This window comes from Camelus bactrianus, unplaced genomic scaffold (assembly GCF_048773025.1).
Source record: "Camelus bactrianus isolate YW-2024 breed Bactrian camel unplaced genomic scaffold, ASM4877302v1 HiC_scaffold_43, whole genome shotgun sequence".
In the NCBI taxonomy this organism is placed as follows: domain Eukaryota; kingdom Metazoa; phylum Chordata; class Mammalia; order Artiodactyla; family Camelidae; genus Camelus; species Camelus bactrianus.
The window spans coordinates 4,500,109-4,644,287 of NW_027413959.1; the positions used below are offsets into that span (position 1 = coordinate 4,500,109).

Here is a 144,179-nt window from a genome sequence, read left to right on the forward strand (position 1 = left end):
AGTTTTTATCATAAATGGGTGTTGAATTTTATCAAATGCTTTTTCTGCATCGATTGAGATCATGTGGTTTTTGTCCTTTCTCTTGTTGATGTGATGTATTAAATTGATTGATTTGCATATGTTTAACCAGCCTTGTGTCCCTGGGATGAACCCCACTTGGTCATGATGTATAATCTTTTTTATGTGTTGTTGGATTCTATTTGCTAAAATTTTGGTGAGGATTTTGGCATCTATGTTCATCAGTGATATTGGCCTATAATTCTCTTTTTTTGTAGTGTCTTTGCCTGGTTTTGGTATCAGGGTGATGGTGGCTTCATAGAATGAGTTTGGGAGTATTCCCTCCTTTTCAATCGTCTGGAAGAGTTTGAGAAGTACTGGTATGAGTTCTTTGTATGTTTGGTAGAATTCCCCAGTGAAGCCGTCCGGTCCTGGACTTTTATTTGTAGGGAAGTTTTTAATTGCTATTTCTATTTCTTTTCTAGTGATCGGAATGTTCAAGTGTTCAGTTTCTTCTTGATTCAGTTTTGGTGGACAGTATGTTTCCAGAAACTTGTCCATCTCCTCTAGGTTATCCAGTTTGTTTCCATATAGTTTTTCATAATAATCTCGTATGATATTCTGCATTTCTATTTTGTTTGTTGTAATTTCTCCATTTTCCTTTCTTATTTTGCTAATTTGTGCTCTCTCTTTTTTCTTCTTTGTGAGTTTGGCCAGAGGTTTGTCGATTTTATTTACTTTTTCAGAAAACCAGCTTTTGGTTTGGTTGATTTTTTCTATGGTCTTGTTAATCTCTATTGTATTTAATTCCTCTCTGATCTTTATTATTTCCTTCCTTCTGCTGCTTTTTGGGGATTTTTGTTCTTCTTTTTCTAATTCATTCAGGTGGTGGGTTAACTTGTTTATTTGAGATTGTTCTTCTTTTTGAGGAAGGCCTGTATCACTATAAACTTCCCTCTTAGCACTGCCTTTGCTGTGTCCCATAGGTTTTGAGTGGTTGTGCTTTCATTACCATTTGTCTCAAGGTATTTTTTAATTATAGCTTTGATTTCCTCATTGATCCATTGTTTTTTCAATAACATATTGTTTAATCTCCATGTTTTCCTTTTTTTCTCCTTTGTTTCTCTGTTGTTGATTTCCAGTTTCATGGCATTGTGGTCAGTAAAGATGCTTGAGATAATTTGTATCTTCTTAAAATTGTTGAGGTTTCTTTTGTGCCCAAGTACATGATGAATCCTGGAAAATGTTCCATGTGCACTTGAAAAGAATGTATATCCTATTTTTGGGGGGTGTAATGCTCTGAAAATATCCACCAAATCTAGTTTTTCTATTGTAGTATTTAATTTCCCTATTGCCTTGTTTATTTTCTGTCTGGAAGATCTGTCTAGTGATGTTAATGCAGTGTTAAAATCTCCAACTATTATTGTATTCTCATCATTAGCCCCCTTTATCTCTGTTAGTAATTCTTGTATGTACTTAGGTGCTCCTATATTGGGTGCATATACATTAACAAGTGTAATATCCTCATCTTGTATCATTCCTTTAATCGTTATAAAATGTCCTTCTTTATCTTTCTTTATGGCCTTTGTTTTAAAGCCTATTTTGTCTGAAATCAGTACTGCAACAACTGCTTTTTTGGCTTTTCCATTTGCATGAAATATCTTTTCCATCCTTTCACTCTCAATCTATATGTGTCCTTCTCCCTAAAGTGGGTCTCTTGTATGCAGCATATTGAAGGTTCTTGCTTTATTATCCAGTCTGCCACTCTATGTCTTTTGAGTAGAACATTTAGTCCATTAACATTTACAGTAATTAATGATAGATGTGTGTTTATTGTCATTTTGAACTTATCTTTGCAGTTGAATTGGTATATCCTCTTTGTTCCTTTCTTCTTCCTTTTGTAGTTTGGTAATTTTCCTTTGTATTATCATGGATTTTATTTAATTTTTGTGACTCCCTTGTAAATTTTTGGCTTGTGGTTACCCTTTTTTGTAAATCTATTAACCCATTACTATAACTGTTTTTATTAAACTGATATTAACATGATCTCAAACCCATCCTACTGTTAAAATTTTTTTAAAAGAAAGAAAAAAATATTCTATATTTCCCTGCCTCCCTCTCCCACTCTCAGTGATTTGTATGTCTTCTTTTATAATTTCGTGTTTACTTTATTTGTAATTCATGAGTTATCACCTTTCTAGTTGTGAGTTTCTCATTTCTGTAGCATCCTGCTGCTTTTCTATTTAGAAAAGCCCTTTCAATACTTCTTTTAGCATGGGTTTAGTGTTGCTAAATTCCTGCAGCTTTTTTTTTGTCTGTGAAACTATTTCTCCTTCTATCCTCAAGGATAGCCTTGCTGGATAAAGGATCCTAGGCTGCATCTTTTTTTCATTCAGGGCTTTGAATATATCTTGCCACTCCCTACTGGCCTGTAGTGTTTGTGTAGAGAAATCAGCTGAGAGCCTTATGGGGGTTCCCTTGTAAATTACTCTTTGCTTTTCTCTTGCTGCTTTTAGAATCATTTCTTTATCCTTGACTCTGGCCATATTGATTATGATATGTCTTGATGTGGGTCTATTTGGGTTCTTCCTGTTTGGGACCCTCTGAGCTTCCTGTACTTGGATATCTGATTCCTTCTTTAAGTTTGGGAAATTTTCAGTCATGATTTCTTGAAAAACCTTTTCAATCCCCTTTGACCTTTCTTCCCCTTCTGGGACCCCTATTATGAGAAGATTGGGATGCTTTATATTATCCCATAGGTCCCTTATGCTATTTTCATTATTTTTTATTTGCTTATCTTGTAGTTTTTCTGAATGGGTGCTTTCTATTACCCTGTCTTCTAGATCACTAATTCGTTCCTCTGCATTATCTAGTCGGCTTTGCACAGCTATTAGATCATTCCTCATCTCTGTCAATGAGTTTACCCATTCTACTTGGCTCTTCTTTATAGCTTCAATTTCATTTTTGACATATTTTATATCTCTAAACACTATCTCTTTTAATTCCTTCAGCAATTTGATCACTCCTTTTTTGAAATCTTGATCTAGTAGGCTATCGATATCTATTTCATTGATCTTTCTTTCAGGGGATTTCTCTTGTTCTTTTAATTGGGAAAGGTTTTTCTGCTTCTTCATCTTGCTCATACCTCTCTGGCACTGTGGTTTATGGAGTATCAGTTGTCTATTTTGGTCCTTAAGGATTTTATCTATCTAATGCCTACTTAGGAATAGAACTTAGGAAAAAGAGAAAAAAATAAGAGAGAAAGAATTTTAAAAGAAGGGAGAAAGAGGGTTTGAAAACAGTGTATAATGAATAATAGAAGAGCGATTTGAAGCAGAGTATTAATCGGGTTGAGACGTCCTTTTAAAACCCTTAAAAAAAGGGGGGGGAGATGAATAGATGTATTTGAAAACTGTGTCTAATCAATAACAGGATATCAAAACCCAAGAGAAATAGAAATGAATTAAGAAGTAAAAATTAAGAGAGTAATAGAAAATAGAACAGGTAAAAACAGATTTAAAAAAAAAAAGAGGGGGGTTGTCGGTGTTCTCCTGGAGTCTGTGTGCTTTTAATGTGAAGTCTTTTTGTCTTCGTCCTGTTTTGGAAGCTCAGCTTGCTGTTTTCAGAGGCCCTCCGTTGGCGCCCTCTTCTGTGCTGCTCCCAGCACCTGTCTGCAAGCAGATCGCGCCTCCTCCTAACACTGGGTCAGGTGCAGCTCTCTGCTGTGGGCGGGCGGGTCGCTGCCCCTCCGGATGCCGCAGTCAGATGTTCCAGACTGGCCGGGTAGGAGGGCGGGTCGTGCCCCCTCCCAGCACCTCGGTCAGGGGCTGTGTTCCTGCCCGAAAGGCAGGAGGGGCGCTCTCCCTCTACCTGCACCGCCGCCGGTAGCTCCGCTGCTCTGTGCGGCTGCGCGCTCCGCCCTGGTCGGCGCTCCGCCCTGGTCGGCGCTCCGCAGGTGGGCTCGGGGAAGACCGAGGGACAGCCTTGTCCCTGCTCCGAGCCAAAACCCAGCTCCTTGTTTGTCTTTGCGGAGCAAGTTCTCTGAGGGACCAGGATGGAAGGATCCTATCTGCCCCGGGCTGCAGGCCAGTCTCAGTCTGGCCTTTGAGGCTGCTAAGCCCTTCCATGCTGATGCAGGTTTCGCCCCCGCCCCCGCCTGGGTTCTCAGCACGGAGGATATGGCGGCTGTGCCTGAGCCCCGCCTCTCTTCCCCCGAAAACTTTCCGCGGGTTTTCAGAGATGGGGGTGTGCACCCTTCCCCCGAGAGCACATCAACCTTTCTGTTTTATGGCGGGCCCAGGTTGTTCTGCCCTGTGCACCCACAGCCACGGCGCGCAGCCCCTTGTAGTCCCCCAGGGTTGCCTCCGTGCAGCCGCCCCCGTCCTCCACCCGGCTTGGTCAGCCTGGCCCTGCCCGCCGCTGCCGGCCCGCGTCTCAGGCTGGGTGTCGGGGGGACGCTCTGTGCCCGTTTAACATAGTTCTGTCAGACAAGGGCTGCTCTGTACAGATCCGAGCCTCGGAGGCTCCCCCTCCGTCCCGCTGGCCTCTCAGTTGGAGAGGGGAGACCCAGCGAGCGAGCGCCAGTCCTCCTTTGCCGCTCCCTCCCCGCGGGACCCGTCCCATGCTGCTTTGCCTTTTGTTCTTTCTTTTTTCCTTTTCTCCTAACAGATTTTTGGCGTCTTTATCTTTTGAAAAGGGCGATGTTCTGTTGGAGTTCCGCAGGTGCTCTGGTTGGCTGAGTGGGTCTGTAGATGTGGGTCTTGGTGTATTTGTGGGAGAGGGTGAGCTACGAGCGTCCTTCTACTCCGCCATCTTCTCCGTCGGGAGCATTTTTTCATGTGCAGTTTAAAAAATAGTGACAATAACAAATACTGGTGATGTAATAGAAAAGAACAAATCTGACTCCACATTAGATCTGTTCCTTTTCCTTTAACCCTGTGCCCTGTTCTCTAGGCTTAGTCTTGCCGGCTCTGCACCTTTTGGGAAACAATGTTACCTGTAGCCTGAAATAGACAGGAGAGCCTGTTCTCGGGGCTCTGACCTTTAAGGCTGTCAGCACTTCTGCACTCCTATAACAACAAGCTGCAGACTAGAAAGTAACATTTGTTTTGTTGGAGGTTTTGGAGGAGCACCATGACCTGGCGCACGTGGACAGCTGCAGGAACAAAGAATTCCTACAGTGAGAAGTTTACAACAACTAACACGCACCCCACCCTTTTTTTTTTTTTTTTTTTATAAAATGGGCCTGTATTCTGACTGGGGGATGATGGTTCTCCAAGGCATTAGTCTGCCATTCTCTCAGTCGGCTGGCTTTCCAAATAAAGTTGCCATTCTTTGCCCCAACACCTCATCTTTTGATTTATTGGCCTGTCCTGCAGTGAGCAGAGTTTGGACTTGGTAACAGTTTCACACATACAGCAAAGTGATTCAGTTATACATATAAATATGTATATATTTCTTCTCTTTAGGTTTTTCTCCATTATATGTCATTATAACAAATTGAATATCATTCTTTGTGCTCTACAGTAGGACCTTATTGTTTATATATTTTATATAAAGTCATGTGTGTCTGTTAATCCCAAACTCCTAATTTGCCCCTCCCCCACCCTGTGCCTTTGGTAACCATGTTTTGTTTTCTGTGTGCAGGAAGCATTTTTAGAAGCAGATTTCAGTGAGTTATAGGTGATATACATTTAAAATTCTGGTAGATATTGCCAAATGGCTCTTCAGAAAAGACCATACAACTTTATACACCCACTAACAGCATTTGGTGAGAGTGCCTTGCCAACACTGTACATTATCAACCATTTTTCATTTTTGACAATCTGAGAGGTCAGATTCTCACTGTTGCTTTAATTTGCCTTCCTTTTGTTAGGATTGAGGCTAGGTATCTCTCTGCCTCCCCCTCCCAGAACACATACACATCCTTGTTCACTGGAAAATACACATACAGAAAAAACAAATTTCTACTGTAGAGCACAGGGAACTATATTCAATATCTGGTAGTAACTTATAATGAAAAAAATATGAAAAGGAATATACGTATGTACATGTATGACTGAAACATTAGGCTGTGCACCAGAAATTGACACATTATAACTGATTATACTTCAATTAAAATTTTTTTAATTAAAAAAAGAAAATACACATACAGAAATGTGCACAAAGCTTTATTTTACGTGTGTGTATGTGCGTGCATACACACACATTAATGAATAGATACCAAGAAAACACTTGTGCAACCATCACTCAGGTCAAGAAACAGAACATGGAATGTGACCAGCTCCCCAAATCACACCCTGCCACCAAGCTCCTCTCTGATCATAAGCCCCTCCCTCTCACAGAGGTAACCACTATCTTGTGGTCACACCCAAATAATACAGTCTATTTTGGCCTATATTTGAATTCTCTATGGATGGAATGATATTACACACGTCCTTTTGCCCCATGTTGTGTTTGTGAGATTCATGCCCTGTTGCATGGTGATAGGGTGTCATTTCACACGATTAAAAATCATTTCAAATTCTCTCTGTACTGGGGGCTGGGGATCTTCTCTCTCCCTTCAGTGTCTCATTGGTGTTGTAAAATCTCCCCACATTTCTAGGGAGAAAGATTAAGAAGGTGGGAAGTGGGCTGGGAATTGGGAAGAAGCTGAGGCTCAGAGAAGCCACACAGACAGCAGGTGCCAGCCCAGATTCACATCCACGACTGTCTGACACCGGAGTCCAGCTCACTGCCCCATCCCAAGGAGATGAAGCAGCTTCACACAGACCAAGGGCGTCCAGGGTGATCCGGGCTCCATACAGGGCACACCCCAGACAGTGAGGACTGTAGGGATGCAGAAGAGAGTGAGTTCAGGGAAGACTTCCTGGAGGGGGCAGCAGTTGACCTTTGCTCTGACCCTTCTTCCTCCCCAAGGCCCCTGTGCCCCTAGCCCAGTATGGGGGGGCTCCAGATGCTCTCACCTCTGGGCAGTGTCTTCTTGGAAATGACTTGTCTGGCCCCAGATGGGTCCTGAGACAGGTTAGAAGGTGGAGGCCATGGGCCTGTGCTAGGCTTCTGGGAACCCTGTGGTGACTTACCCTCTGCCCTCCCCTTGCAGACACAGCCCTGGACTGCGACCTGAGCTGTGAAGTCAGGCAGGATAGGGGATTTGTGGACAAGGTAGGGGGTTTTCTGGCTGGGCCCAGAATGGGTGATGGAGTTTGGAGCTGCTCTAGGCTGGGTTAAGAGGGATGAGGGCCCTCAGGTGTCCCCCTGCCTCCCGGCTGATGCCGAGGTCGGGGGGGCCAAAGAGGAACCAGGCATGGCTGGGGGCCATTCACTGGGAGAAAAATCATCACCAAGAATTTTCAGGCACACAGGTGCCCAAACCTTCCTTTAAAGGGAAAACTCCTTCTGGATTTTCAGTCTAGACAGGGTCAGCAAACATTTTCTGCAAGAACAAACTAGTAAATATTTGAGGCTTTGAGAGCCATGGTGACTCTGCTGAATTACTTGGTTCTGCCACTGTGGGATGACAGAGCCGCAGGCAACACTGAAACAAAGGGATGTGACAGTGTTCCAATAAAACTCCACTTAGAAAAAGAGGCAGTGGCTGAGCCAAATGTGGCCCTTGGGCAGTAGTATGTCAAGCCCCTGATGTAGGTGAAAAGGGAAACCTACCAAGGATGAAACTACGAGCTTTGGGCTGGACTGTGCTGGCACTTAATGCCCTGGGAGCTCAGAGAAGGGTCAGGATGGGTTTTGTGAGCAAGGACTCACTTGAAGTCCACTTAAGCTGGGCTCCAGAGCGATGCCAGAAGGACGACATTCCAGGTGCGGGGACAGCAAGGAACAAGACCTGGAAGGAGGAATGGATCTTACAGTCAGGAAGTTGCCTAGGGAAAGAGGATGTTGGCTGGAGACGTAACACGGACATCCATGAAAGACAGCTGTGTAGTTAGACTTGACTGTGTGGGCACTAGGGAGCCATTTCCATTTCTTGAGCAGGAGTGGACCTATCCTCAGAGGGTGGGGTGAAGATGAACAGATGGGGTTCAGAGGCTGGCCAGGGGGACACTGAGGAGGGGTGCTGGTTGGTCTGGGACCTCACCACCAGCTCTGCTCTGCCGTTGGCAGCAGAAGTGGGTCTGGGGGCCTGGTGGGTTTGGAGCCATCCTGCTGATGATCTGTGACAGGGACAATCTGCACTGTGATGACCAGGATAACAGAAGCACGTGCACTGCCTGCAAGGAGAGGGGGCAACGGGGAAGCTTGTGGTCCTGGACTTTCAGCATCACTGCTCAGCTACCCTGCAGGGATTCTGACCCACATGAGTGGCTCTGAAGGCAGAGCTCAGGGCCAGAGTTTCAGCTCCTGATACACTGTGATGTTCCTTCAAACCTACCTCAGACTGGCAGCTGGTCCTCCCCAACATCCCCAGTGCCACCAGGCACACACACCAGGGCAGAGCTCTGGACATGAGCTGACTCCCCTTTCTCCCCCTCTAGGGGAGTGGAGAATGCTGACATGACTTAAGTGCCTACTGTGAGCTGGGCCCTTTCCCAGAACTCTGACTATTCAAGCCGGAGGGCAGCATCTCCTCACTTCAGAGGTGAGGCTGCTGAGGCCACTGGAGGCACTCCGCCAGTCTGCAGCAGATCCAAGCTTTCCAATTCCAGCACCAAATCCGGCCTCCTCCCTGAGTGCTCTAAGTTCCTTGGCCCTAAGGATCTCAGGGGCTGAGGAGGGTGGTCCGGGGGGGGTCCTCAGTTCCTCTCCCCCACTTTTGGCCAAGATCCAAGCAATTGCCTGCGGCGAACATCATTGCTGGGGCTTGGCACATGGGGTCTAATAACCACAGGATTTAGGGGCTCCCAGGACTGAGGGGGGTGTGGCCCCTACAAGCTCCTGAACCTTCTGGCTGAGATGAGCACATCAGAGCCAGAGAGCTGAGGGACCCACAGCAGGAGGGAACGTCCGTGTGGAGAGCCGGGGGACACAGGGGCTTTGCTGTCTCTGCCCGGAATTTCTTTATCATCACCCGCATCTTCAGCCTCACCTCTGGCAGGTACTGGGTGCCTGCTGTGGGCCAGGCACCATGACAGGCATGTCACGTGGTCCTTTCATCCTCATAGCCTGAAATTAACACTTTGGAAACGTTATCATCCCCACTCTATAGCTAAGGAAACTGAAGCCCGGTGAGAACAGCAACTGAATTCCAGGGATGTCCTCGCCTGGTGGGTTCTGAATCCCAGCGCAGGCTGACTCCTGAGCTCTGCACTGACTCCCTCCACTAACAGGAACTGGGAGTCCTTGGGCAGTTCCTGTGGGATCAGTCTTCTATGTGGATTATTTCAGAGCTGCACGCCCATCCTCTGAGGTAGGGACCTGTGTGATCCCCATTTTGCAGGTGAGGAAACTGAGGGAGCTCAGAAAGTTGAAGGGCCTTGGCCAAGGTCACAGAATCCACATTTCCTGGGCTCAAGTTGAGACTTATCTGAATCCCAGCTTGAAGAGAGAATCCCTAAAGCCTGCCCCATCCAAACCCCTCATCTTATGGCTGGTGAAATGGAGACCCAAAGGGGAGCGGAGGCTCACCCAGACCCCACAGTGGTCGTCGGCAGCAACGGGACGCAGGTCTCCATGGAGTCCCTCACATATAGTTTCCATTTTACAGATGGGGCAATTGAGGAGTGGAAAAATAAATGGCACAGAGAAGGCTAAAGGAAGTCAGGGTGGTAAACCCAACTTTAGCGCAATGAGATTCCTGAGGTCTCTTCCCCTACCTGCCAGATCCCCCAAGACCTGTTCGGGGGCAGGGCTCCTGGCTTCAGCCAGCTTGACCCTGGGCCCGCCTCTACAAGTTCAGATTTTCTGCCACTCCAGCCCTGAGCCCCTGCCCCTGGCCTGTGCGGTGCTCTGCCTCACCTGTGTTGGTAAGCTGGGGGTCTCGGCCAAGGGCGGTGTGAATTTGGTGCTGTATGCCTTCAACTTATAATACAGTGCTGCAGGTCAATTAACTCTCAGTAAAACTGAAGAAATAAATTGCGACTTGGGAGACACAGATTTGGGTAAAACTGAGTGTTTCAAGGACAGGAGTCAGGGGCTTATAAAGACAAAAAGCCAAGAGGCTGTCAAAAGTCTCCTGATGAGGATTGTGACTGACACTGACGTGAGCCAGTCAGGAGACACGTGTCCTTAAGGAATCACAGGTTATTTCAGGATAGTGGCTCAGTAAGTAGCTGAAGTTTCTGGCAGGTGTTCCGGATGACTTCATTAGGGCAGTAAGTGCTCACAGGGCCGGATTCTCTGTGGGCTGAGATGTGCATAAGTCACACCTCCTTAGTGAGCCCTCTCTAGCAATGCAGACTCCATTTTTATTTTTCTTTCACAAAGGCAGTCTTCTGCTGCCAGGAGCAGTGACCCCAGCTCAGCCTGGAGGACATTCAGGTGAGCTTCAGCTCACTGGCTAGTGCTGTAGGAATAGCGGAGTTTGCCTTCGATCTCTTCCCTGCAGGCGCGGCAGCGCCCATGCCAGCTGTGAATGAGCACAGCTACCTGTGCTCAGGCTTGTGCTGGGGTGGGGGCGGGGAGCATCCCTCCACCCTTCTAGGCTCACCTGGCTGGTCTAAGAATTAACCTGGCATAAGGTAGACTAACAGGAGAAAAATAAAAATTGAATAACACATATACTTCCTGTGTATACCCATGGGAGACAGCCAGAGTAAACTGAGTGAACTCACCAAGAAGGCTGCAGCCCTCACCTTCAACATCATCTTCAGCTAAAGACTAAAGAGGAAGCTGCAGGCAGCGGTCAGTTACAGAGGTCAGCTACATGGAATGCCCGGAGGCATGAGAAGTTCAGTTAGACAAGGGTTGGAAAGATGTCACGTTGATTTAGACGTGGGAGTCATCAGACTCGCTGCGTGGGAATGGAGGAAGGGAAGACACACCAGAGTGGGTGGGGACGGACTGCTGGTGGGGAAGCAAGCAGATCTCTCAGGAAGTTTGTCGTCAGAAGTAAGACTGGTTCACGTGAGAGGCAAGAAACAGGGAGATGTTTACAGAGAGGGGAATTTGAAATCATCACTGAGGGGGAAGAAGGTGCAAATTAACTAAATAAAAGTAGCAGGATAGCTGGGCAGTGTGACTTTTTTCAGCAGCACTTAGATGCCTGGGGGGACGTAAGGGGGAAAGAATGAGAATCAGTCTGTTGTGTAGTTGGGAGTTTTGCCAAGTAAGTACACTGAAAGGATGGGAAAGGGAATAAAGGATCTAAGTAGGAGTTATTAAAATTTTAGCTCCGGGAAATTGTTGAGAAGGAGAGTATTTCCTTTACTGTCTTACATTCAGTGATTGGGAACCTGCAAATTAAATTGACTAAAGCAGATTACTGTGAGAAAAAAATTACGTATGAATACATGCAAGAGTTCACAAAGCAATGGGATTTGAAGGGGTGGCTAGAATTGGGGGCTTACATACAATTTAATACGTGACAGGAAAAGGAGAAAGGCATTTTCTGAAAAACAAATGACTTCTTGGTGAGAGGGGAGAGAAAGGGCACTTATGGTAGAACAAGTGACATTTAGGAAAGATAGATAATGCCTTAGGAGAATGTATGGGAGAGATGGCAGGTTTGTGACAATGTCCGTTTGAGTCTGGTGCTCCGAACTTGTCTCTAATTTTAAGACTGTTTCCAAAAAGTAAGTAAATAAATAGAGAAAATGAAAAGCCTGAGTCAGATTTCATTTCTCCATGAGGAAACATCTGTGAATCAGTGTTTCAGGTAACATGCAGAAAATCTGACGGCACTGTAACGATTGTGATCCATTAGAACACTGAAACAGCCACAGCAGATCCAAACGCTGTCCGTCTAAATCTTTAGGTTGACAGACAGTGATTAACACTGGAAAATTCAAAAAAGCTACCAATCAACACGGCTCAATAACAAGGACAAATCTGGTCGGTGGTTGGGTGCTGCTTAAACAGCTGGCATCCGGGCTCAGTTTGAGTATATAATACTCCAAAGTGCTGAGTTTCATTCCCAAAATCTGCTTAAAAGTCAATGAGATGCAGAGAAACGTGGTTTAAAATACTACATCAGTTTTAATCATGCATATATAATACAAGAATATTTCCCTTTAATAAACATTGTCAGTATCTTACTTAGCGGGAAATAATTAAAATGTTAGGCAAACAGCCCAGAGCAGGTAAATGTTTACTATTTCAGAGCAGGTAAATGTTTACTATTTATCCTGTAGATCAGATACTTTTCTTCAGAATTTCCACATATTCTTCACGTGCTTTCGAAACCAGATCTGGACTTGGACTTGACTCGTCCATCGAGCCTACGAGAGAGTCTGTAGGACTTAGATTCAAGTTCAATAGTAGCTGGAAAGAAAATGAAAGAATTAGATTTACTTAAAATACTTCATAGGTAACTAAACGTCAGTTTATTTTTTAAGAAAAGCTGAGACTCTTCTAAGTTTTAAGAAGAACGAAAAATACCTACATATGATTACAACACAAAATACAAGATTACTACTCTAGACTTTGCCCAGGGCTGCACGTTGAATTAACTGCTCCTGTGGCTAAGGATCAGAGTGCCTGGTTTTCTCACTCTTCATTCATTTACTCAGCAACCATGTGCTAAGGCACTGTGACAAGCACTGGAACCACAAGATGAAGATGACAGAGTCCACCCTGAAAGATCTTGTACCATAAACTGGAGAAACAGATGAACAGGCAGTTTCGGTACAGAGACATAAATGCCATGACAGGTATAAAAGAGGGCAGAGTTGGAACACTCAGAAGGGACGTCCAGCTTTGTGTCAATATTGTCCCCTTTGGTGGCCGTGATGTGTAAGCAGATACCTGAAGGAGGAGGAGAAAGTGTGGGAGGGAGAGGCAAGAAGCAAACACAAAGCAGAGGCAGGAAGGGCGCCCGCGGAGCTGGGCGCAGTCTGACCAGCTGCTGGAGCACAGGGGCAGAGCAGGGGAGGAAAGAAATATGGCTGAAGACTTTGGCAAGGGCCAAATCGATGTGGGTGTTTTTCTTCCAAGCTAAGGAATTTGGAATTTTTCCTGAGGGCAAAATGTTAACTAGTGACAAAGTGAATGACAGGAAATTAATTGTCATCCACCAGGGGACAGGTACATGAACTGTGATTGCTTGAGTCTGGGTTTTTTGCCTCAGTCACTACCAAACTCGAGAAGCTGATGACCTCCATGCTTTGTGAGAACAGGTCTTTGTGCACAGGTGACAGGCCCACGGGGACAGCAGGAGAGGAAGGGCACAGCCAGAAACAGAGAACACAGACTTCTTGAGATTTTTTTAAAGCTGTGGATCATGATGAATAAATGAGGAATAAGTACATTTATCATTATGAATGAGATTATGCTTTCACGTTTTTCATTAACTATGGTGTAAGGAAAAACTTAACATAGTATCTGTTATTCAAACAACAGAATGAGGTGCCATTTACTGTTTACAGTGTATTTCAGAAATCAATGTCTAAATTTAATTCAGAAATGTTGGCAACATACCTTCTTTTAATTCTCTATCTATATTATTCTCCAACTTCTTCCGCATCTGAAATAAGTCAAATATTATTTTTAATGTTTAAGTTAAATAAGAAACACTATCATAGGAATGACAGCTAGCTTATGAAATGTGGCCTTTAAATAATACTTTCAGAGACTTGACCTAACTTGGGGATTGCTTAAATAGAAAAAATAATCACAGGAATAAAATAAAGTAAATTCCTACTCACTTTGATTTTAGATAATAGAGAACATATACGTAAGGCTATTTAGATTCCCCTGATGGAAAGCACAGTAAACACTGCCCTGTCAGATACACATAATCTCAGAGGGTGATGCCTGATCTTATTAGCACAAAGAGTTTAAACAATTCATGTTCTACACTGAATGCATTACTTTGCATTTCTCAGAAAAACTGCCCTTTATAAAAGTTTAGTTTTTTTTAACGTTAATGGGTTTTTCCTTAAAATGAGCTTTTCCATTCCAGCACTTTTAGAAAATTAAAATTTTAAGGTCTGTTCTTGCTAATGGTTTTAGCACAGAATAGTAGATACATAAAATGAAAAAAAGGGCTCTGTTATGATATCAAGTGAAAATTCTACTGGCAAACAAGTTCAGCAAATGTATTTTGCTCTCTGTATATGACTAAGATATTTCTATCAAAATCTGCTTGAAGAAAAGGAGGCTAGCGCCAGTTTTCAAAGTTGGTTCCTGATTCACAACTTCCTTGAGTTAAAAATAAGGAAAACAATACGTTATTCTTTAACTGTAACTTTGTTTCTGTTCTAGAAATTGGAGCCAACTATTTGAAACGACTTAATTAGTTATGTATTTAATTATGAAACATGTGGGGACATTTCAAACTACGTGTCCCCACCTACAGTGTTCTTTTAAAAATCTTTCTTATAAAAGTCACCCGGCTCACTAAACAGGGTCTAAACTAGTACACCAGACATAATAAACACTGTGGTGACAACAGTGACACGAGAGCCGAGGCCTTTGTAAATGTTAGGTGCAAAGACAAAATTTGGGGCTACCATTTGCCAGTAGTTTCAGAGACTGTTTTCCCTAACACTCTGACAAGAGCATTCTAGAGAGGCCTTCTGCCATCAACGTGACATCAGTGCCAGGCGGGTCCTGTGAAGTGAAAAACGCCTAACAGATGAAGGGAGAAGCCTTTACTGAAATAATTTCATATAACCGTTAATAAACACTATGCAAAATGTAGATCACATTTTTACATGAGTTGAATGTAAGATTACTACCTTTTCCTCTGCAAAGCTATTTTCCTAAATAGGTACTTCTGGGACCTTTATGTTTATTTCTAGGTGAGGACCCCCATGTCCCAATGGTGGAAGTGGTCTGAAGTCCAACATTAATAAGGACAAGGCACCTACAGTTTTAAACTTTTCCATTTAACAAAAACACAGAAAGATGAGAAAATTATACACAGGAAGACAATGTATCAGCAAGTTTTAATTCTAATGATTTTTAATTAGGAGGACTCTCTCATAACTGGCAGTTTGCAGACCATGTCCCACAGAAATGGTAGGTCCCACTGGGGACACTGCAGGATTGAGGTCAAAACTGAGGTCACAGGCTGGAAGATAATGCTGCCCTCTCTTTCCGAGATCAACTTGATAAAAAGACACTTGCCTCACACATATACACACAAGTTCATTTCTGAAGTGAATATATTTTCAGATTATTGATACTTTTTAAGTTAAAACTTGGTGTCATTCTTATTTTAAATGTTATAAAAATTAGTACAATTCCAGAAATGTAATAGAATCAAGTCATTTAACCACTCTGATTCATCATCCTGTTGTAAATAGGTTAATGTATGAAGGAAATGACACTTGTCAGTTTATAACTATTAAATACATGTATTTTGCTACAGAGAAAAGAAATGAAAATTTGTTGATCAAGGAGCTGAAAAATTAAGTACAGAGAAAAAAGCGAATGAAAGAAAATAACTGGAAGTTGAGTGATTGTCTTTCAAAAGATAACACACTTCCTCATTTGTCCATTCAGACAAAATGAAATGAGGGCAGGAGGGAGTCCACAGGGCAGAGAGCTGATACCAGAAACAAGGTTACTGAACTCTGCCTCTGCCTCATGAGAAATGAGCTTAACTACAGTGATAGTTTGATTCGAATTAAAATTCAGAGTGGACGTGCCCTGCCTTGGAAGCCTACTTTTAAAAGAAACGTGACCAGATTCTGCTGAGACACAGTGCTGTGTCATGTAAAAAGTTAAAGTCTTAGAATGTTAACCATTTTAGCTCTGGTGCACTGATATAGTCCCATTTAGAAAAAGGGCTGCTAAACTGAATGGACAATTGAGAAATTTAAAAGTTACTTAAATAAATCATTAGAAAATGTTTGAAAGTGTCAGTAATACACCAGAAGTCCAAAATCAATGAGTGTAAAATTTAGTCTTCCTATTTAAAATAGATTTGAAGGACATTTATTAACTATTGTGGCCATGCTTCATGTTAGGCACACCAACACTTAAAAACTCTTGAACATAAAAAAACCTCTAAAACAGAGAAATTTTGTGTTATAATATTGTCTGGAATCCATTTTTAAGTTTTCAATTCTCAGAAAAAAATTCTATGTGCAAGAAAATCTAACAGTGATGTATCTGCTCAGGCTAATTTTAACCTTTTGTATTTTATAGTAATATAGATAAGACAACTGAGTAAAACTGTAAAATTGCTTCTGACATGTAGGACAAAACATCCCAGAAATAAACTAGAATGTGAAATCTGAGGGTAAAAATTTAGCAAAACAGATACGGGGTCCATCTGTTACCACTACAACGATGTCACGTGACAAGGCTGTACGTCAAGCAGCAGTAAGAGAGGCAATAAATCCAAGTGTTATGAACTGGAAAAAACTTGCTTCGACAACCAGCACGACTGAAATCAGACTTAGAGCAATACTGTGAAGTTAGAAGAAAATGCTGAGTAAGCTGGAACTTCACAGTAGGAACCGTCCAAAATGTTAAAATCTTGCACATAAAGGAGAATGTTAAATTCAATCCCAATGCCATTTTTAACATTTTGCTTTCTAGAACCATAGCTAAAAAGCTGTGCGTCTGTTGTTTTGTTAAGCCCCATGCAAAAACCCATCCCTTCATCATTTTAAACAGTATGTTCACACCTCTCATGGCATTACTTTATGTTTTCCCAGCAGAAATAATTACATCCCTAGCAATTCCACAAGGCATCTTCTTTCTCTAAGTCTGACTAAGAAATCTGTAAGCAGTAACTGTACAGTAACTCCTATGAGGCTCCCGGCAGTGCTGAGGGAGACGTGTCTCTGCACCTGGACAGAATGGGGCTTGTTAACCTCCCTGCTAAACCTAGCATGATTCGGCCCCACGGCCCCACAGAAGAACTACGTGTACCTTGGAACTACAACACTGAGTTTAAAATAAATCATTTTCCAGTGTATCTAGAAGTACTAAAAAATAGACACCTCTTTCCTCCAAAAACATCAAAGGAAACAACTGTCCTCAGGAGTCTTCTCCTGAATTGCTTTTGCACTCACACTCTTCCACCATCATCCTGTAAAGTGACCCACTGTGGATTTTTTGGTGACAACTAATGAAAACATTTCGAGTTTGCATCATGCTTAGCCACTGACAGAAGTGTTAGCCATGCATTTTTTTTTTTTAACACCATGCAGTCTGGTTTCATGACTCTGAAGCACTTAGACTCAATTTACCCACAACACTGTCTATGAAACCTGAGCTTTTTTCTTCTTCGATTTATTATGACATGAAGCCAAGTGAGAAGAAACAGGTTGATACCTCACTTAAAAAGGGCCCGTGCTACCTTTCCCTGCATCAAGAAGATCATGAAAACACCATCAAACCATAAACCAACACGCACCGATTTAAATGGGTATTTTAACAACAATGATACACAATGAAAACTGGTTGTAATTTAAAGACTCCCTATCATTGCCACCTCGTTATTCCTAGTGAGGGCAAGACAGAGACGTAAGTGAACTTCATTTTAAAAATTTAAGTATTTCCTTTACTTGACTACATACTTAGAAATGTTCTACAATTTCTCAGTAAGACATTTTATAGCAATTAAAATAACAATGCTATAAGTAAAATAGCAATTAAGGATGTACTCTTACAGAAGAAAATGATAAGAATTTTAAACTTAAAAACAGACCTTAATGTTTTTAGTGTTACAAGTTTATTGAATTCATAAAAAGAATATATCTTGGATTCCTTTAAATAAAAAACATCTGCATGTGGTTAAGTAGCTCAATGTCAATCATTTACTTATGCTTAGGGGTAGAAAAACTGGGGTGCAGCAAAACTTGAAAATGACTATGAACCAATGCCAAACCGAAATCAATCAGAAGCTAAGCCAAACATTGGAAAGTGGATCTCTAGTTATTTGGCAATAATACTTAATTTCAAAACTAGAGTTTAAAATGGAGCTTTTTAAGAAATTTAAAATTTATCAGTTTAGTTGCATTTATTGAATAAAGTTAATGACAGGTATCTCTTGAAAATTACAAGTCCAGGGACTTTAAAAAAAATTATAAAATTTGTATCCTTTATTAACACAATTATGGCTTTTACTTAGTGTGCAGAAGTCAAATAAACAACTCAGAATTTCATTAAATTAAAAACAAGAATTGTATCAGAAATCTGAAAACCAAGGAAAAAAAGATAACATAACTAACCCTGAACAGATCGCTTATGCTAGTCGAAGGGTCTGAAAAATTCCTGAAGTTCCTTCTTCGAGTAAGACTCCTTTCGGTCTCTAAGCTAGTACTAGAACTTTCATCAGAAGGCGGTCCGTCAACAGGCCGTGCGGGAACAGAGCTGAGGAGAGAACTCTTGTGCTGCTTCTCCAGCTGAAGCTCAGTGCTCACTGCTGCCAGCCTCTCATTAGCCCTGCGAGGATTGCAAAGCACAGATTTCATTCATTTCATTTTCTTCCTAAGTGATGTGTATTTTTAAAGTTGCTATAATAGTAAACAGATTGTCCCATTAAACTGTGTTTTGACACCAAAAAATACGACAGCGCAGACCTACTGTAAACAATTACAGTTTAAAACTGTCCTAAAGAAGGACGTATATGCCTGGGGGGCCCTTAACTAACGAGTACTTCAAAGTGGGGAGAGTCAGAGATGGAGACGCCCTCCGAGGATCCCCGCTGCCTTCTGCACTGGCTGCATCTAGACATGTTCACCCTCAGGAAACCAATTTAGAAATAAAAACTAAACCATCCCTCAAAGCCATTTTCAAGCATTTGCTTTCACCCCCCTTATACACACATTTCACTCACTACCTGGGAGACATTAAGCATGCGGCACTGAGGAACAGTTTAGAGACACCACCTCTTGGGGGCACCAGGCGGCAGAGTCGATGGTGGGAAAGAACTATGACAGCACCAGGGGCAGTTTCAAGTGTCCCCCAATGTCCCAAAGCTCATTTTGTTGCTTCGCTTTTACCAGAGGCCTACATCAGCACCTGTTTTCCATAACCAAAAAATACTCAAGTGGATTTTCACTTTTATGGAAAAAAAACCAAAAAGCCAGAATAGCACTGGGTGTTTGTTTCAGCCCGAGCCATCAGAGGGGCAATGAGCACCCCGAGCAGCAAGAGAGGCCCCACTGAGCTCCTTCCCCAGAACCACACTCAGTATCCCGGCATCACGCGACCACGGCTTTGGACTGTGTCTGTGAGCGCCTGTGCTTTATGCATGTTTATTTTATGCATCCACCAGCAAGATGTGTCCTAAGGTAACTGCCTCTTTGCTTTACACCGACAACTTTCATAGAAACACTCTACTTTTGGATAGCACGGAGACCTGTAGCTTATACTGTTATTCAGGCACCGGAGGATGGACCTACCCTTTCTGTCTTCCACACACCCTCTCGGGCAGGCCACCATATTCTTTTTAGCCACTTTGTGAACCACTATACTGCCCTTCACCCTGATGTTAATTTCCCTGTTTCCCAAGCATGCCTTGACGTAGCGGAGACAAACTTAGAAGGATACAGTACTTCATCTCGATGCCCACGAGTGGTGACACCAAATATCACAATCAAGTAAATTTACCAAACACCAGAATGGGGCCCCTTGGGTTTAAGTTGTACTCTTCCAAAACACAAGTTAATTTTAAACTCATTAACACTTCTATTTATGGGAATTCCAGCTAGAAATTTTGTGATAATATGGCTGTCTAAATTACAAAGTTTGCAAAACCCCTAGCTTAAAGACTAGATCAGGATAAATATATGCAAATATAAAAAATAAAGTCATGTAAAAGCAACAAAAGGCAGCGAGATGCAAACTGCCCTGGACTGACATTTTAAAGGGGAGTTCATTTACTAACACCATTTCCCAAAATGACACTATCTAGTCAGCTCTCACTTGCTACTCACTTCATGAACTTGGCTCAATAAAAATTATGCCTTAGAGGCAAGTTAATGAGCTAAATTGTTTTCTATAATTCTACGTTTTAACTTACAAGTTTAGTTGGCTTGCCAATGACATTCCATTTTCTAGCTCTTCCAGGTACAGCTGCCTGTATTTTTCCAATTCTTTTTCATTACAATCAAACTGAAAAGTTTTACTTTTCAGTTCAGTTTCCAGACCTTTAACTCTGTGTTCCATTTGACTTACTGAAGCACGTTTATACTCTCTTAACAAGTTTTCTTGAGATGCTGCTTGGGCCTACAGCAAATTAAAAGGATACAATTTTAAAAATACTTATAACCTAAGTAATTACAGTACATTTTTCCCTTTAGTTTTGAGTCAGTGATTCAGAGAGCAACTTTTAAATGTGAAAAAAAGCTGAACTTTAAAATACTTATCATCAATGTCAAGTGAATTAAATCTGAATTACGAAATTAAAGTTGAATCACTCTTACATTAGTACTCATGTAATGTGATAGTTCAAAGAATAATAGGATCAATTTAAAATTTTAACAGTTGAACAATACAACCTAACAGTAATCCCAGAGTGTGGTACAGTATTTGAGTCACAATATATTCTTTTCCTCCTAGTCGTCTTCATTTACACCAATTGGTCTTAAAAGTGATTATCTAGTGAGAGATGTTCTGAAAGATCAATTTAGTGATAGTAATGATGGAAACTGAATTATTTAAAGGGAGTAACAAATGCGGCCTTCCTTCCAGAAATCTACAAAACAAACCGCTATATGGGAAGTAGAGGAAACACATAAAATCTACACATCTGAACTGTAATTCTCAGCGAAGTGAATTACAGCACGTTACAGATCAATGCTTCACCTGTAAGAACTGGCTGATTTCTTCCAATCTTTCTGCAATATCCTGTCTTGCTTGCTTTTCAGTCTCCTGTTTGTACCGCATGACTTGACTGAGTTCTTTCAGTTTTTCTACTACATCCCGTCTTGCTCGCTCCTCAGTCTCCCGTTTGTACTGCTCCACTGGACTGTGTTCCACTGCGTTCATTTCTAGGTGATGCCTGAGGTGCACTACTTCTTCTTCCAACTGCTTTTTCTCCTCCTCCAGTGTGTCAGATTTCTTTTGCAATTCTTTCATAAATAACTCCTTTAGAAAACGTTGAGTTTCTGCACTCAGATGGAGAAGTACTGAAGATGTAGATTCCACTTTTGCTGGAAGATCAGCATTCTGCATGAAGAACATAAAACTGTTTGGTAATGAGGTTAGCAGACTAAGAACAGCCTAACTCTAAACCAGCATCAAAGGTTGAAATAAATTCAGTTACAATAAAATGGTATCTGCCTTGTGGAATGGAGAAACTCAAATTACTCAGAAAGTCAAGAAAAAAGCTCAAACCACCAAGAGTCACAAAACAATACTGTTTACTGTCATCATCTTTGTTATACATTTGTACTTGAATTTACACTCTTATTTTTCTGTAATCAGTTCATGTCTTTCCTACATAAAATGACTACAAGGCACCTCTTAGTAGAAAGTCTCTTACCCCTTCCTCCCCCAAGTCTTAACTCTCCATGACTTTTAAAGTTTTAGGGAGATCACGTTGAGTTACTTAGGGCTGAATTAATAAATGCCTCCCAAAACAAGACTTTGAAAAAAAGACTGCAATTAATACATCTTACAAATATGGGTTCTAATGCCATAAGCCTTTCTCTGAACCACAAATATTGTATGCTTATTTGAATTGCATTCCAAGGAGCAATGAGTGATTCGCAGAGTTAAGGAGAAACCCATCTCCTAATGTAGTGGTTTTAAGGTGATCCATACATTTTTCTAAAGAAAAAAGCCTTAATTCTTGTAATCCTTTGTGGCTCTCCACAAAACAAGAGAACATACTCAACAAAGACAAACAGAAGTACTTGCTGGATTTTCAGTGACACTGACTTGGAAGAACTACTTTCCTTCAGATAGAAGGATTATTTGGTAAGACAAGGCAGGCAGAGATGGTGGTTGTAAAACAACTACAAATTCCTTGACACTTCCCCTGTGAAATTCCCTCCCCTGAAGTATGTACTGGCCTCAGTCAACTGGTTTCTAGGGGACAGAATGTGGGGCCACTGCTGTGTGATTTCTAAGGCTAAATGGCTTCTGACTTTCACTCTGTAGGGATGCTCACCCTTAGAACCCAGCCACCACGTTGTGAAGCCCAGGCCACCTACTGAGTCTTTGTACATGCAGCTGTCCCAGCTGATGACCCCAGGGAATGTCCTTAACCAAAGCCAGCTCCAACTTCCAGATATGAGCATGAACAAGCCTTTAGATTATTCTAGTGCCCGCTTGATGCCAAGTGGAGAAGAAATGAGCTGGCTCCACTGAGCATTGTCTAAATACAGATTTGTGAACCAAGCAGATGCTGTTTTGAGTCACCAGGTTTTGAGGCAGTTTATTATATAAATTATTAGCAATAAATAACTGGCACAGATATTAAAAATGGGGCACAGACATTAAAAAGGAACCCAAAATGTGGGGATGCCTTTGCACCTGGAGGTAGGTGAAACCTGAACAGATGTAGAGAAGAGTAAGAGTGAAAATCCAAAGTGTCCCCGAGACTGTTAGTGGAAGCCTGAGGGCTCTTGAAGGGCTGAGAGTGACGGCTTCTAGGCCAGGGAAGAAAATGACACTGAAACTGGAGGAAACAGGACTCTTGCTACCGAACAGCTGAAAGTAAAATTGATGAGAGAGATAAGCTAAAACAAACAAACAAAAAGATTATTAAATAGAAAGGAACCAGGACTCACAGGGTTCAAATATCTGTATCCCATTTAAAGCATCCCCACATGCCCAATTGTCACATAATGGGTAAGCAGAGAAATGGCTTCCAGGCTAAGATCAAATCTAGGGTGCTGCAAGGAAAACAGTCTAAAGACGAAGCCAAGATTCTGTTAAGACCTTGGAAAGATTTAAGGTGCCGCCTCAAATTCCTTTAAAGATCTTAAAAGCATACGAATTTCAAAGGCATGGTCCCACAACAGCTTCACAGGAAGCCCAAGGTGAAGAGTTTATCTCAAGAAGATGTGAGAGTAGCTTTTCCAATGGCATGAACCCAATAAAATTCACAGGAAACTCAAAGTTTTAAAGAGAACTGTGGTAGCAAAAACACTGCTTGCTAGCTTGGACTGAAAGAGACAAAGATAGTGCAAAACGGGAAGAGGCCTTTGGGTTTTTCTTAGAAGGTCTACAAGTAGGAAGCTGGCTTGAGAGAACTACTCAGCTGCAAACAGAGGTCACTGCTCATGAAAGGGACAGAACAAAGAGCTCAGAGAGGGCAGCAAAGGAGAACCCCTCCCAGGGTTAGGACTAAGTCCTAATCAAAGAGCCAGCAGCACCAGGCTGCATTTCAGAACTGCTACAGACCAGTGTGCCTCCCATCTTCCATCTGTGAGTGAGGGAGTCCTTAGCAGTTTAGCAGAATGTTGGGTGTGTGGTGGCGAATAACCCGTGTCTCCTTATCCTCAAGCCTCAGCACTGAGAGGAGTGTACCCAAGGGGCTGCACTCCAGAAACCATGCCCAGGAACCTCAGCCCCACCTGGACCTGATGAAGATGGGAAAGTAAGACCCTGGACTTGAGCCTGAGCCTACCACCACTGCGACCGAGACCTGCTCAGGGACTGAGTGGGGATAAGTGGATTTCTCATATGGAAGCAGTAAGAAAACATTGTGGCTAGTGAGTAGATTATGCTGGTTTTTGAATGTCTCCATAAACTTTCAAAGTTAATTCCATAAAAAAGGTAGAATATGGGCCAACCTTAAGTGCCCTGCAGGGCAGGTTTGAAAAGGCAGTTCAGCTTCTGCCTCACTCTTAACCCTGGAACCCAGTCTCAGGTGGGCAAGCTCAGGCCACAGAGACAGCTTAGGTATTCCAGGGGAGGTGGTCCACCTGCCCGCCCCACCAAAGCCACAGCCCACTGCCAGCATCAACCATCAGACATCAATGGATGAATCTTCAAGTGATTCCAGACACCCACCTTCGAGCTGCCCCACCTGAAGCTGAGAGGAATAGAGGCCAGCTGTCTTCACCACACTTTTCCTAAGTGTAGGTTGTGAACAAAATAAGTGCTTATTTAAGCAACTGAACTTTGGGGAGTTTGTTAGGCAAAAACAGATAAACAGAAAAGTGGATGAATAAAACAGTAAGTAATGTAACTTGAATATAGTAGAAATTGGTCTCCTATAAAGTGGAAAGTAACAAACGTTGAGATTCACTTATTAATGGCAAAGTGCTGATGAGAAGAAGCAGATAAAGAAAGACCTCAGAACTAGTGAGAAGGAAGGTACTTCGGAGTTCCCTCCAATTACAGTTTCTTACAAATTGGCATCTATTTCACAATTTCCCCTCAACTTTGAGGGTAAGGAAGACTGGTAAGCAAGGAGACATAGGATTTGAAGTCTAGTAACTGAAAAACTAGAAACAGTCAGTTTACTAAAATCAGCCTTTTTACCTCATTTCAATTAACTGAACTTCTAAGAGACAGGCAGCTTTGAGAATTTATTAATCTAGCACTCACTCTTCATTTTCCTTTCCTCAGAGAGAAAATAAAATATTATGGAACCATAAATGTAGTGTCCTTTGGCAGTATTTAAATTAAATACAATTTTTCCTTTACCTGACTTCAAAGCTGGTTGGTAAGGGAAGGTAGGACTGTCTCAGCTTCATGTTGTAGCACAATGCTTCTCCGTATCACATAGAGTGGCTTTGAGCTTTTGAAATTCAAATTACTAATCTGTTATCTGTTTCTGATAAACTGATTGAATATTATCTAATTTTTAACAGCTGTACTCTTGAAAAACTTTCCTTGGATGGGATAAAATACTTATTTCATTAATTATGCATTCAGCTATAGAATACAGCTAGGCACCTCTCTTTTTAAGTAAAAGGAGGTAGACACAGGGAGCTGAGAGTGCAGGATCTACACCAAGAACAAGATCGGCACCAGTGTTACACACAAGAACCAAGCCAAAAGAGGACTTGACCGAGAACCGCAAGATGATGGATTAGAGAGGCTTCCAAAGAGGAAGGTTGAATTAATCTTTTCCAGGCTTAATCTTTTGCCTCTAGATAGTGAAATCTATGGATGACTCTATGAATTATAATAAGTGCAACATAATGAAGTATATTGCAGACTGAGTCAGCAGATGCCGTGACCATGATTTGATGGAACGTGGAGTGAAGTGGGAGGCACTGGGTGATAAACTAAAGGTCTGAATGGGGGGGAAGGAATGGACTTTATCTTTGCAAGCCTACTTTCTGTCATGTCACAGAGTCAGCAAAGCATAAGCTGGCCACAGGCCCCTTCAGGAAGCAGCAGGTCTCCACAGAAGTGGAGTTACACACATTCCACGACACTGACTTTTTATTACTATGTAAAACAACTGGTAATATGCAAGAAGACTCGGAAAGAGTTCTCATAACATCTGACTTGGTACTGGCATAGGACAGACAGATCAATGCATCACCACTGAGAATCTAAAAGAAACCCTCACATTTATGATCAACTGATTTTCAATACGAGTGTCAAAATAACTGAATGAGACAATAATAGTCTTTTTAACAAATGGTACTGGGACAACTGGATATCCACAAGCCAAAGAACAAAATTTGACCTCTACCTCATACAATACATATAAAACTAACTCAAAATGAAAGAACTGAAACTACAAAATTCTCAGAAGAAAACACAGGTGTGTGTCTTCATGACTGGATCTGGCACTTGTTTCTTAGGTAGGACAGTAAAAGACAGAAATAGATTAACTGAACTTCATCAATATTAAAAACTTCTAGTCTTCAAAAGACACCATCAAGAAGGTAAGAAGGCAATCTCCTGAATAGGAGGAAATACTCGAAAATCCTACATCTGATCAAAGACTTGCACCCAGGATACAAAAAGAACTCTTACAATTCGATCATAAAAAGACAATCCAAATTTAAAATGGGCAAAAACCTGAACAGACACGTCTTCAAAGAAGATACACAAATGGATAAACGCATGGAAAGATCCCCAACATTCTCAGTCATCAGAAAAATGCAAATCAAAACACAATGAGATGCCAGTTCACACCCACCAGGAGAGCTAATCACCAGTGTTGACAGGGATGCATAGAAACTGGGAGAATTACACACTTTGGATAAAAATGTTAAATCATGTAGCCACTCTGTAAAACAGTATGGCAGTTCCTCAAAAGGTTAAACACAGTTACCGTATGACCCATATGACAGCATTTCCATTCTTAAGTCTATTCCCCAAAGAAATGAAAACATGTTTACATCAAAACTTGGACAGAAATGTTCGCAGCAGCATTATTAACAATAGGCAAAAAGCAGAGGCAACCCAAAGGTCCATCAATTGATAAATAGATAAACGGTTTAGCCCCACAACCGAGTAATGTTCGACAATAAACAGAAATGGAAATACTGACAAGCGCTGTAACATGGATGAACCTTGAAGACGTTTCGTCAAGTGAAAAAAGCTAATAATGAAGGACCACACAGCATGTGATTCCATCCATGGGAAACACCCAGAACAGGCACATCTGTAGAGACAGAAATCAGACTGGTGGTTGTCGGGGGCTGAGAGGGACGGGGGCTGGGGGTGATGGCCAAGGGATGCAGGCTTTCTTTTTGGGGTGATGGGAATGTTCTAAAATTGACTGTGGTGACAGCTGCACATCTCTGGATATACTAGGAGATAATAACTATGCATCCTAAATGGGTGACTTATATGATACGTGAATTTTTTTTTTTTTTTTTTTTGGTGGTGGGAAGTAATTAGGTTTTACTTACTTATTTTTAGAGGAGGTACAGGGGATCGAACCCAGGACCTTGTGTATGCTAAGCATGAACTCTACCACTTGAGTTATGCAATCCCCCCTATGTGAATTTTACCTCAATAAAGTTAAGAAAAAATCCAAAGGCAGGATCTAGACAATTTTCCTAATTCTCTATTTTGGGTGTACAGACGTCATCTGAACTTCTCCATGCTTTGACAACATACGTAAAATGAAGAGAAAATGAAGGCAATGCCTAACTTCAACTGGTTTGTATAATGACCTTTCTGCACAAGTTACTCTGAAATCCATGAAATCAATACACACAGATTTTATATCCATTCACAAAAGCGAAGAGACATGACAATTTTCTGGACCATGCCATGAAACATTATCCTCTGATTTTATTTGCTTGCCTCATTGTGGTGAGAGATCACTAAAAAATACTGTTTAGTAGGAAAAAAAAGTTAACTTCTGTGAGGAAAGATGTATAATTCTCAACTTATCTAAGGGTAAATATAACAGAAAAATAAATAAAGAAATGGCAGAATGAAAGTCAAAGTTTAAGAAACAAGTGCATTATAAAGATAATAAAAGTGTAATTATAATGAAGATACAAAAGAAAGCTGTCCCTGAGAAGCTAGTGTCCTGCAACGCTCTGCGCTGCACACTCACGGCCGACGTGCTAGGTTTTGCACGTACTGGGTTCGCAGCTTGATGTGACTTCCTCTCTGACTCCTGCTTCTCATTTTCTGAGTTAGTGTGATGATGTGCTGTCACCTCCAGGGAAGCTTCCAACATGGACACTTTCTTTCATGTGTCAGTCAGCTCTTGCTGAAGCTGTCTCATACAGGCCTAAAGAGATAACTCTGCTACTGATTTTTAAGTCACCTTATCATTAAGTTACATTAATAATATATAACTGCAACATATGGACTTTGAGAACTATCCCCACAGACATCAATTCACCTTCTTTTCCTCACAGGCACACATTCCTGTTTACTGAATTTCATTAAAGACACAGAAGGCATGACCCTCCTGCCTTACTGACAGTAAGTTAACTTAGACAATGGATGCAGCCCCACCAGCCATTCCCTGCCCCTCCCAGGAAGTGGCCAAGCTTTACCCCCACTGAAGTCTCAAACAGAAATGGGTGTGTGGGTGGGATGAGTGGAGGTAAGTTCCACACTGTGGAACACTCTCCCTCTTTCTCATTAGAGGCTTAAGTTCAGAGATCTTCACATATTCAATCTGGTGTTTAAATCCTTCCAACAGACTCCTATCTCACAATAAAAAATGAGGTTATTCCAATGGCTTTGGGGACCCGTGACAACCTGGCCTCCCCTGCCTCCTGGACTGCAGCTCCTACAGCTCCCCCAATACCTCCCACTCACTCCCTTCCTGCCACTCAGGACTCTGCCTGCTCCTCCTCAGTCTGAAAATGGGACCCCAGTGCCAAACTCATACATCACAGAGCGCTCCAGTTCCTCTGTACTGGACAAACTTAGTTCCAACTGACAGTAACTGAGCCTTGAAATGAGAATTGTGAGCACATTATTTGAAAAAATATTCAAAGTAAATTATAAATAGAACAGGGGAGACTAAGTCAAACACAGTTTTGCTAAAATTTACGAATTGTCCCAAATTATGACTGAATGAAAAGTAGATGCCTTTAAGGAGTGGCGAGGTCATAACAATACATGAGTTGAGATGGAAATATTTCTAAATTTAATTCCAATTGACATGGATAAAAGTAAGATTATACCAACTAAAAATAAAAAGCTACTAACGAAAAGTACAAGATACAGCATTTACACATCAGTTCATCTGGGAAATCTGGATTGGACTGTCAAGGTAATCCACACAATTGAATCTTTTTTTTCTTTTACTTTTTTTGTTCACACAACTGAACCTTAATTTCAAAATACTCATTTTAGGGCTGAGCATTTCATTTATCTGCTTCGTCACGATACTAAAATGTGATGACAGAAAGATTAAAATGACTTGGGCACTGTAAGAGTAGATTACTAAGACCTTCCTGTATCTATCAACAACTTATAGCTTAACCTTAAAATTTCAGGTGACACGGCATCTTTACTCAAAGTGAAGCACCTCTCAGGTCCAATATTTGTTTGCTGGATACAAGATATGCTTTTAGGCTGCTTTACAGTGTATATATTTATACCCCGCACATTTTTTATATTCAACTAGTTTCACCGTTTAGCTTCCATCAGATACTACTTTGAATTTTCTTTGAGGAAGTCTGAAAATCAGTTCCCTTTCTGGGTACTTACTTCCATTTCTGCTCTGTCCGTTACATACTGATACAGTCTGTCCTTTAAACATCTGGATTCATCGATTAACTCCTTGTTTCCTTCCTCCAGCATCAGAACTCGTCTGCTCATGGCTTCAAGTTTTCCCAGGTGATCCAGAAACGGCGCTGGGATATTAAGTATTGTCTTTTTACTTTTGGCCTCACTTTGAGCAGCTTCCAGTTGCTGTCGAAGCAACACGTTTTCGCTTTCTAGTTCACATACTCTCTCCTCCAAGAATGCCTGCTTTCCAATGTATCTGTTGACTTCCCCTTGTTTGCTCTGAGACAAGGATTCAGTTTCCTTGTTTGAACGCTGGGCTTGGCCTCGGTCTCTATGCACACATTCAAATACCAACGTCGTTGGTCTAAGAGCATCTCTCCTGGGATGGAGCTCAATTTCTTGGCCACGGAATTGACGTTCAGCTTCAGGAAGTTGCTGAGGAAGCACCTCGCTGTTATCTTCTGGGTCAGACAGCTCAAAATCCTTTGTGTCCTGTAAGTGAAACCCCTTATCTCTTACTCTTTGAACTGTACTCAATAAACTGACATATCATAATTTCCTTTGAAGTGAAAGACTAATCTCTAAGTTTATACAACAAAAAGTTTGCAATATCTGGGTATCCAACTGGAAGAACTTAAGGTGGATACAAATCTCAAACTTTAAACAAGCAGAAATCCCCAAAAGTTTAAAAACTTAATTAAAGACAGTGAATCCATGAAAGTAAAAAAGAAACCACAAAAGGATGTTTAAGAAGCTCAGAACTGAGAAGGCCTTTCTTTCTCTGAAATACAACAAACCCAAAAGGCTTAAAATAAACAATGAATAAATCTGACTACACTTAAAAATTATACCTGACATCTAACCTTTACAGCTACCCCCAAAGTAAGAGCCTTAGCTCTATATATATTTGGACAGGTTAAATTTCCTAAAAAAATTTTTCCTGAGAATACTCCATATTCTCCCTTTCTAACATTTTTAGAGCGAGTTATAAGAATTACATCTACGGATAAGTGATAAATCTAAGCACTGTACTAAGCACGTCTACAAACATCAGTTAACTCAGTTAGCTGTGACAATTCTGGAATAAAGGGTTAAAAACACAAGCAAGCTGCAGGGTTTCCCCCAGGTCTTCTGACTCTCTGACTCTTACACCAAACCAACACTACTTCTCTAGGACAAATATATAAACACAAGAGAAGCCTTCTACTTCCCTAATGGTGAATACACTAAAGGTAAAGAAGGTCAAATTTACAGAGCTCTTCTTAGAAAATCAGGAGACTATTTGCTTCTGCAATAATTTTTATTTCTTCTTCATGGTGTTTATAACAGTAATGGATGTGAAGTAGCAGGGAAATACAGTGAACTGTTTTATTAAAAATAAAATACTGATCAATTATCACTAAGTATAGATTATGGTATGTCACTATATTCAAAAGCTCCTTGTACTGAAATCGCATACCACATGGAGCAGAGCATTACTTTTTATCACACGTAGGAGAACGACACCCAGACTATGGTTTCTGAACTGGCTATACTTTTCCCTCCTTACCATCAGTGGAAATGATAAAGTAACCTCTCCATTCATCTATCAAAGGAGTGAGATCACTGCCAGAAACTAGAATGCCTGCTGTTAGTAGCAACAGTTTTGAGATCATGGAAAGTTCATCAATTCCTATAGGAAGTATGAACAGCCTCTCCTCGGATGAGGCCATTGTGAATGTCACTATGTCACTGTTGCAGGCAAATGGATTTAAATTCAAAATATTGCTTTATCCAATGAACCAGAAATGAAACCCCCAGAAAATATATTTACATATATAGGCTTTTAAAACCCTCTATACTTTCTATACCTATAGTATTGGTTTTTAAACTATGTAAGTATACAAATTCATACACACACGTGTTTGAAGATGACTAAAGAAAATACCTCAGCATTCATTTTCTTGTTAGTCTTTTCTGCCTCCTTTTGTTGGGAAAGATGATGGGCCAGGATTTCATCTTGTATTACTCTGGCATTCTGCTCTCGAGAAAGTTGTCTCTGAGCATCATTTTGCTCTTCTAAAACCTGGAGACATATTTCATTAGGTTTGGGGTTTTATACCATGAAAAAAAGTCAAAAAAAGCTTACGAGGGGAATCTTAAACAAAAAATTTTTTAAACTGTTAAAAAGAAGTAGCCTTTTTAAGCACAGGGATCTTTACTGCACATAAATAACTCAAATTCTAATATATATGACAGCTAAATTTATCACAGAGCAAAAACACAAGGGATGCAGTATCATGAAAGAAAAAATTTTTTAACACTTTTTAAATTGAGTTATAGTCATTTTACAATGTGTCAAATTCCAGTGGAGAGCACAATTTTTCAGTTGTACATGAACATATATATATTCATTGTGACTTTTTTTTTGTTGTGAGCTACCACAAGATCTTGTATATATTTCCCTGTGCTATACAGTATAATCTTGTTTATCTATTCTGCATATTCCTGTCGGTATCTACAAATTTTGAAATCCCAGTGAAAGGAAATTTCTTTATAAGGCATTTAACCAATTCCATCACAGTCTCAAGGCAATTCAGCCTGGATTTTAACTTCAAAAAGCCAGAATTAACACATGGATTTGAATTAGACTTGTTACTCTGTTGAATGGACCAAAACCGTCAATCCTTACGTTAATGATTAAGCTCAATTTAACTTCCATTCCTTCATTCAGAAAAGACACAGAGCATCTATTAGATGCCAAGAACATCAAGAAATTATTAAGTTAAGCTCTAAATGTCATAGTTCATGTTTAGGATGAGATAACTTTTATTTGTTTTAAATGAAAATACAGATAAATTCAAAAGAATATTATAAATAATATTGATGAAACAGTGTTAGAGATACACAATTTTCACCTAAGACTAATTTACCTGGTTTGGTTTATTCCTTATGCTCTTCCGTTTGCATTCTAGTGCCCGGGCAGTGCTTTCAAGTTCTTGGTTCACGGAAACTTGCTCATTGCATTCTTTCTCTTTTCTTTTTAAGTCATCCTTAGTGTTTTCATATAATATATAAGCATTTTTCTTCTTCTTTGTTTCTTGTTCTAATGTTAATCTGCAGTGAAATATGCTTACCTTAAAATTTATTTTGTTAGAAAATAAAAAGTTCATTTTATGATCTGGTTCTTCACATGCTGATTTATTACCCCAATGGAATTTCTATGTTCTCAATTTTTTTTTTCATTTTTAAGTCTCACATTTTAAATTCCTCACTTCAATCTCTTCATAGACTATATATATGTATATATATATATATATATATATATATATATATATATATATATATATATATATATATATTTGAAAAGTAGCAATGAAAAGACATAATGCTACTGAGTTTCAGTCAAGAGTAACTCTGGTCAATAGTGTAGGAAAGAAAATTTGCAATTATTCAGTAAGGTTTGAATTGAAAATTACCCTTTCCCCCCCACATAGTCATAAATTACTCCTTCATTAGGACAGAGAATTTAGTTATTAATTAAAAGAGAAGTTGCTATTTAGAAACAGGTTTATAATTTCATGAGAAATAAAATTTCAACTTCATGAGATATTACAGGGACTCCTACATGATCTCCAGGGGAAGGTAACACCCGCAGATGTCTTTTCCAGAACACTGACCCACTAATTAGCATAATCCAAGGTGAGGCTGGGGAGTCTACTCCCTGATGCCCTACACTTTATGTTTCTTCTTTTGCAGCACTTTGAACTTACCTTGTTGAATATTATTTATTTTAGTAAATCATTTTTAAATCCCTTTTGGTACAAGGCAGGATCCCTATTAAGTAATTAAGAAATAAAGAGTAACCCGTGCTTTCAGCATAGACCTTTGAACTAATCTTATCTCTGTATGAGAGAGATGCTGAATAAACTAACCAGTAATCACTTTCCACTTTACTTTTTAGTCCATCCATTCATATGTTAAGATTCAAACTGCATAAATTTTTTTAAAGTTTCTGCCTTGAGAAAAATGGTCATTTCATAATTCTGCAAGTGGGAATGTAAAGTAATATAAACTTTCTGGAGGACAATTGAGATAAGGACCAAAGATTTTTTTAAACAAATATAGAATGAGTGTGTGTGTATATATATATAGCTGTTATTTCCAAGAGTCTCATATTCCACAATATTAATGAAATTTTCTCCCCTGTAAAATCCCAAAAGGTAAGTTAGCAATTTTAAGACTTTTCCTACATACCTACAGTATTAAAGTAAATATAGAGTTCAAATATTTCTTTAAAACCAAGAAATTCAGTACCTCATGCTGCAGAGCTGTCGTTCCCACTCCACATTTTGAAGTTTTAACTGTGATTTTGCTTCTCTTGTTTTCAACAGCTCTGCTTGTAGCCAGTTCACCTTATTTTCCATTTCTTTAATTTTTCCTGTAAGTAGTGCACAGTCAGATTCTTTCAGTTCTATTGATCTGAATGAATGAACTGGATCCTGAATTTTCAATAACCTATCAGAATCTGCATTAGGAAGAAAACAAACATAGAAACAAAATATATGAATAATTTTTGTGTATAAAGGACTGTGCATTTTCACATTCATTCATCCATATATTGAACAAATGGATATTGAGCATCTATAACATGGAAGACATTCTTCTAAGCTCTGCAGATATTAAAAGAATGACAAAATAATATTATGAACATTATGCAAATAAATTTGACAATTCAGATGAAGTGGGTAAAATTCCTTGAAAGAGAGAAATTACAAAAGCTCAATTAAGAAAGAACAAATAAGCTAAAAAGCCCTATATCTTAAAAACCAAAACAAAAGTCCTATTTAAAGACCTTACGACAAAGAAAATTCCAGTCCCAATGGTTACACTGGTGAATTCTACCATATATTTTAGGAAAATTTAATACCAATTCCACACAAAGTCTCCTCGAAAAACGAAGAGGAAGAACTATGTCCTCATTCTATAAAACTAACATTACCCTGAATCCAAAACCAGACAAAGGTATTACAAGAAAGAAAACTAATGTCATGAAAATGGAGGTAAAAATTCTAAACAAAACGTTAGCAAATTAAATCCAACAATACAGGAAAATTCATCACGACCAAGTGGGGTGTATCCCAAGAATGCAGGGCTGTTTTAACACGTAAAAATCAATGTTATTCATCATATTAACAAACTAAAAAAGAAACCATATGATCATGTCAGTGGATAAAAAGAGGCACTTGCCAAACCTCAGCATCTATTCCTGATAAAAACTTCCAGCAAACTAGGAACCAAGGGAACGTCTTCACTATGACAAAGATCCATGCTAACCCTACAGCTGACACCATACGCAATGGTGAAAAACGGAACGCTTTTCCCAGAAGGTGAGGAACTGGACAGGAATGGCTTTTCTTACTCCTTCTATTCAGCACTGTACTGGAGCCAGTGCAATCAGGCAAAATAAAGAACCAAAAGGCATCTAGATGGGAAATGAAGAGGTAAAAGTGTCTGCTAATCAGCGGGGAATACGATTACATGAAGCGAGTCAGCTAACTCCAACCTGTGGGCTGGGTTGCTTGCTTTGGTAAATAAAGTTTTACTGAAATACAGCCACGTCCATTAACTTGTGTATTGTCTATGGCTACTCTTGTTGCAACACTGACAGAGCTGATTAGCTGTGACAGAGAATGTATTTATTGGCTGCAAGTCTTAAATGTGAACTATCTTTAGTAAGACAGTAGTTTAAAGAAGAAAAATCTTGACCACCTTTGGTTACGTAGAAAATCTAAGAGAATCCATAAAAAGGCTACTAGAACTAATAAATGTGTTCAGCCAGGTTGGAGGGCACAGAGTCAGTATACAGAAATCAGCTATATTTCTATCATCAGAAACTAAAATTTCAAATATAGTATTTTGAAACAAATAAGTAAAAATACACTATTTACAGCTGCACTGAAAAATAAGAAATACAGGTAAACATAAAAGATGGAAAGACCCAGACACTAAAAACTCTTAAAATATTACTGAGAAAATCAAGGAAGACCTATATAAATGGAGAAATGAACTTTGTTCAGGGTTAAAAATTCCATTTTGTTAAGAAGTCAATTCTCCCCAAATTAATCTACAGATTCAACATGATCTACATCTCATTTCCAGGACACTAGCAGACTTTTTTTTTTCACATTGACAAGATGATTCTAAAATTCATGTGGAAAGAAGGGTAATAAAAGGAAACAAGATGAAGCCAGAGGACTGTGGCCTTTAACCATGGAGCTACGAGAAGCAGGAGCTGGATTTTAGGCAAGGAGGTTAACAAAGACCTGAATTTTAAAAACTATCTAGTAATCATGCTGGCGGCGTAGACCAAGGTTCCAGGAGGTGGAACGGCGGAGAAGAAAATCCTGAGGTGATTTCAGCGTTCTAGGAGGGAAGCAGTGATACCCTAACCTTGGGTGAAGGCGTAGGAGCAGCAGAGTCAACAGAAAGCACAGGGAGTGGGAACGGTCACAGCCCCCGGCCGGCAGCACACAACACGTCTGCTTCTGCTTTGACACAAAGCAGGTTTCTGAGACGCAGCAGACTGTAACGGAGCTGTGCTCCCTGGGGCAGTACTAGGTGTGCAAAGGTTACCACGAGATACTTAAAAAGGCTGTGTAGTCATATGGGGGTCCTACCTTTACTCTCCGGGCCAAGTTGTTCAATTAGCCTCAGGGTACTCTTACAATTAAGGGAAAGCGACTTGTGATCCTCAGAAGCTGTTTCCGGTGCCAGAGTTAAGTCATCGAGGTCATCCACAGAATTCACCTGCTCTGTGACCTACAAATAAATAATGCTATTTCACAGTGTCTCCAACATAGTTGTAAAATACGCTCAGTGTACAGAGGTGATAAATATCCATCTTTTTATGAGAGCAAAAACACAGACAATTCTCCAAACAACTGATTTTCGTCAAAAGGCTAACTTTATCAATAATGTTTCTAAATTATTTTTAAGTAAATGTCTACAACAAAGGAGGATTTTGTTTTTCCACTCTATCTTTTATAAATTTTTTTTACTACAAGAAAATATTTTTGATTAATATTTTACTATACCTTGTCCTTTTTAGTAGACATTTTCTTTGAAGACCTGAAAAAAGAAAAAAGCAATTCCTTTAAGCCAAATACTAAATATTGAAAATACAAGAAGTGTGTAAATCTATTTTTTTATATAAAACCTTTGCATTGATAATTTTCAATAAAAGGGATTAAACAAAAAATGGAAACAGTAACATTAAAGGACAAAGAAAGCATATCAATAATATTATCAACAAAGTATTAAATTTAAATCAAGCAGACAAGGAAAGGAAAAGGAAGAACATAAAATTACTTGTATTATTTGATAGGAAAAAATATACCAGGATTTTCTTGTTGTTGTCTTTTTCAATAAAAACTGGCTTTCATGGCAATAAAACCTATTTGGAAAGTATTACTTAAGTCCTTATATGAAAGAAACCGTTTTCTAATAACCATGACATCAGCTTTTTTGAGGACTTAGTGTGCAACTGCTGTGCATTATTATCACCACTTTACGTGTCTTAAAGACATTTTAATCCTCACAACAATCCTGGGAGGTAGGTAATACATCAGGTACTTTACCCAGAAAGAAAATGAGGCACAGAAAGGCTAAGTCATTTGTCGAAGCCCCTATGTCTGCCCAGAATTCCAACCCAGGCAATCTGGCTTCAATACTTGCATTTCACAGTATGCTAAGAAAGTAATATTTACTTTTAAGCACTTTTAACTAATGTAGTAAATGAATCTCATTATTCTATGTCTAGGTATAATTATAAGTAATAATTTCTGGGGCATATGTCCAGAAGGAACCCTACTTCAAAATGACACCTGCACCCCAATGTTCATAGCAGCACTATTTACAATAGCCAAGACATGGAAACAGCCTAAATGTCCATCAACAGATGACTCGATAAAGAAGAGGTGGTAGGTGTATTTATACAATGGAATACTATTCAGCCATAAAAACCAACAACATAACGCCATTTGCAGCAACATGGATGCTCCTGGAGAATGTCATTCTAAGTGAAGTAAGCCAGAAAGAGAAAGAAAAAAACCATATGAGATCACTCATATGTGGAATCTAAAAACAAAAGCAAAACAAAACAAATACAAAACAGAAACAGACTTATAGACATAGAATACAAACTTGTGGTTGCCAAGGGGGAGGAGGGTGGGAAGGGACAGACTGGGATTTCAAAATGTAGAATAAACAAGATTATACTCTACAGAACAGGGAAATATACACAAGACATTGTGGTAGCTCGCAGTGAAAAACATATGTGACAATGAATCTATGTATGTTCATGTATAACTGAAAAATTGTGCTCTACACTGGAATTTGACACAACATTGCAAAACGACTATGATTCAATAAAAAAAGTCAAAATAATAATAATTTCTGAATCTTAACACCTATTTTTTTAAAAATAAAAATACTTTAGACCTAGGCAATACTGGAAATCTACTTTTAATAAAGATTTGCTTTTGCTAAAGACATTAATCAGCGGGCATTCATTATCCATTCAGCTGTTTGTTCATGCATTTGACAGGTCCTTATGGAGCATGATGGCTTTTTTAATTTAGAACTTAGTAATCCAAAAGTAATCATCTGTGATAGATTGTTAACAGTTTATTATTCTATCGTATGTAAACAAAATCTTCCCCTTCTTCCTAGAATCTAAACAAATATTAATATAATCTGGTATTTTGTAATAGCATACAAAACCATAGCCACTCATGATGATACTGTCAAGGACACTATAAAATCTAGAGTCATCAAGGAATGATTAAACCCTATTCAGTATGGCCTAAGTGTTTGTATAGTCATTATGAGTATACAATTTTTTAAAAATCTATGGACAATGGTGTAACTTTAAAGTCATTATCTGCATATTCAATTGTGTAAGAATATTACGATTCAGAACTAATGAATAAGCCTTACAATACCATACATGAATACTTTACTACAGTATTTTAAAGATAACAGTACAATCAATACACTTTCTAATATCAGAAATTCAAAGTTAAATTGAAAAACACGTCTTCTATGGAATCGCATCCAACAGCACAGAGACATCCCCTACAAACTATCATCTCATCATTAAAAAAAGAAAGGGAACCCCCACGAGCCCCACGTTCCCCTTCACTTATCACCCAGTCCTCTCCTGCCTTCCCAGGGAATGTCCTCTGAGGGGCTGTTCACACTGATTCCCTGCAGACCGGCTTCCCTGGGGACGTATTACTGAAACTACTTCCGGTCAAAGGCACTTGTCCTCATCTTAGCCTTTCGGCAGAGTTCCTCCAACACAGGTGAGAATCCTCTTGCTTTGGCCTGTGCACTATATGCTGCTGTTCTATTTCCAGAGAAGGTAATCACTGCTAATACGTCTTCAGCTAGAAATAAAGAATTTGTAGGTTTTACCTGCCACAACCTTGATCTCCTTCACTTAAACTGCTGTTGTCATTCCTGTGTAGGAGACCACCAGCCAGCGAGGCAGTCTTCGCAAATACACGTGAAGTCACAGATGCTTTTAATGTCCGTTTTCCACTTTCATTCTTTACTCCCTTCATGTGCAAGCCAGGACAGCTACTTTAAAACAATCCATAAAAAAGCCTATTTTTAAAATATAATTCTACTGATAAATTAAAAAAAAAACAATTTTTGTAAAATTCCAACTCTTACCCATCTTCAATCATTTATTAATTCACAAAATGGTTAACAAGTGCCAACCATATGCAAGGAAACACAAATTCTTGCTTCAAAGACAGATTTACAATTATGATACAATGTGATACGCAAGAGCTGACATATGAAAGTAAAGTGAGCATGAGGAAGGCTTTACAGAAGAGGGGAAATAAACAGGAATCATGAGCAAAAGAGACAGGAGGAAATTATTCTACTTAAGAGATTAAGAGATTAGAATGTGAGCACAAAGATTAGGCACATGGCATTTAGGTGTGTCCTAGGAACCTGGAAGGAAGAGTACAAAATATATGGAAGCAAGTAGAGAGATGAGTCTGGGAAGAAATTCTGAACAACATATAGGAAAAGAATAATTACCTACTGCTGAATACTGATATAGGCTTACCTATCAGAATCTCCTTTCTGCAGAGCAGGAAACCGCTGGTCATCAGTTTTTCCCCTCTTCCTCTGCTGAGTTAATCCTTCATGATAGCTGCCATCACATATGGTTTCTGATCCTTTCAGTTCACCACTTTTGCTCCTGTTCTCTTCTACTTCAACCTTCAGTGAAAGTTTGATACAAAGGGTAATTATTACTTTATTCATTATAAAGACTTTGTTATCATTCACTTTATCATTTGACTCAGAGTTTGCCCTGATTTCAATTGATTAAGATATTTTTGTGCTTATTTTAATTTTTATCATTTCAAGTCATTGGAATGTTTGTAAATTCTGCTTCTTTCTGTTTGAGGAAAAGAAACAGAATTTCCAAAATTTCAAAAAGGACTTTCTGAATGTTGTGCTCTTACATCCACTCTTCCCCATGTGAATGGCAGAGACAGAGAAATAGAAAGACAAAGGCATAAAATTTGTCCTCTTCTGTCTTTACCACCAAGATTTTGTATTAAACAGCCAGATTTAGAAGATGTTGAACCTTGGTGCTTCAGTAACAGAAAGGAAACATTCTTCTTTCTGTGCTAAAGCTATCCTTTCCCCACTACTTTTTATAATTCTTGTTTCATTTGGATCCCGGGGTATCAAAATGTGGTGTTTAATAAAACATATAAACCCATGTTTACCGAAAGGAGCAGAGTGAAACTGATGAATTGCCAGTTAGTGTGGAATTCTGCAGAAGGAATAATGCTTCCCAATTTCACATTCAGTAACCATGGCCATTTTATAGCTAGACGGCATAGGAGTAATGAGTGATCTACCTTAGCCCCACTGTTTACTGAAAACAGGAACACAACCAAGAAAGGTTAAGTGATTTGTCCAAGTTCCCTAAAGCAGTATTCCCCAGCATTTTACGGTGTCAAAAGAGATGATACAATTCTGTAACACTGAATCTAATAAGCTACCAAATAAATTCATCAAATTGATCAGATAAGTGTGACTTCGGCAAAGTCGGGGGCAGGGCTCATCTTTTTCTATTAAAGGGGAACACCTTCAGATTTCCATCTTTAACACTCTTTGCACCTCACACAAAAGAACACACACATTTTAAAAATCTATTACTAGAACTAAAAAAAATCATTCAGTGCATCTCAAAACTCAAGTTTCTCAAAACTCAAGTTTTCTCCTTTGGAGATAAATAGTGAATTTTTTTTGCTGTGGGTTCATACTACCTATATGATAGAATCATACATGTCAAAACTTCCTACATTTTATTAAATAATATAATGTAAGTGTCTGCCTCAACAGAAACACCCGGAAGTGGTGACTCAAGAGTATGTGGGAGCACATGTATTCTTAAGAATATCTCAAAGTGACCATGATGGAATTCTAAGTGTCCAGTGATCAGTAAAACAGAGAAGCCTGCACTCACTAACGCACAACACACGGATCAGTTTAGTGAGAGCGTGTGCTTATATCCCTTCTCTCAGTCACTGCTTCCTTCCCATTCTATGGATGTGCAACTTACATTTAAGCCAATAGATTAAAACAAAAAAACAAAACCCTTGAGCATATTATATTTCTTAAGCTATTTCACTTGCGTTTATTCCGGCTCAGAAGGTCATGTGGCACAAAGCTAAATTACTTTCCCACTTCATACGAAAGACTGGCACAGAGACTTAGGTTGATTAAGGAACAAAACCCAGGAAAATACTTCCCTGAGTTCCTGTTATTTAGATGGCAGAAATAGTCTGTTTCTACACGATTACATATTTAGATGACCCCATTTTATACATAGGCTATTTTCCTAAGTGGAAAATCAGATCAAGTATGGATCAGAATGGAAGAGATTATTGATATAGAGAAAAAAACAAGAGCAGTAGCAAAGGAACCTCTACCTCTTTTTGAAGCTGAATTTTCTTTTTCCAAAGCCAGGAATTCTACTTGTAACATGCCTACCTCATTGTTAAACCTTTCCATATCTTGGTGTAACTCTTTTAGATATACTTTGGATGTTCTGTTACCATTTGATGGAGAAGAACTCACATTTCCTAATTCAGGGTCCATGATTTTAGAATTACTAGCACCGCAGTTATCTGCAAGCAATGGCTTCTGGAGCTGGTCTTGTATTGGTTTGGTTTTCTTACAAGTATTTGAAACAGCAGACATATTGTGACTTTCTATTTGAATCATGTGTTTCATCTCACTGGAGAGGTCAGCCACAAACCAAAAAGGCTTTTTGGGTCACTTACCTGAGGTGCACATCCAATGTCTGATTTCCAGTGAGTATTTTGGCTCCTTTTTGGTTTTCTTTTTGTAGCAAATTCTTGGTCTTCATTCACTGTAAATGGAACTCGGTTCCTTACTTCATTTTCTCTGTCATTACGAAAACTCTCCTCAGTTTTGTTAAAAACGTGTTCAATGTCTGGCTTATCATTTTCATCCAACTTATTTTCATTTAAATAAAGTTTTGAAGATGACTGGCAACCATACTTTCTTGACTCAGACTTGGAATAACATGGAAATACATTTTTAAGTCTGGGCTCTTTGTGTTCAGAGACTGCCTGGAATCCTATAGAGACAGAGGCTCCAGGTGCATCCTTTTCCTCAAAATCAAATGTATTATCTGTCACGTTGGAAGGTAGTTCCTTTAAGTCACCATGTAGTTCAGAGTTGTCAGGTAGCGGCACTACCTTATGATGAAAAGTAATTTTGCCTTTTTCATGGATTTTACTCATTTTCTGGTTTGACTTCTTTGTGATAAATTCTGAATTATGTTTCCAGTCGAATTTGCCTTGTTTGACCCACATGTCCTCATGCTTCTCCACACAAGAATGTTTTGAAGATACAGGTACGTCCTTTCTGTCATTTTCCTTATTCACTTCTGGTTCTCTAGGCGTTTTTTGCAGATGCACAAGTGAAAGATTAATCTGGTTGATTTGATCTTCAGATTTCTTTTCTTTCACAGTACGTGCTTGTGAAGCACATTTATCCTTAAGTAGTCAAGTACAGATAAAGAAAAATTAGAAAATAATTAAAATTTAACAAACTTCGTAATGTATGTTGGGCTACTCACAAACTAAGAAGTGAAACATAACTTGCCTTAGCCTTGAAATAGGAGAAAAACAGGAACTCAGAAACCTAACTTTGTCACTGTTTGTTTGAACTAAACAATTCACACGTGTTAAATCTACCAAGATTTAAGAGATTAGATTTTTAACATTACAAAGATTTCCTCACTAAAAAATATTTCACCTCTCGTACTTTAAATAGTGAGCCCCTCCAGTGCATGTAAAGATTTTTTTTAAAGGACTAATAACTGGAGAATAAGCAAACTGTAAATTATTAGGTGCCAAAATCAATTAACATCAATCAGAAAGAGGAACAAATTCCTGAATTTTAATGCAAACAATACACTATGATAGTGATCTATCTCAATATGTATTCTCTGCATCCACTGAGTTATATTATACTCTAACATTCACTAGTGAGAGTGAATGAAAGCATTTTTAATAATATTTATTGGTTTCCTACCCTGAAATGAAATAAATTAGAAAGTTTTTGTTTCTTCCCTAACAATAAAGGTCCAATCCTGGAAGGTTTGATTCTCTTACTAGGCAGTTGGGTTGACTCTATGACCCCTATTCTCTCCCTGATTGTAGATTCTGAAATCGATTACATAGAGATCACAAGACAGAAGAAATCTTTCATCTTGGCATCAATGACTTGCAATTTGAAACTGCAAATTTTGGACCACTGGGAATGACTGTTCCTTACATGAAACTAACTCGGTGGCCATCACTGCTATATTATTTACAATTTCAACTGCTTATATCACATGATTTAATATTTGATATCACCTTCTTTATCATGTGTGGAAATTATAAAAATGGAAGAAGTAAACAATATTCAGGAAGGTTTTTTGCCTCAATTCCAAGGATAAAATTTAACTATAAATTGCTATAGATCCTAACAATACTTTAAGTTTTGTAATTAGATAAAATGCTATTCAAAACTAAATATTAAATAATTATTTATTGACTCTAAAAGTCTAGTTTGAAAGGCAATTTCTTTTGAATTTGAATAACTGTTATTAAAGCACAGAAAACAATATAAACCAGAAGTTTAAATTTACATTTTCACATACCTGTGAGAGGTTATTTTCACTCCCATCAAGTCTTTCTTGCTCTTCCTCAGATGCCCTTTGTAAGTCTGGGTCTGCTGAAAAATGAATATGCTTAGTTAAACTTCACTACTTAGAACAGCTAGATAAAAGGCATCATCTTTATAAAAACAAACATTTCATCAATTGACAGTTTAAATTAAGCTTAATCTTTAGCTGGATATTTACTTCTTTAAGAACTACTTCTAACTATCTAAAACTTCAACAAACTATTTGGGAAATACTAGATGTTACCAGATAAAGGCATACAAACATCTCAAAGTTTCACTCACAAATTGATTCACCAGACATGAACAAAATAAAGAGAAATAAAACAAAATTTAAAAATACAGTAGAAATATACAAAGTCACGATAGACTCTATTCTCCCCTCCTAAAAGTACCTTTTTAACAACATACCAAGCTTCAAGAGCAATGTTATTCATGGTTTCCAAAATTACTGTTACTTTTTATGCTTTTATCTTTCCTTAACCTGAAATGTTTCCCTCTATTGTTCTGACAAGTTCCTTTTCCTCTTTGAAGACTCAGCTGCTCTGTGAAGTCCTCCTTGATTGCAGCTGTCTTTCCACAGAGACACAGGGATCTCTTTCCTTGGAGCTACCTTGGTACCTCACAGATTTTTCTAGTGTGTCTTCACCAGCTGAACTGTAAACTATTTCTTTACATGTCTATCCTCTTTGCTCCCATGCTGTAGAGAACAAACTCTTAAAAGTATCTGTGTATAAACAGTATTTATTAGAAAAACTTTGAGTTTAGAGCTTGTAGTCACTACTATAGGAGATAACTGAGAATCTTTTGTAAATACAACATTAATTCTGCAGGTAAGGAAAGAAAAGATAAAACTATAGGAGCAGAAAAAATATTGTATGACTTATTACTACAGCTCTGATTATATCACTGATTAAGGCACTAAATTCATTGGTATATAAAGTAGAACCCATATTAGATATGGTTAATCAACAGACTGGGTATCCTAGAAGAATTAGAATTGATATCCCATATATTATTTTTAAGTGATAAAGCACTCCTTAAAAACCAATATCCTTTTCGACCCATCAATCCATTAAAAATAATAAAACAAGCTGATATACTGTGTGGACACAGTTAAGAAGGAGGTCCTGTGTAGCAAAATCCCAATGACTGCCACTACTGCTGGGAAAGCCACTTCTAAAATACAGAAAGGCAGAGAATATACTAGAAATACTTTGATATTTAGTTGCAGAGGTGCTTTTTCAGTTACACTGACTATAGCTATAACAAATATTTATAAATTCAGAGCTAGATAAAAATAAAGCTAAGAAACCATACTTTGAGAAGGGAATCTTTGGATGTCCACCTAGGTTTCCCAACTACTCACAAAGCTCTAGACATCATCCTCCTACCCACTCTCAGGAGTGTGCTAAATACTACTCTGAACGAACTTACTTTCACCTAATTCTCTTTGCTATTTAATATGTTGCTTTGGTCAGAGGATGAATGTAAATGTCATGCCAAAAGGTATTGTCTGGTTGTAGGTTGCATAAAAGGAGTAAACACAAAGGAGATCCTGCCACAAAATGATTTCTGCAAAGTCGGAGTGTGGTGAAGCCACGCACAGGTAGACTATGGCTAGTTCTCTATGCTGCTTTATTACCTTCTTTGCTGCTTCTCTTCTCTGGCAGCTGTGACTCACACAGGCCACGGAGCGCTGCATTTTCTGACAGAGACACGGCTCCAATATTCACCCGGTCTTTATCTACCAGGGCCGTCTGCCTCAGTTCTGTGGGTGCTGACTGGTTTGTGGTCACTGATTGTGATACCAACGGACATTTGTCAACTTTCAAATGCTCGGCTCTTTGACCAGCCTTATTATTGAGGCTCAGACTAGTAGAATCCCAGTCTGAAGAACCTGAAAACAAAGTTTCCACTTATTAGAATGTGAATAACAATACAAACTTTTACAAATTCTCTTCCCAGAGCAGCAGCCCCACATCCGCAGCCCCAAGCCCTCCTCTCCCCCAAACACACTGCTCCTTCCCAGCTGGTTGTACTTTACATGTCATTGCTGTTCATATAGGGAACCACTGTCTCTTTTTTCTAAGTTTAATTTTCTAGTATTACTAATTTGGATTCACTCATCACTCTCTATAAAACAGTCAATATTCCATAAGAGCTTTAGGAATAATTATGATTCTTCAACATATGAATTTTTTCATTAACAAAATGTATGTCTAACCAGCCATTTACTGGATGTTTAAATATGCATGACAGTATTGAGTCCTAGAGACGTGGGCTTTAAGAAAACTTTTACTGAATGGTACTACTTAAATTACAATGAGACAGTCTTTCCTCAATGTACCAATATCTTCAGAATTCTTAAGCCGTGGATAAACATCATAAATTTATATAAGAAAGGATAGCCTTGAGTGACTAATTTTTTCCATATAAAAATAGGGTAAATCTAGGTACAAACTAGGTCCAAAGAGTACAGAGTGCCACGAGACAGGAAATATATAACAAAAATGTTTTCCTTTTTTAAAAAGAATTAAGTTGTCAGATTCAAACTTTTTAAGACAAGTTAAAGAAAAAAAGGCAAGAAATGTATAAGTGAACTTTAAAGCCCACTTCATCACAAGGGCCCCTTTATTATTTCACACCCATGAACCCTGTTTAAAACAGCAGTTCTCAAGTGTCATCTGAGAAGCCCTGAAGCCCCATGTTCCCTCCATCTAGGGAGTCCAGGAGGTCAAAACTATTTTCACAATAATACTGAATGCTATTTTCATTCTCATTTTTTGTTAAGTGTGCAGTGGAGGTTTCCAGACACATGACATGTGGTAACATCATAGCTCTAATGGCTAATGGAATGTTTGTGTGTGCTTGTTTTTTAATTTTTCAGTTCTATTTTCTAATATACTAAACATCAATAGATACAACCCACTTAAAAGTTCTTCAGAATTCTCAATAATTTTTAATAGTATAAAAAATATCCTAAATCCAAAAACTTTTAGGATTATTGTTTTAAAAGATCGTATCTACCAAACATTAAGGTAGGACTAATTACTTCCATCATTTTTAATAATCAAAGACACCACACACACAGAGAGAGAGAGAGGGAGAGAGAGGGAGAGGGAGAGAGAGAGAGAGAGCATGCTAATCAAAACATCCAGTTGGCTTAAGACCTTTGGGCTAGGGAAATAACTCTGGTAGAGCACATGCTTAGCATGCACAAGGTTCTGGGTTCAATCCCTAGGACCTTCATTAATAAATAAATACAGAAATAAATAAATATCATCAATGTGATAGCACTAGATGAAATAAAGTCAAATATGACTGACATGTTAGCAAGTGAAGCTTTACCCTACATAAAGGTCAGAATTCAATTAAGCATTTTAAAACTCTGGAAAAATCTTAGAACCTAATAATCAATCTCTCAGAATCCCTGAGAAGTATAGGGACTCCAAGCTGAGCACTTTAGTGTCTCCCAGCATCAACAGAAACATCCAAGTCAAAGCTGACATTTTAAAAGTCTATTTCTTATGCTTATATATATTTTTCAAACATGGATACCAATAATAACATCTGCCGCATTTATGTCATCTTTCAATTAAATTTGAAGAAATAAAAGGAATTAGGAATAAGAAGACTGTACTTCTCTTCAGACTTAAATTTGTATTGCAAAATTTACCTGATTTGAATGTTTGTAAATTCTTCATTTCTCCTGTTTTATTAGGAACAGAATCTTTCACTCCAACTGCAGGCTGAATGGTTTTTGAAACAAACCGATTAATAATGTACATTTGATACAATCTGTAGTAATAATTCGGGGGGGGTCTAGCTCAGTGGTAGAGTGCCTGCTTAGCAGTGCATGAGGTCCTAAGCTAAATTCCCAGTACCCTCATTAAAAAAAAAAATCAAGATAAAAGTATAAAAGTTTTTACCTTCAAGTGAGGATATTTTTCAGTAGAATCTAAAAGCCAAAAGGGACACATAATCAATTATATGTAAATATGAAAGCCAACTATCCATTCACACAGTTAGTACTGAGTGCAATCCTCATGCTTGCTTTGGAAATGGACACGTTAGGTTTCGGTGTCTTGTTTTTCAGGGGCAGTTAGGACAGCAACAAGACAGAAACATGAGTCCATTATAGACACTCAATGAAGAGCAGGAATACAGGCTTAACAGAACATGCAGTTAAGATCTCAAAAGCACGATTATGTTTCAAGTGACTTATTTATAAAACAGAAACGTGCACATGTACCAGTGTGAACTTGCTGCCTGAGGAGAAACGCGATCTCCAATCAGAGGAACAAGTCACGGCTCCAAGAAGACAAATGTGAAAGCTGACGGTAAAACGCAGCAGCACATCTTTCGTGCGCCTGACACCATGAGTCTACAAGTACTTATCATACTCTTCAATTCGTTCTGCGATTTAGGAAGTCCACAGCTGTGACGGCAGTCCATTTGTATGTGCAATTCACTTCTCGTCAGAGAAAGTGATATGAATTGATCAGCTTGGATACACACTTGTAGAATAATAGTTCATAAAAATATTTTTCCCATACCCACATGGGCTGTTGGTATGCCTACATTTCTTGGATCCTCTAGCCATCCAAGTTTCTTGATCCACTCATGCAAGAAAGAATGTATACTGAGTTTTCAATATTGAAATCTGGTGATCAAAAAAAATTTTAATTGCCACAGAATTATTAGATACTAAAAGTCTTTTATATTTCAAAACCTGTGCCGTATTCACTGAAAATAACAACGTTAGCATTTATGGAATGAACCCTATTAATTTCTTTTGTTTCCAAAATTAGTTTGGTTTGGTAAATCAGGCTAATGTTTACAAGGATTTTTGTGAAACAACTATCTTATCAAAAAATTAGGTATCCTGAAACAAACAAAAAAAAAGCAGTCAATGCTTCATATTCAAGTTAATCTCATTTGAATAACAAATACTAATACAACATATATCTTCGCAGCCTGATAGGAGGAGTGGCTGTGGTTTACCCCAATTCTAGGCCCCCTCCTGATTCCAGTATTCTCTGGAGTGGCAAAGATCTAATCTGGCTTCAGTGCAAATACACTGACGCCATCGAAAAGGAGTTCTCTCAAGTTTCCTCCTCAATTCCAAGATCACCTACCTGCTGCCTTTTTTTCCTCCTTCCTTCCTTTCACTTTCCTCTTCAAAGGTACATCTACACCTGTGGTCTTAATTCTTCCCCTTTTCTATTCTTTTGATGGACGATCCCCACCACTTCTTTTTCCTCTCTGCTTAGCAGCACTATCTTACATCTCTAATTTCTACTTCAACTCTTTGCCTCCCTCTGGCTATGAACGTGCTCAGAAAGAAAAACAAAATCATGCTTTTCCTTGTTGCTGTTGTCTTTAACTCCCCAGTGGCTCTTCTTCCAGACTCCCGTAAACACAAGTCTACCCTCTGAGTGTGATCTGAAGACCAGAAACAAGGGCATCACCTAAGAGCTTGCTAGAAACGCAGACCCACTGCTCAGAATGTGCACTTTTCACTGGGTCCCCAGGTGACTAAAATTTGAGAAACTCCAGTCTATACCGAGTCTGCTTCTACAGCACTCGGACTTAACTCATCCCTCTGAAATCCAGCCGCATGCGTCTCACTGTAACACTTCCCCAAAAGCTGCATCAGGAGTTGCAGACTTTTCAGGGGACTCTTTACCAGGCTCCAGCTCCCCTGACCTCCCCGGAAGGCACCCTGCTCTCTTCCTCTTTCCCACTCTTCTGTTGGCCTATGAGACACCATCCTATAAGGCAGCAACACGCTGCATGACACAAAGGTCCAGGCATTGACAGTTGACCACACACGCCTGTGCTCACCCACGGCAGGCACACCCAGCTCTGCATGATCAGGTACCGCCGTCCTCGCCGCCTTCCTAATGGTCGGGGGGACGAGGGAGTGAGACATCCTGCTGTGCTTCCCGGACAAGCTTTGGTGCTGGAAGCAGCTCACTTCATACCCGTCTCATTTCAAACACTCTTCTCTTCCTTCTTCTAAAGAACTATTCTACATTACCAACTCCTGCCAGGGACCCCCCCCCTTTTTCCTTCATTTAGTCCCCTCCTCTATACCTCCCTCATTCTTCACTCCCTCCTTCCCTCCTCCTGGTTTCCTGACTGTCCTCAGGTCACAGAGCATCTTGAAAGAAAGCTAACAACTGAGCTCCTTAAACAGCATTCTAGTTTAATCTGTTGCTGACACCTGGTAAGATATACAATTTACTTCCTTTTCTCCTCTTTTTTCTCACTATATGTTCAACAGGTGATTTTCTTTGGCTGAGAGAATAGATCCAAATCCATGTTTTAAATCAACGTTCTGTAAAATGACTTTTTTAAAATAAAATACAGTACTTACTTTCTATTTGTCCATTTAATGTATTTTTTTCTCCTCGACCTGCAGCTCCAGATAAATTATCAACACAGTTCAGAAGTTGAATCTCGGAGATACTCTGTTAAAATTAATATTAATAATGAATTACATAAAGATTTCCTGATCCCTTTCTAAGAAAATACCTGCGTTTCCTACCTTATTACTCTTTTTTTAATTTCCTACTTTAAAAGCAATTAGACTCGAAAACAAAATAAGCATATCCTGGAAACCCAAACATTTAAATAGAAAATTTCATATACACTCTTCAGATCAAGTCTATCTTTTATCTTCAGTTGGCTTTTGACTCTGTAAACTGAGCATGGAAATCTAGAGCAAATATTTTCACAGACAAAATACTGACTTACATGCAGATTTCAACAAAGAATTAACTTCAAAACACCTAATTCCATTTTGCATTCCTCGACAAAAGAAGAGGACGTTTGAAAAAAATATGTATTTTTATATGTGTAACTGAATTGCTTTGCAGTACACTTGAAGCTAACATTATAAACTGACTACACTTCAATAAAAAATACAATTAAAAATATACATATTTAAATATTCTTTAATAAATGTGCTATAAATTTAAAATGTTTCTTAGTACACATATTGTGTTTAGTATTAAAATAACACACATGGCATGAAAAGAAGCCTTCGAGTCTGTCATGTTGAGTATTAACAGAACACTGTGGAAACTGCTACATTTCAGTAAACAAAGGCTTAGCAGAATCTATTATTTGATAAAACTTTTATTGATAGGGAAAATAGTTGAATAAAGTACCAAAGTAGAAAGAAAAACATTTGTTTAAATTAACAGCAGAAAAATTTTAAATGTAGCTATGCAGCTCTTCAAAAAAGTACCATAAGCTTTACTGTAACAAGGGAAGAATAAGAACACTGTTTAGCGACCACCTGCATGTGCCAGGCCCTTATGATGCACATTCTCTCTTCTCTACACACAGCAATAACAGTGATTCTAAGGACGGTTACCCACTCACTGCTTCCTGGCCACTCCAAGATGCTGGAGCACCGTGATGAGCAGACAGGACCCGCTGTTCTGTCTGGAACATCCCTCCCCTGGACCTTTGTGTGACTTTCTCCTTCCTGTCCATCATCTGGCAGCTTTGGTCACACTCAGCTCTTTTCTGACTACCTAAATTCCACCCTTACTCCACCCCCGTCCTAACTACAAACTCCCCCACTGTTGTCTAACCTAACGCTCTCCACGTTCCTTATGTGAAGGACTTACTGTCCCTGATAAAGGGTTCCTGTTTATTTGTTCTTCTGTTCCTGCCACTACAGCCTAACCCCTCAACTGCTACATTCAATGTCTAACTGCCTGGTGCATAGCTGGTGTTCAGGAACAGGAATTTATTTAAGGTCAAAACGTCTAAATTCCCCAGAGGGCTTCAAGTACCAAAGCACTATATACCTATCGGAGATGTCCGATAATAGTCTACCGACACTCAACATAGCCCAAATGAGAAATCCCCGCGCCCACTCTAACTTTCCCATTTTATTGTCCTTCAGATTTTAAAAAAGTGTCCTCAGCATTTCACTAGGTCCCTAGTGGCCACTGTGCTCATTCTCTTACATTTCTATAGCACCCTTTACAGTTGACAACGTGTTTTCACATTTGTTACCAGTTTTGTTCATGACACATAACCTGAGAGGTAGGTATCAGTACCATGTTTTTGAACGAGGTCACTGACATTCAAATAAGTCAGACAAGTTTTTCCAAGATCCCACAGTGGGTCAGAACCAGGATGCTACGTCTGCTGACTTCAAATACAGTGCTGTGCCACTAGGCAGGAGCTGCCGAGATCCAAGAATTCAGGCTCTTCTTACCTCTTTCCATGGCTGTCACCTTGGAATAGGTCATCACTACCCTGCACTTAGCTTCCTTGAAGTCCGGTCGCCATAGAGGTACTCAGTGCACGCTATTCCCTACCCAAACTGCGCTGTCCTCAGTAAAACATCACTAAACCAAACTGCTGGTATTTTAACCCCACATATTTATTACTATTCCCCTTGCTTTTGCTTCTCCTGAAATGTTCATTGCAGATCTACTTGACAATCCAAATATAATAGTACTTTCAAGTCACAGGCACTGTCTTTTCAAGGACAAAGTGGTTAAACAAACAAACAAAAACACCGTGTTTTTTTTTTAGTACAACCTGTTTCTCTCTCAATCTCACTAGGAGTTTTACACATTCATTTATAACAAAGAAACAAACATCTGGTCACAGGCTGATCAAGAATTATTTTTAGTTTTTAGAAAAGGTAACTTCAGAACCCAAACCGATTCCCTGTGACTTCTAAGCCTTGGCTTTTGCACTACATACACCAGTTTCATTATGTGAGTCTGGAAAATTAACAGAAGTGCACTCTGCAGTGGTATGACATGTAGCACGGAATGACTTTACTAAGTGTGGGTTAAAATGAGGAAAAAATTTTGCTGGGAAAATGCAGAAGTGAGAAAGTGAAGTCAGAACATCCCTCCATTTATGTTTTAATATCACGCAATGCTTATATCTGAAAATAATAATAGAAGGCAGCACCTCAGAATCCAAGGGTGATTTGACATCTTCCTTTTCTTCTAATCCTAAAGCTGAAGTTGCGCCTACAAAATGCAGTCACGAATACATTAATGAGAACACATACCACTGGGAATTTTAAATATATATATGTCTATCTTGATTCATGAATATGTCAATAAATTAAAGTGGCAGAAAAGAATTTCAGAAGGTTGAAGCATTTTCTGGAAGAAAACTTGGTCGTAGTTGGGGTATTTATGAAAGAAGACGGCAAAAGAAAAACACTTAAGAAATGGATATCATATTTGGATCTACACACTTTAGATTTTTTACACTAGCTTTTTTTTTTTTTTAATGGCGGCACTGGGAATTGAACCCGGGACCTCGTGCATGCTAGGCATGCGCTCTCCCACTGAGCTATACCCTCCCCCCTCCAACCACATTAGTTTTAAACAGAGAAGAAAATCCATAGATGCTCACTGACTTACCACCTCTGTCACTTTTGTGTACTCCATCAACAGAAATCAATTTGCTATGATCTGCTTGCTCCTTTACAACACTGTTGATAGTCCGAGTGCCATTCTCTTTTCCCCCAGTTTTCGGCTTTGTTGTTTCTTCCTATAAAAACAAAACAAAATGTAACAAAAACCCAACTTCAGAAAACATCATATTCCTACACTTGGTCATTCAGTCAGGAAGACAACATATATTTACTGTATGCATCAGATCATAGGCATTACCCTGGGAGAAGCTGGCAATCTACATAAAAGACAGATTCTGCTCTATATTCTAGGGGAGGTAGAGACACATGAAAATGAATCAACACAGACAAGTATCATTCAACAGCTCTACACCTGCAGTGAACAGACACAGTAAGGGCACAAAGGAGAGAAGAGACTTGCTGCGTGTCAATAGCTCCGGGAACGCTGGGAAGACAAGACTGTGTCTTAAACGACAGACCCAGTGCAAAGAGCAGACGTGAAGGGGGTTCTAAAAAGGGCAGCCTGAGCCGAAGGTCGAGGTGTGAAACAGCATGAGAAGTCACATGGAAAACTAGAACTCAGTTACTGGGGACAGAATGGAGAGACAAAATTTGCTGGATTAAATATAAGACATCACTTCATCAATTTAAATGTGAGGATTTCTAAAAAAAGAAATAACTTCAAGTTAAAACTAACTTCCATTGGGAACTATATTCAATATCTCACAACTACAATGGAAAAGAAAGGAAAAGAATTAGATATATACATAGGTATGTATAACCAGATCACTTTACTGCACACCTGTAACTCATATAATACTGTACAACAACTACATTTGAATTAAAAAACAAACTTCTATAACCAAAAAGAAAAAAGGTGAGGATCAAATTTTCTTTCTGCTGTTCATAAAATCAGCTATATTTCCTTCAGAAGAGTCTGAGCACTTTTTTCCATGAGCTGACTTTTCCTTCTCTTAATTTGAATTTGAGATAATTTCTATCATAATTTGTACTATAGAGTTCCTGCTCTCAACCCCACTATTTCTGCTGTTTTTTTGTATAATCATCTCTCTCATTTTGACACTCATTTATCTTGTCCTTATTAGATGAATCTTTCCCCTTTGTACCCCTGCCCATCTTCATATTCATCCAGCCGTTCTTTCCTCCAGCCGTTCTTTCCAGTTGCTTTCTTATTCTTTCTTTTCTTAATGGCATATTTGAGAACTGTTTATTGCCACCAACCTTTACAAATCTCAGTCCTGCACGTGTACCTCTCTTGTTATCACACTGTTTTCTATTGTGATCTTGAGGACTTCCATTCCTGTGTAGGATCCTTTTCATCCCCATGAGAATCAGGGGGACGGTAAGTGAAAAAGCACAGGAAGGAAAAGTTAAAAACAAAACGACTTACCTCTGTAACACCAAGGACTGCTGAAGATGTGAGAGGTGCCGGTGCTGGGAAGGCAGGATGAGAAAAGCCTGAAACTTCACTTGATGGTTGGGAAAAGGTTCTAACCGCATCTTCATTTTCATTATTAGAATTATTGTCCTCAAAGAAGGTGCTAGTTCCTGGTTTCAAAACACCATCTTTTGCCTCTGCTGTAGTGAAAACAAGGTATGGTAGATGGAATTATCTGTAATTTCTCATCAGTGAAAACACAAAAAGATAGTCTTCAAATAACTTACTGTTTATCATGGGTTCTTCCCAGGCCTGAATTAGCTTTGCGAATCTTGGATGCCGGACTTTCTAGAGAAGAAAATAGCAGCTTTAAGAACAACAAATACGAAATTGAAAAAAGTAACTGTAACATTCCCCATTCCTAGATGATCTAACACAAAGAGCGCTGGCTTTGGAGTCATTCAGATATGGATTCAAGTCCTGGGTCTGTCAGTTACCAACATACATCTTCTCATGGGGTGAGGATGATGAGAGATGACCTCAGGGGTAACAAAATGTTACTTTCTTTACCCCTCATTGATTATTATACAAACACTATGGTATCCATTAGATGACTTTCTTGACCAAAATGATCTAGAACAAAAACTTATCCCTCATAGTTTACAGTCCTATTGAAAAAACTAACATTAAGAAATTTAAAGTAATTGTTATATTTTGAAATATGCTTGCATGATTTATATATGTGTGAATGATCTCTCATGGGGGAAATATGAGAGTTTACTTTTTAGCAGTATCTTATTTGGATGAGTTAGAACAACAAACAGTATAAGCTACTTCTATTCCATTCGCCAAAAAGCTAAAGACAAATGATTGTTCAAATTCAGTTACTTCTAAGAAAGAGGAATAAAAACAAAAGTAATTCTGAGGGGCAATGACTCATGAGTGAAAGCCACACACATAGTAAACAGAAAACTGTCACTAAATATGTTCACAGAGGCAGAGTGAGATGGACTGAAAGAACAGACACTGAAGAAGTGTTTTCTGCAAAGAAATATTAGGTTTGGGACAAACCATTAAAAAAAAAAGTGGGGAGGAGGAAGAAAAGAAAAAATGAGACATGACTAGTCAAGTACAAACTTAAGGCAAGAAAAAAAGGAAAATGTAAGTATAACAAGGCATGTGGAGAAATATATATATTTTAGCATTTATATATAATAGATCAGGAATGTATCAGTATTGTTAGGGATATACCATGAGTGAAAGCCTCTGTTTTACCTTTTTATTATATATATAAAAACATATAAATTATATATGCAAGTATATATATTATTCTTCAAGTTTTATAAAAATATCAAAATACATGATATATGAAACATATATATAAAACAAAGGCCTTTGTTCATAGTATATCCCCAATAATGCTGACCTGTATTACTCTACAACTGTTTGTTTGTAAATACTACTATAAGTGAGAGTTAAATTTTGTCACTCTCAGTCACTCAATTGAACATGGTCGTCTCTCACTACCTGAACGCTGCAAATTATTACTAGAGAGAGAGAAAAATAGATTTTAGAAAGTTCCTAACATATCAAATTTCCACCTAGACAAAGAACTGGTAATCAGGATTCTAAGGATAATATATAGCTTGAAAAGATATATTTAATGGAACATGAGAGGGGGCTAAAAGAAGGTTAAAAAGTTTTCATCTCAAATTCTAAGCTCACAGTTGGTGGATACTGAAAAACAGACTGTAACCTCTTCCTACTTATCATATACTTCTTATCTACTTCCTTGGCATTTATGACATACTTCCTCTCATAACAACTGAACTTTTACAGCCTAAATAAAGGGAATAGAAATTTAAGTCATATTTTTAGAATTTGAATAGATTTCATTATGACATAGTACGCATATTATATTACCTGTACCATCAAACAGATTTCATTATGATAGAGTGTGCATGTTACAGTACGTGCAGCATGATGCAGAATTCCATGTCTCTTCATGCATTCACATTCAAAAAATACTAAAATGCTTCTTACATTTAAGACTTTATTCTAGGTGCTCCAGGAAATGCACAATTACGTTCCCTAATCTCTAGCGGTGTACACTGATGCAGGGGCTATAAGATGAATATGTAAATAACTATACTACAAAATGTCTGAAACTTGAAATTTTAGAATGGGACACGAGGACTGGACATACTTTTGAAAACTGTAATACAGAAGAATTCTGAAATAGGTTTCATCATATGGTTGTTATTAAGAGTCTACTTTTAAAGCTGGCTGTTATTTTAGGAAAAACATGTATTCTTCAGTTAGATGCAGAGTTTTGAATATACTTGTAATGGGATAATTAAGAAAACACAGAGGAATCTCTTTATAATATGGATTTTGAGAAACAGAATTTTAATTTCTAAATTTCTAGAATTTCAACTATTATTTTAGTCTTAATGCAGAACCAGAGATAGAAATAAAGTAAAAAAAAAACAAAAACAAAAAACAAAAAAAAACCCTCTTTCCTCACAACTCTCTGATACCAAAATAAAAAGTGTCCAAGGGGGAAAAAAAAGATACATGCTACGTAAGTTTTGGAACTGAAAGGCCCCAGGAAGAGGCCATGATTATCACAGTAAGTAGCTGTGTGCACTGAAGATGTCCCTGAGGCACGAGTATTATACAAGTGCTGTCAGTGTGGTTTGAAAGTCAAAGAATCCTTAGCCTTGGCCAAGCTTCACACCTCCTCTGTTGTGGGAAACCTTTCCACAATACAATTTTCCTGTCACAATCTATTTTCTAGTCCATTTTGCTTCAGCCTCATCTTCAGTATTTATCAAAGTAAAAAAAAAAAGAAAAGAAAAAAAAAAACCTGCCATATTTTCATAAAATGGTTTACTCTGACCAACTTTCTCATACAAACATAAAACAATGATAAGCAGAACACTGCTAAATTTTAAGAGAAAATACTACACAGAACTAAATTCAGAGCAAAAAAATTAATTTCACAAGAAAACACTTTACCTTGGGAGCAAGATCTAAGTTACCATCTGATGGAGGCAGTGAATCATCAATATCATGTTTGGGTGAAATACTTTGGAGAAAAATACACATCAAAAATGAGTGAGTTCATTTCTTTAAACAAACAAGTCACACAAGTCTATGCTGAGGGATGAGAAAGCAGATTTGGGAGCCAGGCTGCCTGATGGTTAAGTCACAGGTCAACTACTTGTTAACCATGGAATCATGGGTCAACTAGTCAACCTCCTTAAACTACAGTTGCCTAATTAACTAGAAGTAAGCTATAACAGCACAGCTACTCTGCAAAGCTGTTTGGGGACTGTATGAGGTAACAAATGCTAAGTACATAATACGGTGTCTAACCCACAGTAGGACACTCAAGAAGCCTTGTTTCTTTTCTCTGTGTTCCCTTAGTCAACATGTAATTTTTAAAAATCCATAAAATCCTACCTGCTTACACAGATGTCTTCAAACCTCGGTGCAACCTTAGTCACTGAAATCTCTACTAAAGAAGAAAGTAAAATAGTTTATACGGGCAATAGAAAAACACAGAACATTGAAAGTATAAGACCAATGTTTTTGTTAAAAAGCATTCCATTGGGACCACACCTGGAGACTACACACTTGAGTGAATACTGGTATACTCCTGGTAGGTAATTAATGCATAAAAACCACTTCCCCTCCTTTATATTTATCAAAAAAAAGAGGGTGTTTATCCAAATTTGGTATTTTAAAGTGAACTGCTGTTTTCAAGGACCAAAATCCCAACCAAGCTTTATGAGACTCACAAAAGAATGATAATCATTAGTAGAATCAGTATCATAAACTGACAGTGTCAAGCTTACATAGCGTGGTATTTCTGGACGACACCCACGGGACAAAACCACCCCACCATTTGGCTTTGTCAGCCTCGTGTTATCTGGGCACGGTCATCCCTTTTCGCTCACATACGGTCTAGGGCTGCTTTCACACTGCAATGGCAGACATGAGTGGATGTGACAGACATCACATGGCCTAAAATATTGACTCTCTGGCCCTTTACAGAAAAAGCTTGTGCATCCCTGCTTTATGTCATAACAGGAAACCCTAAGACTCAAATCGAATCTTCTTACTCTTCTGCTCAACATTCTTCACTGAATCCATGCAGCTGCCATTGCTGGTTCCCAACTCGACAAACACTTCTTCTTCGTTGTCCTTGCTGGACAATTGCAACTTTTCTTGGATATTTTCTGCCCCAGGATGAGAAGAAGGTAAACTCTCCTTAGCTGCAGAAAGAGAAATGATTGTTTTACGGTCATCACAGTAACTGCATTTCCTTTCCCAGTGGCTACTTTAGGAATGAGCATGTGATGTAGCCCAGCCAATAAGATGCTAGGGGAAGTCTACGGAAGCGTCTGTTTCCTTCCTAGTTACAAAAAACATGCAGAGAGAAGCAGCCCTCCTCGCCTGCAGATATTGTCATGTGAGAAGATGATGCTTGGAGCTGCTGCTAATCAGCAGACCAGGAAAGGTGACATCAAACACCAGCAGCCTCACAGCTGAAGGAGGGACAGCATCTGGGATCCTGATTTCATCACCGAACCTTCTAAACAATCCTGACTCCTGTTGCTGTAGCCACTGTTACTTAGGGCTCCTATTATTATTTGCAGCTAAAAGCATTCTGACAAATTTCCCAAGGTCTACAGCAGACCTCCTCCTTTCTATACTACTAGAAAGGCTTTCAGAAGCATACCTGAGCTAGGTAGTCACCTCGTTCCCAATCATTCCTACAGCATCCTTTCTGCACCAACAAAATGAAACTCATAGATCCCGCAAAGTTCACTGGCACATCTTAGCCTTTGCACCGCTGTCCTTTCTGCCAAATGTAATCTTCAAAGATGTTCCACCCACCAAACACGGCCCTTCTGCCTCCTTCCCTGGCAAACTTCTACTCGCTCTGCATGGCTTACCTGACATCCTACACACTTTTAAAAAACTTCTTTCCTCACCATGGACTTGAAGTATTTGGCACATGTTAAATACCAATAAAAATTACATAAAGACAGTTACAAAGTCCTCGTGGGCTCTGGGACACAGTAAGCACAGAATAAAGTAAAGCCAATCATAAAAATGGTGATGACAGTAACAAGCTCCCGGAGGCCAGGAACTGTGCTTTTGACCTGTTTGCATTCTGTAACGTCAGAGTGGTGCTTACTACCTAAAACACACTTGATAGTCATCTGTTAAGTGGATGAATTAACAGATAAGAATGTTTTCTTTGAAAGTCCTGTTAAAAAAAAACACATTAACCAGGGGCAACTCTGTTGTGTTATGAGCACCTTGAAGACCAAAACTCTGTCTTTTCCATCTTTGTATTTCCTACAACAGAAGTTCTTTGCTTGATCAAGGTCTACCAAGTTAAAGGTGCCCTCATACAGTTCAGACTGAACAGCACGCGAGGGGTCACACCTAGGCAACAGTCTTTTTTTTTTTATGTGAAGCACTTCTGTGCTTTTATTACAATTTGTTGAGTCCTGAGTTGTGCTATTTGAATACTTATTATGACAATCCTTCAACTAATGGCAATAGAAAACCTTGTTCTAACAAAATATAGTTTCATGACAAGTATCCCCAAAAAAGAAGAAAACATCTGACTCTCATGAAGGCAGCATATCTCATTGCACTTCTGAGGAATGAAATTGGTGAGAGAACCCTTGTTCGTGTAATGATGTGAAAAGTAACCAGTGCTTCTCAACAAGGCACTGCTTTCCTGACTTCTGCCCTATCACTAGGTACCTTTAAAAAACAATCTCTTATTAGTATGCTGCACACTGGCCCAGCTGTGCAGTTCTAATTGTTGGCCATTTGTTTACAGCACCAGGAAGGTATTGCCGAGCTCCCAGTTTTAAAGACAATCACTTTTTAGTGAGACTAATCACTATGCAATAACTAGCATTCATTTACCCAATGTAATCCATTTGCTGTAAAAATTAAAGATCCAGTTCTGTAACAAGGCCAACTTGTTATAATGTTACAGGAAATGTACAACAAAGTAAAAAAAACCTGTTTTTCATATCTACACAAAGATATAATATGGGATTTAAGGGGCCATGATTAAACAAATGAATTTCTTTTAAGACAATATTGTCTCAGATTTTAAATTACCCACAATTAACTTCTTAAATACTTCTGAATACTAGACCATTAAGAAAAAGTTAATTAAAAAAATAAAAACATACATGAAATTTACACACTGGCTTTCATCACTGCCCTTTCATTATCAAAATTTCCTCAATCTTACTTCCGTATCTACGGTGGGCCCAACAACAGTAACTTATTACCAGAACTCTGTCCTAGGTCGCTATTTTGAGGGGAAGTATTCGGTATCTTTCCGGCTCTGTAGTCGACAATCAGTTGGTAAAGGCTATGTATAAAGTGATAAATAAATATTAGTACTTGAATGCTAATATGAAAAACAATTACCAAATATATTAAGTTCTTAGATTATTTCAGACAATATCAGAGGTAATATCAAAACTTCAATTGTCCCATATATTTCAAATTTGTACAATCTACACTTTTAAATTTAGGATGTATACTTAAAAAGGAAAAAAAGTAAGGTGAAGTAGTCATGAACTGAGTGCAGTACAGCTCAGTAAAAGTTAACTAGAGCGACCGTGACATACGGAAAGTATCTCGAACTCAGAAGTCCCAGCTCTATAACCAACAGCTGTTTGTTCCTGGACAAGGTGCTTCTCTTCAGCTCAAAGTCTCCCTTTATAAAACTGGGATCTTACTGTCAGGCAGTTAGTTATTAATACTTGTAAGAGTATTATGAAGATTTAATGAGATAATGTATCCCCCAGATGCTCAGAGAAACAGTGGAAGAATGGAATAATTTGTTCTTGAACTTTAATGCTGGAACTATTTGAGAATCCCAAATAAAACCCAATGTGTGTTTTTTTCATAGGTGTAACATCTAAATGTGGCAGTTTTCAGAAAATGTTACAAATTACGGTGACTAGCTGTTCTTCGTGGTTTATAATTCAGGGCACCTCAGCTACTATATAACTTGAAGTTAAACTTATTTATAAATATATGACCTCATACAAGCATATGTATGAGAACTAAACAAGCTGTCACTCTTAAGTTTACGTGTCCATCGCCACGAAGACCGCGGAAACTGGATCAGCACAGGCATCCCGGGAGCAGAGGTCAATCATGACCCGACTGCAGGACCAGTTTCTTTTTCCTTTTCTTCTTTTAAAATTTTATTAAAGGTCTTTAGAGAGCAACATCCAGACCCCAGACCCAGCTGCCGAAGAGATCCTGTTAAAACCAGTTTTAGTACCAATGCTGCAGCAACAGAATCAAGGGAAACAAGAGAACGATTAGAACGCCCTCGCCCTGCCCCAATGCCTTGTGGGAGAGGACTGTCACTGTGATCTTAGGCAATCCCTTAGGTTCTTGGAAAATTCAACAGCAAGATTACAGAAGAAAGTCCCCAAAGGAAAATACAGGATTTTCTGCTCTACTAAACATTTTAAGACCCAAACAACTAGTTAGAAAAATCAGATATGTGACATTATTTGTACCCCATGCATTGGGGTTACACTGGAATGAAATGGAGAACAGCAGGACCCTAAGGATAAACACCTTACAAACCCTGAGATAAAGAACCCTGTGCCCACTGCTCCATCTCACTAGTCTGGCCTTTTGCTGGTTTCCAGCTGATGATGTGGAGGGTCTCACTGCCATCCCCAAAGTGCCTGCTCCCAACTAGGAACTCTCACCTGTCACGTAACAAGTAACAGGTCATTTTCAACCTCAGTTTAGAGAGAACTGGCACTTTAATGTAAACACTTACTGTTCAAAACCATTACAATAAGCATATTCTTCAGCAGTCCGTCCGTGTGAATCTAGCAAATCGGCATTAACACGTTTCTCAAGAAGCAGCTTGACTATGTCCGGTGAGTCATGATACACAGCAAGTATGAGTGCTGATCTAAAATAAAAGAGACAACTTCACCCTTAGGAACTTAGTTAGCTTAACTTAAACAGTTAATTTGATCTATTTTACCAAGTTAATATCCTGCCCACCCCTGGAGAACTGACCATTTACATGCTTGAGTGCTCATCTTTGCAAATTACCTCCAAGGCCAAAACAGAGGGACAAAAAAGAAGCCTCCTGTCCTACTTGGGTAGCACATAGTAGAAGTTGCTAATTTAAAGTTCTCTGATGGAGAAGGATGCTGAGGTCACTTATCTGAAGTAGGTAAAGATTTAAATAAAGGATTCCCCATTTCTTCCCTCGTCTGAAATACAATACTTTAAAATCAGCTAGAGGTCAGGTAAGGAGAAGCTGTTTGCAGGCTGAAAACAGTAATATGAATAAAAAAGGCAATAAAAATAGTCACGGCTGCAGTTAATCACGCTGAGAAGCATGTGCCTGGCACTAACCTGAACAGTCTACGCATGGTCTGTCTTAGGCACAACCCCCCTTGAAGGATGTACTACGACCCTCCTTTACGTGACAGGAAACATACTGGTTGGTGATAAGTCATGTCCCCCAGGTAACACACCTGGCCAGCAGGAGAGCTGGGAATTCAACCTCGTCTGACTCTAAAGCCCAGCTCTTTCCTCTTTATCATCCACCTAAGACTTGTCTTCTTTAAAGGGAATGTTTATTCAATAATTAAAGCTATTTTTCTTCCTTCTACCGTTACCAATTAAAAATAAAAACATCAAACTGTACTAGAAATGAAAAAGGATAAAAACTGACGAGCCCACAGTATCTGGTCATAGTTACTCTCTTAGTGATACTCACTCAGTGATAACCTAATAACATCAGTATCCTTCAAAGAAAGTAATTTAAAGCAGAGTCATCCAAAAAGCAAAACAAACTCCTCTTTGTTTAATATGCATCTTTTCAGAAAAAAATATATACCAAGCGGTTAAAACAAATTATAAAAGAATGAAGAAATTCAACACTGTCTCATAAGGTAAATAAAAACTAGAGTCCATACTAATAAAACTAAAATGAAACCCCTGAACTATTTTAAGACCGTATGACCAAAAAAATCAGGTTGCAAATTACATCAGTCACTATCATAAAGGAAGATGAATCCTGCTGCATACTGTTCTTTGTGACACCAGGCAGAATAATTGCTTTTCTACCTAACTGATGATGTGTTGATTCTAACTTAATCCTCTTCTTATTAAGTTAATCTTTCTGATTGGCTGTTACTATTCTAGAACAACATTAAGATTAAACAAAAAGAGAGAGAGAGAGAGAGAGAGAACAAACTATTCTACCTTTGCAGCTTGTCAACTGCATGTACATTTGCCCCGTTCTCCATCAAAAATTTGACCATTTCTTCTTTGTTTTTCCTGACGGTGAGTAAAAATGGTGTCATGTTATACTGTAAAATAGTAAAAACAGTTGACAATGTACAAAATTACATATAAATTTCAAAACTGAACTTAAAAACTTAAATCTTTGAACTTAAACATACACTATAAAGTAAATAAAAAGTAGCCCCTTCTTCCTTGCCGCTCTGTGCTCCTTCTCTTTAAAAGGTTCCTCCTTGACCTCATCCAAAGTTTCCCTGTGAAGTCACTCTCTGAAACCCACTTCAGACATTTGCTGGTTCCAAGAACCTTCGCTTCTATTGCAGCGTGTGTCAGGCATTCTCTAGTTACCTTACTGCTCAACTACTACTACCGACACTCTAAACACTGCTCCAGAGAGAGAACCATTTAGCTGCCGAATCAACTACATTTCTAAGGAGCCACGCTGAGGAGAAAGATACCATACTGTCTGCAACATGCATAACCTATCCAATTACAACTACGACTGATCTCATAAAGCTTGCAGACATTCCAATGGGAATATGACTACTTGCATGTAAAGAAAAAGTTTTTCTTAAACCAACTTATAAATTCTAATTTGAAAAATTCCATCCCACTCAGGGATTATTATAAAATATGAAGTAGACTATAAATTAATATAGACTATCTTTAAAATCTTGAAATATTTATCAAAATATACAACAGGAATTGTAAATTCAAATGCTTACAGAGGCAACATACGTGGCCCGAGTAAGTGAAGGTCACAAGTGAGGACAGCAAACTGGAGAACACACCCCCCACCGAGAAGGGGCCACCTCTGCAGACCACACAGGCCTGGGCTCAAGGGGGACCAGATTTGATTCTTTAGGAGAAGTTCTGAAGTGTAGATTTCTGCACAAGTCTCCTAAATTTTAAATGTTGACTCAATGTGTGGAGACAAACTGAACATATCCAGGGCCATGTTTAGTCTATAGCCCACTTGTGTTTTTATGTTTGCTGTGTTTCCCAAACAGTTGGGTATAAATCAACTATTTGTATGTAAAACCTTGCCTTTCTTTAGAATCATACGTCTTACACACAAAAACACTGGGCCCCAACATGTAATAAAAATTGTGATTAAGACTCATAATACCCACTTCAAAAATGTTTCCAATGCCTACTAAAACTACAATCTATCTGTATCTAATTCTCTCTGATTGTTAATCAAATGGATAATTAGGATTAAGGATTAAGAGGTATAAACAATCAGGCATAAAATAAGGTACAAGGATGTACTGCACAACATGGGGAATAGAGCCAATAGTTTATAATAACCGTAAGTGGAGCATAACCCTTAAAAATTTGTGAAACACTCAACTGTATACCTGTAACATATAATATAGTACATCAACTATACCTCAATTAAAAGAATATATTGTAAGATAAATACACTTTAAAAAGGCTCATAATAACTGCTTCAAGAATTTTCCCAATGCCTACTAAAACTACAATCTACCTGTATCTAATTCTCCCCAATTGTTAATCAAATGGATAATTAGTTCATGAGATGGCCGAAACTAAATTATTAGAACAATTCCAATTTGTTACTAATGTCATGGGTCTTGATGTTTAAAACTGCCATCTTGCATGGTATACTTATATATAATGCAATATAACTCAGCCATAAAAAAGAATGAAATAATGCCATTTGCAGCAACATGGAAGGACCTAGAGATTAACATACTGAGTGAGGTAAGTCAGAAAGTGAAAGAGAAATCCCATAGGATATCACTTAACGTGTGGATTCTAAAAATGCGATACAAATGAACTTATTTACAAAACAGAAATAGACTCACAGACATAGAAAACAAACTGATGGTTACCGAAGGGGAAAGGGGGTGGAAGAGGAATAAATTAGCAGTTTTGGACTAGCAGATACAAATTACTACATATAAAATACATGAACAACAAAGTCCTACTGTATATACTAGAGGGAACTATACTCAATATCCTGTAATAAACCATAATGGAAAAGAATATGTGTGTGTGTGTGTGTGTGTGTGTGTGTGTGTGTGTGTATCTAAGAATGTATATATAACTGAATAATACATATAACTGAGTAACTATATATATAACTGAATGAGAATATACATAACTGAGTAAGAATATATATATAACTAAGAATGTATATATAACTGAATAAGGATATATATAACTGAATAAGAATATATAAATATAACTGAATCACTTTGCTGTACACCAGAAACTATCACAACACTGTAAATCAATTAGACTTTAATTTAAAAAAAAAACTGTCATCTTGATTATGCTAGAGCTCAGTGAATCTAACAGATATATTGCAAGAGTCCGTTACACAGCTTTAACCAAAAGAAGGCTCATGATTTCCTATTATTGCGATCAGAAAAACCCTGTTGACCTAATGACCTGGATGGGAACAAAAGGTGCAAAATCTTTAAAGGGTCCGACTCTACTTATTGAATCACTCACCACAAGCAAGTTTCTAAGACTGAGTGCCACTGAATGATCAGTGGTTAGAAAGGAAAAGGAGCTATTCTTCCAGGCAATAGATACTGCCAGTAATATTGCCAATAAACTCCTCAGTCACAGAGGAAGAGACGGGTAAAAGTCAGGCTAACATGGCTGGAAAGCAGAGCACTGAAAGCAGTAGCATCTATCAAACCCCCGCTCTTCCAGAGATGTCTTATTTTTGAGGTCTGTGAATTTACATGCATTACACGAATCCATTCAATAGTCCTTAACCAAGGCTTGTATCAGAATCTCAGGGAAGTATTTCTAAATACCTGCGTCTAGACCTGAGTACATTTATTCAATCAAAATCTTCAGGGGAGAGCCAGGAGAAAAAGCAGGAGGACCAGCTGCGCCATCACTTGCTCCCCACCTACAGCCACAGCCCCGCAGGGGAGCTGCACCAGGCTGAGCGTGGAAGACCCCAAGGTGAAGGTGTACGTGGAGGGCCACGTGGCCACCAGCACAAGCGAATGCCCCTTGGCTGTCAAACAGGACCTGACCTCACTTGCCCAGATTCGAGAACCTGGGATCCTGGGGTGCTCAGGGCCTGTGGCTTGCTGCCTCCCCTGCCCAGGTGCAGTCACCCAGCTCCCCCTGCTGGGTACTGGGTTCCTTCCTCCTCCCACCCATCCCCAGGCAGGCACCCAGCCCCTGCCATCACTTCACTCCCCGCAAGCCTTCATCTTCTGTAGGCTCTGAGCCTACCACCCACTCCCAGGCACTTCCTAATGGGAAGTTGTTCCTTCTGGGGTACAAGTGTGGCTGGGAGACAGAGCTCTGCCCTTTCTGTGGGCACTACCTCTAGCCTCTGGCCTTGGCTTTGGAGTTGTTTCCATGATAACAGGGCCTGATGTATTGTATTCAGTAAACATATTACTATAAATAAAACACCTATAGCTAGAAAAGACCCTGTATTTCAAATATCTTGTAAATAAAGTCAGTTGAGCTATACCTCGTTTATCGCCTCGATATTTGCATCATAGTGGAGCAGCTCTGCTGCAACTGATGTATTTCCAGCCAAGACGGCGTAATGCAGAGCAGTGTTTTGAAAGTCGTCCGCAAGATTTGGGTCAGCACCCTGTTCCAGCAGGATACTGACACACGCTTCTTTCCGGCATTGTACAGCCTGTTGGTATCGCAGCAAGAAACAGACTGTAAGTGCCAGGCATTCCAAGTTAACATTCCTCAAGTCCCAGCAGTTCATTATATTTAAAACAGGTAAATTCATTTTTATTCTAAGTAATTAAATCAAATCCATCTCACGTGGACACTGTTGGCTGCTACACACCTTGATGAGAGCTGTCTTGCCTTCCTTGTCACGAGCATTCAGATCACAACGCCACCCTATAAGGAGAGTCACCACTGGTGACTGGCCGCTGGTGCAGGCTAAGTGTAGGGCAGTCCTGTGAATGTAAGAGGACTGTTTAGGAAATTAGAGCATACTAGTTCAAAGATACAGTTACTCACGTAATTGTAAACATTCAACAGCATGCTATTCCTACCCCTTTAAAACTAACATTTAGTCTTCTTATCTTAGTTCTTTCTATGGGGAAAGAACAGTATTTATTAGCTCTTAGTACTCACCACATTAATGGAAGAACTACCTGTTTGAATAGAAAGGGCATGCCGTTGAGATTCAGCTCAGCTTGGGTCTGACTTCTACTTTAACACTGTCACTTATTAGCTCTCAATTAGCCTGTCTGTGCCTCAATTTCCTCATCAACAAAATGGGCATGAAGTAGTAGTTATCTTACAGGACCCCACTGTGATGCTTAAATGAAAAGCTATGCAAAATGTCTGGCAGTTCCTTGCACAAAATAACAGCTCAATAATTTTTAGGTAATATTATAATTGTTACCATTACTATTTTACAAAGACAACATTTCAATTCAGTAAAATGACAGTATATCTACTTTGCTGCTGCAAGGATGCGAGAGAACACTGTACTTCAATGATTCTAACATGCTCATTGTCTCACACTTCAACATCTCTGACATGGGAAGGCAATTTAAAATTCATGTCTTACAACCTTATTTGGCAGCTCCTCCCAGGCCCACCCCGCCCTGCCCCGCCGCTGTTACCTGTTGTTCCTGTCTCTGCTGTGCACGAAATTCTTCTTACGTAACAGCAACACCTCCACTGTGTCCAGATCGCCAAGATATGCGGCTTTGTGGAACTTCTTTAGTTCGTGCTTACGGATGGGATACCTAGGCACGGGGTGCTCAAGATCCCTGCGCTCTCTCTGACGGGCGCTGAAGCCCACCCAGCTCACAAACTTAGCGAGTCTCTTCTTCATTTGGCTTATCGCCTTCCGACACCGCTCACTTCCCTCCTGGCCTCTTGCCACCTCCCGATCTCAGCGCTGGCGCTACAGAAGAGCCACAGAGGTCTCGCTTCCACACCTTGGCTGCGAAGCTCAGCGGCTCGGAATGTTTCATCCGGAACAGTCGTAGCCTAGCAACAGCACTGACCCTCAACTGTCCCTCAACTGTCCCTCCAGAGCCAGTGTCCCTGTGAGTGCGCACAGAGGCCCAGAGGCCCGGTTCACACGTGGGAGCCTAATGCATTTCAAATCTCTCCAATTGCTTGTGGGCCATTTTGGATTCCTTTCAAATGTTGGTGCTAGGTGGCTGAGTGTTTTGGGACATTTCCAAAAGTGAGGCTTGCCCCTGAGAAAGTCATGTTTGTATGCAACTGTGGTTAGAGTGGGGTGGAACCAAAGGATGCTGAAGGCCTAGTCCCCCAGAGAGCTCCCCACCAAAAATCTCTATCTCCTTATCCCTCAGTTTATTCCTTTCCCCATCCCTCTGGGCCCCAGCCAGTCTCCAGGGAACTTAGCAGATGCAAACAGCAGAAAGCTGTTTTCATGGTTTCAGAGATTGTGGCAATATGTATCATTAAGTACAAACTTGAGAAACCAACACACACTCTCGATGAAATGAAAACATGTTTCCGCACGCCTGCTGACCCTGCTCTGTGGCTCAGCCTTATGTTTACACGCTTTCTTCTCTTTATTTTATTTTTTGCTTTTATTTCCACCAATTAAATCTTGAATCAATCCAAGGCTTATTTGGGAGCTTGGTATAACATTTGAGAACTTTTTAACCACATAACTATGAAAACACCACATCAGTTACTCAGCAAGGCCATGCTGCTGGCTGACCACTGGCAGGAGGAGTGGAAGGCAGGGCAGGCCTCTTCTTCCTGCCTAACTCCATCCTTCCTCCCTCAGCTGGCTAATTATGGTTTCTGGCCCTGCCAGGATCAAAACTGCAGGGGGCGGTAGAGTTCCTAAGTGGCTGACACTCCTGGGAGCTGGTCTTGAGGGGACTGGACCTGGCAAGTGTTTTGAAGCTGACTCTCTCAGGGGCATTTCTGTGCCCATACCTGCCCTCACCTGCAACTCCCCTGACCTAAGTGAATGTGGTGTTACTAATTTACCCTTTTAACCTATCTTTTCTATTAGCATACACTGTTATTTCCCTCATCTTAAAAAAAAAAGATGCGTTCACCCTCCAGCTGTGGCCCCATCTCTCTGCTCTCCGGCACACACGCCTCCTGCCCCTGCAAAGGAGCTGTTCCCATTCGCTTCCTCTGATTCCTCTCATTTTCCATCCAAGCAAGCATGTCCACTGACTGCAACTGCTCATGACAGGGTCACCCACCACCCACCAGTTGCTGACTCCACGGGGAACTCTGTCCTCTCCTTGCACGGCCCGGCAGCCACACTTCCCACCGCTGCTCTCCCCGACTTCCTCAAGCCCTTTCCTCACGGGGCTTCCCAGGCCTCAGGCTGCTCTGGTTTCCTCCCACGGCCCTGGCCGGTCTTCTCAGTCCCAGCCCCTGAATGCTGGCACACAGCACCCCTGAGGCTGTCTTCTGGCCTCTACTACTTTCTGCTGCTGCCCCCATCAGCCTTAGGGCTTTATGTATTCTCTAGAAGTTGACAACTTCCAAACTGCTATTTCCAATCTAGACCTCCCTCCTGTATTCCAGACTCAAATACCCATTGCCTCTCAACGTCATCTCTTGGAAGTCTAATAGGACTTCTCCTGGGCCGGCCCTCACCTGTCCTGCCCTCTCCTGTACCTGCCCTCACCTGGGCCTGCCCTCACCTGGGTCTGCCCTCGGGTTTGCCCACCCCTGGGCCTGCCCTCTTCTGGTCCTTCCCTCTCCTGGTCCTGCCCACTATCTCCCTGGCCTCCCCTCACATGGCCTGCCCTCTCCTGGGCCTGCCTCTCCTCGTCTAGCCCTCTCTCTCCTGGGGAAGTAAGCCAGAAAGAGAAAGAAAAATACCATATAAAATCACTCATATGTGGAGTCTTAAAAAAAAATATATATATATATATACACATATAAATACAAAACAGTAACAGACTCATAGACATAGAATACAAACTTGTGGTTGCCAAGGGGTGGGGTGTGGGAAGGGACAGACTAGTAGTTCAAAATTTGCAGATACTGACAGGCATATGCAGAATAGATAAACAAGAATATACTATATAGCACAGGGAAATATATACAAGATATTATGGTAGCTCAGAACAAAAAAGAATGTGACAATGAATATGTATGTTCATGTGTAGTGAAAAATTGTGCTCTACACTGGAAATTGACACATTGTAAACTGACTATAACTCAATAAAAAAATGTTAAAAAAAAACAGTGCTCCACTCAGACCTACGGTTACATGCTGATCTTTCAGGGACAAAGACTAGGTTGGAACCTAAATGTGCAGACTGGGAGAGAAAAGGGATTTCAACTACTCTGACCACTTCCTGTTGAATGAAACAGAGAAGCCAAGCCCTCACATTTCAAAGGGTGACAGGAAGTCAGGGGCCCGGTACGCCCTCTCCCACCTAGGCCTGGGTGGGAACAGTGGGCAGCCCCGGCCAGGGCCACAGGCAACAGTAGCCTCAGCTGTGCCCATCTGGACAGACAGACTGGCATGGCCCCACGGGCTCTGGGACTGCAAGCCCCATGGTGGCCATGGGGGTCATTACCATTCTGGGCCTCTGTGGCCTCTCTGAACTCACCCCTCCCCAATCCCATCTTTCAGGGAAGGATCTACAAACCCAGCCAGAGGGGATGCAAGACAGTGGGGCAGAGAAGAAAGTTCATTCCAGGCATCTCCCAGCCTCCCTGCAGCCCCACTCTCTGAACCTGAGCCCATGTCAGTGCAGAGACCCCTCCCACCTCTGCCTCCTCACATCAAGAGTGATCTATTCTTTGGAGGATGAGGGTGGGGTCAGACCTCAGTCTCTGGCTGTGACTTTGACATCCAACTGCCTCCTCTCTGCCCCACCCACCCTGCTGCCTGTCACATGGCCCCTCAGGTGCCCCTTCAGTCTCCCACCTGCACTCCTGCCAGGAAGCTCCCTTCCTCCCTTAACCCCTCCAGACTCTCCTGGAGCTAAAGCCTGGACCCACCTCTGCCTCCTGCCTTGGCCAGGCCGGCACTGTTACCCTCCCTCCATTTCAAGGTGAAGAAACTGAGGCTCAGACAGGGTCACAGTGAGGAGGCGGGAGTACCCACCCCTGAACTCACAGACTGACCCCAATCTCGTGACCCTGGGGTGACCTGCCCTGCTCAAGGAGAGGGTGCTGGCCGTGTGCCAACCGCTCACACCGGGAGGGGGGGCCCTCCTGGCCCGGGTGAGCGGGGATGCAGCAGAGCTGTCCTGGCCTCAGGAAGCCAGGACCGCCCACCCTGGACTCGCCCCCATGTGAACCCTGGGAAGTTCCTTCTGCCTCTAATTTCAGTTTCCCCATCCTTCCTAAAGCCCCTGGCTGGCCATCGCCCCATGCAGAGCTAGGCCAGCAGGTGGAGAAGGGAGACTGAAGTCTGCACCCCAGTGTCCACCCGGCCTCCTGGTGCCAGCACCTCTGCTCTGCTGTCCGTGCACATGCTGGCCTCCTGCCCACAGGGACTCGTTGCTTCTTGTTGCCTGGGCCCAGCAGTGACCCAAGGTCGGTCACTGTTCTGCAGTCCCCTCCTGGCGTCCTTCCTGACAGGTCTTCTAGGCACAGCAGGAGCTGGGCATGGGTGGCCTCCTGGTTAAGAAGGCACCATGAACATCTCCTTTCTTTTCTAATAGAAAGGCAGTGACTTCAAGAAAATGATACTTCCGGGTAATCTAGGAAATAAAAGATAAACCTTCACAAATCCTGTTCCTGGAGTCTCAAGATCCTGGTAAGTTGGGAAAAAAAAAGCTTGATAATAAACAATGAATTCAAACCCTAGTAGTACGCTACTTTACAGTATCATGTGCAAACATCTGACTTTCCAGTCTTGGAGTGGCCCATTTGGGACACTAAATGAACCAAGGTCACCATTTTTTTCCACTTTTTTATAGGTTGTTATGCACCTGAATTATGTGTATCCATGACACAGAAGGTAACATGAACATGTAAACAATAATAGTATACACCAGAAACTGACAAGTGTAACTATACACAAAATATTTAGAACAAAATGACAATGACACCACTACACACTAGCTTGTGGAACCTCAATAAAAATTCATAAGCTGAGAGTATCTAGTGAGTAAACAAGAAATACCAACTAAGCTATGATAAAACAAAGAAAAGTAGTACAGAAAAGAATGTCGTAGAAAGAAACGAGAGACAGAAGTTTTAAAAAATCCTCAATTCATCTCTGAAAAGATTAATAAAGTAGAATAATACTTTCCTACTAAGAAAAAACAGAAGCACACATAACATATTAACAGGTTAACACTTTAAGTCAGCCAGTTTATAAATCTCTGCCATCTTTGTCGCCTTCCTGTCTGCCCCTCACCCGCATGTTCAGACAAACTGTTCATGCTGTTACTTCTACCACCGTGTTCTCATACGCCCACTCCTTTCACCCCGGGGGCCCTTCCACACCTCGACTGCACTCCAGCAGCCGCCCCTTCGTTACACTGTCCAAATCTTGCCTTCCTCATTCCCTTTTATACCAATACTAGAGCTCTCTTCAACACAAAGCCAAACACATCAGTCTCACTCACAAAAGCCATCAAAGACGCCTATTTTTTTAAAAGCAGAATGTCAGCCAACCTCTGACCCTAAGTAAACACAGGAAACAGTCCGCTACACCTTCTCACCTCCCACTTCTGTATCACTGGGTCATCTCCTGCTCCGAGGGGACCAGCCAGGCGCTTTCACGATCATATTCCCCTCAGCCTACAGGACACTTCCCTTGCTTCTGCCTCTCAAATTCCTATTCATCATTCCAGTCTTAGTCACATCTTCCATGAAAGTACCTCTGATCCATCAGTTACAAATAATTCCCTAATTTCCCACAATCCTTTGCCACTCTTACTGTACCTCTTTTGTAAAACACAATTCTACCTGCATTAGAAGTTTTAATTTACATTATCTGTCTCCTTCAAGAGACTGCAGTTCTTTGGGTGATGACTGTGTTTTAGCCATCTGTGTGTAACCTTTAGGAACTAGGACAGTGTCCTGTAATAAGCAAATACTCCAGAACTCTAAAGTGTACAGTCAGAATTGGATCTGACAGTAAATGGTAATAACGAGACTATTACTGAGAAATTTATCTTCACTGGAATTCAACGAACTGACTTCTCCAGACATATTACCCACAAATCACTATAGTGATCTTGGGGAAGCATTCTTCCTACATTTTCCTCAATCTTTCATGTAATGTCTGCAGAAATTACTTTCATAACAATAAACTGAAAAATAAAAATGCAATAAATGCAACAAACCTAACAGCCAAATTGGCTGAACACATACTGACACTACAAAAATAGTAATTAAGGTTTAGCTGAATTAAATATGAAAAAGCCAACCAAGCGTTTATGGAAGTTCCAGAAACAAATAATCTACACAGAATTAGGGTAAAGGTATTTAAAGGAATGTGTTGGCTAAGGAGTCCAAGAAATGCGTCAGTGTGTTAAAAGGGTAAAACAATCCAAAAATCACCTACCAAGTGATTCTCTGAACCTCAGGAGGGCTATTTGAAAACATCAAGTCATAGGAAAACAATCCAATTCAAAAGCGGGCCAACGATTTTAATGGACATTTCTCCAAAGACGACATACAAATGGCCAGTAAGGCCAAGAAAAGATGCTCAGCATCACTAATCATTAGGGAAATGCCTATCAAAACTACACTGAGATGCTACCGCACGCCCACTAGGCTGGGCACAATCAAGAAAACAGACTACAACAAGGGTCAGTGAAGACGTAGAGCCTTGCAACCCTTTGTGCACCGCTGGCAAGAATGTAAAATGATACACCACTATGGAAAACGATATGGTGTTCCTTAAAAAATTTAAAAATAGAATTACCACTTAATCCAGCAATCCCACTTCTCAGTGTATACCCAGAAGAATTGAAAGCAGGGACTCAAAAAGATATTTGCACACTCATGTTCCTAACAGTATTATTCACAATAGTCAAAAGGTGGAAGCAACCCACGGATGGATGAATGAATGGATAAACAAAATGTGGTATATACATAAAATTGATTATTATTTAACCTTAAAAATGAATGAAATTCATTTACAAAAATGAACTTATTTACGAAACAGAAAAAGACACACAGACAGAAAACACATTTATGGTTGCCAAGGGGGAAAAGGGGTGGGAAGGGATAAACTGGGAGTCTGAGACTTGCAGATACTAACTACTCGATAAATAGAATAAATACCAAGATTCTTCTGTAGAGCACAGGGAGCTATATTCAGTATCTTGTAGTAATCTATAATGAAAAAGAATATGAAAAATAATCTATGTATATGCATGACTGAAACATTACGCTATATGCCAGAAACTGACACAATATTGTAAACTGGCTATCATTCCATTTAAAAAAAAAAAAAGGATGAAATTCTGACATGTGCCACAACATGGACCAATGTTGAAGATGTAATACTAAATGTAGTAACCTAGACAAAAAGGGACAAATGTGGCTTGACTCCACTTATACAAGATACATAGAATAATCAAATCTAGAAAGGAGAATGCTTAATGGGGCTGAGTCGGGAGGAGGGATGGGGAGTAACCGTCTAACGGGTACAGAGTTTCAGCTTGGGAAGCTGACATGGTACTGGAGATGGATGGTGGTGGATCGCACAACAATGTGAATGTACTTATTGCCACTGAACTGAATATTTAAAAATGGCTACAATAGTGAATTTTATGTTATGTATATTGTACCACAATTTTATAAAATCAGTAATTTTTTACTATCAAGTAATGTCATGGAAATTATATATCTGTGACAAAGACTTAAAATTCTAAACTGTCAAACTTTGCTGCATTGTGCTAAAATTATATAAATTCAACACAGAAAAACTGGCTACTACTTACTGACTAGAAGCCCACTTTGCTGTTGTTCAGCACATTATAATAATTTTTAGGGTGTTAGTAGGTACCTCATTTATAATAACCAAAACACAAGTACAAAAACATAGCCAAAAAATTCATCAGGATCAGTGAAAAGCACCTAAGTTCCTGTACAACGACCTCTCCTGACAATTAGCAGCACAAAATCACAACGGTTTCTTTCACTTCCTACTAGAAGCCCTTGAAAATAAAGACAAAATTGGGATCACTATTAAAGTGGATAAACAGTAATTATGCAGGTCAATGTAATTACTATTTAACAGATACAGTTATCATTCAACATTTTTTAAAACATGGGGTCCACGGAAAAACAAATTGTCAATTATACTCAAGAACTTACGTTCATCTTGATGTGTTCTCTCTGGAAGCTTGCTTTGCAGTCTCTAGGAGGTGAAAGGAACACTTCATCTCTCTCATCCACCAATATCTGAATTAACATATTTTAAAGATAAAACCCAAGAAACAACAAAGTTATTAAGAGTGATCTCTGTCATTTAGATGAGACTTGCTCTGTATACAGAAAGCATCACTAGTTGCACTTGAACAGATTCAAAATACCAAATTGTGCCCCACTTTCGCTTCCGTTGTGCCACCACAGTCAATCATGACATTCTTTAGGCAAAGAAATGAAGATTAGGATTAATCCAAACTTGCAGTAAGGGAATAAAATTCATACTGGGTTATGAGAAAGAGGGATGGGTGGGAATAAAAAGGACATGACAGGTCTATCGCGACAGCATAGTGCACAGCCTCGGGTGTGGCCTCTCCTCAACACGCAGCTGCAGGATCTCCTACTCTGCTGAATTCTGGATTCTTACACCCCCATAACTGATGTTCCAAAGGCTTAATACAAGCTGAAGCTGATCTTCATCTACCCCTTCTACCCAAATCTGCTCCTTTCCCTGAGGTTCCTCACAGGCTCATGTCAACCTGAAGTTCAGAGTCATCATTAATCCCCTCTCCTTCACCCCATACCACATTCAAATGATCAGTAAGTTCTCAAATCCACCTCCTCTCACTCCACGACCACTGCCATGCCCAGCTCACGTCCTCACTGAGTCACACCTGTACTACTGCAGTACCCCCCAAGTGCTCTCTGCTTCCGGTGTTCCCTCCTCCTTCTCCACCCTCCTCTCATAGATCCTCCTTGGGTCCACAGAGCAGTCTTTATGAAACATAGTATCACATCAGCTCCTTGTTTAAAAACCTTCAGTTGATTCTGTGTGAAATCATTACCAGTCCTAATTCTTTACAGCATGTCTTACAAAATCTTTCCAAATCTGGATCTAACTTCTGTCTCTAGCCTCACCTGCCTATACATGGACAGTTGTGCCCCTGAAGGGCTGCCGGTTCCTCTCCTACAAGCTCGTATTTCTTCACATCCATGTGCCTTTGCAAATGGCCATCTCACTCCCTGGGAGGACCTCCTGCTTCTCCACTCCCTATCCATGCCATAGGTACTTTTACTTACGCTTCAAAATTAGGTTCATGGTGTCATCTACACATAAATTACAAGGGAAAAAAGAGATGTCGGGGTAATGCAGAGACTAAAAGAGGGTAAGAGCCTACACAAATGCTCTGTGGAATAGTGTTCCTGGCCTGTTTCACAATCATACGGCTAGAAAAAAACAAGAAGCCAATAGGAACCATTTTTTTTTAATTAAAACTAGGACACCCCTAATCTGTTCCCAGCTAGGTGACAGTGTTTAAAAACTGATACGTAACACTTCACACCCACGACGATGGCTACCGTCAAGAAAACAGGAAACAACATGTGTTGGTGAGGATGTGGAGAAGCTGAAACCCTGGTGCACTGCCAGTGAGAATGTAAAGTGATGCAGCCATTATGCAAAATGGTACGGTGGTCCCTGAGACAATGAAAAATACAATTACCATTTAATCCAGCAGTATCATTTCTCAGTATATATCCCGAAAACTTGAAAGTAAGGACTCAAAAAGTATTTGCACACTCATGTTTGTAACAGCGTTATTCACACGAGTCAAAAGGTGGGAGCAACCCAAGTGTCCATGGATGGATGAACGTAAAAACTAAATGTGGTGTATACATAAAATGGAGTGTTACTTAGCTTTAAAAAATGAATGAAATTCTGTTATGTGCCACAACGTGGATAAATCTTGAAGATCTTATGGTTTAAGTGCAATAAGCAAGAAACAAAGAGGATAAATACTGGGGAGGGTATAGCCCAGTGGTAGAGCACACGCCTAGCGTACACAATGCCCTGGGTTCAATCGCCAGGACCTTCTCTAAAAATAAATAAATAAACAAACCTAATTACCTATCACCACCAAAAAAAAAAAAAAAAAAGACAAATACAAATACTGTTTGATTCCTCTTACACAAAGTATCTAGAGTAATCAAATGCATAGAGTCTAAAGTAGAACGGTGGTTGCCAGGGGCAGGGAAGAATGGGAGTAATTACCTAATGAGTTTGGGAAGTTCAAAAAGATCTGGAGATAAAAGGTGGTGATGGCTGCAGAACAATGTGAATGTACTTAATGCCACTGAAATGGTAATAAATTTTGTTATTTTACAATTGAATAGAAAAAAATTTTTGAAGAACTGATAGGACAAATTGTTGGTGAGAATGCAGAGCAACCACAACTCTCATACATCACTGGTGGAACGTGAAATGCCACAATCACTTTGGGAAAATGCCTGCTAATTGCTTACAAAACTGAACCGATGCCTACCCTGCGATATCCCAGCCCCACTCCTTGGCAGTAACTGCAGGGGAAGGAGAGCATTTCCGTACAAGCGTGGTCACAGCAACTGTGCTCGGAATAATCAGAAGCTGGAACTAACCCGGGTGTCAGTCACCAGGAGAACGGCGAAGCGGTGGTGTCTTCCTACAGTTAAACAGTGCGCAGCAGTAACAGGCACAAGGAGTGACACGTGCAGTGACAGAGATAAGCCTCAAAACCATTACGCTGAGTGAAAGGAGAATTCTACTAGAGTAGCTACTGAATGATTCCACTAATATGAATGAATAAAACAGGCAAAACTCATCCACAATGGAAAAAAAATCGGAAGTGTGGTTATCTCTGGGGGATGGAAGTGGGGACTGACTGTGAAGGGACTTCCTGGGTTGAAGGTGATGTTCTCTATTTTGTTGGGGACTAGGGTTACACAGATGTATGCATTTGTTAAAACTCAATAAATGCCACAATTAAAACTTGTGCATTGCATATGGTTATTTTACCTCCAAAAAATGCCACAAAGAAAGCAACTCTAGTTAATGACACGTGATAGAAATACTTACAGATAAAACGTACCCTGTCTGCAACTTACTTTGAGACATAAGAAATTAAGATGGAATGATGAAAACTTACAGTTTTATACATCAAATAAAAAAAGATGGGACTGATAAAATGGATAGGGGGCTAGACAGAAACATGACAAAGCACACAGAGTAAAATCTTACCTCTAGCATTGAAAAAGGCACCATGAATATCTCCTTTCTTTTCAAATAGTTAGGCAGTGACTTCTTGAAGCTGATACTTCTGAGTAATCTAGGAAAAAGGAAATGACAAACCTTCACAGATCTTTTTCATGGAGTCAGAAGATTCTATTCAGAATGAAAAAAACAACTCTGGATAATAAAAAATGAATTCAAACCCTAGAAGTATGTTACTTTACAGTATAACATGCAAATATTTGACTTTCTAGTCTTCGAGTGGCCCATTTGGGACTCTAACTGAACCAAGGTCATTCATTTTTTTCTACTTTTTATTTTAAAAGTTGTTTGTGAACCTGAATTATGCGCATCCATGACACAAAAGGTAACATGAATATATAAACAATAATAATACTTAGAACAAAATGACAATGAAACCACTACACATTCGCTTGTGGGATCTCAATAAAAATTCATAAACTAAGTTTCTAGGGAGTAAATGAGAAATAGCAATTAAGCTACGATAAAACAAAGAAAATAAGTACAGAAGAGAATGTCACAGAATCAACAGAGAAACAACAGAGGTTTTTAAAAATCCCCAGTTAGTCTTTGGAAAGACTAATATAGTAGAATAATACTTTCTTACTAAGGAAAAAGAGAAGCACAAATAACACATTAACAGGTTAACAGATCAAAGAAGGAAAATATGTGATCATCTCAATAAATAGAGAAAAAAATCATTTGATAAAATGCAGCACAGCACCCGTTCCTGACAAAAATAAAAACAATATAAAACACTCTAATCCAAACTGGGAATGGAACTTTTGTAATTTAATAAAAAAAAAAAAAAAAGCTGTAAAAATCCTACAATAAAAGCCGTATTTAATATAAAATGGTAGACACATTCACTTTTAAATCAGGAACGACAGTGCACACTGTCATTGCCTCTTTTCAGTAAAACCCCAGAGCTCCTAGACCTCTGACAGGAGACTGAAAAAAGCATAAGATTGGAAAGGAAAAAAACTACCATGGTTCTCACAAAATATTACGGTCATAATAAAAATCTACACTATTTGAATGAAAAAATACTTCAGCCTCGTTGCTAGATATAAAAAAACATGCTAAACTTAGTAACATGCACCAAAAGTAATCAGTAAAAAATGTCATTTCAAAAAATTTTCTTTAGAATGTTAACAAGAAGTTTAAGTATCTGGGAACAAATTTAAGAAAATACACAAGAGACAAGATGTTATATAAAGTGACAAAGCCTCACCAAAGGGCACAAAGGGCATTTTTAAAAGGCAACCGTGGGGCTGGATGTGAAAACAATACCATAAAATGTCAATTCTCCTGGAATGAATCTATAAATTCAATGCATTTCTTCATCAAAATCCTAGAAAATGTATTATTTATAAAGGTATGTGACAATGTGATTCCTAAACTGATATGAAATAGTAAGAGGCCAAGAACAGCCAAAGGGTTTCAAAGAAAAAGAATGACGAGGGAAGAATTTTCTTTCAACTAGTAAATCTTATTCTAAAGCTGTTTTCATTAAAATCTGTGGTATTAGTATAAGGAAAGAAAAATGACCAAAAAAGAACAGAATCCGCAGAAACATCTACGTGTATTTGGGAGTTTGGTGTATGGCATTAAAAATAAGGGAAGAAAGGACAAAATGACACGTGGATCATCAGTCATCCACATGGAAAAAATATATAAATCCCTCTCTTGGTCTGTTTACAAAAATAAATTCCAGATAAAATGTAAAAAACCAAACTATAAAACTCATATAAGAGGATATCCTTTATGCCATTAAAGTAGGAATGGAAATAAAAGTCACACACACAAAAACTTAACTTTAAAGGAAAATACTGATAATTAAAATGGAAATCACTGAAAACGAATTTAAAAAATATGCCATAACAGCATGGAAGGAGGCACCTCCAACATAAAAGAGCGCTTAGCATCAGAAACCCAGAAATAACAAGAACTTTGAAAAATCAGTGCAAAGGGCAAATCCTTACTAGGAAAACGGGCCAGTGATGTGAACAGATAGTTCAGGGACAAGAAAACCCAGTGTCATTGAACACATGGAAAGCGACGAAGTGTCATGAGTGATCAATGAGAACCATCAGAACTGGCAGAAATTAAAGTCTAAAACAACAAGGCTACGTGTCATGCTCCATCAAATAAAAAAAGACGTAAGACGTCTAAATATTAGGAACATGCAAGGATGTGAAAAAACAGCAAACTAAAAACACGGATGAGGAGGATGGAAACAACTAAGAAATCAACTTGGCAAAAACCAGTGGAATTAAGCTACTCTACTGTCCAAAGAATCCCACTTCCGGGGATATTAAGGCACATTACTTAGAGAAACCTCACCTGAGTACCTAGGAGATATGCACAAAGATGTCCCATGGAGCAGTTTGTAACGGCCAAGGACTGCAGACAATCGGAACGTCCACGAATAGGGAAATACATGAACTGTGGCCGGTCAGTAGACTGCTTTTATTTATTTACTTTTTTTATTGAAGTATAGTCAGTGTACAATGTTGTGGTCAGTCAATAGACTACTGTATAAAGGTTAAAATGAATGAACTAGATCTATACATATAAAGATAGATAAAAATTAATAAAAAACAATTTGCATTTGGATACATACAGTATATCATTATACAAATTTTTAAAATATATAAAACTGTATCTTGTGTTCCTTAGGTAAATGCACATATAGGGAAAATTAAAAACATGGATGGGAAGGAGAAACTGCCCAACTTCACGTGGGTGATAAGCTCAGGGGGACATAACAGGTAATGGGTGCTTTATTTCTAAAACAAACAACAAAACAACAAAGATAGAAGCCAGTACAGCAGAGTGTTCACATTTATAAAATTGGGTTGGTGGGTATACATGTACCTGATGTTCTGTACATTTCTATACATTTGAAATATTTCATAATTAAAATTTTTTAAGTGTGTCGGCAGTTCAGGAGGTGGATGTGGAAAACGCAGGTTACCGTTTCAGGAGTACTAACAGCAGAGGAAAGGAGACCTGATGGAGGCTTAAAAACAAATTTTAAACAGGGAATGTGCTACCTCTTCTCCTAGACTAGAGTTCATGTGTATATGCGTATACACACAGGTATGCGCGCGTGTGCGCACACATTCATTTTCATTTGGAAACAGGAGAATACGAGGAAAAGAGGATCCAGGCAACACCTGCGCTAAGGCTCCTGGCTGCCATTCAGCCTGTAGGTCCCGGCACAGCAGGACCATGTGACATCAGTGCCTGCAAGTTAGAGTGTGTTTTGTTCTTAGTATTTTTATGGTATTCCTTTTTCTACATTTATCAAGTTGGCTATAATGGCTGTGAACCTTGACTAATAACAATGATGGACACATGCTGTTTCTGATTTTACTGGAATAAACAAAGAAGAACTTTATCACAGCAATGGAGCCCATGCACCATGGAGTCAGACTGTCTGGGTTTAATCTCAGGTGCTAGCACTTACCAGGTATAAACTTAAGCAGATAATTTAATATGAGTCTCCCTTTACTCATTTATACAATGGTGAATGATTAGGGAAGTTGACTCTTGCCTCCTCTACACCATTGGTCTCACCTGAATGCTTTCTTCCAGGCGGCAGCACTCAAGGCCTGGCAGCATCTCTATAACCCGGTTGGGGCTGAACGGACACAACAGCTCAGTGAACTGCTCTGCGACACACGGAGACGTTTGCAGCAATTCTTGATTTACAACGACATCTTCTCTAAAACAAAAAGCATTATGTAATCACATCTATAATTAAAGCTACAGGTAAAAAGTACGTTACCAAGACTGCTTTTTGGCCAGGTAAAACTGCAAATTACATCAGAGACCTTCTAAAGCACGGTATTTCTCATTTAAGTGGAAAAACAATCTTCAGTAACAATATTCAGCGGTGGCGTCTCTAAGTCATACTCACACTACAGGGCTAACTTTCTATAAATTGAATCTAATGGTATAGTTCCCTTGCATAAAACACTTAGTAATTCTCCAGCACACAGAAGATTCAGTATATTATTTCTTAGCTTTACATATTAAATTGTTCACTGTAAGCCCCCAAACCCTATTTTCCAGTCTCTATACTTCTAACTTCTCCCCCCAACATATTTATAGCTTCATCTTCTGCTATCGCCCCCACGTCATCCTCTGAAAATGCATGACGCTTTGTGCCTTTAAGTCTCTGCACACCCAGGACCCTTTATCTAGAACTCCTGCCCAATTCTCTGCCTAGACAACTGATACCAATTATTTAAGCCCAGTTCGTGCGTATCTAGGAACTCCTGTCTGACTCTCTCACACAGTCGATCCCTCTCTCCTCTTGTTCCTGCAGCACTTTTTTACTATGTCTGGTGTAGAGCTTTTAACACTGTACTGTGCTTATACAAGTGCTTCTCAGCTCCTATGAAAAAATTAAAGAAAACAATGTACACTTATCTGTGCCCCCCAGAGACTACCATACTGTGGGAGGTGGGGGGTGGGGGGCACAGTAGTGGGAAAATGAAGCGTGTCAGTGAATGAACTCCGCATCTCTGTCTCTTATGCCAGCTGCCTCCCACTCTGCTGTGGTTTCCATCCTGTGTACGTGTCTCCTACTACTATTACTGCCACGTGGGGACCCTGGGTTGTGCTACGTGTCCCTGTCACCGTCCTGTTCCCTATCTCTACCACTCAGTGGCCATAAAGGTAGTGAGCAAAGCACTCTCCTAGCAATGCCGTGGTGGTGACGAGTGGAATACTAGCTGCATGATACATACAGTACTTCCAACTGAGCATCTCAGTATTCAATATTAATACAGCTATATTCCAATTAAGATTTTCCAAGAAAAATTCTAGTCATCATTAACACAATGTGAGGATGACAGAAGTCTGAATAAATTACATGAAACCCAAAGAGAATACCGTTGCAGCTACTACAGCAGAAGATATGGGGGGGGGGCCTCTGTGGTTATGATGTCTAGGGTGAGTGCAAAATTTACCTGAAGTTTTTTAAGGACTGTTTCAATCTGTTTAGAAAAGTGAGTAGCAACCAGCTCTGCAGCTTTACCAGGCTTCAGGGACACAAGTTCCTGGAATGAAAGGCAAAGATGAAATGATCTTTAACATTAAATTTAAATAGAATTTCCACAGATGTGAAGCATGATCACCTCCTTCAAAATTTTCATGGGCTTCTACACTGCCTTTCAGGAGACCTCAACACAGGGCCTCAATTTTAATTAAAGGCATATTTAGCAAAATTTTAAAAGTACCATGTGAAAAACCTGATTTTGATATAAAAGGTATAATTCAGAATTCTTAGAAAATGAAAGCACTAAACATTCAGGACTTAGGTGATGACACCTACAGGATGAAAAGGAAAAAACACCTCCCCAAACTCCCCTCAGGGAATTTCATCCTTGATCTTAGAGCCCTAACTTTAAACAAATGAAAAAAAGGAATATAGCTGCAATTTCTCTGGCTAAGAATTCTGAAATTTTACTTCTGATGCCTGGTGGATTTTGAAATCAAAAGTGTCTTAAGAAAGGAACTTAAGGTCGTAACTCTAAGAGGTTGACCGCTCCTCCTAAGGCCAATTTCTGTTGAATCTAAGACCTCCAATCTGCCCTCTCTTTGAACCTTCCTCAGTACCACTGGCTCTTCTTTTCTTCTTGAAACTCTTTTCGTGCTTGGTTTCTGTGACCCTGTTACACCTTTTCAATTGCATATTCTATTGCTAAAATGCAAAGATTGGCTACAGATCAACATATTATATTACCAAATAAAAATAAGTTATTATGACTGCGAAACTTATGATATATCTAGTAATTTTATGGCAGTATTTGTAGATGAATAATAATTAGCTGATAGAAATAACTAGTTTATACCACTTTATACATCTCAAAACAGAGAAGGTAGTATCACAAATAAAGAAAATGTTACTACTGATCTTCAGACATTAAGAAGAAACTATTATGAATTAATGTTGAGAATCTGAATGGGTAAATTCCTGGAAAAGTATAATTTACTAAGCTGATGTAAGAAATGGAAAAGCTGCGCTGATTTTTAACCACTAAAGAAGTTGAATAAATAGTCAAAAATCTTCCCATATGGAACACTCTAGGCCCAAATAGCTTCACTCTAAGTCCTAGCAATCATTTAAGGAAGAACTATTCCCAACATTAAATCTCATAAAGAACAGAAAAGAGGGAAACTTCCTCAGCTCACTGTATAAGGCTAACAAAATTCTGATACCTAAACCCAACAGAAGATAAGAAAGAAAAGGAAAATCACAGATCAATCTTATCGTGAACACTGATACAAACAAACATCCTAAATAAAAACAAAACACAAAATGTATAAAAAGGATAATATACTAGGATCAAGTTACGGTTATCCAGAGTTCAAGGGTGCTTTAACAACAATAAAATTTATAACGACAACATAACGCCATTTGCAGCAAAATGGATGCTCCTGGAGAATGTCATTCTAAGTGAAGTAAGCCAGAAAGAGAAAGAAAAATACCATATGAGATCGCTCATATGTGGAATCTAAAACACAAAAACAAAAACAAACAAACAAAAACAAAGCGTAAATACAGGACAGAAATAGACTCATAGACAGAGAATACAGACTTGTGGTTGCCAGGGGGGTGGAGGGTGGGAAGGGATAGACTGGGATTTCAAAATTGTAGAATAGATAAACAAGATTACACTGTATAGCACAGGGAAATATACACAAAATGTTATGATAATTCAGAGAAAAAAATGAGACAATGAGTGTGTATATGTCCATGAATGACTGAAAAATTGTGAACACTGGAATTTGACACATTGTAAAATGATTATGAATCAATAAAAAATGTTTAAAAAAATTTATAACGAAAATATAAGGGAGAAAAGGTAATGAAATTTATTCTTGAGAAAAACTGTTAGCATACTAGAAATAAAAGCCTTCCATAAAAATTTTATAGTAAATATTGCACACATTAGAAATAAAAAATTTTTAATTATTAACAATAGCACTACTGTGCTAAAAAAATATACAGTTGTGACAGTAAACCTAACAATCTAGAGATGAAAAATCTCTACAGAGAAAACTTAAAAACTTTATAGAAAGACAACTGAATAAAGGGTTATGCCAAATGGTCACTAAAAAGAAGACTCATGATGTAAAGATGTCAATTTAAACTGACATTGAATGACGGATTCAGTGCAACCCCTATTAGAATCAGAAGGTTAAAAAAGTTTTGCGGTGCAATTTGACAAGTTGATTCTAAAGTGTATTTGGATGTATCAAAGGTCAAGAATAGTCAATATTCTCTTAAAGATATCAATAAAGTAACAATATTTAGGACAGTGTGGTACTGATGTAGAGACGAAGATCAATCAAACAGAAAAGGGCCCAGAAAAACAGACCAAGCATATAGACCCTTGCTACACTCATGGTAAGGCCACACTGCTGAGCATGGGGAAAGGCAACCTTTCAAAATAACTGCTGCTGGGGGAGCTAGGCATCCATATTTTTTTAAAATTAGATGACTCTCCACCTCAAACCATATACAAAAACTGCTTTCAGATGGATGTAAGATTTAAAGATGGAAAAAAAAAACTTCTAGATAATAATAAAGGAGTACTTTTCCTTTGATATGGAAAGAAAAAATTATTTTGACTACTTGAGGAAAAAAAGTTTTTATTAAAAAGAACCATAGAAAAAAGCCAGAGAGAATATTTACAACAGGTATCACTGACAAAAAGACTTAACATCCAGCTACATAAAGAACTCCTACAGATCAGTTAAGACAAGAGACATTCCACCAGAAAAATGAGCAGAAGAATTGAACAAGCACAGAAAGGAAATTTAAATGGCCAACAAACATAACAAGGCTACCAATCTCATGAATAATTAAGAATACATAAACTTAAAAGATAATGAAATATTACACATACACTAGATTGACAAAATTTTAAAATCCAGCAAGAATACACAGCTAATGGCACGGGGAGGAGGGTTGCCCTGGGGAAGCCTTTGGATTTGCCCCAGTCTTCCCTATCTCCCCAACACCTGGCTTGTGGGCACCCTTTGCTGTCCCTGGTGGCAGGACACATATTTCCCAGTTTACTTACTGGAGGTTGGTGAGATGGGGTCAGCTGGTACTGGTCAGGTGACCCCCGCCCCCCCGTGGCAGCAGAGGCCACCCCCAAGCCAGGCCGCAAGGGAGACTGGAGCAAATAGGCCAGCTTCTCCAAGGCAGGACCCCTCCCCCAGCTGCCCCCTGCTCCCTGACTACACCACACCCACCTCCTGGGAGCTGGCTGACCTGGGGACCTGCCTAGAGTGAACCTGGGGTAGCAGAGGCCGCTCCCAGGCCAGGCCAGGCCAGGCAACAGGGAGATGGGAGCAAATGACTGGCTTGGAAGGGGCAGCCCCCCTCCTCCCGTCGCTGCTGCCTCCGCTGCTACAATCCTCCCAGCCCCCTGACTGCACTGAGCCCATGGTATTACCAAAGTGGGTCCAGAGGGAACATATCTCAACATAGTAAAAGCTATTTGTAACACACCTATAGCCAGCATAATACTCTACGGTGAAAAGCTGAAAGCCTTTCCACTAAAATCTGGAACAAGACAAGGATGCTCACTCTCACCAGCTCTATTCAGTACAGTATCAAAAATCCTAGAATAGCAATTAGACAACAAAAAGAAAGAAAAGGGATCCAAGTTGGAAGACAAGAGGTAAAATTGTCATTCTATGCGGATGACATGGTACTATACACAGAAAACCCTAAAGGCTCCGCACGAAAACTGTAAGAGCTACTGAAAGAATTCAGCAAGGTAGCAGGACACAGCATCAACATACAGAAATGAGTGGCATTTCTCTACACGAAAGTAATAATCCCTTTTAAAACCACCCAAAAACATAAAATACGTAGGAATAAATCTGACCAAGGAAGTGAAACACATCTGCAAAGGCCTACAAAACACTGACTAAGGAAATTAGAAAGGACTTAAAGAAATGGAAATATATCCCATGTTCTTGCATTGGAAGAATTAATATTGCTAAAATGGCCATACTACCCAAAGCAATCTACAGATTTAATCAGATTAATATCAAATTACCCAGGACATTTTTCACAGAATTAGAACAAATCATCCTAAAATTTATATGGAATAATAAAAGATTCAGAATTACCAAAGCATTATGGAAGAAAAAGAATGAAGCTGGAGGAATAACCCTCCCAGACTGCACACAATACTACAGAGCTACAATCAAAACAGCATGGTATTCATACAAAAACAGACATACGGATCAATGGAACCGAATGGAGAGCCCAAAAGTAAACCCACAAACTTCTGGTCAATTAATCTTTGACAAAGGAGGCAAGAATATACAATGGAGTAAAGACAGTCTCTTCAACAAACGGTGTAGGGAAAACTGGACAGCTGCATGCAAATCAATGAAGTTAGACTACTCCCTCACACCATACACAAATATAAATTCAAAAATGGCTAAAAGACTTAAACATATAGACAAGATACTATAAACCTCTTAGAAAAAAACATAGGCAAAACATTACCTCATGTATATCTCAGCAACATTCTCCTATGGCAGTCTACCCAAGCAATAGAAAACAAACAAAAAAAAGCAAAAATAAGCAAATAGGACCTAACTAAACTTATAAGCTTTTGCATACCAAAGGAAACTATAAGCAAAACAAAACGACAATCTACAGAATGGGAGAAAATAATTATAAATAATTCAACTGGCAAAGCCTAAATTTCCAGAATATATAAACAGCTCATAAAACTTAATAACAAAACACAAACAGCCCAATCCAAAAATGGGCACAAGACCTAAACAAGCAATTCTCCAAGGAAGAACTACAAATGATCAATAGACACATGAAAAAATGCTTAATATCACTAATTATCATAGAAATGCAAATCAAAACTACAAAACCCCAGTCCAAACAGCCATCATGCAAAAGTTCATGAATGATAAATGCTGGAGAGGGTGTGGAGAAAAGGGAACCCTCTTATACTGCTGCTGGGAATGCAGTTTGGTGTAACCATTATGGAAAACAGTATGGAAATTCCTCAAAACACTAAAAATAGACTTACCCTGTGATCCAACAATCCCACTTCTGGGTATATATCTGGACAGAACTCCAGTGCGAAAAGATACCTGCACCCCAGTATTCATAACCCCACTATAATATAACAGCCAAGACATGGAAGCAACCTGAATGAAGCAACAGATGACTGCATAAAGAAATCGTGGTATATTTATACAATAGACTACTACTCTGCCATAAAAAAGGATAAAATGATGCCATTTGCAGCAACATGAATGGACCCAGAGATCATTATTCTAAATGAACTGAGCCAGAAAGAGAAAGAAAACTATCATGATATCACTTATATGTGCAACTTAAAAAAAAAAAAAAAACACTATGAGCTCATCTACAAAACATGAACAGACTTGAAGACTTAGTAAACAATCTAATGGTTACCAGGGAAATGGGGTGGGAAGGGAGATTTAAAAATGTTTGCCACTATGTGTAAAAGGAGATTTTTTTTTTTAATTTCTTCTGTATAGCACAGAAACCTATGTTCAATACCTGGTAATACCTAAAATGGAAAAGTCGCTACAGCCACCAACTGAGGAAGAAAGAGAAGAAGATGTAGTTATCCTGGGATACAGCCCAGTCCTGGGAAAAACTCATGCACCCCAATGTTCACAGCAGCACTATTTACGATAGCCAAGATACGGAAACAACCCAATTGTCTGTCAACAGATGACTGGATAAGGAACATGTACATATACACAACGGAACACTACTCAAACACAAAAGAAGAAAAAAACAATGCCACTTGCAGCAATACGGATGGATCTGAAGACTGTCATTCTAAGTGAAATGGGCCAGAAAGAGGAAAAAAAAAAAAAAGCCATATGACATCACTCATATGAGGAATCTAAAAAATAGTAACAGTAATAATAAGGCCACAAATGGACTTAATTATCATTTTGACTTCTTGAATATGTGTAAGCACATCGGACTGTCCATGATTAGATCACCACATTCTGTTGATTCTTACTTTGTAGTTGGCTTTATTCCTTTAATAACTATGTAAGTTTGAAAATCTAACCTCTTCCTAACAATGATAAATAGTACATGTACGTAAACTAAAAAATAGTGCAGTATAGCATATGTACGTATCTACATGCAATATAATGTGTACGTGTGGTTGAACTGTAGCAATTCTACCTAATAAAACTGGAAAAGGGGGTGGGGGGGAAACAGACATACAGAACAATGGAACAGAATAGAGCGCCCAGAATTAAACCCACAAACTTCTGGTCAATCAATCTTCAACGAAGAACACGCAGTGAGTAAAGACAGTCTCTTCAGCAAAAGATGTAGCAAAAATTGGACAGCTGCATGTAAATCAATGAAGTCAGGCTACTCCCTCAGACCATACACAGAAATAAATTCAAAGTGGCTTAAAGACTTAAACATGCAGACAAGACACTATAAATCTCTTAGAAGAAAACCAAAGGCAAAACATTACCTGGCATAAGCTCTCAGCCATGTTCTCCTAGGGCAGTCTACCCAAGCAACAGAAATAAAAGCAAAAATAAAGAAGCAAACAGGACCTAACTGAACTTACAAGCTTTTGCACAGCAAAGGAAACCATAAGCAAAGCAAAATGACAACCTACAGGATGGAAGAAAATATCTGTAAATGATTCGACTGACAAAAGGCTTAATTTCCAGAATATATTAAAAGCTCATAAAACTTAGTAACAAAAAACAAACAACTCAATCCAAAAATGGGCAGAAAACCTGAACAAGCATTTCTCCAATGAAGACCACAAATGGCCAACGGGCACACAAAAAAATGCTCGAGTATCGCTAATTATCAGAGAAATGCAGATCAAAACTACAAAACCCCAGTCAGAATGGCCCTCACTCAAAAGTTCATGAATGATAAATGCTGGAGAAGGTGTGGAGAAAACGGAACCCTCTTACACTGCTGGTGGGAATGTAGTCTGGTGTAGCCATTATGGAAAACAGGATAGAAATCCCTCAAAAAACTAAAAATATCCAGCAATCCCACTTCTGGGTATGTATTCAGAGGGAACTCCAATGCAGAAAGATAACCTACGACCCAGTATATACAGCACCACTATACAGATTAGCTAAGACGTGGAAGCAACTGAAATGAAGCAATAGGTGACTGTAAGTTCTGATATTATTTATACAACGGAATACTACTCTGCCGTAAAAAGGATAAAACAATGCCATTTGCAGCAGTATGGATGAACCTAGAGACTGTCATTCTAAGAGAAGTGAGCCAGAAAGAGAAAAATGCCATATGGTATCACTAATACGCGCCATCTTAAACAAAAGACACTGTGAACTCCTCTGCAAAAGAGAATAAGATTCAGACTTGGTAAACAATCTTACGGTTACAAGGGAAAGGGGGTGGGAAGGGATAAATTTGGGAGATTGAGATTTACAGATGTTAGCTACTGTATAAAAACGGATTTTTTTTTAAAGTTTCTTCTGTATAGCACACAAGCCTACGTTCAATACCTGGTGATAACCTAAAATGGAGAAGTCGCTACAGCCACCAACTGAGGAAGCAAGAGAAAAAAGGTGAGTCAGTTATACTGGACTAGAGCCCAGTCCTGGGAAAGTCCTTGCCAGCCACTGAGGCTGTCCACTGACCGCACTGCGCCCTCCTCCCAGGAGCAGGCTGACACGAACACAGGCTTCCTATGTGAATTTCGGGCAGCAAAGGCCGCCCCAGTACAGGCCCCTGAGGAAATGGAAGCAAGTCCCTCCCCCTCCCAATGGAGTGCAGCAACCCCTCCCCGCCGCCTCCCCCTAACAGCACCACGCCTGCCTCCCTGGAACCCACTGACTTGGAAACAAGTGTCCAGCGAACCTGGGGTAGCAGAGAGAGGGGCGCTGCCCCAGGCGAGCTGATCAATTTGCCCTTATCTCCCCCCCGCGACACGGCTTGAGGACTGCCTCTGCTGCCCAAGGCACTTCCCGAGGTCAGCCTGCCCCTGGGAGGCGGGCGCGGTGTGGTCAGAGGCAGCGGCGGCAGCGGCAGGTTTAGGGGTCCGCCTCTGCGAGCCTGTGGATTGCTTCAAACTGCCCACCGGCGTGTCCTAGCCTTGACCTCTGCTGCCCCAGGTTCGCAGGACTCAAGTTTCAGGTCAGCCTGCTCCTGGAAGGCAGGACCTGTGCTTGTGCTGCAGGGGGCAGCGGCAGTGGCGGGATTGGGGCTGCCACATGCTAGCGCGGGGATTTGCTCCCATTTCCCGCCGTCGCTGCCGCCGCCCCCCGACAGCACCTCCTCATCTCCCAGGGGCAGAAATGACCTGCAGCAGAGGCCCTGCAAATCTGGACAGCAAAAGCTGCCCCCAGGACAGGACTCATGAGAGACGGGAGCAAATTCACAGGCTCCCAAGTGTAGACCCTTCTCGCCGTCGCCACCGCCCCCGCACCCTGACAGCACCACACCCGCCTCCTGGGAACAGGCCATGGTCTGAGGACCAGTCGTATGTGCTCCCTTGCCATCCAGTGCCCTCCCACCTCCTGGGGTGGCGGCATCCGCTATCCCCTGGGTACAAGCGGCAACGAAGAGGCGCCCGTAGTACTAATGAGCGGGAAGGAGAAGTGGGCACCACGAAACACGCGGCGGCCCCCGACCCACCTCAGGGTCCAAACGGGTCGCGAGGCCCCGGCCTCACCTACGCACCGCTGCCCGCGAGCGCAGCCCAGGCTTCACCCGCCGGCTCCCGACCTGCGCGCCCCCACCAAGCGCCCCCTCACCGGCTCAGCGGCGGCAGCGGAGGCGGCAGCAAGCGGCGGCCCAGACCCCAGGCCACGTTCCTCCTCCAGGACCTGGTCCGGGAGCACTTGGCTCCCGCCAGGCTTTCACACGCTCCGGGCGGGTCCGGTCGGCGCATCTTTGCGTCCACGCACATGCGCGCCCCTCCTCCTCCCGCCCGCAGCGCGGACGCTCGGGCTGGAACTCCTGTTGCTCGGGAGGTGGGGACTGGTACCAGGCTGGGGGCTGGGGGCAAGGGCCTGGCAGTGGGGCGGGGGGCCCATCCCTTTACCCGCCCCACCGGGTCTCCATCCTTAACACCCCCATCCCATCACCTACCGGTCCTGGCACCCAACCAAAACCATGACCAGCTCAGGGCCAGGCCACACCCCCTAGCCCCACTCCCCCTGCTCGCCTTCCCTCCCAAACCCTGTGACTGCCCCCCCCACCTACAGCCAAGCCCCCAAGTCTCCCACCGGACCCACGAAATGGGACTTCCTCTCACACCGAGGTCCCCGCCCCGACACTCCACCACGCTAGTAACCTATGGCCCCCACGCCACAAGCTCACCCCTCATGCCTCACTGCAGGACCCCCAACATCCCAAGATGGTCCCCCTCACCCCTCCACGGGATCAGTTCCTCTCTGAGCGGCCCCTCACCCCTCAGCGTGTCCCCCCTCACCGTGGGATCCCCCCTCACTCCTAGTGCATCCCTCCCCCAGGTGACCCCTTCACCCATCACCTTGCGTGTGGGGCGTGGAGGTCTGGGCTCTGGTCCCCATGGGGACTGCCACCAGCTGGGATCCAGCCTAGTGTGCTGCTGCACAGCTAGTGTTGGAGGCTACAGGGTGTGGCGGGTGGGGCTAGAGGCGGTTCCAATACCTGCCCCTGCACCCTGACCCCTGCTCTGTGCTCTGTGCCTCCTCTGAGCCAGCGGGTCAGGGTGGTCCTAGGCTGCCCACCACTGGCAGGTGGGTCATGGTTCGTTCATGGCCCTGATGATGATCAGGACCCCTAGGGCGGAGACATTGGGCACGTGGACCTGCAGGGGTGAGGGTGGTGCGGAGGGTGCAGCTGAGCCTGGGGACAGATAGCAGGCAGGTGGGCTATGTGCATGGCCTGGGCTCAATCCTGGTGGGTTCAGGGACCCTGTTTATTCACGCCAGGGCAGAGGGAAGAGGGATGGGAGCTTCGAAAGTGTCCAAGCCAAGGCTAGAGAGCAAAGCAGGCAACTGCACTGGCCAGGCCACCTTGGAACCCTCCACAACCCTGGTCTTTGCCTACGGAGAGACTGACCTTCACCCGCCAATGAGACATCGCCTCCCCTTCCCCCCATATAGTTTACAGGCAATTGAAGGGACTTTGATAGGTAATTATAATAGGAGATCAGGTCCACAGTTATGGTGAACCTGGCAGGGCTCCTGCGTGAACCCCAGCCTGAGGCAGAGAAAGCCCCACTCAGAAATATCCTCTTACCTCTTACCAAGGCACTACGTAGTAGAAAAAATCTGACTCCGTATTAGATCTGTTCCTTTTATTTTAACACTCTGTCCTGTTTTCTAGGCTCAGTCTTGCCAGCTCTGCACCTTGTGTAAAACAATGTTGCCTTTAGCCTGAAATACACAGGAGAGCCTATTCTCAAGGTTCTGACCTTTAAGGATATTAACACTTTTGCACTCCTATAAAGATAACAAGTTGCAAAATAGAAAATAACCTTTGTTTTGTTGGAGGTTTTACAGGGGCACCATGACCTGACCCATGTGGACAGCTGCAAAGGATTCCAAGAACATGAAAAGTCCTACACCAAGAAGTTTGCAACAACCAACCACATCCCCTCCCCCTTTTACTAGAAAAGGAGCCTGAAGTCTGACTTGGGGAAGATGGTTCTCCAGGACGTAAGTCTGCCATTAACTTGGTCTGCAGCTGTCCACGTTGGTCAGGTCATGCTGGCCCTGTAAAACCTCTAACAAAATAAATGTTATTTTCTATTCTGCAAATGGTTGTCTTTATGTTAGTGCAAAAGGGTTAATATCCTTCAAGGTCAGAGCCTTGAGAATAGGCTCTCCTGTCTATTTCAGGCTAAAGGCAACACTGTTTTACAAAAGGTGCAGAGCTAGCAAGACTAAGCCTAGAAAACAAGGCAGTGTTTAAGCCAAAAGAGCATATCTAATATGGAGTCAGATTTCTTATTTTCTATTACAGTATACTCTATTTTTATGGTTTAAGTTTACAATTATGAAGTTCAGCCTTTTTCCATTTTAAATTGTGCAATTCAAGAGCATTAAATGCATTTACATTGCTGTGAGACCAACACCACTGTCTGGTTTCAGACTACTTCCTTCCTCAACGTAAAAGCTTGTATCCAAAGCACAACCCATGTCCTCCCTCCCCCAGCCCAAGACAAGGCCTAATCCCCATTCTCTTTCTCTCTCTCTCCACCCACCCTGGAGATTCCCTATCAAAGAATTCATACAAAAGGTGGCTTTTTGTGTCTGCCTACATATCTGAAGCAGGGACTGGTGAATTATTTTCTACATGAATTCGCATTTTTGCATTTTGAGAGGAAAATCCAGATGGATTAAAGATGAGATGCACAAAATGAAGCCCTTTTAGTAACTATACTAACTCTGTGCATAATCTTGGGGTAGGCACTGCTGTTCTAAGTGTGAAGCCACAGCCAGAAGGGAGATGCTTAGCTCTTCCTATGGAAAAACAAAACCAAAAGCAATGTTACAGAGGCCACGGGGAGGTAGGCACCATGCAGTCAGAGGGCGGCTACAGGGAGGGGTGCTGCCCTCCCTCAGCAGGTGGACTAGCTCCCATCTGTCCTAGGGCCTGTCCTGGGGGCGGCCTCTTCTGCCCCAGGTTCACAGCATGCATGTCTTCATGTCTGCCTGCTCCTGGGAGGAGGGCGCAGTGCATTGAGGGGGCAGCATCAGCAGCAGTCAAGGACTTTCCCAGGACTGGGCTCTAGCCCGGGATAACTACCTCTCCTTTCTTTTCTTCCTTCCTCAGTTGGTGGTTGTAGCAGCTTTTCCATTACAGGTTACTACCAGATACTGAACATATGTTTCTGTGCTATACAGAAGAAGCATTTTTTTAATCTATTTTTATATATAGTGGTTAACATGTGTAAATGTTAGCCACCATATATAAAAACTCCCAAATTTATCCCTTCCCACCTCCTTTCCCTGGTGACCATACAACCATACAATTATTTACTAAGTCTGCAAGTCTCTGTTTTGTAGATGAATTCCTAGTGTCTTTTTTTTTAACATTGCACATATCAGTAGTATCATACAGTATTTTTCTTTCTCTTTATGGCTCACTTCACTTAGAATGACGATCTCTATGTCCATCCATGTTGCTGCAAATGGCATTATTTTATCCCTTTTTATGGCAGAGTAGTATTCCATTGTAGAAATACGCCACATCTTCTTTATCCAGTCATCTGTTGCTTCTATAGTTTGCTTCCATGTCTTGACTGTTGTATATAGTGGTGCTATGAAAACTGGGATGAAGGTATCTTTTCGCACTGGAGTTTCCTACGGATACATATCCAGAAGTGGGATTGCTGGATCATAGGGTAAGTCTATTTTTAGTTTTCTGATGAATTTCCATACTATTTTCCATAATGGCTACACCAAACTACATACCCCCAACAGTGTAGGAGAGTTCCCTTTTCTCCACACCCTCTCCAGCATTTATCATTCATGAACTTTTGAGTGATGGCCATTCTGACTGGTGTGAGCTGATACCTCATTGTACTTTTGATTTGCATTTCTCTGATAATTAGTGATATTAAACATTTTTTCATGTGTCTATTGGCCATTTATAGTCTTCATTGGAGAAATGCTTGTTTAGGTTTTCTGCCCATTTTTGGATTGGGTTTTTTTTTGTTATTAAATTTTATGAGCTATTTGTATTTTCTGTAAATTAAGCCTTTGTCAGTCAAATCATTTACAGGTATTTTCTCCCATTCCATAGGGTGTCGTTTTACTTTGCTTATTGTTTCCTTTGCTGTGCAAAAGCTCGTAAGTTCAGTTAGGTCCCATTTGTGCATTTATTTGTGCTTTTACTTCTAATGTGTGGGTAGACTGCCCTAGGAAAACATGGCTGAGGTGTATGTCAGGTAATGTTTTGCCTATGTTTTCTTCTAAAAGGTTTATAGTGTCTTGTCTACATGTTTAAGTCTTTAAGCTGGCCATCAGCGTGGCCATTTTACACAAAAGCACAAGAGCAGCAGAAGCACTTTGCACCCTCAGAGCATGGGATGCACCAAGCTCTACTTACGCAACCCTCAGTGTCTCCAGCCTCCACAGGGCACGTGCGTGAACAGATACAGCACCAACTTCGTAGTGAACACTTCTGTTAAAACAAAACAAAACAAAACAAAACAAAATGTTAACTTTTCATTCTTGGACTCTATTTATTCAAGCCAATTAAAGAGAGGAACAAATGGGAAGTCTTTGGATAAACAGTAAAAGCTATACTTTTTGGTAGGAGAGAATATAACTGGAAATAAAAATAGCAAAATAATAACAGTGATCTGAATACACATTTGATTTAAACACATCCTCTCCTCTTTTATTCCCTCTAATCCCGTTCATTCCCTCTCCCTCCCCCTGGCCTTCTCTCCCTCCCCTCTCCTCTCCCTCCCTGCCTCCCCCCTCCCTCACTCTCTTTCTCTCCCTCTCCCCTCCCTCCAGTGAACACATTCACCTTACCCATCTAATTTCAGTCCACAGAAGCACTCAGCTATGAGTTCAGGTGTAGTTTAATATATTATATTTCAACACATGCATATGGTTATTTGAAGTTCTAAATTCTATTCCAGATATTTAAAACATTTAGAAGAAATGTAAGAACCCATTAATTTTAATGTTTTAATATAACAATCTGCTAAATGGTGAGACAGAAAAATATAAATATCAACAGAACAGTCTCACACACACAAAGAGAAACTTCTCTGGATGTGCATCACACACACCCAAGTTCCAAAGCTCTCATTACAACAGGCTGTTAATATGCCAGACGTGATGCTAAGTAATGTACATACTTAAACCTAAACTGGTCTCTGTACCAATCCCTTAAGGTTGCTTTAAGGAAACCAAAGCTTGTGCATGTACCGCTTACTTCCCGAGGACCCACTGCCTCCCTCTCCACTGGGCCTCACACTTCATCCTCTTCACAGGGGCTTTTACAGAACAAAACTTTCTCATTTTGATGAGATCCAGCTTATCAATATTTTCCTTTCATGGACATGTTTTTTATGTCAAGTTTTAAAACTGTGATCTCCAAGAGTTTTTCTAAATGTTCTATAGTTTTGTGTTTTACATTTACACAAATGACCCATCTGAATTAGGGTTTGTATAAAGTGTGAGGCTTAGGCTGCAGTTCTTTTGATCTTTTCTCCCCCTATGGGCATCCATTTGCTCCATAAGAATGTCTTTTAAGTCTGGGGGAAAAAATCTCTTCTTATCTTCTTTTTCAGTCACTTTGTGCACTTTCCCCCATGATCCAGACCCCTGCAGTCTTGGTCCAATGCCAAATGAGATTAACATGAGAGAGGAATTAAAATCACATAAACTACTAGGGACAGTGGTCAATTTTATCTTCTATGTCAGTAAATAGAAGACAACATAAAAAGGACCTGAACCTCTGGGCCATTTGAGAACTCTGATTTTGAAACTGAGTATGAGACTGAACATTCCAGAAAGAAGACTAATTGAAACTAATGAACATTTAATGAGGTTTTAAGTAGCTGAATGTTTCACTCCTCCCACTTAGTTTACTTCATTCAATGCTTCTTACCATGTTTTAATTGGACAAAAATTTTCATCAATTCTATTGACAGGGAATCAAAACATAACATGAGTAAAAACTTCAGAGGAGGCCAGCAAATGGATCACTTTAGTGGACAGATAACGTTAGTGGCCCACTTTCTATTATGCAAATGGCCTGACGAGACACATCCTGAACTTAAGGAACTGTGTCAAGGCAAGAAGGTGCGAGGCTCCAGGCTCTGGGCTCAGGTACCAACCTCCGCTGCTCTTCGCCATGTACTCCTGAGGGGACAGTGAGGCACTCATCCATGTGTCCATGAAGCAACCTGAGGACGTCACTGCCGATGAGATACCCTGGAAAGATCGAAACCAGTCACACTGGAACAGTCATGGTCAGATGCTGACAGATGGACAGATCACCTGGTTCAGCCTTCTATTTTCATAGTCAAAGATCCAGAAGCCTAGTGAGGCTTAGGTAACTGGGAAAAATCACAGACACAGGTGCTGCCACCTGCCTTCTATCTCTGAGCCCTGGGCTCCCAAGTCTAGAATCCATGACTGTAGCCTCAAAAGACCCTCCACTGAACAGACAAGCCTGGATAGGCTCAATTCTGGACCATCTAAGTGAGAATGATCAGAACAGAGCTATTTCCCTGGAAACCCTGAAGCGCAGGCACTACTGTGCTCCGGGTCTAAGTCCCGCACCCCGGAGGATGAGACATCTCGACATTAGCCTAAATGAGCAATATCCTGAGGCCAGAACATTGGAGAAAATAACCCCTAGAAAGCTCACGTGTAAAATACACACAAATAAACAGAAATGTAAAAATAAGGAAGGACAGATCTTAACACAAACTTCACTTTTAAGTAACAATTTACATGAGAGTCTTTAATGTCACGCATCTGTGTTACAGGCTACTTTGACACAAAGAGCTCTAATGCATTTGCTCGTTATCATCATCCCTATCATCATTAGGGATGACTGTCAACTCTGCATCAAGGGAACAGCCTCCTCACTGCTGTGGTGTCTTTACCTTGGGCTGCTTCGCTTCCTGAGCTGATGGGGGCCATGCTCCAGAGGGTCTGCTGGAAGGCGGCATCCACGTGCAAGCTGCTATTGCCGTAGGACAAAGTGCTGCATTGGAGGCAAAACGAGGCATCACTTCAGGCTCAGGGTGACTCTTCACACGTAAGTGCTCCTGGCAACTCTAACCGAACATCACAGATCTGGAAATGTCCATAGACAACATCTATTTCAATCCCGTCCCTCAAAAATTAAGAGACTGGTCAAAAAAAATTAGAGTTTATATTTGATATTATGTATTTTTCAGCTTCATTCTAAGAGTTACTACTTAAGCCACTAACAGAAAACACACAAATGAATCACCTCACACCATTCAGAATGACCATGATTAAAAAGTTCACAAAGGAGAAATGCTGAAGAGAGTGTGGAGAAAAGGGAACCCCCTTATGCTGTAGGTGGGAATACAGTTTGGTGTAGCCACTATGGAAAACAGTGTGGAGATTACTTAAAAAAATAAAAATAGAGTTACCATACGATCTAGCAATCCCACTCCTGAGCATATGTCTGGAAAAAACTCTAATCTGAAAAGATACATGTACCCCAATGTTCACAGCAGCACTATTTACGATAGCCAAGACATGGAAACAACCTAAATGTCCACTGACAGATGACTGGATAAGGAAACTGTGGTGTATTTATACAATGGAATCCTACTCAGCAATAAAAAAAGAAAAAAATAATGCCATTTGCAGGAACACAGATGAACCTGGAAACTGTCATACTAAGTGAAGTAAGCCAGACAAAGTAAGCAAAATACTATATGATATCACTTATATGTGGAATCCAGAAAAAGTGATACAAATGAACTTATTTACAAAACAGAAATAGACTCACAGACAAAGAGAACGAACTTAAGGTTCCCAAAGGGGAAAGGTGGGGGGGAAAGGTGGGGAGGGATAAATTAGGAGTTCACGATTTGTAGATACACACTACTATACATAAAATAGATAAACAGCAAGGTCCTACTATATACAGCCCAGGGAACTACATTCAGTATCTTATAATTCCCTATAATGAAAAAGAATGCATATTTATAATTGAATCACTATGCCATATGACACTGCAAATCAACAATACTTCAAGTAAAAAAGAAAACACATAAATGAATGTACTATCATACATTTATTTGTTAAAACAGACTATTCTGTTTTAGAGGCTTAAGTTTTCTACATATCACGGTGTGACACTGTTTTGACAATGAAATAGGTAAAATCTTCTGGACTGATGTCTTAATTTTATAGGGTTCTTTGGGAACTTTTATCTACAATTTGATGTAACAGTCATTAGATGGCAATACTGCCCAAGAGGTATCAAAACTGAGGCCAATAAATTTCCTTCAAAATTCAGATATTGCCAATTTCAGATGTTCCTTCTTAAAAACAAATGTATTAAAAGAATATCATATTTTGTATCTTTGAGAGCCGTAATACGTGAGTTCTGATATGATAAGTAAAGAAAAACAAAACGATGAGTAACACCAAACGCTGTGCTTATTTCACTATTACCTGACCACTGCAAGAGTTTTAGACACTCTGAGCACAACCACCTGTTTCCTTGGAGTCATCTCAGTAAACATCACCACCACTCCTACATTGTTCCTACAACACTTTCCAATGCCGATGGTTGCCTAAGCTCTTAAAGACTAACTGCGCCAGAACCTTCCCAGAAATCCGACTTCCTAGTTAGATGAAGGGCAGTCACAGCATGAAGAGTCATCCTGGTTCCCGCTACAGGCCTTTCAACTCCAACGGTCTCTTCTGCCTAAATATGCTAACCTCAAGGCACCAGCAAATATGGGGGTTTCATTTTCTTTCTCTTAAAAACAAGACCAAAGAAGTTTCTGACAGTTGACATACATACCATTATCTTATCAATAATTTTTCCAATCAATAAGATTGAAAGTTTGCCAGTGGATGCATGAGATTTAGCAACAACCGGCTCTTCCACCTCCTCCTCTCAACCAGCTCTCTGCCTCTTCACAACATCCTCTTCACCTCGGCCTGTCAAATCCCGGCTGAGATGCCTTTATTGAATTAATTTCTTTCCAATATGCTAAAACTCTTTAACTACTTACAAATTAATCATATGCCATCTGCTTCCACAAATAACAAAACACATTCTCCTTCATGGCCCTCATTACACAATGTGATTGTTGAGTGTCTTTTTCTTGCTGCCTCTTGTAAGTTATCTGACACAGGCTCACAACTGAACTCCCAGCACCAAGCAGGGTACTCAATAAACAAGGATGTGGAGGAGTTAACACAACCTTTAAAATCAAAGGAGCATAAGCTTTAAAAATGTATTTTAAGTTATTCCATAAATATTCCTATTTTAATGACCTAACACAAGCGCACACACATACAAACCTGTAAAACCATATGGATTTCACTAAACCATCAGAAGATGACTCAAAATACCAGCGCTTATATTTTTACTACTGAATTCAGGTGAAAGCTCACGCCATGTTATGATAAACAGATCTGTTAATTCATCCTGTTTCCCTGAATATACTATGTGTAAAGCATGTGCTGAATATTAATAGAGCACAATCCCCATCCCAAGGGGGCTTGTTATCAAGAAAGGTAAAATACATCCACAAAATGCTGTGAGTCAGTATTTTGGAAACGCCAGCTGAACTGTAATCAAAGTGCTGTAAGAAATGGGAGAACAGATCACTTCAGCCAGCCTAACTGGAACAGAGTTCCCTGTTTTGGGCTGTGAGGACAGGTGGTAGTTCCCCAGCAGATGTGGGATTCCTGTGGGGTGAGGCATGCGAGAAGCCAGTAGGACCCTTTGGCCTGGGCCTCACAGTTACATACTCAGAGATGCTGTCTCCAAGTAAATCTGTATGTACATTGGGTTTGAGGTTAACAATGCTAATGATGTTAAGGGGCTAAGTGTAAGTATATAAGACATATCAAAACTTTTAGAAACTATTTTAGAGATTTTCATTTTTAATATACCAGAAACCTCATAACTGGAAGTGGCCTGGGCCTCCCTGGCCCTCTAAGAGGGAATGGTCCCCCTAATTAAGGGAATGGTACCCAAAGGGGCAGAGATATGGGAACATCAAGTACAGCAGAGAGCTTCCTCTTTGAGGCTTATAGCATAAACTCAGAAAGAGAGTGAGAGACAGGCCCTCAGACAAGACAGGTGTCAGACCAAGGACTGTATACTTCAGGCAATAAGGAGCTACTGCAGTGAGAACATAATAGGAGGAGAAGGAGGGTTAAAATGCAATTTTCAAATCATATCTAAGCTTAAAGATAAGTAATAAATACGGAACTGTAAAAGTAGAAAAATTTCAGTCCGTTGGAGATAGTAAAAAAAAAAAAAAAAGTCCTTAAGATCATATTACACCATTTAAAGTTATCTACACCATGTCCACTCTTCTCAAGAAAACATCCTCTGGGCATAACTATTTTGGATGCTTCTACCGAATTTTGCCACTTAAACAACAAAGAAAATCTGAAGAAAAAAATCATCAGCCTGTGGTACTGAATATTTGGACTGCAGTAACGGTTTCCATTACTGAGACAAAGATGTGCTGTCCTGAAAGCAGAAACAGATGTTGCCAGAGGCTGAAAGCAAAGTTGGCCTTAGGCTGAAATATGCAGCTCTAGAATTTACACACTAACAGGGCAGCAAGGACCCTTCAGGAGCGGCGCAGGGGCTCTGGGTGCTTAACTGCTCCCTCCACCACCTTGATTCTTATTAGTGACACACAAACAGGTCACCTGCTGAATGCCACAAGCAGGCAAAAACTATCTAGTCAACGATAAGTCAATTCCACCAGCAGAACAAAGAGGAGGAAATAGAAAAGGAAAAAAATAAAAAATAAAAAGTCAAAATTTACGACGAACTCCGAGCTGAGAGCAAAACCTATGTAGATCCAGGCAACCAAAATCAGAACTCTAAGGGAACACTAGTTTAAATGTTGCCCATTTTGCCCACGAGAAGTCTCCGAGGCCCTCATACCCGTACTGACCAGTCCGTCAGAGTCGCACACATGACACAAAACGAGCTCGCAGTGCTCTTACCAAACCGTCCTCCGTCCTCCGAACAGAAAGCTGGCCCCGCTCACCCCGAGCGCGCCGGCGGCACCTCCTCCGAGGCTAACGCAGGCCCGGGGGGCCAGCGGAACGAAGCCGGCCAGGCCCGGGTCAGGAAGGCCGCGCCCTCTGGGACCCGAAGACTGGAGAGGAGGTCCCAAGACGGGGTGGGGGGGACCTGAAGATGCGGGAGGACCAAAGACTGGGGAGGGGACCCGAAGACGGGGGAGGAGGACCGAAGACGGGGGAGGGAACCCGAAGACGGGGGAGGGAACCCGAAGACGGGGGAGGAGAATGGAAGCCGGAGCCACAGCAGCCCCACGGCGCTTCCGCTCACCACATCTGTAGAGACCAGAACACCGCTCCTCGCCTCTGCCCCCAGTACCGCCCTCGCCTCCGGCACCGCCCTTACCTTTAACATGAGGGAAATGCGTATCCACATATCCACGACTGCGGCAACACCTCCAGCGCCGGCGACAGTCCTGTCAGAATCCGCACGCTCCACAGGTCGGGACGCGACTTCTCGGTCTTTCCACATCTGAGGCGAGCACCGCGCCGGCGGCCAGAAGGCGGCAGAGTCCCCCCCCCCCATGAGAACGCCTGTCCGCTGTCAGGTGACCGCAAGGACTCGTCTGATTGGTTAAGGGCCGCCTTTCTTCTGAAGGAGCAGAGGACTCAAATGCGTCAGAAGTAGCGCTGTTACTTGTGTTAAAACCTGTAAAGAAAAATGGTTTCTTTTCTGGCCTTTTAAAGGAAGCCAACTACAAAGTTAATACCTGAGGGCTTCCAAGGTATTATGAATACTCTCTCACAGTGAAATTCTCAATAGGAGTTCCAGAATACTTTTACACTAAGAAACTTAAAAATTGGAAAGTGAAAAGGAATATATATAAAACCGAATCACTGTGCTGTACAGCAGAAACTAACACAGCATTGTAATCTGACTATAATTAAAATTATTTTAATTTTAAATTTAAAGTCATTACATATTAAAAAAAAAGAAACTTCAAAACTGAACTTATTGTTGATATTTCAGGTGGAGGCTACACGTCTTCAAATTTAACTGAATGAAACCAGTACTTTATGCTCCCAATTGATGGGATTCTACTAAAAACGCTTTTAAATTGTTTGAAATACCTAGTCTTACTGGGTTTTAGAAGTCTTGAAACCTAATACCCACCTTTACCTTACTTTTCTGTAGGTAGACTGTTATAGAAATGGCAGGTGGTGATTTTAACTTTCACAGAAGTCATCACCTGGTGTTAAAACACACCATGTTTAATGCCTTACCTGTTCCTGCAGTTTGTTGGGGTAACGCACAAAGATTACCGCCAGCCCTCCCTCTAATTATTTAAATCTATGGACCAGCTTCATAGCTTTACCTTCTCTTATGTTTCCCTCCTTTTCTTTGCACGTCAGCCTCCTTCCTCCTCTCAGGTATTTCTGGGATGGAGTTTTCTATTAGTTTCATTTTTCCTTCTTCTCCCACATAAGGAATAGGACTATAATATCTTGACTTTTACCGTTTGTGTTTTTTCACAACTGTTTTGCTCCTTTTACATTCCTTACTTTTCCCAAATATGTTCATCTGTTAAATAATTTCCAAAAGTGTGATTTTGTGTTCATCATGCACTTTTCAACTTTTGCAGTAACAAAATAGTTACCATTAAAATTCAACCGTACATGGTATTTACATTTTAGTACCCAATGGCTTTGTGCATTATTAAACTCACAGAATAGTCTTCTAGTTTATTCAGAGAATAAAGATTCTAAGAAAGATTTTTATATTCTTAGAAGACAAAAAAAAAAAAAAAAACTGTCTCCCTTGCTGAGCCATTCTTTTCTGACCTACCTTTAAATGTTGTAAGTGCTTGACCTAAGCCTCTCTCTCTTCTATAACCACAAATTCCTCCAGGGAGTTCTCACCCAAGCCTTTGGTTTTTAATGCCATAATATAACCCAGTGATTCTCAAATCTCCATCATCAGACTTGACCTCTCCTTAGTGCTTGAGACTAAGCTGCTTATTTGACATCTCCACTTGACATCATAAACCCAGCACAATCAAAAGAGTACACTTAATATTAATGTTTTCCTTTCTCTATGCCTTTCAACCATCTTCCTCATCTCAACAATACACTCAAATCCAAAAATCTTTGATTCCTTTTTCCCTTACCTCTCATATCCAATGCAGTAACGATTCTGAACCCGATTCCTTCTACTGCCTTGACTACCACCCAGTTCAAGCTCTGTCATTTCTCATCTTCTCCAACCCTCTCTCCCAGTACAAAAACTAGAAACATAAACTGTGTAACACACTTGCTTACAACTGCCCAATAGCTCTCTATTGAACTTAAAATAAGACCCAAATCTTTTATACTGGCCTGCAAAGCCCTTAATGATTTGGCCCTTGTCGATCTCTCTGTCCTCATCTCATGTCACTTGCCCACTTCACCTGCTAGATTCCAACCAGACTCTTTCTTATCTGGGAACAATCCATTCTCATTCTCAGTTTAGAGTCATTGCACCATCTCTTCTATCTACAATGTTCCTTCCTCCATACATCCAATGGCTGCTTCCTTCTGTCTATTCAATAGTCAGAGAGGCCTTCTATGACCAAACCAATCTAATGGAGTCATCCTGCCATGTACCACCACCTTATCCTCCACAGTATGATCACTAACTGTTAACTAAATTCTTTTCTGTCATTCTCCACCAGATGAACTCTGTCTCAACCACTGCTCTATCACCACAATTTGGGACATTGCTTAGCACATAGTAGGCACTCAATAAAGCTTTTATTAAATGAATGAATTTAAAGAAGTGACTTTAAACGTAACAAAACTATGAATTTCATGGCATTGATTTTTTTTCCTTTTCACAGAAAGTTATCACATTTACTAAAAGATCTCAAGTAAACATTTATCTTAGGCAACTTTCATGGAAATCTGAGGCAGTAAAGAATATTAAAATGTTACATTACAATGCAAGAACTATTCCAGAAGTTATAGTACCATCAAACCCTACATGATATTAATTATATATTATAGATTATTGCACTGTCAATAATTAAAATGCAGATAACCCATACCTCAATGTCTCTTTACCTTATCTAAAACATATCTTATGTTTCTCTGATTTAAGGAATTTAATCTAAACTTTATGTGAATTTTGCTGGCAATGTGAAATGTATCACCAAGGTCTGCTCCTATGATTTGGTCTCCAAATTTTCTGGACCCCATCCCTCTCGCACTAAGACAGATCACATTTTTCATCACATTATACTTATACGAAGTAGTACTTATAGGAAGTAATCCTCCCTCCGTTCTTCTGGCTTTCCCCCTCCATTTTTGTTTCAAACATTGTAAATATAATTTCTAAAAGAAAATTTTACTTAAGTCATTTCTTTGTCCAAAGAAAAAAAAAAAAAAAACACCTATACTCTAATACTATTTCACTAACTCTTCTCACAAAGACTTTGTGCCCCAGGTTAATCAACTCTGCTTGAAATCTTCAACTTATAATTCAGAAGTTGCCAACCTGTGAGCCTGGGATTATAGATTATAAGAAAGAATAAGTGAAACCACCATATATTCCAGAAGCACTGTCTGATACTGAATGATTTACACACTGAAAATATCTGTCTATCCATATATATGTTTGTGTATGCATAAGCAATTGCATATATTATGTTTAAATTTATTTGACTCATCAAATAAAACATTTTATTTAAATATATAATAGTGTTTCTGAATTCATAATAGTATTTTTAGTCATGTTTCATTTTCTCAGTAGACACCAAATAAATATACAGCTACTATGATGTTAAAGTCCTAAAAGTTTTTTGAAATTTAAAGGAGGCTCAATATTTTAAGTTCTATTACATTCTATTTCATCAATTGACCTCACAATACAAATACTATGCTGCCAATCCAGGTACCTCCCAAACCAAAGCAATATCAATATATACTGTGTTAATAAAGTAAGATTTCCTGACCATCAACCCATACTTTAAACATTAATGGGTCATCAGTTTCATCCACCTAAGGTCAGTAATATTTATATTTTAATTCAACTCACTTTTTATTCATCAAATATTAAGAAAAAAGTATTAAAGTTATTCCTAAAAGCCTGTTACTTAACTCTGATAGATCTGGAAGTTGCTAACAGTACACTCATTAGCACTGGTGGAAAATTACTTGAGAGCATCTCTAAACCAAAAATGAACAACAAAAAAATTAAAACATGAATTGCAACAAATGTTTAGAACACAGGGCTCACCATTTCTTATGTTTAGATATGTAAGGAGAGCCATTATTTCACACTGTACTAGTAAATTTACTCCCTTATTGATTTTAGTCTATTTAATTTATTGCTTATTAATACTATTTCACTTTATTCATCAAAAGTAAAAATGGGGGACATTCAATGCAAGCAGTCAACTCCTTGAGTAAATAATAATGAAAAGTAATGTATTCGATGGATATAAGATGTCAATATTTTAAAAACCGTATGTCAGAAGTTGATTCCATTCAAAAATCATTCCAAATGTGTTCAATTACCCTTAGAAAACTGACCTAAACCCTAAAAATACGTCTCACATAGTAGGTAAGCTCTGTATTTATGAGAAGTGAGTCTGTTACTAAATGTGTTTGTACAAAGAGCACACCCAAAGACAACTCAAACCCACGGAGCTTGTAAGAGCAGGGCGACCTATCCAGTAAACATGCTTTCTGTATAGCCATGCTCTGCTGATCCCTGTGTCCTCCCTGTAGATAACTGCACTTATTCCTCAGGGCTTGACTTAGGCACCACTGAACCCAAAGCCCTGAGACTGAGTAAGGTGACCTTCCTGTGGGTTCCATTAGCATCTTGTACCCAGATACCATTTATGACACGTAAATGAAGATAGATTTTCTGTCTCCACTCCAGGCATGAAAGTTCAACAACAGTAGGGAGTGTGTGTTATTCACCATTTAATCCCTAGAGCCTAAAATTTACTAGGTGCTCAATTAATACTTGTTACATGAATAATTAACAACTATTCAAAAATTCACAGAACACATGAAATTTGAAAGAGAGAGAATCCTTTCTAACTGAAAACCAGTAAATCTCCAAACTGACTCAAACTCTGTCCCTTCTGAAAATATAAAATACACAACACTGTTTATAGGTTATGTTGACTTGTAATTAACTTTAAGAGAAAGAAACTCTCCTAGAAATCTATCCAAACTCATTTTTAGAATCTATTCACATGTAATTTTCTTCAGTGATGGAAAACAACTGAACGGCATCCTAATTAATAATAATAAACACTAAAAACCACTGGTTACATTTACTGTACACTTACAGAGGATGCTGTTCAAAGAACTTTTTATTTATTTCCTACAGTCATTATAATGATAGCGTAAGGCAAGTACAATTACCTCACACATTCTGCAGCTGAAGATACTGAGAAACAGGTATTATGCCAATAATGGACCCTGGCCACATGCCCTGTAAGCCCCAATGGGTATAAATACCATTCTGGTGTTTCTGACGCTGTTAAACTGATTCTCTTTGACAAACAAGTAATCGGTATTGGGCAGGCGGCATGGACACAAATTAAACAACTGGGATTTGAGGGAGGGGGGCTCATTTTTTTTTTCTTACAAAAGCATGACTTAGCTTATCCTGACTCACCCAGAAAAGCAAGTCAGCTTCATTTCAGGTGCACTTGATTGGCAGCAGCTCCTTGGAACAAGGTACTGAAAAAATACCGAGAGACAATGGAAAAACCAGAGAGGAAAGCTACGCACGGAATGTCAGCATCTCCATGAGAATGAGAGATGGGATAAATCCTGACACTCAATGTAGGGTGTATGTTTTATGCAAATCGAGGCCTATGAACTGAAAGACTGGTGGCAAACTTCAGTCACCAAGTCCAAACCGCCCCCAGTGAGCCCTCAGAGTTGCAGTGAAGTTCTCTAGTGCTACTAACCTTAGCTCCTCTCTGTTCCCATCTTCCTGAATGCCAAGGTGACTGTCTTATCCCCACACTAAACCCTGAATGACAGTAATTCCCAGTAAAGCAATTTCTGCTGCAGGCTTTTAAGGCATGACCTTGAAAATGTAAATCTAACAAGACAAAAAATTATTATTCATAACATCAGAATTTCCCAGATTAATTACTTGAGTGTTTACTGATTAGTTTTTTAAATGTTCTGGCTACAAATAAAGTATCATTTTCCATTAACTCTTTTCTAATGGAGAACTTCAGAAGTACAAAATAGTATGAAAGTATTATAATAAACACCCATGTTTCAACACTCAACTAAAAAACAAATTATTACATACATAAGTGAATTCAACCAGGTGGGTGCCCAGCCCTGATTTTATTCTGTTTGCTTCCCCAAAACAGTAGTAACCATTCTGCTGAATTTACAATTTCTCATTCAAGAGCACTTTTTCACAACAATATTACACGTCTATATTCTAATACTAATTGCACAATTGCTTTTCATATTGTAAAATGATATAAATGGTATCATAATACATATGTTTGTAATTTTTAACTTTTGCCCAAAACTATGTTCTTGGAATTTATTCTTGTTGATATGTATGTTTATATTTTCACTGTGTGCAGTATCACTTTGTTTGAATATAGTACAATTTGATTATTAATTTCCCTACTGACAAAATTTTGAGATCCTTTTTAGTTTGAATGTGTTTTAAATAGAGTTTACTTTTTAGAACGGTTTTAGGTTCAAAGCAAAATGGAGTGGAAAGTACAGAGAGTTCCCATATACCCCCTACCACACACACATACACACACACTCACACGCGCACGCGTACGCGCACACACACACAGAGCCTTCCACACCAGAGTGGTACACTTGTTACAATCAGTGAACCTACACTGAAACATTATTATTACCACCCAAAGCCCATAGTTTACGTTAGAGTTCACTCTTGGTGCTGTCTATTCTACGGGTTTCACCAAATGTACAATGATGTGTGTCCACCATTATAATATTACACAGAATAGTTTCACTGCCCTAAAAATCTCTGTGCTCCACCTCTTCATCCCACCTTCCCTGTAACACCTGGTAACCACTGATCTTTTTACTGTCTCCATAGTTTTGCCTTTTCCAGAATGTCAGAGTTGGAATTCTATAGTAGGTAGCCTTTTCATATTGCCTTTATTCTTAACATAAAGTAGTAAATTAACTATCACTGAAAATGCATGGGACCAATTCCACCTTCAATCTGTATAGGATTAAGCATTATTACAGTCACAAATATGAATACTTACTCTGGAACATTAAAGACATTAAATTAATTTCTTGAAGCAGGAAGACAATGCCTGTGCATTCATTGGAAGATACAGTAGGAATTTTTTTAAAGCCAAATTAATTAGCGCACTATCAAAACTGACACATCAATATTAATTAGGTCATCATTCCAAAGGAGGAAAATCAGTCAAAAGTCAACCAACATTTATTAATCATCTACTTCCCTCGAAAGTGTTATTATGCACTTGAGATACAAGACAGATGAGATGCCGCCTCTGCCTGCAGGTGCTTTCCTGCTTATTATTTCATAATAGTTTCAGAAAGTAAATTTAAAGGGTCATGCGATTTAGCAACAAGAGATGCAGTAGAAAAAGCAATTCATTATGCTTGAATGGGGGGAAGGGAGGAGGGGGATGCAAATAAATGCAGGAGGGCCTCGCAAAGGAAGAGATATTTGACAGCTGCCTAGAGGGTGAGCAGGCTTCCCTCAGGAGCAAAAACTATACAAGGGCGTTTCAGGAAGGGAGAGAACAGTGCACACCCAAAAGCAGGCTATCTCTCAGTAAACTCAATCAGGCTGGACTGACTGTACCCCCAGGGAAGTTTATGCATGTCCAAATACACAAACCAGCATGGGAGGACAAAGATTCACTCCCTGATCAAATTCTCACCAGGCTCCTCCAAATCCTCTTCTCCATGAGGCCTCAACCTTGGCCTAAAAAAACCCACAGACTCTCAACAAAAATGATTTTGCCCATCCCTGACCCCTACCCAATTCACATTAAAAGACTTAAACACTAACATGTTTTCTAATAGCTGAAGGCCACATCCTTAGAATGACTCTAACCAATCCCCAACCAGAAAGGGCCTGTATGAGAAAGCTGAAGGCTGCCAAGAGAATTTCATTTGCCTTAGCATTTACTAAAAAGGCCTGACAACTGTGACTCCTTCCTCTGTCCCTTTCAGATAGACTAGTATCTCCTACAACTCAAGAGTGTCTTTCCTAAGTACCTGAAAGCCATGCCTTTGAAATGTGATCACCAGGAAGGATGGAGCCCCTGTCTCCAACTCCCTTCAATACTTGCCAGCCAGCAGACCCAGCTGGCCTCATCAGCATTTACACTGAGGACCCCTTTGTAATGTTCCACTTCTTGGATGCTGACAATTGTTTCTGAGTTCAGTTTATGCTGGGCTCTCTTCCCCACTGCAATAGTATAGTACTGATTAAAATCTGTCCTGACCATTTTAACTGGTGTCTGGCTTTGCTTACCTTTGATAGTAACAGAACAGGAAATAATGCAATCCATAGTCCTAAAGCCTTCAGTAGCGCTCTTTGCCTTTCAAATACAGTCCTGCTGATTGCTTGGCATTTGAAGCCCTGTCTGAGCTCAGCAGAACAATTGGGAATTCCCAGAGGCTGCTTCTTCTCTGTCCTTTGTCCTCAATCCTCCTTATGACATGAGTCCTTCCACATCACACTCTATTCACCTATTTTTATACTGAACTCATTTATTCTCCCCTTCATTCATATGTCAAACACATTCATTAACTGATTAACTACCATCTGTCAAGACTTCCCAAAGTCCATGCCTCTACTTTCATAAATCTTCACTAATAGCTCCAGCCAGAGTATCTTCTTTCCCAACTGAGGATAGGGTAAGTACATTTAACCTACAGGCAGAATTTTTTTCTCCTATTATATCTTTGACTATTGCTCCTATAGTATGCATTCTAGCAATTTCATCAGGAACATATTTTCCATATATTATGGATAGACCACATGATAGTCCACAGGCCAAATCTGGCCCACTGCCTGTTTCTGTACAGCATGAACTAAGAGTGTCTTTTACATATTTTAATGGTTGAAAAAATCATAAGAAGAATATTTTATAAACATAAAAATCAAGAAATTCAAATTTCAGTGTCCATAAATAACACTTTTTTTGGAACACAGCCATGCTCATTCGTTTACATACTAGCTATAGCTGTTTTCATGCTACAATGTTTCAAGAGTAACTAGCTCTAACAAAAAAATGTATTACCCACAAAGCTGAAAGTATTTGCTATTTGGCTCTTTACAGACAAAGCATGACAACCCCTGTATTAGATAACTATTTGCTGCAGTGTGTTCATTCCAATGATGGTTAATTAGAAAAGTATCATATGATATCACTCATATGTGTAATCTGAAAAAATAAAGAAAGAAAGAAAGGAAAAAGAAGACACTATTGAACTCATCTATAAAACAGAACTAGACTCGCACACAGGTAAACAAATCTTATGGTTACCGGGGGAAAGGGGGCAGAAAGGATAATTTGAGAGTTTGAGATTTGTAAATGTTAACCACTATATATAAAAAGAGATAAAAAATATTTCCAGTCAAGATGGTAGAGTGGTAGGACCACGAGCTCGCCTCTCCTCGCGACTACGAATCCACGATGGAATGCTAAACAACCATCAAAAAAAAAGACTGGAACCTAGCAAAAAAGATCTTCTGCAACTGGAAACATAAAGAGGGAACCACAGCAGGAAGGTAGGAGGGGTGTGCTCACCATATAATCAGTCTCCATGCACCCTGGGGGGGGGTGACCCACAAGCTGAAGATTTGTGAAGTCCCAGAGGCCCTCCCACAGGAGTGAGAGCTCTAAGCCCCACGTCAAGCTCCCCAGTCTAGGTCTTGTATTGGGAAGACGAGGAGACCCCAGGACATCTGGTTTCAAAGGCCAGTGGAGCTTGGCTCCAGAAGCCCCACGAGACTCAGGAAAATGGAAACTCCATTCACTTAGGAAGTGTACACGAAAACTCACGTGCGCCAGGTCCAAGGGCAGTGGCAGTGATTTCATAAGAACCTGGGCCAGGCCTGCCTGCTGGATTTGGAGGGTCTCCTGGGGATGTGGGGAATGGCTGTGGCTCACCCAGATGACATAAAAGCTGGTGATGGACATTATGGGAGTGTTCATCTACATGAGCTTTCCTGGAGGCTGACATCTTGATCGGACCATTAGCACCAAGACCTGGCCCCACCCAACAGCCTGGAGGGAAGCCTCAGGCCAAGCAACATATAGGGTGGGAACACAGGCCCACCCATCAGCAGACTTCCTGAGCTGCAAAGGCCTCTAGACATAGTCCTACCCACCAGAGGCCCAGGACCAGGCTTCACTCAGCAGTGGGCAGGCACCAGCTCCTCCTGCCAGGAAACCTGCATAAGCCTCTAGTCCAGCATCACCCACCAGGGGCAGATAATAAAAATAAGAAAACAACAATCCCAAAGCCTGTGGAAGGAGCCCACAAACACACAGAAAAATAGATGATGGGGTGGCAGAGGAACATCTCCCAGGCCAAGGCACAAGATAAAATCCCAGTAGGAGAAATAAGTGATGAGGAGATAAGCAATTTATCTGAGAAACAGTTTAAAGTAATGATGGCCAAGATGTTCAGAGAACTCAAGAGGAGTACAGATGCACAGAGCAAAGTTTTTAGTAGAGTTGGAAAAGACAAAGAATACCCAAACAGAGTTGAAGAATAAAATCACTGAAATGAACAATATACTAGAAGGAACCAAGAATAGACTAAATGAAGCAGAAGAACGGATCAGTGAATTGGAAGACAGATTAGTGGAAATCGCTAATTCAGAACAGAAAAAAGAAAAAAGAATGAAAGAAATGAAGATAGTTTAAGAGAACTCTGGGACAACATGAAGTGCTCTAATATTTGCATTATAGGGGTCCTAGGAAGAGAACAGAGAGAAAGGACCTGAGAAAATTTTTGGAGAGATAATCACTGAAAACTTTCCCAACTTGGGAAAGGAAACAGTCACCCAAGTCCAGGAAGCACAGAGAGGACCACATAGGGTCAACACAAAGAGGAACACACCAAGGCACATAGTCATCAAATTGACAACAATTAAGGATAAGAAGAAAATATTAAAATCAGCAAGAGAAAAGCAACAAATAACATACAAGGGAATTCCCACAAGTTTATCAGCTGATTTTTCAGCAGAAACTCTACAGAACAGAAAGAAGTGGTATAATATATTTAATGTGATGAAAGAGGTAAACTTACAACCAAGAACACTCTATCCAGCAAGGCTCTGGTTCAGACTTGATGGAGAAGTCAAAAGGTTCACAGATAAACAAAAGCTACAAGAATTCAGCACCACAAAACCAGCTTTACAACAGATGTTACAACTTCTCTCGTCATCAAACCATAAGAAAAGAGAACAAAAAGAAGAAAGAGGGGAAAAAAAAAAAAAAGACCTACAAAAAACTGCCTTGGTTGTTCGGGGTCTTTTGTGGCTCCTTATAAATTCTGGAATTCTTTGTTCTAGTTCTGTGAGGAATGTTGTGAGTATTTTGATGGGGGTTGCATTGGATCTATGGATTGCTTTCGGTAGTGTGGCCATTTTGATAGTGTTGATTCTTCCAATCCAGGAGCACAAGAAATCTTTTCATTTCTTTGTGTCATTTTGGTGTTTGGAGTATAGGGAACCTCCTTCCTTAAGTTTATTTTTAGGTATTTTGATGTTTTTGATGTAATGGAAATGTTCATGCCGGTTATAAAATTCTCGCTTTTGAAGTGAAAAAAAAAAAAACGTGAATGAAGGGCTGCAAATGACAAAATATCCTTCTTTTCTATGGGTGAGTTGTATTCCATTACATACATACATACATATATATACATATTTCTTACATTACATTCATCATATAGATATAGATATATATACATACTGCATCTTCATTATCAATTCAACTACTCATGTGCACTTACGATGCTTCCATATCTTGGCAATCATAAATAATGTTGCTGCTAATAGCAAGGTGTGTGTATCTTTTTTAATTAATTCTTATTTTGTGGTTGGCTTTATTCCTTTGATAACTATATAAATTTAAAAAGCTAAAGCTCTAAACATCCTTAGAAATAATGAACAGCATATATATGTAAATTTAAAACATATATGTGCAGTAAAAAAAAAAAAAGAAATGAGCTATCAAGCCATGAAAGACATGGAAGAAACTAAAAACCCCTAATACTAAATGAAAAAAGTGAGTCTGAAAAGGCTACAAACTGTACGAGTCCAACCAAATGACATTCTAGAAAAGGCACAGCTACAGAAACAATAAAAAGATCGTGGTTTCCAGGAGTTTAGTGAGAGGGAGGGAGGAATGAACAGATGGAGCACAAGGGATTTTTATGGTGATTAAACTCTTCTACGTGATACTATAGTGGCTACATGTCATTATGCATTTGTCAAATGTACAATATCAAGAGTGAACCTTAATGTAAACTACGGACTTTGGTTGATAATAGTGTGTCCATGTTGGTTCATCGTTTCTACCAAATATGCCACACTGATGAGGGATGTTGAGGGTAGGGGAGTATATATATGTGGGTGGAGAGGGTTATGTGTGAACTCTATTTTCTGCTCAACTCTGCTGTGAAAATGAAACTCCTCTAAATAAATTGTCAATTAATTTAGGAAAAGAGATTAAAAAACAACCCCAAATTGCTTCTGGATACCACATGGAACTATATTCAATGTTCTGTAATAAAATTTAATGAAGAAGAATATGAAAATCAATATATGTACATAGACGCATGACTGGGACATTAAGCTGTAGACCACAGACTGACACACTGTAGCTGACTATCTTCAAAAACATAAATCACATTCTCAGATCTACAAAGGAAAGTGGTGTTCACTTTTCAATTTTTTACAGGTATTCACTTAATTCAGCTCTGTCCCACCTCAGGGTCCTAACGGTTCGCGAGGCCCTAGCCTCACCTACGCACCGCTACCCGCGAGCGCAGCCCAGGCTTCACCCGCCGGCTCCCGACCTGCGCGCCCCCACCAAGCGCCCCCTCACCCGCTCGGCGGCAGCAGGGGAGGCGGCAGCAAACGGCGGCGGCAGCAAGCGGCGGCCCAGACCCCAGGTCGCGTTCCTCCTCCAGGAGCTGGTCCGCGAGCACTAGGCTCCCGCCCAGCTTTCACACGCTCCGGGCGGGTCTGGTCGGTGCGTCTGTGCGTCCACGCGCATGCGCGCCCCTCCTCCCCCGCCCGCAGCGTGGACGCTCGGGCTGCAACTCCTGTTCTTCGGGAGGTGGGGACTGCTGCCGGGCTGGGGGCTGGGGGCTGGGGGCTGGGGGCTGGGGGCAAGGGCCTGGCAGTGGGGCGGAGGGCCCATCCCTTTACCCGCCCCACCGGGTCTCCATCCTTAACACCCCCATCCCATCACCTACCGGTCCTGACACAACCAAAACCTCGAACAGCTCAGGGCCAGGCCACACCCCCTAGCCCCACTCCCCCTGCTCGCCTTCCCTCCCAAACCCTGTGAATGCCCCCCCCACCTACAGCCAAGCCCCCAAGTCTCCCACAGGACCCCCAAAATGGGACTTCCTCTCACACCGAGGTACCCGCCCCGACACTCCACCACGCTAGTAACCTATGGCCCCCACGCCGCAAGCTCACCCCTCATGCCTCACTGCAGGACCCCCAACATCCCAAGATGGTCCCCCTCACCCCTCAGCCGGGTCAATTCCACTCCCAGCGATTCCTCACCCCTCAGCCTGTGCCCACTCACCGCGGGATCCTCCCTCACCCGGAGTGCAACCTTACCCCCAGCTGACCCCCTCACCCCTCAACCAGCGGGGGGCAGGATGGTCTGGGCTCCCATCACCATGGCGACAGCCAGCCAGCCAGGGATCCCGGGCAGAGTGCTGGCACACAGCCCTGTGTCCCAGGCTCCTGGGCCCGGGCGGGGGTTGGACGCAGTTCCAATTCTCGCCCGGGCGCCCTGCCCCCACCCATACTCCCCCCCACTTCTCCCCCCACCACCCAGTGCCTCGTCTCAGCTGATGGGGCAGGGTGGTACCAGGGTGCACACCACTCGCCAGTGGGCCTTGGGTGGTTGATGGTGCTGCCGGCAGGGAGGGGGCAGCCCCGCCCAGAATGGACAGCAGGCAGCGGCAGAGGCAGCGGCAGAGGCAGAGGCAGAGGCGGGGAGGGGGGCTGCCCTGGGAGAGCCAGTCAACTTCCTCCCAACTCCCCCGCTGCCTGGCCGGGGGGTGGGGGGGGCAGCCTCTGCTGCCCTGGCTTCCTGGAAAGAATCTCTCCCTGTCAGCCTGCTCCTGGGAGGTAGGCAGGGTGTGGTCGGGGCGGGGGGGGGGGCTCAGCAGCAGCAGCAGCAATGGCAGGATTGGGGCTGCCTATGCTAGAGCGGGAATTTGCTCCCATTTCCCGCTGTCGCTGCCACCGCCCCCGCACCCTGACAGCACCTCCTCATCTCCCAGGGGCAGAAATGACCTGCAACATAGGCCCTGCAAATCTGGACAGCAAAAGCTGCCCCCAGGACAGGACGCAGGAGAGATGGGAGCAAATTGACAGGCTCCCAAGGGTAGACCCCTCTCCCCGCTGCCGCCGCCGCCGCCGCCCCCGCACCCTGACAGCACCGCACCCGCCTCCTGGGAACAGGCCATGGCCTGAGGGCCAGTCGGACTTGCTCCCTGGCTGCCCGGTGCCCTCCCACCTCCTGGGGTGGCGGCATCCGCTAACCCCCCCCCCGGGTATAAGCGGCAACGAACAGGCGCCCGTACTACTAATGAGCGGGAAGGAGAAGTGGGCACCACGAACCACCCGGTGGCCCCCGACCCACCTCAGGGTCCTAACGGGTCGCGAGGCCCGGGCCTCACCTACGCACCGCTACCCGCGAGCGCAGCCCAGGCTTCACCCGCCGGCTCCCGACCTGCGCGCCCCCTCCAAGCTCCCCCTTACCGGCTCGGCGACGGCAGCGGCGGCGGCAGCAAGCAGCGGCCCAGACCCCAGGCCGCGTTCCTCCTCCAGGAGCTGTTCCGGGAACAGTTGGCTCCCGCCCGTCTTCTTCAAGTTCGGGCTGTTCCGCGTCTGCGCAGGCGCATCGGCGCGTGCGCGCGCGCCCCTCATCCTCCCGCCGGAAGCGTGGACCCTCGTGCTCGTGCTCCTGCTGCTCGGGTTGTGGCGAGTCGGGCCGAGCGGTACCGATCAGGGTCTGGCGGGGGGCGTGGCTGTGGGGCATTAGCCCTGGGACAGAGAGAAGAGGGATGGAAGAGTTAAAAATAAATCTCTTATTTCAGGATTTCTTAAAATGTTATCTTGGTGCTAGTCAGTGCACAGTGAAAAAAAACCAAATAATTGTTCGAAACTTTATATCTACAAGTTGGCCACTTTACAGACAATAAGTTCAAATGATCAAGATCAGGGAAACTCAAGCGATGCATTTAACTCAGCCTACTGATAAATGAAGAGGTACAGAGTGTGAGGTTTCAACCATCTAGTCAGAGTTCCAGAAGGAGAAGGGGAGAGAGAGAATGGAGGCCATTGTTTGAGGTTATAATATTTCAAATATTAGTGGCGATAACAGTTAAGAATTGTACAGAATTCTATTTAGAGACTATCATCTGGGTGTTTGGGGTGCTTGTCTTTCTGGGTTGCCATTGCTTGTAGGACACTTCAATGAACAAAGTTGGAGATATGCATTTTTTAGAGAACCTTGAAATTCAACATTGTAAAATTTATTTGACTACTTAGATTTTATAATTGTACCTCTTTTCCACTTGAAAACTTAATTCCTAAGACATTAAAAGGAACACAATAACTAATTCATTTTATTTCAATTTACTGATATCTACGTACCCACACATGAATACTAATACTTCAACATAGCCATATTCATAATACTTAAATAATGAGTTTAATATGTGAAACTTAAGATTTATCTAAAGGTTTGTTTTTTAACTGCAGGCTATACATTACTAGCAACAGAGCCAAAATATTGTAGGTTTACTGCACAAATATGATTCCTCGTAGTGGGATTATGCCACCAAGTTTATACGTAGATAGGTTTCATTTCATTATTTTCAATTTTAATAATTGTTATATTAGGTTATTTTATTTATTTCACCTTGAATTATGTAAAATATATACATGATTCCAAGTTCAAAATTATAAAGCAGAATTTTTACTTGCATCCACATGCTTGTTTTTAATTTTTTCGTATAATAAAGATGAAATATAACATTTTATGTTTATGCCATTGTATCTTTGGACAGATTATTAGAAATAGGATTCCTGAATTTATAAGATGACCGTGTGTATACTTTCATTAGGTATTGCAAAATCCCCTCCATAGTGTTGTAGCATTTTTCATTCCCATCAGCAATGCTTGAGAATGCATCATTATTTAGAGGCTGGCCAACAGAATATGTTGTCAGACATTTCATTTGTTGATAATTTGGTAGCTGAATAATGTTTTTGCAGTATATTATTTTGAAATCCTTTATTATAAGGATTTATATATAATAAAGGATTTCAAAATAGGTTTAAGCTTTTTTCATATATTTAAGGGTCACATTTATTTATTTTTATGTGAAAATACTACATAAATATCATTAATGTTTCTATTAATTTGTTGGCCATTTTCTTCTCAATTTTTGGAAGTTTAAACAGAATTGTAAAGGAATTAACTTTAGGCCGAAGGAATGTTATTCTAGCTAGGGAGTCTGAAATAGAACAAAAAAAGGAAATTAAAGAAAGACATCCATGAACAAAGCAAGTAAACACTATATTCAAGTCACACTTCATAGTAATAAAATGTCTTGTGATTAAATAAAATATAATTTTAAAACATGAAAACTGCAAAAAGGTTGGAGTGGTAAATGCATTGACATTGATCGAAGGTCTTTGTTAGCTAAAAGGAAAGCAAAAGATTGAATTAAATTTATATGTTTAAATGTTAACAATGCTTAATATAAATTATAGGTTAACCATTAAACAAACAGAGTGTATAATTTTGAATTTAGTGGAAGGGAATATAAAACTGGGTTCAATCCCCAGTACCTCCATTAACAAAACAAACAAAAATCTTTTTTAAAAGTCCATAAAAAATAGATATATTTGAACAAGTAAAACTTGATAATATTTACTGCCCAAATGCCCTATAATTCTAAAGGTTATACTTCACAAAAATAAACTGATCTTAGCTGAAGATTTGAGGGAAGCAAGGAATCGAGGATAAAAACAAACATCTGTTTATAAAACAGGAATGACAGTGTCAACTTTCTTGACATTAAAAATTCAAGATAAAACTAAAATATGCAATCGGTTGTGAAGTAACAAAATGATCATTAAAACTATATTGAAATACATTCATATCAATGAATTTTATATTTAAATTAAAATATAAATTAAATCTTAAGATAGAAAATATAATAAAGTACTAATAAGTGGTTGACAAAATTGTATCTGTCTAATATAAAGAAAAATAATATTGAAAATGCAGAAGTAATATCAAGACAAAGGAGATATTTACCAAAATAAAGGGAAACGTGCGTGACGATGAAAGGCACACCTTTATAAGAAATAAACTTGTATGAACAAACAATATAGCAGATAAATAATGCAGAAGCAATGAACATGAAAGAACAGATAAAAAATGAAATTATAAAGAAATATCAATGCATTAAATTTGTACTCATACATATCCATAACAAAATATAATTATGGATATAGACTAATTGATTAATATAACCAACATATTGAATTATTTATGTGTTTACTCAAAATCTATAGCTGTTTCAAGAAGTATTTTTCCCCAGTTCAATCTTCTGCTTCAAATCTCTACTATACAACTCAGATATATAAATTAATCACAAAGTTGCAAAAGATGAGTGTCTTGGACAAAGATTTGAATTGTGTTATTAAGATATCATGTTGTCCCTCCAGCAGTTAAAATGTGTATTTTAGTAGTTTTCTTTGCTTTGAATCTTATATTTAAGTACCTATCTCATTCCTTTTTATTTTTTACATTAATTGGATAGCTGTCAAATTCTTAACTAGATTTTTAATAAGGTATGTTAAAAATTTGAGCATTTTCAAAGGCAATTTACCTTTTTTGACCTGTTTTATATTATTAATTTAATTCTTCTGTGATTCTCTTCTAAACCCCATCTACATATACCTGTAGCAATATGCTTATTACATGTTTCCTTTTTTACTAATCTTCATGGTATCATGAATCAATGTAAAATACACTCTGATGCTCATAATTAAAAGCATTCACTTTATATTAAATTGATCATTCCCTGTGCCCCTCAAAAGAACACACTTTTAATAAAATATTTATTATATTTGTTGCTTTGTTAAGAGTAAATATTAAAAGAATATGGTTGGGGTGAAGGGTTAGTGTTTAGGATATAAGGAGTTTAATGGTGAAAATACAAGCAAAAGAAGTAAAACTTCATCCGGCTCATTAGATATATACATAATATTCTTGGCCCATGTATGTATATGTTTATGGGCCAGGAGTTTGCAGACTATCATGGTAACTATGAGGAAAGTTAAAAATTAAGAAAGAAAGAAAGGAAAGAAAGAAAGGAAAGAAAGAAAGGAAAGAAAGAAAGAAAGAAAAAGAAAGAAAGAAAGAAAGAAAGAAAGAAAGAAAGAAAGAAAGAAAGAAAGAAAGAAAGAAAGAAAAAGAAAGAAAGAAAGAAAGAAAGAAAGAAAGAAAGAAAGAAAGAAAGAAAGAAAGAAAGAAAGAAAGAAAGAAAGAAAGAAAGAAAGAAAGAAAAGCATAAAGGTGTACCTACTGATGACTGGGCTTCCTTGGAAAGGGAACAGAGAACTGGAGACAGCAACAGTCTCCAAAAACACATGAGAAAATGTTTACTCTTGTTTTGTACATGTTGTTTCCTTCTGTACCTGTACTGTATGTAAAATTAAGGAAGAAAGGAAGCAGAAATAAAAGGGAAAAAAAGGAAGGAGAAAAGAAAGGAACCTGGCCACTTATTCTTTAAATATATAGCTAGTATTATCTCCTGTGAGCCAGAGATCTTTCAGAACCCCTCTTAGGACTCAAAGACACCTAAATGGCAGTTCTCTTCCAAATGCTCCTAATCCTGTATCTCTGTAGCTTTATAACATTAAAGATGGTCTCAAGCAGATACAAATCAACTCCAAAATCTAAATGTATACAAGGTATACCTGTAACAAATTATATATTTGCATATATATTATATATATATAACATATATAAGCATATGTGTAGATATATACTCAGACATAATGTATATGTAGATATTTTTTAAAGAGATATATCCCCTAAAGTTTCTTCAGAACACTGTATTCCTTTAGTATGATTATCTTGGAAAAGACCTCCAGGCTCTAATAAAATAACCAGGGCATTCCCAGGACAACTCCAGCACAAACTTCAATCTAAATGGTAAGAGATCCTAAGCCACACTTTTCCTAGGATTTCTGGTACTAGGGTGAGAACAAACTGATAAGTCAGCCACCAAAGCTTTTTTAGAATTGCCTTGAATGTAACCCAAAGAGCCCATAGATCTATTCACTCCATTGTCTAACTGTAACTTACGTTGTGTCTGTTATGTGCCAGGTTCTTGGTGAACAGCTGATCTGCCTAACTGAATAGTACAACAAACTTGCCTTCTGTCAACGTATGCACTAGAGTCAAATGGACTCAAAGACTATCTTTCCTGAGACTCAGGTGTCATAGCAAGGAAAAAACAAGAGCAAAAATCCATCTACTCCCACTTTTCAGCACTCCTGGCACTATATACAAAAGAACTCAATATTAAGAGACCTTGTTTCATATAATCCATTATTGTCAATATCTTCTTCTAATGAAAGATGGAAAGTTGATACCAGAAACATTTCTATAACTTTATACATTTGCGATTTTTAAGCTTTATTGATTGTATCCTATTTTCAAGATTGTAAAATGACCTGAACCTTTCAAAAGATTCAAAATAAAAAAGCAACTATAGATATCTCATTTATTTTTCATTTAAAAGTATCTTTTCTTCTTCAACTTAAGATTTCCTTTCTTTATGCTTTTTTAGCTAAACACACACACAAACACACAAATACAAATATTTTGAAGCAATATCTGTGTGTATGTTTTGTAATAATGAGAGCAATTTAATTACCCACAGTAATTGAATGAAAATGTTTAATTCTTAAAAAATTGTATTAACTCAAAAGGCAAGTCTTTTTCTTTTACATTAAATCTTTTTGACCCAGGGAATGTCATTTAATCATTATTACTCAAGCATATTAGTAATTTATTCTTTGACTTTTAAAATCATATTAATAAAATAATTATTTATTAACTCATGAAAGTGTTTTAAGTACCATGAAGTTTCAAATAATATAGTTTTCCTGGAAAGAATATACATTTTAAAGATAAAATCCCTGTCCAAAGAGGTAATTTGATATTTGATACACAATCAATAGCACATAAAGTTACTTGGATGTTTACGCATTTTTAAAATGATATTTTAAGTGGAAACATTGCAGAAACTTGCAGAAGCACTTTCCTTGTTTCTCATTTTAAGAATTTTGAAATTTTTCTATCTAGAGGTAGATGCTTAATTACTGATTATTATTCAATCAATATGTTCTTTATACAACCACACACAAAAGTTCACTTTTCCAACTTTCTATCATATGAACCCAGGTATGAATTTCTTTAGCTGGAAATAATTGTATAAAGCATCAGAAAATTGTTTAAGATCATTTAATGTTACATTAAGATTGGACCACATATCTAAATAAGATGCTGGTGGAAATTAATTCGATCTAAGTTTTACATGCTATTAATTAAGTAAATAAAGCACCATGGTAGAGTCTTTTATACATTGTGTATTGTTGTCTATTGTGCTGCACAAAATTTAAGTTGTGGATTCAGTCCACTTTCTTCTATTATTTAAAAGTTCAAGAATGTCATAAAAATACATATGCCATTCTTTCTAATTAAAAACTATGCATATTTCATTAAGACGTTCTTATGACTTGCCTGGATTGCATGTTATGACACTCTTAACTGAGAAGGAAAGGCCAAGCAGATGACACAGCACACTTAAACATTATCCTCTGTGGATTTGCCCACATTAATCGTGCTCTTTATGAACCAAGAAGACATTCTATAATATTAGTTATTGTGGCAGTTTGAGAATACTATAAAAAAGTGAATTATTTGGCTTGCCTATCTTTGGAGAAAAATTATTTTATTCCAATAGGAAGCATAAACACAAAATGATACTGACTTTCCTGTCTGCAGTAACCCCACCCCCACCATCTTAGCAGGCCCTCTCTTTTGGAGGAAGGATTAAATTATCTTATTAGTGCATTTATTATTATCTTTTTACACATTCAATTCACCAAGCAGTGAAAAGTTGTTCATTGAGACTGACTACACTTAAAAAGCACAAATAGAAATATATTATAGTTAATCAGTCTATCTACCCACCTGTCTATTTTTTCTCCCTATCTCATCTTTCCTTCTCTCCCGCCACCCCCTTTCTCTCTCTCACACACACACACACAAACCACATTGCCTGTGGGCAGTTTCATGTCCTTCCCTGGGCCCCTGGAATCATGGGTTGTTCCAGTTCCCTAGTCTTGCTCTGTAACATTACCCATTCTTCTATCTGTGAAATCTATTCTCTCTGCACTTACCTCTTTTACTTAAGGGCATTAAAACTCCCTCTTTGTAGGTATACAGATCTTGTCTATTTCTCTGCTGAACCAAAAAAGGAAAAAAAAAGAAATCTAAAATATTAAAGTCATATAATACCTAGAGCAAAAAAAGTATCTTAAAACAGGAGAAAGTGAATAAAACATTGATGAATATAATATTTGGGAAACTCGAAAGCTGAGAGGTTGGAGAACTGTACAGCTAACAATGTTAAGATAGATTTCATGTCAATAGGGTAAAGATTAAATGATTTTATGAATAATAGTTAATCTGGAAATGGTTAATAGGATTATGTAAGCAAAATCAGAAAGGACTGTAAGCCTAACTCATTAGAATAATAGGACAAATTATCCTGGAATTTGTTAGATCAAAGAATAGAGACATGGCTGATGATTAAAATATTACAGCAGAGGATTTCATTATGAATATGGTATTAGACTTGCAGCAAAAATACTCCTAGAATAAAATCTTAATGGCTTCCAAAATAATATTTTTTTCTCCTAACTTTCCACGTTTGCCCCTTTAGACCTCTTCTCACAGGCAGATTGTGTTTGCATGGAGTTTATGATTTGCTAATCATTCTTTTTTTTTTTTAATCAAGTTCTTGTCAGTCTTTAGAGAAAATGATTTAATTTGGTCATTTTCATGTTCAGATGTACCTGAAAAGGACTGGCTTACATTCAACTCATTTAAATAGAAGTTGTGAAAACTCTGTGGAATAGGAGAACTGTTTTCCAAGCAAAATAATTTAGAACATACTTGTGATAACTGGCAGCTTATTTTTTCCATCTAAATTTGTAGACCTAAATCCGAGTATTAGGCAGACTTTCATTTATTTCACATCCAGCTATGCTTCAAGGACTTTGAATCAATTCTGCATAGTGTGGATCTGAAGGAAAACGTGATCCCTGAGATGCAAGACACAGCAATGACAGTCAATTTATAAAGTGAGCAGAACAAGAAACATCACAAAATACTATCATGTAAAATTGATAATTTTTGCTAATTTTTCAAACACAGAAGTGTTACATACATTGATTTAAAGTGAAGAAATACAAACAAATTAAAATATACCAGAAAGTTTTGATGTATGAGCTGGTGACTATGAGACTGACATTAATAATTTGCATATGGACAATTAAGAATTGACTGGTTGGTAAATTTTATAAAATACTGGAAAAATCACAGGATTTAGAGTCTGTATTTAGAGACCTGGATTTCAAATTCACTGTCATCACTTACTACCTATGCAACTTCAAGCATTTTGCATCAATTATCTCAACTATCAAAAACCACACCAAAAGTATACCTACCTCATGAAATAGTTGAATGGGTTAACTAACCTACAATGCATGGCAGCACATTATAATTCCTAAAGCTTGGTGTAGTTGTGTCTGGGCTTAAATGTGCTTTTCATGCTTCCTCTACGTTTACCACAATGACATGTCCCCACGTGCACAGGTTTATGTCTCTCTTACTATACAGAACTACAGAGGAAATTAATGTACTGTTTATTTATTATGTATATGTATATATATCTATACTTGTATCTTTAAATTCACCTTATTTTTAGCTGTTATAAATAAACATATATGCACACATGTGCACACACAGACATGTATACACACACATGCATTCACACACACATATATAGTCATAATAAACTGAAGAGGTCAATTGTTATCCCTAACACAACCACTAATAAAATACCAAAAAAAAAAAAATACAGAAATGGAAATTTTAAAAGAACAAAAATGGCACATTGCAAAATAAAATTAAACACAAAAAGGGAGTAATAGAGAATTTGAGAATCAAAAAAGGTACAATATTTAGAAAACAATTAGAAAAATGACAGAAGTAAATCCTTTCATTTGTGTAATTACTTTAAATATAAATGGACTAACTGCTCTAATAAAAAAAACTTAGACAACATGGACACCCAAGACGGAGGTTATTCATGAACACGAGAAATGAACATCAGCCGAAGATACGTAAGATGGACAATGGGAGTTCCAGCCTTTCCTGGAGGAGGGTTGGCAGTTTTATATTGTATCTGAGACAATTTCCCTGCACTAGGTGGAGACACAAACTGTATTGCTGTCTTTTAATTGGGAAGCTTAACGTGGTCCACGGTGGCCGACAAGCAGTGGGTTGAGCTGTTTTTGTTCTACGTCAGGTTAGCTAAGCCGTAAGCAGCTTTCTTAGCGTTCCCTTCCCTTTGTGTGTCTCTAGGTTAGGGTTGTTCAGAAGAGAAGTTTACACCTGTTGGAGAGCAAACTGAAGGAGCAGTCCTTTGGCTGGGGGGCTGTGCTACAGCCGTGCACGTTGTCACTGACCTGCACCCTCACGCCGTCAGTGTGGAGAAGCTGCTCCTCTGGCGCCCGCTGGCCTCCGCAGGGGGTCCCCCTGGGCCAGGCAGGTGTGCAGCTCCATCCTGCTGCCACCGGTTTCTTCCACAGGGAGAGACACAGGCTCCAGGTCTTCTTGAAGGTGTTCAGATTTTATTGAATGGGTTAGATTTCTCCTGCTTAAAAGGTTTTTTTTATTGTGGTAAAAGAATAGGATTTGCCCCTAAGGAAGTGTACCATGTTAAACCTCTCTCCGGGTTTTGGGGACAGTAAATACATTCATACAGTGCAATCACGACCACCTGTGTCTCCATAACTCTCCCCGTCTTTACGTGTGAAACCCTATGCCCGTAAACAACAACCCCCCGTTCTCCCCCGGCTGCAGCCACTTCTGTGTTTTCTCTTTCTGGGAATGCAGCCACTCCTAATCGCTCACACAAGTGGAATCGCACACGATTCACCGTCTTGCCCCTGGCTCACGGTACGCGTTCCGATGTCCCCCAGGTGCCCCCGTGCTGTCACACATGTCACAATGTTCTTCTTTCTTCAGGGGCAGTACTGTTCCATTGTACGCTCAGCCCACATCGTGCTCATCTGTCCATCCACGGAAGGACGCTCGAGTTCCTGCCTCGTGGTAGGTATTGTCAACGGAGCTGCTGTGAAGTGGGTGTTCAAGTGCCTCTTTAAGACCTGTTGTATGTTCGCTCGGGTTTATTCTAAGCAGTGAGATTGCTGCAAGTGTGGTAGTTGTTTCTGAAATTTCTTTGAGGGGCTTCCAAACTGTTTTGCACAACGGTAATGCCATTTTATGTTCTCACCAACAGTGCACAAGGGGTTCTTTTCTCCACATCCATGGACACCACACACGGACAGCAATCCAGGTATTCAAAGCTCTGACTGACAGATGTTCCCCTTGGAGGGCGGGAGGAGGGGGGACCTGGTGGGGGCCCAGGAGCGCAGTGGGGTGGCAGCCCAGGGTGTGTGTGTGTGTGTGTGTGTGTGTGTGTGTGTGTAAGATGTGGATGGGGGTGTGGGCAGGAGAGGTGAGACACGGACAGGAGTGTGTCGGAGGTCTTGCCCGGGGCAGGGCCCCGAGGGGTCAGGAGCAGCAGGAGGCTGACCTCAGGCTCACACCAGTGCTGACACAGGGGCTCAAGGGAAGGCGTCGGCCACTTCGCTTCCAGGGGCCCAGGAGGGGTTGTGCATGGGGGACGTGCTGTGGCCTGGTGTTGCCCCAGGGTCAGGACGGGGCCCTCAGGCCTGGTGGGGGCAGCTGTTCTGGGACTGGTGCTCCTCAAGGACCCGTGGGGCCAGCCCGGTATCGACCGTCCTGGGGTCCCCGTGGGAATGTCTGGCTGGAGGCAGATCTGTGGTCCAGGGGATGGAGGTGAGGGGCAGGGCCTGGGGCCGGACAGGCTGCAGGGACCATTAGCATGTTCAGCTTGTTGGTTAGGTGTTCCGTGTGAGGGAGATTGTGAGTGGGGGAGACCCCCAGGATGGTTTCTGGAGCCCCGATAGAGCCCTGGAGGCAGAAGGTGCCCAGTGTCCTCACGCCTGGCAGGGTCCCTGAGGGCCAGCGATGCCCCTGGACACAGCTGCCTGCCCCATGGCCTCACCATCTTTGGTGTAGAGCCCACTGCAGCGAGCTGTCCCTTTCCTGCATAAAATTCTCTGTCTTCCTCTGTCTCTCTGTCTGTCTGTCTGTCTGCCTGTCCCCCACAGGAAGCTGGAATGGCCCTTTCCAACAGCCCTAGGGTGCTGTGGCTTTACTGATAGACACTCAGTGCTGGTCCCAGCTCCCCTCCAGGAGCCTGTCCTTTTGGCCTCCCCTGGGGCCGTGGAGCCACAGACTCGACACATTGGTTTCACCCCCTCTGCCCTGACACACTGAAAGGCTCACACAGACACTTGGACAATGTCCAGCCGCCCAGGGCCGTGTCCCGTGGGTGACTGAGATCTCCTGAAGCGCTGGCGAGGATCGCCCAGCAGAGCCAGCCCCGACCAGGCGCTGGCCTCCATTTCCTGGAGTGTTTCCTGCGAAGGGCAGACAGCTGTGGCTCCTGTGTCTGCCCTCTGGGGAGTGCTGTGTCTCCTACAACCCGGGACCTGAGACTGTTCCTTTGAGATGGAACCACCAGGAGGGACTGGAGCTCAGGGTCTGGCCTCCCGGGAGGACCGAGTCCTGAATCCGTCCCTGCACCCTTGGCAGCCGGTGGGCACAGTGGCCTTCACGCTCCTCGACCTGGGACGTGCTGCTCCAGGACGGGAGGCAATAATTTCTGTGGTTCCAACCCGACTGTGCTGCGTGTTACAGCAGCCGTGCTGACCAGGCGTCCGACACCTGGGACTTGCTGCTGACTCTGCGCCCCCAGGGAACCCCAGGGATGGGTGTGGTCAGGGGAGAGCTGGGGCCTGGGGCTGGGAGGGTGTGGAGGGCGGCCAGGCTGTGGAGTCACCAGGGGAGGGGCCGCAACATAGAGCGATTCCCAGAGAGCTATGGAATGGTAAAGGATGCTTTATTGTCTCCACAACCCAAAACATGACAAGCCAGAGTCTCCCAACAAAAAACCCAAACCAAAGATAAACAGCGCAGAAAGTTCATGGGCTCCAGACATTTAGAAAGGATGCACAGCTTCCCAAGCCAGGCCTGGCGTGACCTCTGGCTGTAGCACACCCCCCCTCCCCTGCCACCACCCGGCACTGGGGCATGCCCCTCCCCATCCAGGGACAAGACAGGAGAGGCCCAGGGGTCTCAGGCCGGGACTCCAGGCTGTCGGGCTCCCTCCTCCCGGGGCTCGCCTCTCACCCCACCGCCCAGTGCAGGGAAGCTCCTGCTGAAGGTGTCTCAGGCCACTGGCCACAGGACAGGCTGGCTGCGGCCACTGCCCTGTTTTGCCAGTGTCCCTATTTCTGTGTCCAGCGAGGCTGTGTCCTGCCCATGGGGGACCCGGTCACCAGGCCCGTCTCTGGGAAGCTGGAGTGGGGAGACCTCACCCCCTTCCTGGCAGGCCTGGCTCCTGTAGGGGCCATGGGCCCTGGCCCTTCTCAGAGCTGAGTACTTGGCTGACCGTTGGTGGCACATCCAAAAGCCTCCCTGCTGTGAGACGTTGGCCAGGGCTGCATATGTTCCCACCAAGGATCTGACACAGGCGCCTCCCCTTGGGGACCCTGCTTGATGACCAACCTGATGGTGTCCACAGAGCAATCCCTGCCCACTGCCCCGGGATGCCAGCCTCCTGCTCATCCAAAGGAACCCCAGGGTGCCCCGGGCACTCCTGGTGAGGACAGGCAGACCCCTCGGCTCAGGTTGGTGGTAGCACCTGCTGTCCACTTGGTCCCCTGAAGGTGGGCAGGGTGCAGGGTGTGGTCGGTGGTGGCCGTGAGGTCGGAGGATGGAGATGCGGGTGAGCACGGCCGAGAGATCAGAGCTGGCAGGGCAGCGGGCGGAGTAGTGGCTGAGCAGCTCGGAGTGATGAACGGGGTACCTCTGGGGCCTGGGGTGGCCGTGGACACCCCCAGAGGGCACGCTAGGCCCCCTGCCCGATCACGTTTCTGTGGTCTGGGACGATCGTCCGCTTCAGCTCCACCACCGAGGAGAAGATCCACTTCACCTGCAGGGACGGCGGGTGTGGGCACAGCCGGGGCCCTCGTGCCAGCTGCCCGCAAGGACCTGGCCTCCCAGCCCGGGGACTGCCGGCCGCGAGTGTACTCGGGTGGGGTGGCGCGAGGACTCCATGGGCACAGCCAGGGACAGGGAGGTCCCGACAGGGACAGAGAGAGACAGTGAGAGAACAGAATGAAATGGAGAGACAGAGGACAGTGGACAGAAAGGACAAGAGGGGAGAGTGAGGAGACAGTGACGGGACTGTGAGGGGACAGGAAGGGGACAGGGAGGGACATGGAGGGACAGGGAGTGGACAGGGAAGGGGGACTGTGCGGGCACTGTGTGGCGACAGCAGGGACAGCTGGCCTGGCCCGCCCACCTTAAAGAGGGTCACTGTGGTGCTGTAGCACACGCTGAGCAGGAAGAGGGTGATGAAGATGGAGATGGTGGTCCACAGCCCATCCAGCTCCCCGCTCTGGGCCTCGGCACAGCTCTCTTCCTCCAGGAGTGGCTCTGGACGGGGAGGGGGTGGTCAGCTCTGTGGCTGCCCATCACGTGCCAGGGCAGGGTCAGTGGCACCTGGGGGTGGGTCTGTCTGTGACAGGGCGGGTGGGGCACTAGGATCCCCTTAGGGGGCTGGATCAATGGTTCCCTGAGGTCAATCCCTGGGCACCGACCTCGTGTCCCCCATTCCTCCAGCTTGGGCCTCAGTCTTGGCCGGATTCCTTGGGCCCAGATCTCGGCCTGGCCAGTGCGTGTCCCTCATCGCCTCCTCTGCGGTGACTTTCATGGGGTCCTCTGGGGAGAGGGTGCCCTGACCCCTGCCTTCCCTCTCACCGGAGGCCAGGCCTAGACGGCAGGGGTCTGCAGAGCAGGTCTGTGGTGGGTCCTACTGCAGGGAAGGGCGGAGGCAACCTTGGGGTGTCCCTGTGTGCCTGAGGGGGTGGGGTGGGCGTGCTAGGGACCAGTGGTGTGTTGGGTCTCTGTCTGTTGAGGAGGGGGTGCAGGTGTCCTGGGGAGAGGAGGGGTGGGGGTCTGAGCTGGCCAGTGTGGTCAGAGTGTGGTCAGTGCTGCTGGGGCTTTGAGGAGTGGGGACCAAGCTGGTGTCCACCGAGGGTTCATGAGACCCGGCTCCAGGCTCTGGTCTGGCCCCGGGTCGATAACCCATTGAGGACCCAGTGAGCAAGGCTGGCTTGTGTGCACTTGTGTGGTTGTGCCCTTGTGTGCAGTTGCACAGGCACATGCGTGTGCGTGAGTCTGCAGGTGGACGAGGGGTGTGCAGGCTGGTGTGCTCCATGAGAGGGCTTGTTTCCTGTGGGCCTGGGTGAGTGTCCCCTCGAGGTTACAGATCTGGCCCCGAGCACCTCGCCTGTGGGAAGGTGAGGCCTGATCTCCGTGTGTCCTGGGAGCAGGAGGCCTGTGCCCCCAACGCCGGCCAGGCGTGGCTCCCATGTTGACAGGGTGTCAGCACATGGACCCTCGAGGCCCCGGGGATGGGAACTGTGGGGACAAGGACCTGCCACTGTCCCACAGTTGGGCTTGGACAGAGGTGGGAAGAACCGTGCACTCATGTCCGTGAGGGTCCCTGGGAGGCTCTACCAGTCCCCTCTACACGCTCCAGCCTGAGTAGGTGCTGGCCGGACCCTGGACCCTGGGGAGCAGCTGCCTCGGGCAGAGCCCCCTCTCTGGCCTCGGGCTGCTGCCTGCCTTCGTTGGCACCAAGTTTGTCCTCAGAGCCTGGCATGCCCCCGCCTCCCGCAGGCCCGGCGGGCGCCGGAGCTCTGCATAGAAAGAACCATGACAGTGTTGCAGGGCCCCAGGGAGGTACTGGGTGTTTTATTTCATGCTGGCCCCGGAGGTATGTACACAGGGGTGGGGCTCAGGCGTCCACGCGGGACCCTGAGAGCCTCGGGGAGGGGGGTTCGCTTGGGTGCCGGGGTGAGGCTCATTTACCCGGAGACTGGGAGATGGATTTCTGGGTGGAGTGATCTGTGTAGAGCCTAGTGCATCGCCACACAGGTGAAGACTTCTCCCCGCTGCCACGTGTTCTTTCCCACCGAGAGCTTGCTGTAGAGGATGTAGGTCCCGGCGTTGTCCAGCTGGGGCAGCGTGGTGGCGTAGGCGCCCTCTGCCTCCGGCCGCCCGTTCCTCTGCCACTCAGCGTTGATGTCAGGTGGGTAGAAGCCTTTGATCAGGCAGGTTACGCTCACAGTGTCCTTGGCCAGGACTTCCTGGTGTGGGGCCAGGGTGTACACCTGCGGCTCCCGGGCCTGCCCTGTGGGGACAGGTGTGTCTGCGAGCATAACGGTCACTCTGAGCAGCCCCAAAGGACCCTCCCGTGCCCGTTGTCCATCCCACCTTTGGCCTTGGAGATGGTCCTCTCGATGGGGGCCGGGGGAGCATTGTTGTTGACCTTGCACTTGAACGCCTTCCCCGTCAGCCAGTCCTGGTGCTGGATGGGCAGGACGCTGACCACGCGGTACGTGCTGTTGAACTGTTCCTCCTTTGGCTTTGTCTCCGCCGTGTGTACCTCTGTGTCATCCACGGACCAGCTGAACTCGATCTCAGGGTCTTCCTTGCCCACGTCCACCACAAGGCACGTGACCTCAGGTGTTCGGGTGCTGGAGAGGACGTCCTTGGGTTTCGGGGGGAAGATGAAGACCGTGGGCCCTCCAAGGAGCTCAGGGGCTGGAGGGGGAAACAAGATGTGGGTCAGCACTTGGACGGGCCTCCTGTAGGGCACACGTTTCCCTCATCAGGCGGGGCCTGGTCTCTGGTCACTTCCTTGCGATGGAGGGTGTAGCCTGGCTCCCTTACCTGGGCATTTGGGACACTGGGAGCTGGGGTCTTCGCTGTGGAGCGCTGCAGAGAGAGCAGATGGGGGGTTCCTGTGGGCGGGAGATGGCCCTGGGTGGAGTTTAGGTCAGGGACAGGTTGTGGAAGGTGCAGATCGGCACCAGTTCTGTGGGTTAGAGTTGTCCAGCCTGTGACCACCTTGAACCTGGTGGAAACACCCAGAGGACCCCTCACATAGCCTGGGAGGCCTTCAGGTAAGGAGACCGCATCCCCTCTGATATCCTGGGCCGAGGTCGCCATCCTGGCATGTGGTTCGAGCCGGGAGGAGGGCTGACCTCGGTCCTGTCTGGGAGTGGACGCCCTCCCTGAGGCCTGTCCTCTTGCCCACACGCTTGTCCGCCTTGGTGCTGCTGGCCGGGTGGGCTACGTTGCAGATGAAGGTCTTGCCGGCCGAGCTGCTGGCGGGCGTGGTCGCCAAGCTGCTGAGGGAGTAGAGACCCAAGGACATGAGAATGGACAGGAAGGTGTGGATGCCGCTGGACAGGGCGCCCGAGTTCCAGGTCACCGTCACCGGCTCAGGGATGTAGCCCCAGACCAGGCAGCCGAAGGCCACCGTGGAGTCAGGCATGTCCCAGCATCCAGCAGTCGGAGGATAGACCGATGGGGCCTTGGTGGAGGCTGCAAGAAAGTAGGCCGTGTGACCACCGGGGCTTCACCCCTGGGAGGGTCCGCGCAGGGTGTCACGTGCCCAGGTCTGGGCACCCCTGAGCCCAGCACCCACGTGCTTCCAGAATGTCTGCAAACCAGCTGGCTGGCAGGGCCCTCACCACCTGGGGCCTCGTGCCTCTGCAGCTGTGGGTCAGAGCTGGGTGATCACCTGGGTGACAGCCCCCCAGGTCCCTAACCTCCTGCAAGTGCCTGGCCTGACTGAGCCCTGTGTCTGAGTCCTGACCAGTGCTGCCTGCTCCTGGCAAGCGTCCACTGGTCCCCTGAGCTCACCGTCCTGCTGCCCCAGCCCGGCCCTGCCCTGGGTGAGCGGGCCTGTCCTTGGCGTGGTGGGCCTCCACCACCCAGAAGCCTGCTCTTGGCCCCTTGCCTGGCCTGCTGTTTGTCCTCCGGGCCCGTGTCTTCTGGGTCAGCTCTGCAGCCAGAGCACCTGGGCCCTGGGCTCTGGGCCCTGGCCCCCCCGGACTCTGTCCCTGCAGGCCTCCTCCTTGGCCCCTTCCCTTTCATCCCTGTGGCCTCAGCCCGGCTGCGAGTCTGTGCCTTGGGGAGCTCCGGTCCCTCTTCTGGACCTCCAGCTGCAGCCCCTCGGCTCACTTCCCCCTCCCACCAGGGCCTCTGACCCCACCCCAGCTCGTGGCTCTCAGGTCCCTGCTTTCCTTCTGCCCTTGTCCTTCCTCAGTCCAGCTCATCCCTCAGCACAGTTTGGAGACCCACACTGCCCCCACCTTCCTCTCCTGTTCGGTGCCAGCAGCCCGGGCCCATCGCTGGCCGGGCCTGTCTCCTCTCAACCTGACCCATCTGTTCTGCTAAGGCTGGCAGCCGAGCTCAGGCCCTGAATGAGCCCCGCGCTTTCCTTCCCTCTGCGGGGTCCAGGGTCTGTTTCACCCCACCAGGCTATGGCATGTCCACCCCTCCTTTCCCAGCCCGCCACAGGCCCTTGAGCCCAAGGACTGGGGCCCATCGGGTCCCCTCAGGGGTGACCCCTCTCCTTCATTCCCACAGAAGTCCCTCTCTCCACCCCAGGACGCCATCTGGCCAGCCCCTCAGGGGCTCAAGGGTTCTGCTGTCCCAGGAGCCCTCAGCTGGGCCTGCTCAGCTACTCAGACCTTAGTTCAAACTCTCTGACATGTCCCTGGGCTCCTGCGGCAGCCCCCTGCTCACCTCCACAAGGTCTACGTGCTTTCTCTGAGCCCCTGCGGCAGCCCCCTGCCCTCCTGGTGCAGCCCCCTGCTCACCTACACCCTCTCTGACCCTTGTCCCTGGAGCTACAGCCCCTCTGGCCAGCCCCAGAGCCCTCAGCCTAGTTCAGATCCAGTCCGGGAATTTCTTTCCCAGGACTGGCTTTGCTCTTTGGATTTCCTGGGTCAGCTGCTTGCCCTCCCAGCCCCTTGTCCACCTGCATAAACTCTGCCTGCTTCCTGAAATCCTGTGTTAGCCCTGTGCCCCGCAGCCGCCACCCACCTGCACAAGCCCTACCTGCTTCCTGGAGATGCTGGAGCGGCCGCCCTGCCCTCCCAGCCCCTGCTCACCCGCACATGCTCTACTTGCTTTCTCCATGTTCCTGAGAAGCCCCCTGCCTTCCTGGTCTTCGGTCGCCTGCTCACCTGTGGCCTCCCTGAGCTTTGTCCCTGGGGTGCTGGCCCTTAGCAGCCCCTGCCTTCTGACCTGCCGCAGGTCACCCCCCTCGTTCCACTCTGCTCCTGGGCCCTTCTCCCTGGAGCTGCTAGGTGCCCCTCCCTTTCTGGGCAGCTGTCCCCTGGCAGAGTCTCTGTCCCACCCTGGTCCCCTCCTAGCAGAGCTCCTGGCCCTTGGGTACCTTAAGCCTCTTCTTTGCTCCCTGAGCCCCCAGAAGTCTCCCCTGTTCCTTAGTTCCCTCCAGGTGCTGGTCTGCATCTCTGCGCCCACCTGCTCCCAGCCCTCAGCTCCTAGTCCTGACCTTCTGCGCCCTGGCTCCCATCGCCTCTCCTGTAGCCAGTGGAGCTGGTGTGCAGCCCCTGTACTGCCAGCTCCGAGCTCTCGGGAACCCAGGCCAGCCCTGTGTCTCTGGCACAACTAGCCCAGTGCAGCCCGGGGCAGGCTTCTGCCCACTGATCGGGACACGCTCCCTGAAGGCCTGGCAGCCCAGCTCAGCTCAGTTGGCCTCTGATGAACCAGCTCTGTTGGAGAGGGCGAGCCCCTGCCAGGGCTCCCTCATCCTTGTGCTGGGTGGGCAGCACGACCCCTGGGCAGCTTGCCTTCCCCGTGCTGGCTCAGGTGCTCCTGGACCCTCTGTGGGGTCCTGTCCCTGAGGTGGGGTCTCCCCTACATTTCCCCCCTGCACTATGTCTGTCCCTGTCCCTCCTAGACTCTCTGTGGTGTCCCTGAGGAGGGGTCTCCCCTTCATTGCCACCCTGCACTCTGTCTGTCCCTGTCCTCCAGGACCATCTGTGGGGTCCCGACCCTGAGGTGGTTCTCGACATCATTGCCCCCTGCACTCTGTCTGTCCCAGTCTTCCTGGACCCTCTGTGGGGACCCATCCCCGGGGTTGACGGTCTGCATTTCACTGGCCCCCTGCACTCTGTCTGTTCCTGTTCCTCCTGGACACTCTGTGGTGTCTCCCCTTCATTGCCCACCTACACTCTGTCTGTCACTGTACTCATGGACCCTCTGTTCAGTCCCTGAGTTGGGGCCTCCACTTCATTGCCCCACTACACTCTGTCTGTCCCAATCCCTCCTTGACCCTCTGTGCAGTCCCTGAATTGGGGACTCCCCTTCATTGCCCCCCTGCACTAGATCTGTCCCTGACCCTCCTGGACACTCTGTGGGGTCCCATCCCTGAGGTGGGGTCTCACTTTCATTGCCCCACTGCACTCTGTCTCTCCCTGTCCTCCTGGAGCATCTGTGGGGTCCCGACCATGAGGTGGGGTTATATTCCTGCCAATATAGGAAATATTTGTATAAAAAACAAAGGAGACTTTAAATTTTAGGAAGGGATATTGAGCTTAATTAAAGGCTAGCAAGCAAATTATAGTTATTAATGGCCTTTTATTTGAGTAAAATGAACACAATTTAATACTTAGCATAATCTTGTCATAATACTTTTGTTCCTTTTATTATTGTAGTTCCATTTTGGATACTGTGTACCTGGGGACTTTTTTCAAAACGTCCTTGAAGGAATGAAAGAATTATTGATTCCTTGGGATGTGGGGTGACTGTTTTACCTTTAGTATCCCTGCCCTTATCTAAGATATAGCAAAGTTCCAGGTTTTTCATACCATTCTCCTGCCGTGAACTCCAGTACCCTAATTATTACCCCAAAACATGGTCTGATCTGTCCTCTGGTCACCAGTCAATCTGTCTCTGTCTCTGTCTCTCTCTCTAATGTTTCCCTTCTTTCAGTACATTTTTCACCTTCCCAATTTGTGCCCAAGGTAGAAAAATAACCTCTTTATAGAGCCAATTAAGCAACTATTAATACAAACCTCAAAAATTAGTCCAACAATAAATGAATAGAAGATCAATGATTGGATGTGAATATAATAGAAAATAGAATACATGAATGAAATGGGGCACATGTAGTCTTGAAAACATGGGACATTGTCCAGTACCCCAAATCATTTGACATTTATATGAGACTTTGTTTTCTTGAACACTTTGAGTACAAAGAACTTTGTGAAAAAACAGACACATAGACCGATGGAACAGAATCAAGTGCCCAGAAATAGACCCACACATATACAGTCAACTAATATTTGACGGGGGAGTCAAGAACAATCAATGGGGAAAAGATAATCTCTTCAAAAAATGGTGTTGGGAAAACTGAAACTCCACATGCAAAAGGATAAAATTGGACCTGTGTCTTACGCCACTCAAAAAAATTAACACAAAATGGATTAAATAATTAAATGCAAGACCTGAAACTATAATAAACTCCTAGAAGAAAACATAGGGGAAAGCTCCTCAATATTGGTCTTGGCAATAATTTTTTGGATATAACAACAAAAGCAAGCATTATTCAGTGGAACTTCATCAAACTAAAAACGTGCACAGCAAAAGAAATGATCAACAGAGTGAAAGGCAACCTATGGAAGGGAGAAAATATTTGCAGATCATATATCTTATAAGGGTTAATACCTAAAATATATAAGGAACTCATACAATTCAATAGAAAAAAATAATAATCTGATTGAAAAATGGCTAGAGGACCTGCCTAGAAAGTTTTCCAAAGAAAACATGCAGATGGCCAACAGGTACTTGAAAAAGTGCTCATCATCACTAATCATCAGGGAAATGCAAATCAAAACCACAATGAGTTATCATCTCACATCTGTTAAAATAGCTATCACCAAAAAGAGACTATAAGTGCTGGTGAGGGTGTGGAGGGAAGGGAACCCTCATGGACTGCTGATAGGGATGTAAATTGGTGCAGCCACTGTGGAAAACAGTATGGAGTTTCCTTAAAAAACTTAAAAATAGAACTACTATATGATTCAGCAATCCCACTTCTGGGTATTTATCTGAAGGAAGGGAAATCTCTATCTAAAAGATATCTAGAAGAAATATCTATACTCCCATGTCCATTGCAGCATTGTTTATAGTCACCAAAACATGGAAACAGCCTAAGTATCTGTCAACAGATGAAGGGATAAAGAGAATGTGTGTGTGTGTGTAAATATATATATATATATATATGTATACATAGAGAGAGAGAGAGAGAGAAAGACAGGGGGAGAGGAAGTGCCATAACAAAGTAGGAAGTCCTGCTTATGCCATTTGGGCAACAATATGGAAGAACTGGAGGGTGTTATGCTAAGTGAAATAAGCCAGAAAAAGAAAGACAAATACTGTATGGTATCACTTTTATGTGTAATCCTAAAAAGAGAGTCAATTTCATAGAAACAGAATATAATGGTGATTGCCAGGGGCTGGGAGGATGGGGAGATGGGTTGATGTAGGTCAAAGGGTACAAATTTTCCATTATAAGAAGGGTAAGTTCTGAGGATCTAATGTACAGTAATGTCTAGCTAATAATATGGTACTGTATGCTTGAAAGTTGCTGAGAGTAGTCTGAAGTATTCTCATCACAGACACACAAAGAGAACTATATGAGCTGTTGGATGTGTTAACTATCTTGATCTTAGTAATCATTCCACAATATATATGTATATATCATTTCCAACAACATGGATGGACCTAGAGAATATCAAACTAAGTGAAGTAAGTGAGACAGAGAAACACAAATACTCTGTGACATCACTTATATGTGGAATTAAAAAAAAAACTAGTAAATGTTAGACACTATATATAAAAGTAGATTTTTTAAGAAGTTTCTTTTGTACAGCACAAGGAACTATGTTCAATATCTTGTAATAACCTTTAATGGAAAAAAATATGAAAACGAATGTATGTATGTATATGCATGACAGGGACATTGTGCTGCACACCAGAAATTGATGCATTCATTGTAACTGACTTGTACTTCAATTAAAAATTAATTAAATTAAAAAGAAAAAAATTCCACCAAAGGAAAACTGCCACCAAAGGAAAAAAAAACTAGTGAATATAACAAAAAAGAAACAGACTCACAGATATAGACAACAAAGTAGTGATTGCTGATGGGGAGAGGGAAGGGTTGAGTGGCAAATTAGGGGTTTGGAATTAAGAGATACAAACTACTATGTATAAAATAGAGAAGCTGCAAGGATATATTGTATAACACAGGGAATTACAGCCATTATCTTGTAATAACTTTTAATGGAGTGTAATCTGTAAACATACTGAATCCCTATGTTGCACACCTGAAAATAATACAATATTGTAGATCAGTTATACTTAAATTTAAGAAAATGAATGAAAGGGCTAGCACGCCAGGGAAAGTTGAAAATAAAGGAAAAGAGGAGATAGTCAATGTTGTAAAGTTTCTGATAAAGTGGAAAGAGGGCTAATTCATCCATAGTGTCACTGGGCAACAAGTGGGAGTCTAGGATGCTGGTGCAGGAGTCACACACAGCCCCTGGCACTTGGATGGCCTCTTCCCTGGATTCTGTGGGAATGCAGTTTCCTTTAGATGGATCTTGTCACAGCCATTGGGCTTAAGGAGCCGGAGGGCGCCTTGTTGGCTCTCTACTCTCCGTGGCGATGACACACTTCAGAACAGAACTGGCTTGGATTCCCAAGCCCATGTTCTTCCCCACGTTATGCTGTTTCTGTTGAACAGCAGTGTTATTTTTAAAATTATCTTCATTATTTTTTAATTGCTGATTAACAATTTTCTCTGTACTTTGTACGTTCTGTCTGACAGTTTGATTTGGAGCTGGTTTCTGCATTATGAAATCAGTCCCGAGGCCTGATTCCTTCTGGCCCACGTGTCTGAAGCAGCCCTCCTTTCCCTCTGTGCTACCCATGTCCCTCTCATCACTCAGCTCTATTGTCTTTTAACACTTAGTACAATTTGAAATTACCTTGTTAAGTTTTTTACTTGTTTATGATCTGACTCCCCCACTACACTTTGTGCCCCATGAAGCTGTGAAATTTCTCTGTTCCATTCCTACACCTATATACAAAGTTCCCAGAACAGTGTCTGGCACACAGAAACCTTGAATAACGCCACATCGGGAGTCTGTAAGAATTTAATACTTGTCCTTTCCCAAGGAATAGAATGTGTTATAAGTAACTCTATAAAAGGAGTTTTTGTAATAGGGTGGTGTGTGTTTCTTTATCCTTTTGAAATATATTTCTTGAATTAACACTATGGGCTACATACTGGGCTAGGCGTTTAGAGTACAAGAAAGATGTGACAAATGTCCTTGCCTTCAAGGACTCATAGACCTGTAAGGAAGGAGGCAAGTAAACTCAAATGGAAATAGGGGATACCATATCCAAAGTCCATATAATCATCCGTGGCTTCATTAGAGCCACCCAGAGAGATTTTAAAAATACTGATGTCCTAAAGAAGCTAGACACAAAGGCCATATACTATAAGGTGTCATTTATGTAAAATATGCAGATAGGCAAATGCATAAAGACTGGAAGAAGATTAGTGGTTGCCAGAGGCTGAGGGGTTATGGGTGAAGGATGAGAGGATGAGAGGAAATGGGGAGTGACTTTTAATGGGTATGTGGTTTCTTTTTTGGGGTGACAAAAGCATTCTAGAATTTAATAGTGATGGTGGTTGTACAATCTTGTAAATATACTAAAAGCCATTCAATTGCACAGTTTAAATTGGTGCATTTTATGGTATGTGAACTATATCTCAATAAAAGTTTTTAGAATGCTGATGCCTGCCTTCCACCCCTAAAGCTTCTGATTTAGTTGGCCTGGTGTGTATCATAGACATAGAGGTTTTAGAGGCTTCTCTGGGGACCAAGGTTGAGGACCACTGGCTTAACTACAGTGGTGGCTCAGAGGAAGCACAGATCAGTCTTGTTTGTATGGTTTAGTAAAAGCTTCCAGTGCTCCAGCCAGGGCTTGAATGATAAGCAGATCATTTGAACTTCTATAGATGTGACTAAAACTTCATTTTGCATAGAAATGTCCTGTTGTTGCTAATTTACCAAGATTTCGCCAGTATCTAGACATCAATCTACTTCAGCAGTATTATCAATAAGTCTTCTTCATGGTCAACCAAATGAGATTTCTTACCTTCTAATATACTATATACAGTATATGGGATTATATTCTTCCATATTTAAATAGTCTGTTGTACCCTGTTTAATACACACCTGGACCTTAATGAAGTACAGTTTTTGCAATTTACAGGGGAGTGCATAAAACCAGTGAAAATATAAGATTTCTAATAGCTCTGGAGCATAGATAACTCAGTGTTTGATCAGATAGATCACTTACCTCTGGGTTTTTTTCTACCCCAAACCTGGTGAGAGAGTGGGTATATAGAAACAGCACAATTTAGCAAAAGAAAGATCTGACATGTTAGCCCCCACTTTTACCATTCTAAAAGTGAACTTAAAATTCTTAAATACAGCAAGTCAAAAGCCATTTGGTTATGATTATTTTTGCAATCGAAAATGACGGTTTGGTCAAGGAGAGAGTTAGGAAAGCTGATGTGAGCTTGAGGCGGCGCTTCCACTCCAGGTTCCGCAGCCCGAGACTTAGATGACAAAACAGAATTACCAAATCACCAAGGAAATCCTTCCCCTCACAGGTGACTGTCAACGTTCCCTGCTTCTCTGCCTCCTGTTCCTTCAGCATTGAGAGTATGCTCGTAGGCACCAAGAGCTTTCTCATTCACTGGTGATGACTATAGAAACTTCACAGGAGTAAAGCCAAGGAGTCAGGGAAGATGAGAAGAAAGAATAAAAGAAAGATGGGAGAGAAGGCAGCAGGGACAGCAGAGCTAGAGGTGCAGAGTAGAGATGGCACTTCACAGACTCAACAGACAGTAGATCAGCACTTCCAGATCCTTAAGCTCATCAGCATGACTTGGGTCTTTACTAAAAACACAGATTTCTGGTGCCACCACCATAATCCAGTTCAGCAAGCCTATGCTAGGCCTGGAATCTGAATTTCCACACGATCCCACCCAGATGCAGATGGTCCCCAGCTGCCACTTTGAACATCCCTGCAATAGAGATGACCATGAGGGAACAATAGTACTAGTGACAAAATGGTGTTTTGTAAACATATTTTCATGACTTTTTTGGTTGTTCCTCATATGATCTTAGGAGGTAGATTGGACAGATGTTTGCCTTCCCCCTTTTACAGATGAGTACACTGAAGTTCTAAGAAGTTAAATGATCTGCTCCAAGTTGTATTATAGTCGGTGAAGTAGGTGATTGATAGAGTCAGGACTGAAACCCAAATCTTTCTAATCTTAGATGGGCATGTCTTCTATTAAACCAAGAGACACAGCCCAGAATAGCACACTAGAAGAGTGCAGTGATATGGAGTCACCGGGTGTAAGGGCAGGCAGGCGTACACAGCTCAGTGCTCTCTCTGGGCACTGAACACACTGGACATGATGCTAAGGCCCGACTCATCAGGAAAATAGTCTTTGGTTCAGGGTAGTATATCACGGTAGAAGATAATAGAATATACTGTGGAAAGATTTTTTTTTTAAGTTTTAACATTTTAAAATTTAAGACACTTCAAGCCCTTTCTTTCTTTCTTTCTTTCTTTCTTTCTTTCTTTCTTTCTTTCTTTCTTCCTTCCTTCCTTCCTTCCTTCCTTCCTTCCTTCCTTCCTTCCTTTCTTTCTTTCTTTCTTTCTTTCTTTCTTTCTTTCTTTCTTTCTTTCTTTCTTTCTTTCTTTCTTTCTTTC

At 41.4% G+C, this 144,179-nt stretch overlaps 2 protein-coding genes and 1 pseudogene across 16 annotated transcripts; all 3 read right to left on the reverse strand.

The window, feature by feature from the left end:
* Window positions 1-12,067: 12,067 nt before the first annotated feature.
* Window positions 12,068-61,548, reverse strand: LOC141576894 (coiled-coil domain-containing protein 144A-like). Of its 9 annotated transcripts, none has more exons than XM_074360264.1 (27): window positions 60,533-61,548; window positions 58,325-58,477; window positions 57,663-57,717; window positions 57,216-57,285; window positions 54,482-54,542; window positions 54,207-54,394; window positions 52,803-52,932; window positions 52,339-52,400; window positions 49,763-49,856; window positions 47,310-47,338; window positions 47,057-47,129; window positions 45,023-45,277; window positions 43,355-43,428; window positions 41,460-42,200; window positions 39,221-39,375; window positions 38,554-38,718; window positions 36,171-36,204; window positions 35,754-35,895; window positions 33,391-33,601; window positions 32,007-32,190; window positions 31,022-31,159; window positions 29,074-29,586; window positions 20,824-21,186; window positions 20,039-20,244; window positions 18,243-18,456; window positions 13,528-13,573; window positions 12,068-12,372 (listed from the first exon to the last, which is right to left on the reverse strand). In XM_074360264.1, exons 2-27 carry the CDS (start codon window positions 58,353-58,355, stop codon window positions 12,278-12,280), a joined length of 4,329 nt encoding a protein of 1,442 aa, XP_074216365.1. In that variant the 5' UTR covers window positions 58,356-58,477; window positions 60,533-61,548; the 3' UTR covers window positions 12,068-12,277. The 9 variants fall into 9 exon arrangements, with proteins under 9 accessions (XP_074216365.1, XP_074216364.1, XP_074216362.1 ...); XM_074360263.1 differs by having other exon boundaries at window positions 38,554-38,721; window positions 43,355-43,425; window positions 60,533-61,538; XM_074360261.1 differs by having other exon boundaries at window positions 38,554-38,721; window positions 60,533-61,537.
* Window positions 61,549-62,026: 478 nt separating this feature from the next.
* LOC105064463 (uncharacterized) lies at window positions 62,027-118,847 on the reverse strand. Of its 7 annotated transcripts, none has more exons than XM_074360275.1 (16): window positions 118,694-118,847; window positions 104,066-104,368; window positions 99,552-99,744; window positions 98,775-98,871; window positions 97,025-97,099; window positions 83,889-83,978; window positions 82,489-82,636; window positions 78,892-78,979; window positions 75,789-75,875; window positions 74,751-74,801; window positions 71,956-72,208; window positions 68,153-70,332; window positions 67,360-67,474; window positions 67,024-67,197; window positions 63,507-63,613; window positions 62,027-62,196 (listed from the first exon to the last, which is right to left on the reverse strand). In XM_074360275.1, exons 12-16 carry the CDS (start codon window positions 68,365-68,367, stop codon window positions 62,055-62,057), a joined length of 753 nt encoding a protein of 250 aa, XP_074216376.1. In that variant the 5' UTR covers window positions 68,368-70,332; window positions 71,956-72,208; window positions 74,751-74,801; window positions 75,789-75,875; window positions 78,892-78,979; window positions 82,489-82,636; window positions 83,889-83,978; window positions 97,025-97,099; window positions 98,775-98,871; window positions 99,552-99,744; window positions 104,066-104,368; window positions 118,694-118,847; the 3' UTR covers window positions 62,027-62,054. The 7 variants fall into 7 exon arrangements, with proteins under 7 accessions (XP_074216376.1, XP_074216375.1, XP_074216374.1 ...); XM_074360274.1 differs by lacking the exon at window positions 71,956-72,208 and adding an exon at window positions 109,334-109,398 and having other exon boundaries at window positions 118,694-118,818; XM_074360273.1 differs by lacking the exon at window positions 71,956-72,208 and having other exon boundaries at window positions 99,552-99,652.
* A 12,478-nt stretch (window positions 118,848-131,325) lies between these two features.
* On the reverse strand, window positions 131,326-135,722 carry LOC141576888 (immunoglobulin heavy constant gamma 1-like; annotated as a pseudogene).
* Between the last annotated feature and the right edge of the window lie 8,457 nt (window positions 135,723-144,179).

Bases quoted from the DNA above. Each gene is read 5' to 3' on its own strand.
- LOC105064463 (XM_074360273.1), bottom strand. From the start codon at position 68,367: ATGAAGAAGAGACTCGCTAAGTTTGTGAGCTGGGTGGGCTTCAGCGCC. The intron at 67,475-68,152 runs GTAACAGCGGCG...TTACATTCACAG, and splicing joins AGCAGAGACAGGAACAACAG to GACTGCCCTACACTTAGCCT. The intron at 67,198-67,359 runs GTGTGTAGCAGC...CGATACCAACAG, and splicing joins GCAAGACAGCTCTCATCAAG to GCTGTACAATGCCGGAAAGA.
- LOC141576894 (XM_074360261.1), bottom strand. From the start codon at position 58,355: ATGGATTCAGTGAAGAATGTTGAGCAGAAGA. The intron at 57,286-57,662 runs GTAGGATTTTAT...TTTTCTCCAAAG, and splicing joins GAAGACATCTGTGTAAGCAG to TATTTCACCCAAACATGATA. The intron at 31,160-32,006 runs GTAAATTAGTCT...ATATGTCTCCAG, and splicing joins TAAGGAATAAACCAAACCAG to GTTTTAGAAGAGCAAAATGA.